General features: G+C 48.1%; 2 protein-coding genes and 1 non-coding gene across 8 annotated transcripts; 2 read left to right on the top strand and 1 right to left on the bottom strand.

Moving 5' to 3' along the window:
* Positions 1 to 3,790: 3,790 nt before the first annotated feature.
* Positions 3,791 to 26,025, top strand: TIAL1 (TIA1 cytotoxic granule associated RNA binding protein like 1). 5 transcript variants are annotated; one of them, XM_060171197.1, is made up of 13 exons: positions 4,252 to 4,323; positions 6,821 to 6,869; positions 13,713 to 13,809; positions 19,298 to 19,396; positions 19,613 to 19,667; positions 19,818 to 19,905; positions 21,782 to 21,857; positions 23,248 to 23,356; positions 23,807 to 23,902; positions 24,018 to 24,102; positions 24,310 to 24,433; positions 24,783 to 24,922; positions 25,647 to 26,025. In XM_060171197.1, the coding sequence occupies exons 3-13, from the start codon at positions 13,798 to 13,800 to the stop codon at positions 25,771 to 25,773; spliced, it is 1,011 nt and encodes a 336-aa protein (XP_060027180.1). In that variant the 5' UTR covers positions 4,252 to 4,323; positions 6,821 to 6,869; positions 13,713 to 13,797; the 3' UTR covers positions 25,774 to 26,025. The 5 variants fall into 5 exon arrangements, with proteins under 5 accessions (XP_007534758.1, XP_060027179.1, XP_060027182.1 ...); XM_007534696.3 differs by lacking the exon at positions 6,821 to 6,869 and having other exon boundaries at positions 3,791 to 4,323; XM_060171199.1 differs by lacking the exons at positions 6,821 to 6,869; positions 25,647 to 26,025 and adding an exon at positions 24,630 to 24,688 and having other exon boundaries at positions 4,148 to 4,323; positions 24,783 to 24,921.
* Positions 26,026 to 40,124: 14,099 nt separating this feature from the next.
* On the top strand, positions 40,125 to 113,419 carry RGS10 (regulator of G protein signaling 10). 2 transcript variants are annotated; one of them, XM_007534693.3, is made up of 5 exons: positions 40,125 to 40,637; positions 62,961 to 63,079; positions 64,386 to 64,472; positions 81,722 to 81,865; positions 100,819 to 101,274. In XM_007534693.3, the coding sequence occupies exons 1-5, from the start codon at positions 40,589 to 40,591 to the stop codon at positions 100,975 to 100,977; spliced, it is 558 nt and encodes a 185-aa protein (XP_007534755.2). In that variant the 5' UTR covers positions 40,125 to 40,588; the 3' UTR covers positions 100,978 to 101,274. The 2 variants fall into 2 exon arrangements, with proteins under 2 accessions (XP_007534755.2, XP_060027185.1); XM_060171202.1 differs by lacking the exons at positions 40,125 to 40,637; positions 100,819 to 101,274 and adding exons at positions 51,967 to 52,052; positions 113,045 to 113,419.
* A 7,471-nt stretch (positions 113,420 to 120,890) lies between these two features.
* On the bottom strand, positions 120,891 to 120,997 carry LOC132532878 (U6 spliceosomal RNA). Its single transcript, XR_009544801.1, has one exon. It is a non-coding gene; the product is annotated as a U6 spliceosomal RNA (small nuclear RNA).
* Between the last annotated feature and the right edge of the window lie 20,667 nt (positions 120,998 to 141,664).

A 141,664-nucleotide genomic window follows, 5' to 3' on the forward strand; every position in this document is an offset into this window, starting at 1 on the left:
GACAAGGTCAATCTTTTCGTGAATTGCCAAAGTGTAGAGAGAGAGAGAGACCAGAGGTGGACAGGAGAGAGCGACACGTCAGGGCCACAGGGGACATTTCCTGTGGCGTCCGAACCATTAGCCGACCTATAGACCAGGCCTCACCTGGCTATAGCGTGGCGTGGTACACACCCACACTCTTCAGGACTCTGCCTCAGAAATTCCCGTCTGAAAAGAGCCTAGACCCAAGCAGCCTGGAAGTCGTCACTTCCCAATGCTGCGGTCTGGTATTTCAACACGGCGTCCCGCAATCCACAGACCCCCAAACCCCGCGGGGACACACAAGCAAGTATACCGTGCACAAAAATCAGGCCTGTCTTACTGGCGCCGGGCAAGGCTTCTTAGGATCCGGATCCAGGATGGGGTATCCTCAGGAATTCCCATCTGAGGAGATCTCGCTGGAGCCTCCAAATGTTAGTGAGCAAAATCAAACCACCATCCACTGCAAGGAAGCAAAAGATGTTTATTCACGAATTCGAATCCGGGTCGAGAGGTGACTGACAGCAGTCCACCAGGCTCGACCCTGAACAAGGCTCAAACCACACAATTTACAGGATTTCAGAATACACTCAGGGAGGGGGAATGTATCACCTTATCACTCTACAACCAATAACATGCCATAAAAAGCACGGAGTCCAATCATTTTAAACGTAGTGAAGCGTAGGGTTCACTCAAGGCAAAGCGCGGGCTTATTTTAAACATCACACCACCACACAGCCAATAGGACTTAGCCAGAGTAGCTGACCCCACATCTTTCCGCCATCAGTTGCAACCATCTGGTAAACAGCTTTCCTTAAACCCTGTGCAAAGGTCCTGCTAAGCCTTGCCCTTATGCGGGGTCTTGCTAAACATCTAGTGGCTTACTGGTTGGGTCCTGTTTTAAGGGGGAAAGTACAAGGAATTTTCCATTCCACACTGACCTGTATTGTTATGGGATTCTCAGGCAGTGAGGTAGGACACCCCGAGGCTTTAATGCAAGCAGCAGTGTTTATTCTGCCAGCAGACCCAGCCAGGCTCCTGTCCACAAGAGACGGGGGCGTTTGCCCTTTTATGCAGTTACCAATTTTCCCTAGAAACTCATAGCAACAAACTTAGCAGGTTACTTTTTCTTGTGTGTCTACTGAAGAGTACATCTTGTTTGGGTGATCGGCTGACTCTTGGAGCAGATTCTAAAGCCACTGACCAAGGCCACTTGGATGACAGCAGGAGAAAGTTCCAGTTAGGCTGGGAGGAGAGGAAAGATTGCCGCCAGATGCATTTTTCTTTCTTTCTTTTTAAAATATTGTACTTATGGGGAGTTGGGCGGTAGTGCAGCAGGTTAAGTGCATGTGGCGCAATCCCGGTTGGAGCCCCAGCTCCCCACCTGCAGGGGAGTCGCTTCAAAAGCGGTGAAGCAGGTCTGCAGGTGTCTGTCTTTCTCTCCTCCTCTCTGTCTTCCCCTCCTCTCTCCATTTCTCTCTGTCCTATCCAACAATGACGACATCAGTAACAACAATAACTACAACAGTGAAAAACAACAAAAGGGGGAGTCGGGCTGTAGTGCAGCGGGCTAAGCGCAGGTGGCGCAAAGCACAAGGACCGGCATAAGGATCCCGGTTCGAACCCCGGCTCCCCACCTGCAGGGGAGTCGCTTCACAAGTGGTGAAGCAGGTCTGCAGGTGTCTTTCTCTCCCCCTCGCTGTCTTCCCTCTTCTCTCCATTTCTCTCTGTCTTGTCCAACAATGATGATATCAGTAACAACAATAATAATTACAACAATAAAACAAGGGCAACAAAAGGGAATATTAAAATAATAATATTTAAAATATTTTATTTTTATATTTTACTTTTATTTTTTTGCCTCCAGGGTTCTGCTGGGGCTCGGTGCCTGCACTAGGAACACACTGCTCCTGGTGACCATTTTTGTTGACCTTGTTGTTATTGATGTCATCGTTGTTGGATAGGACAGAGAGAAATGGAGAGAGGAGGGGAAAACAGAGCGGGAGAGAAAGACAGACACCTGCAGACCTGCTTCAAGGCTTAGAAGCGACTCCCCTGCAGGTGGGGAGCCGGGGGCTCGAACCTGGATCCTTGCACAGTCCTTGAGCTTCGTGCCATGTGTGCTTAACCCGCTGTACTACCACCTGGCCCCCTAAAATATTTTATCTTTAATGAGAGAGAAATAGAAAAAGAGGGGCCAGGTGGTGGTGCACCCAGCTCAGTACACACATGCCCCGGGTTCAAGCCCTTGGTCTCCACCTACAGGGGGAAGCTTCAGGAGTGGTGAAGCAGGGGTGCAGGTGTCTGTCTCTTTCCCTCTTTTTTTTTTTTTAATATTTTATTTTATTTATTTATTCCCTTTTGTTGCCCCCCCCCCTTTTTTTTTTTTAGAATGTTTATTTATTCATGAGAAAGATAGGCAGAGAAAGAACCAGACACCACTCTGGCACATGCGCTGCCGGGGGATTGAACTCAGGACCTCATGGCTGAGAGTCCAGTGCTCTACCCACCGCACCACCTCCCGGACCACTCTCTTTCCCTCTCTGTCTCTTCCTCCCCTTTCAATTTGTCTCTGTCCAACAATAATAAGACACACACACACCAGGGTCCTGCCCAGCTCTGGCTGATGGGGGTGCTGGGGATTGAACCTGGGCGCGCAGAGCCTCAGCCAAGAGTCTTCTTCTTCTTCTTCTTTTTTTTTTTGCATTCCATTTTTCTTTTCCTTCTTCTTTTTTTCAATCTTCACTTATTGGCTAGAGACAGCCAGAAATGGAGAGAGAAGGGGACAGAGAGACACCTGCAGCCCTGCTTCACCACTGGCAAAGCTTTTCCCCCTGCAGGCGGGGACCGGCACTCGAACCCGGTCCTTGTGCAGCTCGACCAGCTGCGCCACCAGCCGGCCCCGCACCGCCTTTCCCGTGAACGAAGCAGTCGACCCTCGCTCGCCCCCGCGCCATTTGCGGTCGCCACCCCGCGTGCGGCTCCCCTCCTCTCGTGCCGACCTCTACGAAGCCCGGGGCTGGGACTCCGCTGCAGCGCGAGCAGGACCCAGCCAGCTGCCGGCGATCTGGAACCTTCCCTGGACGGCGCCGGCCGGAACACGGCTTCTGCCCCCGCCGGCCCGCGGAGGCTTCGTCCCCGCGCACAAACCCGCAGCCCGCGCCGCACCATCAGGCCTCCGGGGGGGGGGGGGGGGCGCGGGGAGACCGGCTCTCTCACCCCCTCGTCCGGGAACGGCCGGGCCGCCTCTGCCACTCGGCGGGCGACCGTGTGGGGACCCGCCCCAGCCGGGGATGCCTGTGGGCGGGAAAACGCGCCCGGGGACCCGGGAGAGCGCAGCTCCCGGCAGCTCGGCCCCGGAGGACCGTCGCGAGGGGGCGGCGGTTGCGGATCGCGGTCGGCTATTCGGACTCCCAGCGGCCGGTCGGACAGGCCGGGCGGGCCGGATACCACGCGGCACCACACAAGCGCTCCCGCCGCACTTGAAGAAACCGCTCTCCGGCTGGACGGAGGCGGAGCAGCGGCGCAGGCGGAGCCACCGCAGGGACCCGAACGTGTCCGGAGCGGCGCTAGGCCGGCCCCCGGCGCGCGGCACTCTGGGACTTGTAGTTTCTCCCCCGACGGCGCTTCCCCACGCGCTCCCACTACTGTCGCTTTTATTCTCGCCTCTCCCGGCGCGCCGACTTCCCGGCGGCCGCACGTCTTGACGTCCGACTACACTTCCCAGCAGCCTCCTCGGCGCGCCCCAGCAGGCCCCTCTGGACTACACTTCCCAGCAGCCCCCCGGAGAAGCGCGTCCCTCTCTGGGTCCCCAGGACCACAATTCCCAGGCGCTCCAGCTTCGCGGCCGTTCTCTTTCCATTCGGAATCTCCCGGCGCGGGCTGGCCTCCCGGCGGCCTGTAGCTGCCCAGCGGCGACGCGCCCAGTCGAGAGCCGGCTGGGGGCGTCCCGGGCGGCCCGTCCTCGTCCCCCCTCCGCAGGCCGCGGCGGCTGGCCTGAGCGGTGACCTGGCGGGCCGCGCCTGCGCTCTGCCCCGTTTCCTGCCTGGCTGGTGGCGGCGGCCATTTTGTCCATCCTCCTCCTCCTCCTGCTCCTCCTGGTTGGAGCGCAGCGTCCGGAGCGGGCTGGGGGGAGAGAGGCCTAGAGCGGGGTTCGGTCCCGTCTCCTCTGTCCCCGGCCGGTGTCCGGAGCCCCCCTCCCCTTCCTCCCCGCCCCCTCCCCTCCCCAGCCCTGCCCTCCCCCTTGTCCCGGGATCGCTCCGTCGCACCCACCATGATGGAAGACGACGGGCAGCCCCGGACTCTGTGAGTACCGAGACGTGGGGTGGCAGGAGCCCAGAGGCCCGGGCGCGGCGGGACGCTGCGGGAAGGGGCCGGGACCCCGGGGGCCCCCCCGCGCCGGAGCGGCGCGGACGCCGAGGGTCTGCTCCCCGGCCAGGGACGGTCCCCCGCGTCCCCCGGCCGCTTCCTGGGGTCCCGGGCGGGTGTCGGCCCTGCCCCGCGGCGCATCTCTCCGCACGCCTTGCGGGCGCGGGCGCGGGCTCCCGGCCGGCGGCGGCTGTCAGGCCCGGAGAGCGCTCGGGCGCCCCGTCCTCCTCGTCCCGCGCCTCCCGCGCCTCCCGCTCCTGCTCCCCGGCCGGGGGCGCCTGGGCCGGGCCTGCTGGGGAGGGACCCGGGCTGCACCCCGACCCCTCGGCCCCGCACGCCTGCGGCCGCGGCGGCCCCCGCCCCCGGACACTCCCGCCAGCCGCTCGCACCCCGGGCCGCCGCGCCCCGCGTGCCCCCGCCGGGACGGCCGAGATTGCTCCGGAGCCCCCCGCCCGCCTCCACGGCTACTTTTACAACTCCGCGTGCACTTCTGATCTCTGGTGTCTCCTCTCCCCCGCCCCCCGCCCATCTCCAGTCTGTCTGTCTGTCTGTCTGCCTGCCTGCCTGCCTGTCTGTCTGTCTACGTGGGGGGGGGGGGACGAGGGTGTCAGCATCGCCCGGCTCCATGTGTCCTGCGAGCGAGCTCTCTCTGTCTCTCTGTCTCTGTGTCTCTGTCCCTCGCTCCCCCTCTCCCCGCCCGGGCTAATGAATGAATTTCGTCTTCCTTTTCCTAATGAAGAGTGATGACTCAGCGTGTGTATTCCTTCCCGCAGAGCGTGGCACTCCTCTCTCTCTCTCTGTCTGTCTCTCTCTCTATTTTTTTTTTTTCTCCCTGAAAAGAGAGAAGGGGGGAGAGTGGAGTCCCGTCTAATGAGCGGCCCAGGTGAATGAAGTTGGGCGCCTTCGGGGCTCCCCGCGAGCGCCCGGGAGGAGGAGCCAGGCCGCTCAGCCTTGTTGTCTGTCGCCTCCGCCCGGAGTCGATCAGACCATAGTTCACTTGGCCCTGCTTGTCGGTTGAAATCACTCTGGGTGGGTGGGCTCGATTTGGCCCCAGTCCTGCCAAAGTCCGCCCGGGAAAGCATGTGGGCATCAATCACTGTGTGCCTTCGGTATTGGTCCGGTTCGGGTTTCGTTGTGAGTGTGGTCTGGCGCTCTCTTTAATTTCCATTTCCCTGGGGTCTCACTGAAGTGCTGGTCGCCCCGCATGGAGACTCTGTAAGGCCGACGCGAGCGCGAGAAGCAGCCGGACCGCTTCGTGGAACTTCGCTGTCTGCACTTGGTGTTGCTTCTCGTTTCTGCCTTCTCTCCCCAGGAAAGAGGAATTTGGGCCGCACTAGAGATCTGGCCTTTAACATCTGTTGAAGCCAAGGCTTGCTGTTGGGCTAGAGATGTGTGTTGTGATGGGAACAGCTGGGAGCACTGAATTTTGGGCACAGCCAGCGTATGGCTGACAAAGATGACAGTTAACATGGTCTCGAAAACGTCATCACTGCATCTTAATATATTGGACAGTTGACAGCTCCCCGGGCATCTTTCTCACAAACTGTATCTGCCTGGTCCTTATATTAGAGGTCCTATTGTATTAAATAATGTCCTGTTTCTTTAACTGTCAGTCTGTCTGCCTTGTTTTCATTTCCGTCAGACCTTCTCCAGTAGACTAATGGGCTAATTTTAAATCACTTAGTCCTTACCTCTGCTTCCCCAATGTCCTATTCCCTCTCTCTCTCTCTGTCTTTGAAACACACTTGTCTGTGGTTGCAACTGTCTAAAATGTGACAATGTATTCATGTGACTAAGGAAGCATTTTGAGCTTGGTTGTGCCTGTATGTCTGTCCATGCTTTTATCCTGTTTGCTTTTTTCCTTCCACTCTTCTCCCTGGGAAGGGGCTCTCTAGATAAGGACTGCTACATCTTCCTAGGTCTTACCCTCCAGCATTTAGTTCACTGCCCGGAACAAAACAAGAGGTACTCATGTATTTTACAATACTTCTTTTCATTAAACTAGTGTTAAGTCCATTACTTAAAAAGTCCTGATTGATTTAAAGTTCTAGACACACTTGTCATATGATGCAGTCTGTTCATTCATATTTTTTAAACGTGCAAATGTAAAACTTTGAGATAAAAGTAAATATTTCACGATTGAGATTTTTGTCAGATTTTGCTCCAACAATGACTAGTAGTCTTTAAAAAAAGGTGTTCATTTTACATTACTCCTTCAGGGTTCCTTTCAGATACAACCGAGATGATGAAAACTTTGAAGTGACTTTACAGCTTGATGTCTGCTAGTGTTTACATTATTTATCTTGCGTTATAATCTGTAGGTTATGCTTTCAAATGACTAGTATAATTTAAAAGAATGTACTCTTAACAAAGCTGATCTTAAACTGTTTCTTTGCAACGCCTGTGTGTTACTAGTAAGGTTTTTTTCCTGCAGACACACACAAGCTAAGACATCAGAAAACAATATGGTGTTTATAGTCTAGGTAGGTCTTTAATTATTCATTATCTTCAGTATTACTAATTTATTTGATGGTATTTAAAGTGGTATAGGATTGCTTTGATATCAAGCCTAAAGTTTGTCATATGTCGTTGATTTAAAAGGTCTGTTTACGGGGCTGGGTGGTAGTACCGTTAGTAAATAGCACAATAGACTTTTTTTTGCCTGAGGTCAAGGTTCCAGGTTCAAACCCTAGAACCACCAGAAAGTAGAGCTGAGCATTGCTTTGGTAAAATAAATAAATGCATAGCCTGCTTCTTGATGTTCTTACTTGACATTTATTTAGGAACGATATGTTTTGGATGACTTTCTCTTTCCTTATTTCATATGAGCCAGAGAGTTTCGTATGAGAGAGAAGCCACAGCACTGGGGGTCAAACTGGGAGCCTCGGGCCTTTGAGCACTTCCCGTCTCTGTTTTGGCAAACTGTTGGTAAAGAAACCAAGGAGAGAGTGTTGGCGACTAATCTGGTGCTCTAGATGGGACGTTGGTGCTCTAGATGGGACGTTGGTGCTCTAGATGGGACGTTGGTGCTCTAGATGGGATGTTGGAATCGTGGATATGAGGCCTGAGTTCTATCCCCAGCACCCCCTGTGCTAGAGTGATGCTTTGGTGTTCTCTCTCTCCCTCTCCATTAGCTTTTTTTTCTTTTTCTTTTTTAGAACTAGACTGTCTGGCACCTTCCTTACAGGGCCCACAATTTATGTTTGTGTGGTCAGAAGCCTGAAGTGCAGTCGTTTGACCCATAGCATATCTCGACCTATACTACAGCGTGAAGCTATTATGACAGTGTTCTGCTATCATTTATTGTATTTTCTTTATCTGGCCAGTGCACCGAAAGGAGTAGGAATTGTGAATCTGAGATTGTACCATGTTCTGCAATGCCATCCTTAAACACTGTTTTCCTGATACAAGCTCAGTTAAGAGCAGCAAATAACCAGTGATATGGAGTGTAATTTGAACATTTAAAGAACAATACTATTACACCTCCCATTGTATTGATAAAGTTGACTAGTTCTGTATCATGAATTTAACTGTGGTTAAATCTTTCCCTCAACTTAACGCTCTCTGTTTGCTTTTAAGGTATATGTGCTTGTATTCCTGATGTAGCTGGTTAGTTCACTTGTATCTGCTGCCCCTTTCCTACACCCTGCCTCCTCCCTAAAAGGACGTGTTGACAAATCGATTAATTCATAGAGGCCCATGGAAGACAGTGGTTGCAAAATCTCTGGCCTGGGAAGTTTGCTATAGTATCCTGTCTAAAAGTACTGGTGGTTTCCGCCTTGGTAGGACTCTTTTCACAGTGAAAGTACACCCAGTGTTCAAAAGTGTGATTAGTCTTCTGAAAGGCACGGTAGTTCTTAATCTCAGATTCCGCCCAAATTCCGCCCAGTTGGACATAGGAAGTAGTTTGGCAACGTGAACTTTCGCCTACTGTGAAACTACCAAGTGTCTGGTCTCAAAGTGTATTTTATATTTTAGTTAGGGGTAAAAGCATCACTTTACATTTTTAATGCTTTAGTCCCTATAGTTCCTGTTCTTAGAAGACAAAATAGGCTGTAGGTGTGCTTTCTTATTCAGCTAAGTGTCTTTGGAACTCCTTTTACTTATTAAATTGGCCTCAAGACACACACACACAAAAAAAATTGAGCCATTTTTCCCCATTATTTGTATATGTTCTTCAAAGTAGAAATTTGATATTTTAAAACTTGAAACTTTTAGAAAATGTTGTCTGTTGTGTAACAGCAGAAAGTTTAGAAACGAATTTGAAAAGAAAAAAAGATACCATTTCAGTATTTTATCAAGAGGTGATGATTTTACTAGGTTATGTTGGACATTTAAGTATTTTTGTTAGTCTGTTTTGAGATAGAAGATTTTTTTAAAGATAATTTTAAAAAATATTTATTCCCTTTTCGTTGCCCTTGTTTCTATTGATGTAGTTATTGATGTTATTGTTGTTGGATAGGACAGAGAGAAATGGAGAGAGGAGGGGAAGACAGAGAGGGGGAGAGAAAGACTCCCCTGCAGGTGGGGAGCCGGGGGCTCGAACCAGGATCCTTAAGCCGGTCCCTGCGCTTTGCGCCACGTGCGCTTAACCTGTTGTGCTACCGCATGACTCCCAAGATAGAAGATTTTACAGGGATGTAAAGGTACTTAGTGGGCTCGGGGAAGAGCATATGGTTCTGCAAAAGGCTTTCATGCTTGGGCCTCTGAGGTCCCAAGTTCACTGTGCAGCTCTGCCGCAAGCCGGAGCTGAGCCACTAGAGCTGTAGTGTGTCTCGTCAGAAAGAGAGACTTTATAGTGGAGTTATTTAAAAAAGACCTTGCCATGGACTTTTCTACAATGTAATTTTTAAAGTGTTCTTTAGAAAGACGCGGTAGCACAGTGGGTTAATTTAAGCGCACATGACGCAAAGCGCAAGGACCCGCTTAAGGATCCCGGTTCAAGCCCCCGGCTTTCCACCTGCAGCAGAGTCACTTTACAAGCGGTGAAGCAGGTCTGCAGGTGTCTGTCTTTCTCTCCCCTCTGTCTTCCCCTCCTCTCTCCATTTCTCTCTGTCCTATCCAACAGCAACGACATCAATAACAACAACAATAACTACAACAATAATAAAACAAGGTCAACAAAAAGGAAATATATAAAAAGAAAAAAAAAGACTTCAGAGTATGTGACTGACTGAAAGTGCATTGCTTTGGAATAAAAACCCTTGGTTGCTCACACCGTTACCGTGGTTACCGTGCGCAGGGACCCTTGTTGGAGCCTCTAGTCCCCTCCAGCAGTGGGGAAGCTTCACTGGCAGTGAAAGTGTGAAAGGTCTCTCTCTCTCTCTCTCTTTCCCTTCCCCTTCCCCTATCCACTCCGCTTTGGCAGTATGTGTTGCTGGGGGTGATTACATGCACGGCCCGGCTCTGTAGCCTTCACAGCTCAGCTTTGGCTTTCTGAAGAGACACCGGAATAGGGCGTCTTTTGCACTGCATGGACTTACCCTGGAACCCACACATACTGTTAAAGCAAATTTAAGGGTTTTAAAATAGTTATTACTTTTACTTACTGGGTAGAGAGGGAGAGAGATAAGAGACACCTGCGGCCCTGCTTCACCACTGCCAAAGCTTCCCCCTCCCTGCAGGTGGGGGCTGAAGGCTTGAAGCCAGGGCCTTGTGCATTGTGCTTTTATCAGGTGCACGGCCACTTGGCCCCCAAATTTTAGTTTTTCTATAACTTATGATGGGTAAAGACATAATGTAGTTGAATGAATCCCAGAACTCTGGGAAAAGGCACTGTAGGGTCTGGGTAAAATTTAAAGGAATTAGTATCTTAAATCATAGTAGACGAAGGTGTTCCGCCTGTTGCTAAGAATTAATTGCTGGGGCCAGGCGGTCAAGCACCTGGCTGAGCTCACATGTGCAAAGAATCAGGCTCAGGCTCATGGTCCTCAAGCTGCAGTGGGGGAACTTCACGACTAGCTAAGCAGTGCTGCAGGTATCTGTCTATTGCCCCCCTCCATGTCCGTTTCTTTCTATCTCTAATTAATAAGTGAATAAGTAAAATATAAAAAAAGGAATTAATTTCTGCTTTGCCACAGAATTTATAGTGGAGTTATTTTAAAAATAGACATTAGCGCAGGTGGCGCAAAGCACAAGGACCGGCGTAAGGATCCCAGTTCGAGCCCCTGGCTCCCCACCTGCAGGGGAGTCGCTTCACTGGCGGTGAAGCAGGTCTGCAGGTGTCTGTCTTTCTCTCCCCCTGTCTGTCTTCCCCTCCTCTCTTGATTTCTCTCTGTCCTGTCCAATAACGACGACATCATCAACAACAATAAAAAACAACAAGGGCAACAAAAGGGAAGATAAATTTTAAAAACAGACCTTAACATAGACTTTTCTACAATGTATTTTTCCTGACAGGTTTCTTTTTTCATTTATTTATTCCCTTTTGTTGCCCTTGTTTTATTGTTGTAGTTGTTGTTGTTATTGATGTTGTCATTTTTGGATAGACCAGAGAAATGGAGAGAGAGCAAGAGAAAGACAGACACTTGCAGACCTGCTTCACTGCTTGTGAAGCGACTCCCCTGCAGGTGGGGAGGTGGGGGCTCGAACCGGGATCCTTACGGCGGTCCTTGAGCTTTGCGCCACCTGCACTTATCCCACTGTGCTACCACCCGACTTCCTTTCCTGACCTTTTAAACTTAAAAGTTTGTTCTTTAGAGGGAGTCCGGCAGTAGTGCAACAGGTTAAGTGCAGGTGGCGCAAAGCGCAAGGACCGGCGCAAGGATCCCAGTTCGAGTCCCCGGCTCCCCACCGGCAGGGGAGTCGCTTCACAGGCGGTGAAGCAGGTCTGCAGGTGTCTATCTTTCTCTCCCCCTCTCTGTCTTTGCCTCCTCTCTCCATTTCTCTCTGTCCTATCCAACAGTGACAACAACAATAATAATAACTACAACAATAATAAAAACAAGGGCAACAAACAGGAAAACATTAAAAAGTGCTCTTTAGAAAGACTTCAAAGTATGTGACTGATTGAAAGGGCATTGCTTTGGAATAAAAACCCTTGGTTGATGCTGATCACACACGTTACCGCGACTGTGGTTTCAGCCTCTAGTCCCTTCCTGCAGTGGGGAAGCTTCACTAGCAGTGAAACAGTGCAGAAGATAATCTCTTTTTCTTTCCCTCTCTCCCCTCAATTTCTCTCTGTCCTATCAGTTATAAAATAATGAAGCAGAAAAGCCATATAGAAGGCGTTTACACTCTGTTATATCAGAATGTCCTAACTTCGTTAGTATTTAGCTTCAGCGTGGATTACTATATCCAAATTCTGCTAGCAAGTGAGACACGAAGGGGACGGACCTCCTTGTTCATTTTTTTGTAGCTAGGTCAGCTTTACACAAGAAGAAAGGATGCCATGATTGCTGTGGGCTCACAGAGTCCTGAGAGTTAAGAAGGGACTGGCAGTTGTCTAACTAGCGTAGTTCCATAACCTTTTATTAATCCAGAAAAATAATCTCCCTGCACGGCCGACCCGATGAGCTGGCTCCACATTAATTAGAAGGAAGAGGTGGCATAGTGCGCTGGGACAGGCTTGCCTCTTATTTAAGTTACGCTGGACTCACTCTCTCTCTCTTTCTTTCTTTCTTCAGTCTTAGATATGTAAACTAAAATCATCAGTACTCACTGCAACGAAATACTAAAATGAGCTGAAAGACTGCTGTGTGTGCAGTCTTTAAAATGGTGCTTCACCAGAGTTCTCTCTGGCCAGTTCCCCCCTTCAGGGCGGTTGTGTGTTGTATGTTAAATGGTAACGGTAGCTGGTTTTAGTGCTACTCTCCAAATGTTACACATCAGAGTTTGGGAAATGAAACTTGGGTCCTTTTGCTTCCCAGAAGAAACAAATGTTTACAAAACATCGTTTGGTTTATGCAGTTGTTTCTAACAGTTTTTAAGTTACACGCGCTGTGTACCAGAAAGACTTGGAAGGTTGGCAGTTGATTAAGCTAAATTAAGAAAGATTTGTGGGGCAAGGCAAAACGATCATCTCTGACATGGTGTACTTTGATTTTGGTTTTTTAATTTTATTATTTTTTAAAATCTTTATTTACTGGCTAAAGACAGTAAGAAATCGAGAGGAGAGGGGGAGATAGGGAGAGAGACAGACACCTGCAGCCCTGCTTCACCACTCGTAAAGCTTTACCCCCTGCAGGCGGGGACCAGGGGCTTGAACCCCGGTCCTTGTGCACTGCAACGTGTGCGCTCAACCAGGTGTGCCGCTACCCGGCCCCTGGCTTTGTTTTTTAAGCTTCCTGTATAATTGGAATCCTGTGTATATGTGATGTAGAGTATATGTGATGTAATGTTCCAGGTTTCTTAATGTCTGTAGTTGGGCTGGGTAGTGTGCTGCCCTTGTCAGCTTTGAGCTGTGGCCTCACTGCGCTGGAGGAAGATCCAGTGCTATGACACTTTCTCTTCTCTTCCTCTGACTCTTCTGTCTGGGAAAGTCTGCTTGGCGGGGTGAAGCCCTGTCCACCACCACCACCACCACCATAGAAAGTCCACAGTTAAACACGTTTATGTGTGTGTGTGTTGGGGGGAGGCTGGGCTGGGGAGATAGTCTACTGTTATGCAAAAAAGACTTTCATGCCAAAGTCCCTGGTTCGATCCTCTGCACCACCATAAGCCAGAGTTGAGCAGTGCTCTGATTAAAAAGAAAACACAACCTTTACTTGGGTTTGTCTTAATATATAGATTTGCATTACTGTCTACATAAAGAGTTTTGGGACTGCTTCGAATACATTTTAAATTAGGAAATATTATACCCTGTTGGGGAGGGGGAAGCCAGTGAAAATAAGCTGTTATAACAGTCCTTTAGCAAAGTGTTTCATGATGATCTTGCCTTGATTCTGTTCATATAACTGATCTGGTGGGGATCTGAGGTGAAGTGACCCTGTCTGTCATTGTTGCTTTATGCCCAGACGGCCTGATGAACCAGCCTTTGTTGTGTTTCTCGTATATATGTGTTACATATTATTCTGAATTGTCTCACAGCCATAAATTGTAGTTGTTACCTGGAGACTGCTTTGAACTTTTAAAAATTTGTTCTGACAAACAAAAGGAGAAAATGATCATTGGTACATGCAGTCACATTGATTTGCTTTCCAACTTAAAGTCTTTAGAAGTAGTACCTTAGTGTCACTCTCCTAAGAGTAACACTTACTTTCAGAGGATCAGGCTGAATTTGATAAATTTTTGAAAAAAGAGGAAGCTTAGTGAAATGAAAATTGAACAAGACCTTAGAGCCAGAGCTGAAGGAATATTACTGATAATGTCATTTTTCCCTTGTGCAGATATGTAGGTAACCTCTCCAGAGATGTCACGGAAGTCCTCATACTTCAGTTATTCAGCCAAATTGGACCCTGTAAAAGCTGTAAAATGATAACAGAGGTAAGGTCTTTCTGGTTCCATGTGGTAACGGTCTGGTGTTTGATTTTGAGAGACATTCTAAGCCCCAGTCCCTCTGCAGGCATTCATGTTTATGATAATTGACTTACCACTTTGTTCTGACTGACAGGTGAGATTTAGAAGTTTTATAGAGGCCTGGAATGAATTGTAGTTTAGTCCTGAGAGACGTCAGATTCTGTTGGCACAGAGCAGCCAGAATTTATGGGAGTGTTAGAAAAACCAGGTGGTATTTCTTAGAATTCCAATAAGAATATCAACCATTCAAGTGTAGTATACGTTCCAAGTTTAGGAATCGGTGTATGGAAAAGAATGTCGAGTTATTACCCACAGGGTACCACCATGTGATCTTGTGCATTTTGGGGTAAATACTGACAGCTGACTAGTGTCTTTAGGTGGGAACTTTGTTAGAATCACTTTCCCCCGATGCTTTCCCAGTTAAGGCTATGGCCATACCCAATGACTCGAGTTTCAGTTTGCTCTCTTCTTTTTTGTTTATTTGCCAACGTGCCCCGTGCCTCCCCCCCCCCCACACACACACACACTGTTTACTGTGTTTCCGACACTACGCTAAGAGCTGGGGGTATGATGTATGGTGAATCAGACAGCGTCTAGCCCCACGGGATGTTACAGCCTTGTGAGGGAGACAGAAGTATCAAACACTCATGACAGAGTGCCCTGGAAGTGCCCTGGAACCTGGATCCCTTCACCTGTGTGAGCAGAGGTGGCCAGCACAGTGTCAGGTCAGGGAGGCATCTTGGAGCAGTCCGTGTGGAAGCCAAAACCTCAAAGGATAGCAAATAGCAGCTGACCAGAAAGGAGCTCGAGGAAGGAAGGACCAGGCAGGAGAGTTTACCCAGCTCGGTGGCCGCTGAGGGAGGAGTCGGGCCTTAGCGGTCGGTGGGGTTAGTTGGAAGAAATGCCAGGGTCATCCTGAGATAGGACAACTATAGAAAGAAAGAAAGGAAGAGAAAGAAACGCATAAAACAAATCTGCCTTTTTCTAACTAGTGACGGTTATTGTTTTGTTCTGGGCTCTTAAGTCATTTATTTTTGACCATTTGTTCTTTCGTCTGTCGGGAAGTTACTTTACGCTAAGCACAGGTTAAAGCACTGGGGATGTAACAGGAAGCCAGACAAGGCAGGCTCCAGTGAGGTGACATACTAGAGGGCATTGCTCTGAGAGGTACAGGTGTGCGGTCATCCTAGGTAGGGGCCAGAGCTCGGAAGAGAACACAGTTCTTTGCCGTTGAGTGGAGAGTTGATGCTGTGTAAGCCAAGCGGTGAGTGAATGTGCCACGTCTTTGGAACTAAAACAAGAATCGCCGGATGGTGCCGGTGACCGTAAGAGCTGGAGGAGGTGGGCGGCCCGTAAGTCAGGACTGAGTTGGCTGTGCTTGTGGAACCCAAACCTGGGATGGTCGGATCTAGAGGAGGAGCAGAGGGGAAGAATGTCAGGGTGAGCTTCAGAGTCACACAGGGCAGGAAGGACCGCGGCCGAGAATCAGCATTGTGCCGTGGTTGCAGCAGGGGTCGGCCTACGCCGAGAAGGTGCTGTGACTTGCCACTTCATTTGGAGAGCAACGGTTGTGTGGAGATTGGGTAGTAGGGCAAGGGGGCCAGGAAGTAGCCCAGCTGCTAGGGCTGTTTCTGCCTGGCTGTGCTCAAAGCCGCGGGTGCTAGCTCCAGCCCCAGATGCCGTCGTACCACAGTGTCTGTCTCTTCCTGTCTTCCTCTCTGCTTGTCTGTATTTCCTCTGTCTGAAATAAAAAAGGGTGAAAGGGGAGTCGGGTGGTGGCGCACGTGGCGCAAAGCGCAGGGACCGGAGTAAGGATCCCGGTTCGAGCCCCCGGCTTCCCACCTGCAGGGGAGTCGCTTCACAGGCGGTGAAGCAGGTCTGCAGGTGTCTATCTTTCTCTCCCCCTCTCTCTCTCTGTCTTCCCCTCCTCCATTTCTCCCTGTCCTATCCAACAACAAAGCAACATCAACAATGGCAATAATAACCGCAACGAGGCTGCAACAACTAGGGCAACAAAAAGGGGGGAAAATGGCCTCCAGGAGCGGTGGATTCATGGTGCAGGCACCGAGCCCAGCAATAACCCTGGAGGAAAAAATTAAAAAATAAAAAATAAAAAAGGTGAAAGAATTGACCCGGAAGTGATGGAATTGTGTGTGGGATGCCTTGGCATCACCAATTAGCGAATAAGAATGAGGAGCAGGACTAGCTGGGTTTATTTCACTAGTCTAGGTAAGAGATGGTGTGGGTCACCAGTGAAGCAGAAGGAGGTAGGTTTTGCATCTATTTTGGAGGTAGACAGGTTGAATCAGTCGGTCTGTTGACTGTGGGATATAAAGGAAAGGAAAGACACACAGAGACTCTTTATATAAAGGGTTGTTATTCTTTTGATTGGAGAGAAACGGAGAGAGTGAAGGGGGGGTAGAAAGAGACTGCTTCACCCCCACCATGGGTGGGGACTAGGGGCTTGAACCCAGGTCCTTGCACACTGTAATGAATGTGCAATTGCAATTAAAAAACATACATTGGCATGAGAGAGCATGAACCCCCCCAGCGCATCAGTTTGGTACTTGCCATACCAGTAACATGACACTGACAGAGGAAGTCGCAGGATAGATGGTGCCTGTGATGGGACTCAGGAGCTGTGTTTTGGCAGTCAGGTGAAGGGTGTGTGTGAACGGTCTGAGTTCTACTTGAAGGTCAGGGTGAGAACGGAAAGGGACCATAAGAGGCAGAGAGGAAGGAAGGCCACTGGTGACATTGACCTGGACATGGAGTTGCAGTGGTGTGGTTGGATTGAAGCCTGCTGAAGTGTAGTTAGGAGAGCAAGGAATATTGAAAGTATCGCAGGATTTCTGAAAACATTTGATAAAAGTATATTTGAACAGTGTTTTTTAAAACCTGTAGGCAAATAGTCATTGGGGTGATCATTGAATGAGTTTTCATAGCACTTACCCACTGTGCAGCCCATAAATAGACACTGGTAAATAGTTTTAGATCCTCGTATTTCTCGCTTTTTGGCAGTGTTATTTGGTAATGTTATAATTAATCGGAAGCCTCCAAAGACTTGGTAGGCATTTATTTCTATCGTAGATTTTATCTCAGTATGATTTCCCCTTTGCTTTTATCTTAGAATCTGGCTTTTCTAGCTTATTATAAAGAATGCACTAGGTTATATTGGATGTCAAAGTCATGGTGCATTTTGTGAATGGGAAATTATGTCGTGACTTTCTTGGCAGCCCAATATTTGCTAATTGACTTGGATGCAATTAAAGAAACTTAACACTTGTAACAGTGGGAAGTGGTAAAAATCAGTGGTGTCTTAGGTGAAACCTGTGGGGGGGTGTGCGCGCGTGCATGGGCACAGGGGCACAGTGAATGGAATCTTGCCTTCTGTTGGCTGTAGCAACTGGAGATCAGCATGAAGAGTGGGTTGGTTCCCTAAAGCCCGTTGTTTTCCTTGGAAACCATCAGGACTGAGAGTATAGGAGTTAAAGGGAAAGTCACCAAGCAGTTTTAACTGTTAAAAATCTTCCACTTTCAGGAGTCGGGCTGTAGCGCAGCAGGTTAAGCGCAGGTGGCGCAAAGCGCAAGGACCGGCATAAGGATCCCGGTTCAAGCCCCCAGCTCCCCACCTGCAGGGGAGTCGCATCACAAGCAGTGAAGCAGGTCTGCAGGTGTCTATCTTTCTCTCCCCCTCTCTGTCTTCACCTCTTGTCTCCATTTCTCTCTGTCCTATCCAACAACAATGACATCAATGGTGACTACAACAATAAAACAGCAAGGGCAACAAAAGGGAATAAATAAAAAATTAAAAAAAAAAATCTTCCACTTTCTTCAGTGAATGTTCCTGATGAGTGTCGACTCTTTATAGCAGGGGTCTAAGTGCTACTTTCTGCTTTGCTTGGAAGCCCTTCCCCATTTCCCTTCTGAGTGTGGCCATAGAGTCTGGTATGAGAGCCAGTAGTTTTCTTGTCAGTGTTAATGACCACCCCCACCCCCACCCCCGGAAATGCCCTTTGTTGCACGGCCACTGTTGTTTTAGATGTCTTTAGGATTTTTCTTCTGACATTTTCCTGAAATGAAAACGGGTTGTTGAGAAGATCTTTATCTTATCTTGTATTTTTATCCCTCACTGTAAATACAACTAGAGTTCTGTATTTCGAGTACTTTCAGGTGAGTTGACCAATGAACAGTGATGCGTTTAGCCACGAGTGGAGAATGTATTTCTGGTTGTGCAGTCTGTGTAGGTCGCTACTTTGGGATTCTGATTTCCATTCTGGTTTGTCAGGTGATAAAATTGCTGTGAGTGGCAGTGGCAGTGGTCCTCTTCCTCATCTTTTTAAAATTTTTTTTTTAATATTTTATTTTATTTATTTATTCCCTTTTGTTGCCCTTGTTTTTTTTGTTGTTGTTGTAGTTATTGTTGTTGTCGTCGTTGTTGGATAGGACAGAGAGAAATGGAGAGAGGAGGGGAAGACAGAGAGGAGGAGAGAAAGACAGACACCTGCAGACCTGCTTCACCGCCTGTGAAGCGACTCCCCTGCAGGTGGGGAGCCGGGGTTCGAACCGGGATCCTTATGCCGGTCCTTGCGCTTTGCACCACCTGCGCTTAACCCGCTGCGCTACAGCCCGACTCCCCTTCCTCATCTTTAGAAACATGTTTGCCAGCTTGTCCAAACATGGCAATATAGAGTATACTTAGAGGTTTCTTGAGAGTCTAGTACCTTAGCCACTGCGCCACCTCCCGGACACTTAGAGGTTTCTTATTGGTGTTTTTGTGATTTTCAAAAATTGTCCTGTATATTAAGTGTGTCATCATCATCGTCGTCGTCCCCGCCACCTGTGGTTGCAAGCCTGTAGACTCCAAAGTACATTAGAATGTTTTCAAAGGTAAGGAATTCATTCAGTAGTTGGTTATAAATGTGAACATGTTTGGGTTTTATTCTTGTTCCTTCCTTGTCCAGAAACGAGGTGTACTTTTGTAGCTGTACATAGCAGTAGTCCTTGTTTTTGATCAAGAGTAAAACTTGTGAACTTGGTTCATTTCTGTGTTTTTTCCCCCCCCTTATGGGACACAGTTTAGTTTGGGATTGCGGTGCATAAATAGAATTTCATCCTTTTGAAAGTGATGTTGGGAGGGAGAAGTAGTGTTTCTTATCTCTTAAAATGTGAATTTGAGGCTTCCTTTGGTCTACTTGAGTGTATTTCACCAGAACTTTGGGTCTTTATTTAATACCAGCGGTCCTGCTTCTACATTACTTTTACAGTTCGTGTTGAGTACAGCCGTGTTCTGAGGTGCCAAGTCAGGTGTAGCTGTAAGTCTTATTTTGAAAGTGTTAGGCAGCCATCTCACCCTGTGCGTTCCCAGCTGTCAGTAATGTTTTCTCCTGGGTTTTCTTCTCAGCAAACCGATAGCAGAAGGGTCAGCTATTGTGTTGGGTTTTCTGTTTTGCAGCACACAAGCAATGACCCATACTGCTTTGTGGAATTTTACGAGCACAGGGACGCCGCTGCAGCATTAGCTGCTATGAACGGAAGGAAAATTTTGGGCAAGGTAAGTAGGAGAATGGACTATCTGCATGTCCGATTGGTTGGCATTGTCTCATAACAAGTCTTTAAACAAATGCTCAGCTCTGCCAAGTGGTGGTTTGCGTTGTCCAGCCTAGTGCTCTTACAAAAGTAATACCTTGATATGATTTAATGACTGGTAAGTGTTGTGATTCATATCGACATGCCTAATAATTGTATTAAATATAATCTTTATTTTTAGGAGGTCAAAGTAAACTGGGCAACAACACCAAGTAGCCAGAAAAAAGATACTTCCAGTAAGTACTCCCGCTGCCTTCCTGTGGCTGAGTTCTCAGTTAGCCTGGCAGCATCAGCGGCAAAATAGCGCTTTTCTCTCCCTTACTGTCGCCAGAAAGGTTTAGTAGCTGGCTTCTGAAGTAGTTGATTTCCAAATGCTTTGATTTCAGATCACTTCCATGTGTTTGTTGGGGACTTGAGTCCAGAAATTACTACAGAAGATATCAAATCAGCATTTGCCCCCTTTGGTAAAATATCGTAAGTATCACCATCAATATACTCTACTCAGTAGTGATAGGCAAAACTGTACACGATGAACTTGCATCAAATTCCATTTTCTTTCCCTAGTTAGTGTGATTTCTCTTTTGTTTGTTTGTTTTGTTTTTGATTAGTGGATGTTGTTGAAAATGTTAATGTCATTTCAATGTTTTGGGTTCTTGTTTTTATCTAATTCTGTGTATTAACATGTTTAAAAATTTAATGATTCTTTTTGTTATCTTTGAAGCAGATGTTTGGGTGGTAAACATTATCAAGTCTAACTTTGTCAAGTGTTCTAAAAATCTGGTGGTTAAAGATATGGATTGATAATAAATGTGATTTTTATACTGTGCTTTATACTTTAATAGAGTGAGTTTGTAATGGGGGAAGTTATCCTTGCGTATATTGGCTATATTGGAAATGTGCATGTTTAAGTGTAATAGATACATGTGTTTTGATATCTTAGCTGAAAAGTACTACTGTAATACGCTATGAAAATGTTTCAATGTCTGAACCATAGATCTGGGGTTATCTATCTACAGGATATTTTTGTTATTGGTGTTTGATTCTGCTAGCTAGGGCCCAGATTTGGATTATTTTTTAACAAAAGTTAATGCTCAAATTTTACTGCATATTATTTGACTGAATATATTGGAAAATTAAAAGTGGTTATAAGTTCTATAAAATGCTTACTATGATTTATCTTTCTGATTAAAAATAAGAGTATTTTATGTGTGTATTTCCTGTAACTTTCAATTAAACTAAAATACTGCTTGCAGGAATATGTTTGGACTAAGAACAACAATTTCTTCTATATACGATTTGTTGTTCTGTAGACTTAATTTGAAAGATTTAAATCTTAATCTTCTATTTCGATATTTGCTTTGCTTTTTAATCTAAATGTGGTAAGTAGTACTGTTTTCAGTATAAAAATATAATACAGGTTGCTGTTTTTCAATCTTTATTTATACCTGAGACCTGCAGTTTTTCTAAAGTCCAAGTCACAATTAAAAGTAATAGCATTCTGGTTATTTTGCAGAATTGCTCATAAGAATGGACAGGATCTTGAAGGCTAACTGCAAGGAACTGTGCACACTGGAACTCAGTTGTAGATTTTTTTCTCATTTCTATTTATTCTTATTATACATTATTTATATATACATATTTTAGTATTTACATTTTAACATTCTATATTCAGTGGAGTTCTATATTTCCAATCATTTTAACTTACTCACTAAAATTTCTGTGTAAATTTGTTGTTTTCGTACTGGTGTGCTTAGCATTGTTGTTAGTTTTTTATTCTCCTTTCTTAAATTTCTGAAAATGTCAATTTTTCAAAATTTACAGCTGCCCAAACTCCAAAATGATGGTAGAGAATTGACCAAGAAAAATAAAGAGATCTGTTAACAGGCCATGTATGCCTTTTTAATTCCTATTTTTTCCTCTTTTTCAATTTTTTAATATTTCATATATTTTGTATCACTAGGCAGAAGACATTTAACTATTTAGAGATTGCATGGTAAAGTAGTTAGCATTGTTACAGTAATTTATAGAATCAGTAAAGCTTAGAGGACACTAGTTAATAGAATATTTGACAAGGAAACTATTGTTCCTATTAATCTTCAGATTTGAGCGTTTAGGTTAGAAAGCATAGGCTATTTGATTAGCTTGCATGTCTGTTACATGTTTTTGTCCTGCTGCTTTTTTCTAACAGGTAAAGAAGCGTTAGGGAGAGTTCAGGAATGGCTGTAGTTAATTAGGGCTAACTGGAATTTTGTTTAAAAAAGTGCTCACAATACAGTGTGTGTGGTTCCTTTTAGTTTTTATTTTGAGGCTGCCTCTTACTTCCCTCATTTAGCTGTGCTTCTTTCCACAGGGACGCCCGGGTAGTTAAAGACATGGCAACCGGGAAATCCAAAGGCTATGGTTTTGTATCTTTTTATAACAAACTGGTACGTTTCTTTAACTCAAATGCTGTACAGAATGTCGTCATTAATCTGAAACTCGAGTATTCCTTCATGTTAAGTCAACTTTTAGGTACTTTTACGTGATACTAAGAGTATATATATAAAGTTCACTCTCTTCCTCCCATAAACTTGAAAATAAATAGCTGGAGAAAGAAAGATAGACTGTCTTTTATAAAGAGCGCGTCCAGGTTGCATTTGTGGCTGAGGAAGAAGCCAAGGTGTGTTAGAAATAAAGCTGAGGGGGGTTGGGCTGTAGCGCAGTGGGTTTAAGCGCACGTGGCACAAAGCACAAAGACCGGCGTAGGGATCCCAGTTCGAGCCCCCGGCTCCCAGCCTGCATGGGGGTCGCTTCACAGGCGGTGAAGCAGGTCTGCGGGTGTCTATCTTTCTCTCCCCTTCTCTGTCTTCCCCTCCTCTCTCCATTTCTCTCTGTTCTATCCAATAACAACAACAACAAGGGCAACAAAAATGGAGGGGGGGGGGAATAGCCTCCAGGAGCAGTGGATTCGCAGTGCCAGCACTGAGTCCCAGCAATAACCTTGGAGGCAAAAAGAAAGAAAGATAGAAAGAAAGCTGAACTAAGCTCAGAATTTGGAAGATAAGTTTTATTTAGTCTTCACCATGAAAATTCCATTTTTAAAACTTCTTGTCCATACTGTCGTAGCAAGGACGTGAATGACTGTAGCAGGTCATGAAAATCGAAACGATTCATCTCATTGTTTGCATATATTCTTTACCAAAATAGGTGTTTGCATGAATTATGGTATCTGGCAACAGAGCAGGCTCTGATATCAGCCTTTTAATAATAGTGACAACAACTTGAATTATGTACGTTTTATTAAGGCAATAAAATAAAGAGCAGAAGTCTTTCTTTGCCTGGATCCAGTGCAACTTCACAGTAATTTTTGTTTAGCTTTTCGCTAGAGCACACTACTTGGCTTTGGCTGATGGTAGTGCCCGGAATTGAATCTGGGACTTCTAGGGCCTTGGGCATGAAAGTGTTTTGCTGCTTTTTTTTTTTTTTTTTTTTTTTTAAATAAAGACAGAAATTGAGCGGTGGGGGCTTGAAATTGAAATATTCGAAAGCTTTCTCTCCACCACACCCCCCACATATTTTTGGCTTGGTTTTGTTTTTGCCCCCTTTGGTAATCCATGGTATTTCTCTTTGTGCTTGAATGTTGTTCTGGCATTTTGAAATTCAAATGTGGCACATTTTATGAATCACTCAAGTTCAGGTCATTATCTTGTGATATTGGTTCAGTATTGCTTGTTTACATTTACTGCTCCATTGTCCAGCTATGCCCACAATGTATTTTCTCTTACTAACTTGTACAGACCACTCACTAACTTGTGTATATGGAATTGCTTTCTTTAGGATGCAGAGAATGCAATTGTGCACATGGGAGGACAGTGGTTGGGTGGTCGTCAGATCAGAACCAATTGGGCCACGCGTAAACCACCTGCACCTAAAAGTACACAAGAAAGTAAGATAATGTCTACTGAACACGCTGACATGGCTTCTTCATGAAATCGCGCATTCCTGTAATCCCGAGTTCTCAAAAGTTGATTGCACCAAAGTAAAGGACTCAGGATGCAGGGAAGGGCAGGGGTGGAGAGGGCTTTGCGGTCCTGGTGCATGTTTGGTGACAAGGACCCAAGTTTAGGGGATGTACTTCATTCTGCCTATCCCAGGGAGATGAGAAATTATACCTGTGCAGCAACCGCTGTACTGTAATCTGTTAATCCCCAATAAGATGATTAAAAAACCTTTTCAAGTTGGATTTTATTAGTATTTTAAAAATCATTTCATCTTGAACTTGTCTGAAATTCGATTTGACACTTCAAGTCAGAGCATTAAGAACAAAGCGCGTCTCTTCCAGTTCTGTGATTTTATTATGTGTGCAACCATCACCTTGTTTTCTTTCTCCCTACAGATAACACTAAGCAGTTGAGATTTGAAGATGTCGTGAACCAGTCAAGTCCAAAAAATTGCACCGTGTACTGTGGGGGCATTGCCTCGGGGCTAACAGGTACAGCCTTGGCTTCCCGCCCGCCTTCCCCGTGGAGCTTTATCACCGGTGAGAGTTCCGTGTCGTGCGGTGCGTCGTAAGACGACGTCTGTTTGTCTATCTTTTTGTTATTCAGATCAGCTTATGAGGCAGACATTCTCACCATTTGGACAAATTATGGAAATAAGAGTTTTTCCAGAGAAGGGCTATTCATTTGTCAGGTAAAAAATTCTCTGTGTAGTCTGATTACTCTTAGACTTAACCTGTTTCTCTCCGCTATGTTCCCTGACACTTTTCAGGGATCAAAACTTGGATTCCAGGCCTTGGCAGAACTGATCTTCCTGCCTCATGTACTTTGAGCAGAGCCAGTCTCTGTATTATTTCCTCTTAACAAATCAAAAGACAAACCTCCCCATCTCCCGCTCTAGGTTCTCAACCCACGAAAGTGCCGCCCATGCCATTGTCTCTGTGAACGGTACTGCGATCGAAGGACATGTTGTTAAATGCTATTGGGGTAAAGAATCTCCTGATATGACTAAAAACTTCCAACAGGTAATTCAGTCTCCACAGCACTTCTCAAGGTTTCCATCCTGCATATCTACGTGAAAGCCTTAGAAACTCTATCAAATGACAAAAGAAAACATAATAAAGATAAAGCATGTAGCTGCTTTCAGTTGATTTGATTAATGCTATTTCAAACATTATTATTTTGCGGTATTAACTGAATCTTAATACTTTCTTTTCACAGGTGTCACCACCCCAATAAACTTAGACAATGATAAATTACAGAGTCCTATTCACATAAGGGTGCTTACTTAGTTTTTCTCTTCCTTGTCTCCCACTTTCTTCAAGTACTGTGTTTCTTATTTGCTTCCTAAAACTGCCATTTGCTTTTTCCTAGGTCGACTATAGTCAGTGGGGCCAGTGGAGCCAAGTGTATGGAAACCCTCAACAGTATGGACAGTATATGGCAAACGGGTGGCAAGTCCCACCCTACGGAGTATACGGCCAACCGTGGAATCAGCAAGGATTTGGAGTTGAGTAAGTTGGTCAGGGTTTTTTTTTCCCCCCAATATAGAAATAGATTCAGGGGGACGGGCGGTAGTGCAGGGGGTTAAGCGCACATGGCACAAAGCGCAAGGACCAGTGTAAGGATCGAGGTTTGAGACCCCGGCTCCCCACCTGCAGGGGAGTCACTTCACAGGTGGTGAAGCAGGTCTGCAGGTGTCTGTCATTCTCTCTCTGTCTTCCCCTCCTCTCTCCATTTCTGTCCTATCCAACAACACTGATAAACAACAAGGAAGGGCAGCAAAAGGGAAAAAATGGCCTCCAGGAGCAGTGGATTTGTAGTGCAGGCACCGAGCCCAGCAATAACCCTGGAGGCAAAAAAAAAAAGAAAGAAAGAAAGAGATTCAGTCCCATTAGCCAGATAGCTTAGTGTTATTTGACAGTATAAGCATTGGAGAAAGCTGATGGAAAAACAATTTATGATGCTAGAAATTTCTTCTTATTATAGACCTTGGTGGGGAAGGGAGATTAGGGCAACTTTTTGTGAAACCTCGATTCTCTAAGGAGTTGTTAGTATTTTGCTTATATTTCTACTATACTGTGTTACTGATCCAGTCATTCTCACATGGGAAAGATGATTGCCTATAGACTTGACGCTCAGCTCCTGCCTAGTTATCTTAAGATTGAAGGCTATTAACACGGATTTAAAATTTTTTTGTCATAAATATATAATGAATTTTTTTTCTTTCCTTCCAAGTCAATCACCTTCTGCTGCTTGGATGGGTGGATTTGGTGCTCAGCCCCCCCAAGGACAAGCTCCACCCCCTGTAATACCTCCTCCTAACCAAGCTGGGTATGGAATGGCGAGTTACCAAACACAGTGAGCTCTGGGACTCTGAACAAAATTGTAATTCATGATAGCTTCAATTTCCTGTGACACCCTGAAGACATGAAAGTAGACATCGGAAAACGGAAATATTTATTTTAAAAATCGAAATGTTTGGAACCTTTAGCACAGCTTTGCTTTGGTGAAGGACACATGTCTTCTAGTTCTGCCTTTTTAAGTTTTTGTTCATGATGGATATGAACATGATTTTCTTTGTGTACAAAAACTAAAATAAAGTCAATAAAGACGATTCTGACTACAAATTTTGATATAATAGGAGAAATGGGTGATACATTTTGATTCCTAGATACTGTTCCATTTTTACCTAGCTGTTCAGTATTTTAACTCACTGTGTTTTTAAAAGAGCAAAAAAAAAAAAAAGGGAGGATCGTGAACACTGGGAATCACATATAAGCTCATCCTGAGCCTTGGCACTCCCCACCCTACACACCCTGAGGTGCAACCACATTCGAAGTCAACAGAAAAAAAAAAAAAAGAATGAGAAGAAGTGCGTGCTTCTGGAGTCGCTTTGGAGGAGATGCTCTCTCTGTGCCTAAAGAAACTGAAGCCAGACTGAGAACGAAATTTTGCAACCTGAATAAGGAACAGCGTTGCCCGAGATACTTGAGCAAATGTTGGTGGGCCACTTTAAGACATATTTTTACAGCTAACAAAAGAAATGATTATTAAAACTGTAGTGAATCACATTTTGTTTGGGGGTAGAATTCCAAGTATGTGTTTATATTGAAGTCAGACGGCCATACTTGGCTTTTACATGAAGCTCCAATGGTATACATTGTAAATAATTCAAACAACTACAGTGTTTCAGAAGCATGCTTCAACATAGAAGTAGCAGCAATGTCATTATTTGAGGTAACACTTAACACACTCCACTGCAGTGAGTGCAGTGGATTGATAAATGTGTGGGATTGACATTTCCAAGGTTGGCTACTATATAAAATTTAAATTCTGCAAATTACTATACAGAAAAAGCCTTAATTTTAATTTCATACAAATCTTTGATGCATTAGCACATTTTAAAATGTCATTGGAAATTAAGAGATCTTTTTTTCTTTTTGCTTTATATCACTTAGTATGTAAATACCTTGATGAAAGCCTTGTAATCCTCTATCAAGGTTCCAATAAGTTGTATAGTACAAGTGTTTTTTAAAAAGAAAATAAAAAATCTTGGGGTGTTTTTTAAGATTAAATATATTTTGCCCAAGAATTTTTTAACAAGATTGCTAAAAACATCTTATTTACACAGCTCAATGTACCAATTTGTAATTGGATATTCAGCTTAAATAGTACACAGTTGTGACTTAACTTTAATCAGTTTCTTTTCCTTGCAGGGACAGTGTGCATGGGGCGACAACCTGAACAGAGGTTGAGTTGTATGTGTGCAGTTTGTACATGAATTGATTGGGAAGATGTATAATATTGCGCTTTACTTCTGAGATATTTTTCAGGTTATGTGGTTGAAAACTTGCCTCAAGTTTCTATCATAATAGGAATGCAAAATAGATTCTTAAAAAAGACACCCTCTGTATTTGAATTTTGACAGCTAGGGGGTGCAGTGTTTAGGCATTGTATTGAAAATGTTTCGAGACTGGGCACCAAAATGCGAAAACCCTTTAATGTTGAGTTGTAAGATGCAGGTAGCATTTGCAAATGACTATTTCCTAGACTTCCGAAGTCTTACAATTAGCTTTAAAATAATGACAATTTTATAAATTGACAAAATACATTGATCTTGACATTATTTCCCACACACACACTCTAGAAATACAGCCAGTATATATCCATTAATATGCACACTGTCTGAAGTTCTTCATCTTTGGACCAGCCTTTATATGGCTTTTTAGTTTCGACCGCAGTAGGTCACCTCTTTCCTTCTTCCCACTATACGCTTTACCCTATTTCTGTTGTTCCTGGTTAGTGTCTGAGGGATGTTGTGGAAAAGTTACATATTTTATAAGAACACTCATAGCAATTATGCTTCCTCATTAGAAATCTTGGATGTATGTGAAACTTGAACAACTGAAGTTTTTTTTTTTTAACATTGATAAAAGCCTATTAAATTCTCAGATTGCCCTTTTTTTTTTTTTTTTTTTTTTTGGTCTGCCAGTAAATTAAGTAGCTCATGGAGATAGCTAATTATAGCTACAACGTTTCTTAGTTGTATATTCTCTTGACTGAATATAAAATAATTCAGACTAGTTATATTGCCATAATAAATGTGACTGAAGTGTCCTTCATCTTAATCTGAAAGAAAGCAAGATCTCACGATAGGCTCATCTAATGAAAGTTATATTCAGCGGTCTATAAAATACAAAGCTACTTACCCAAATGCAACAGTCCATTTTAAAATACAGCTGTCAACACAGGTTACAGGTGATAAACACTAGGTGAAGTCAGTACTGTCTTGATCCAACTTCAGCCCAAGAATCGTTGCCTTTTCCGTGTCCGTTAGAGAAAACAGCGGTCTTCGGCATGCAAGAAAATGTTTCGTTTCTTTTCTTTTTGAGATTTATTTTGGTGATGTGTTTCCGGCTGCCATCTTTTTTGTTGTGATCGCATGGTGTTTCCCACCATGCCATTCCCACTAACTAGCTTTTTATGTTTGCTGGCAGTGAGAGGCTAAAATGGCCAACCAACTTAAGCCAAAGCTGTAAATCACAGTTGAAGTGAGTCTTTCAATAAAGACTAGACTATGTAAGTGACCTTTCTTACTGTCATTTATTGCATAACCACTCCTTCCAAGCTGCCATGAAATAAGCAATTAGGTATGTGGATTGTTCGTATATTCAGGAATTATTTCTGTTCTCTGTGTTCAAGATCCATTCGTGTTGAGTTACAGTTCAGTTTCTAGAAAAATTTGATTTTACATAGAAACCAGGATACTGCTCAGCTGAGCCTCACGGCAGCACTGAGGATTGGACCTTGGGAGCCTGGGGTGTCCCTTGAACTATCCACCCTGAGCAGAAAGGTGTGTCTTTCTAAAAGGGGGTGCTCTGCATTCAGAGTCCCTAAATATGGAGACCTCTACCAGCTCTGGGTTGATACTCAGTGTCTGTAGTCAAGACTGCCCGAGAAACAACAAACAGGGAAACATCGAATTACCAGTATTGCCCAGCAGGTGTGTACCCAAGTCTGGGCTATTAAATCAGCATTTTGAGTTTCCACTTAGTACGTTGCAAAACTGAATTTGTATCTTTAGTATGCATTGGAAAAATACAGAAATTTCAACTTTGACTTTTTTGTTTTCAAATATTTTATTTAATAATGAGAGAAAGAACCAGACATCACTCTGGTACATGTGCTGCCAGGGATTGAACTCAGGACCTTGTGCTTAAGAGTCCAATGCTTTATCCACTGCACCACCTCCTGGACCACAACTTTTGACTATTTTTTTTTAATATTTTATTTATTCACTGGTTGCCCTTGTTTTATTGATGTTGCTGTTGGATAGGACAGAGAGAAATGGGGGGGGGGGGAGAAAGATACCTGCAGACCTGCTTCACCACTTGTGAAGCAATTCCCCTGCAGACGTGGAGCCGGAGGCTTGAACCAGAATCCTTATGCCAGTCCTTGTGCTTTGCGCCACCTGCGCTTAACCCCCTGTGCTACCGCCCGCCTCTATTTTTACAAGTACTTTTTATTAGAGACAAATAGGAGAAGGGGAGATAGGGAGAGGAAAGAGACAAACACCACTTGTGAAGATTTCCCCTTGCAGGTGGGAAACAGCTGCCTGAACCTGGGTCCTTGCTCACTGTAATGTGTGCGCTCAAACCAGCCACGTCATCACCTGGCTCCAGCTTTATAACTTTATTTTGTATAAGCTTTCTCTTTTTTTTTTTTTTTAAATATTTTATTATTTATGAGAAAGATAGGAGAAAGAACCTGGCACATGTGCTGCCGGGGATCAAACTCGAGACCTCATGCTTGAGAGTCCAAAGCTTTATCACTGCACCACCTCCGGGACCACAAGCTTTCTTTTAAATGGTTGAAATGAATGAACATTATTAAATACAATTTCTTGGTGTAGTGAAGTGTCCTAGTTATCCTGGTTGGTTAGTGTGGTATGTAAATGCCATATTAATATGAAACCTAGATTCCTAGCTACTTAAGTTGAGTCCCTTTTGAAAAGTAACTCAGGTCACTTTTTCATGAAGTGAATTCCTCCTCTGTGCTGAAGCTTCATGTGTGACTCTGCCACTTCTACTGAGCCTTTTTGGTGTTTCGTTTTATTTTTTTGATTTATGATTTTTTTTTAAATGAATTTCTTTTTTTTTAATATTTATTTTATTTATTTATTCCCTTTTGTTGCCCTTGTTTTATTGTTGTAGTTATTATTGTTGTTGTCGTTGTTGGATAGGACAGAGAGAAATGGAGAGAGGAGGGGAAGACAGAGAGGAGGAGAGAAAGATAGACACCTGCAGACCTGCTTCACCGCCTGTGAAGCGACTCCCCTGCAGGTGGGGAGCCGGGGTTCGAACCGGGATCCTTACGCCAGTCTTTGTGCTTTGCGCCACCTGCGCTTAACCCGCTGCGCTACAGCCCGACTCCCCCGATTTATGATTTTTTTATTTGTTTTGATTTATTTTTTACTTTTATTATTATTTTTTGCCTCCAGGGTTATTGCTGGGACTCAGTGCCTGCACCATGAATCCATTGCTCCTGGAGGCCATTTTTCCCCCTTTTGTTGCCCTTGTTGTAGCCTTGTGGTTGTTATTGTTATTGCTGATGTCGTTCCTTGTTGTATAGGGCAGAGAGAAATGAAGAGAGGAGGGAAAGACAGAGAAAGGGAGAGAAAGACAGACACCTGCAGACATGCTTCACCGCGACTCCCCTGCAGGTGGGGAACCGGGAGCCTTACGCCAGTCCTTGCGCTTTGTGCTGCGTGCTCTTAACCCGCTGCGCCACCGCCCGACCCCCTTGTTTTACGATTTATATATAGTAGGGAGCTGGGCGGTAGCGCCGCGGGTTAGGCGCACAGGGTGCAAAGCGCAAGGGCTGGCGTAAGAATCCTGGTTCGAGCCCCCAGCTCCCCACCTGCAGGGGAGTCACTTGACAAGCGGTGAAGCAGGTCTGCTGGTGTCTTTCTCTTCACCTCCTCTCTTGATTTCTTTCTGTCCTATCCAACAACAGCAGCAGCTATGATAACAATGACAATAACAACTACAAGTACAACAACAGGGCAACAAAAATGGTCTCCAGGAGTAGTGGATTCATAGGCAGGCACCGAGCCCCAGCGATAACCCTGGAGGCAAAAAAAAAAGATTTGTATATAGTAGAGAAGCAGCAATGCTGACCCAGGTGGTAGCTCCTTGGCCAGAGCATTAGATTGAAGGTTCCAAGTTCGATCCCTGGCTTTCCATGTGTCAGAGATACCTGGTTCTCTCTTGTGTTGATAAGCAAATTAAAAAAAAAAATTGTTGGGAGAGAGCATAATGGTTACATAAACAGACTAATGCTTGAGGCTCTGAGGTCCCAGATTCAGTTCCCTACACCACCTTAATCAGAGCTGAGTAGTGCACTGATTTTAAAAAAAGGCCGGGGAAGTCGGGCTGTAGCACAGCGGGTTAAGCGCAGGTGGCACAAAGCGCAAGGACCGGCATAAGGATCCCGGTTCGAACCCTGGCTCCCCACCTGCAGGGGAGTCGCTTCACAGGCGGTGAAGCAGGTCTGCAGGTGTCTATCTTTCTCTCCCCCTCTCTGTCTTCCCCTCCTCTCTCCATTTCTCTCTGTCCTATCCAACAACGACAACAACAATAATAACTACAACAATAAAACAAGGGCAATAAAAGAATAAATAAATAAATTTTTTTTTAAAAAGTCGGGGGTGGGGTGGGGTGGGGGTAGTGGCGCCCTTGGTTGAGCACACATGCCGCAGTGCACAAAGCGCTGGGTTCCACCTCCCGGCTCCCTGCAGTGGGAAAGCCTTGCAAGTGGTGAAGCTGTGTTGCAGATGTCTCTGTCTCTCCTCTCACTCCCTTCCCTCTCGATTTCTGTTTGTCTCCAATAAATAAAGTGTTTTGTTTTTTCAAATGCAGTAGGGTCAGTGGGTAAGGCTTTGTTGGGCCCTTGTAAGTGAGCCAAGTTCGAGGCTGGTTATCACGTGTCAGAGTGGTGTTCTGGTCCTCAATAAATAAATCTTACTTATAGGACAGACAATTCAAGAGGCAAGGGGGATACAGAGAGACACCTGCAGCACTGCTTCACCACTCTTGAAGCTCCCATCCAATACACACACAGGTAGAGGCCAGAGGCTTGAACCCAGGTCCTTGTGTGTTGTGACTTGCTCAACTGGTGTGCCACTGCCCAGCACCTAAAATAACGAAAAAATTAAAAGTATAACTAGGGCACATTAATAGCGTTTAACTTGGGAGTCGGGCTGTAGCGCAGCGGGTTAAGCGCAGGTGGCGCAAAGCACAAGGACGGGCATAAGGATCCCGGTTCAAGCCCTGGCTCCTCACCTGCAGGGGAGTCGCTTCACAAGTGGTGAAGCAGGTCTGCAGGTTTCTGTCTTTCTCTCCCCCTCTCTGTCTTCCCCTCCTCTCTCCATTTCTCTCTGTCCTATCCAACAACAATGACAACAATAATAACTACAACAATAAAACAACAAGGGCAACAAAAGGGAATAAATAAAATAAATATTTAAACAAAAATAGCGTTTAACTTTCAGTTCATCTTTTCAGTTCATCAGTAAAATGAATCTCAGTTCATTTTACTGGCAAAGTGTTATGAGTTGAATTATTCCATATGGTTTTTATGTCCATGAGCAGGGATGATCCACGTACTGTTGAGGCAGAAGTCCCCATGGTTTGGTTTTTAAACATAAATTTTAGAGTAACGGTTGACACAAGGCTTGCATCCAATGAATGCTTTCCTTAATGTTAGCCCAGCTGTAATACATATGCTGAATTTGAACTTTGTTTTTCACTAGGGTGTTACTCTTGTACAGTTGCACAGATCCCAGTGAACACTTCTTTTTAAAAATCTTTTTAAAAGGGACCAGGCGGTAGCTCATGGCACAAAGCGTAAGGACCGGCCTGAGGATCCCAGTATGAGTCCCCAGCTCTCCACCTACAGGGAGGTCGCTTCACAAATGATGAGGCAGGTCTGCAGATGTTTATCTTTTCCCCCTCTCTATCTTCCCCTCCTCTCTGGATATCTCTCTGTCTTATCTAGTAACAACAAGGGCAACAAAATGGAAACAAATGGCCTCCAGGAACAGTGAATTAGTAGTGCAGGCATTGAGCCAGAGTGATAACCCTGGAGGCAAAAAAAAAAAAAATCTTTTAAATTTCAGGTTGAGACAGGGAGAGAGGAGAGACACCACAGCACTGTTATACCACCATGGAACTTTCCTGGTGCAATGTATGGTGCTCCCATGTGGTACTAGGGGCTTGAACCCAGGTCCTTGCACAGGTATGTTCTTTCTGAGAGCTCAGTTTAAAGTGTTTCAATCACTGTTGCTCATTGTGTTAGAAATTAACTAACCTGGTCAACAATTTGTTTGGCTTTGTATGTTAACTCTCTTGTCAACCACCAGGTTCCAGATGCTAGCATGATGCCAACCAGACTTCCCTGGAGAGACCCCACCAATGTGTCCTGGAGTTCCGCTTCCCCAGAACCCTTCCCCACTAGGGAAAGAGAGGCAGGCTGGGAGTATGGTTCAACCTGTCAATGCCCATGTTCAGTGAGGAAGCAATTACAGAAGCCAGACCTTCCACCTTCTGCATCCCACAATGACCTTGGGTCTATACTCCCAGAGGGATAAAGAATAGGAAAGCTATCAGGGGAGGGGATGGGATAGAGTTCTGATGGTGGGAATTGTGTGAAGTTGTACCCCTCTTATCCTATGGTTTAGTCAACGTTTCGTTTTTATAAGTTAAAAATTTTATAAATAAAAAATTTCGTTTTTATAAATAAAAAATAAAAAAAAAAAAGAAATCCACTAACCATTGTTTCTTTGCAGTCAGCTTGTAAATTAGAACAAATATGAATAAAACTGAAGTGCTACTGGGTAGTCAGAGGAGAGCCAAGTGCCTGTCTGTCAAGGCTCATGGTTCAGCTGTCTGAGACCCCGCAGCGCAGTGGGGCTTTGCCTGCCTGGGGGTCTTCTCTCTTGCTATGAGTGGGATTTAGAGGAGAGGGCTGGAGTATCACTCTGCCACATGCAATGCCAGGCACCAAACTCGGGCCCTTATCCCACTGTGCTACCTCCTGGGTTTGGACCACCTGTTCCGACCCTGTCGTCTTTAGAACTACTGAAATGTGCCAGGACCTGGGTGTGCTTCTGTGGGATTGCATTTTTGAGGTAGATCAGGTTTGGCGTTTTTTTTTTTTTTTAAATATTCCCTTTTGTTGCCCTTGTTATTTTTTATTGTTATTGTTGTCATTGTTGGATAGGACAGAGAGAAATAGAGAGAGGAGGGGAAGACAGAGAAGGGGAGAGAAAGACAGACACCTGCAGATCTGCTTTACCACCTGTGAAGCGACTCCCCTGCCGGTGCGGAGCCAGGGACTTGAACCAGCATCCTTACGCTGGTCCTTGCGCTTTGTGCCACATGCGCTTAACCCGCTGCGCTACCTCCTGACTCCTGGTAAATCAGGTTTTATAATCTATAACTAGCAGATAGTATAACTCACCTCACTGTGGGTTTTTATTTGCTATTTCTAGATCTCTCTTGGGCTTGACAAAGGAGAAGTCCAAACAATGCCATACAAAACGGGCATGAAATCTGTAGCCAGGTAGTAGCAGACATGTCCTGAGAAGTGACTGTGTTCGAATTTCACTTCCCCGTTTATTTTACAGACTGAGTTGGGAATTGAATTGTTGCAAGTGATTTTTTTTTTTTATTCCCTTTTGTTGCCCTTGTTGTTTTTTATTGTTACAGTTATTATTGATGTCGTTGTTGGATAGGACAGAGAGAAATCGAGAGGAGGGGAAGACAGAGAGGGGGAGAGAAAGACAGACACCTGCAGACCAGCTTCACCGCCTGTGAAGCAACTCCCCTGCAGGTGGGGAGCCGGGGGCTTGAACCGGGATCCTTATGCCGGTCCTTGCGCTTTACACCACGTGCGCTTAACCCGCTGCGCTACCGCCTGACTCCCTGCAAGTGATTTTTATGACAGCTTTCACACAGAAAATAGGTGAATTCATTTTTCTACACATAGTTAAGCTGAGAATACCCACTTAGGAATCTTAGTTTGCTTCTTTTTAGGGAAAAAAAGTAAACTAATTTTCTGTGGCTGGTTTACATTTCAGCATGCTTGGCTGTGTGTGTAATGAGGGTTCTGATTGGGCATTTTGGATCAATGCTAAGAGTGGTGTCACTGGGTCATTAGGTATTTCCATTTCTGTTTAAGGATTCTCTATAGGGCCGCACAGTCCGCATTCCCACAACAGTGTGAAAGTCGTCCTCTTTCTCAACACCCTCCTCAGCATTCACCATTTCTTGTTGTGTGTGAGGGCAAGTCTCAGTGTGGTTTTAATTTGCATTTCTCTAACAATAAGTGAAGTGTAAGCATTTCCTCATATGTTTGGGGCTGTAATATCTGTTCTTTAGAAAACTATTTGGGGGAGTTGGGTGGTAGCGCAGCAGCTTAAGCGCATGTGGTGCAAAGCACAAGGACCCGCATAAGGATCCTGGTTGGAGCCCCCAGCTCCCCACCTGCAGGGGAGTCGCTTCCCAGGTGGTGAAGCAGGTCTGCAGGTGTCTGTCTTTCTCATCCCCCTCTCTGTCTTCCCCTCCTCGCTCCATTTCTCTCTGTCCTAGCCAACAATGACGACATCAATAACAACAACAATAATAACTACAACAATAAAACAAGGGCAACAAAAGGGAATAAATATTTAAAAAAAAAAAAGAGAGAGTGTGTTTCCTGAGAGACAGATATAGATAGATAGATATCTACAAAGACAGAAAGGAGCAAGGGCACCAATCTGGTGTATGCATTTCCAGGGATTGAACCTGGAGCCTCAAGCATATGAGTCCCGTGCTCTCCCAGCTGAACAATTTTTCTTGGCTCCTGTGACTACACTGACTGAAAGCATCATCATACACATGTCCCTGTGTCACCCAGGAATTCCTCCCACTGTTTAATATCCATCCCATCACAGGCACGCACAGCAACTTAACTCATGCCATTAATGGGCTTTGACAGTGGCTATGAATCGTACCCATAAAAAGTGTGTTATAGGGGGTCGGGCGATAGCGCAGCAGGTTAAGCGCACGTGGCACAAAGCACAAGGACTGGCGTAAGGATCCTGGTTCAAGGCCCCCCCCTTCCCCACCTGCGGAGGAGTTGCTTCACAGATGGTGAAGCAGGTCTGCAGGTATCTTTCTCTCCCTCTCTCTGTCTTCCCCTTCTCACTCGATTTCTCTCTGCCCTATCCAATAACAATGACACAACAACAATAATAACCACAACAAGGCTACAACAACAAGGGCAGCAAAAGGGTGGAAAAATGGCCTCCAGGAGCAGTGGATTAATTGTGCAGGCACTGAGCCCCAGCAAAAACCCTGGAGGCAAAAAAAAAAAATAGGAGTTGAGCAGTAGTGCTGAGGGTTAAGCCATGGGAAGTGCAAGGACCAGCGTAAGGATCCTGGTTCAAGCCCCGGCTCCCTACCTGCAGGGGAGTGGCTTCACAGGTGGAGCAGCAGATCTGCAGGTGTCTATCTTTCTCTCCCCGTCTCTGTCTTCCTCTCTTCCCCTCCTCTCTCCATTTCTCTCTGTCCTATCCAATGACAGCAACAACAACAACAATAATAATAACCACAACAATGATAAAGCAACAAAAGGGGAAAAAAAAGGTTTCCAGGAGCAGTGGATTCGTGGTGCAGGCACCGAGCCCCAGCAATAACCCTGGAGACAAAAAAAAAGAAAGTGTATTACAGTGTCTGGCTTACACATAAACCTTTACGTATCTCACGCTTTCTTCAGTACAAATTACCACTTGCAGAACTATCCTCTGCTCTGACGAGTGTTAACGTTTCACTGGCTCTTACACTGTTTGTCGCCAGTTATGCACGTTAACACATCTTACCTTCCTGAGTGCTTGGAGCAATTTATACCCCACCCCTGGCCCCCATCCCACCCCTGTAGGGCAGCCTGCCAACTTGCTATCATTTTTTTTAAAATGCCAGTTTTCAGGGCTGCTGGGCTGAAGCTTATTATGTGCGCAAACAGCACTGTAGGGGGAGCAAGACTCCGGCTCCTGGGAAGTTCTGTGGCTGTCTGAGCCGGGCGCTTGGCTAGGCGCTGCCCGGCTGACTGGCAGCTACTGAGCACTGCACGCTGCGAGCGTGGCTGCCCCTTGCCTGGTTCCATGCCAGGTCTGCTCCATGGCCAGGAGTGGTGCCCAGGTCTGTGGACTCCAGGTCAGGCTCTCATTTACTTGATGATTTTTTTGGAGGCAGAGAGACAAGGTGAAAAAGATCCTATCACCAGAGTTTCCTTCAATGCCATGAGTGTGGGGCTCGAACCTTGATTGCACACACCGTCTGTGCCCTTCTCAGCTGATGGACTTTGTTGTTGGTGAGGCTCAGAAAGAGTTACTGTAAGTGAACGATGTTATTGGTGTGGCCAGCACCTTCATCTCACAGAGCACACGTGTGTGTGTGTGTGTGTGTGTGTGTGTGTGTGTGTGTGTGTGTGTGTGTGTATGCTGGTGTGTTCTCTCAGCAAATTTTAGGACCTTTGAAGCCCTGTATTTTCATGCTTGGCTTTCTGTACAGTCACACTGAAAACTGATTCTTGGGGGGCTGGATAGTGGCGCACCAGATAGAGTTACATGTTCAAGGGATTCAAGCCCCTGGTCCCCATCTGCAGAGGACAAGTTTCATGAGTGGTGAAGCAGTGCTGCAGGTGTCTCTGGCTCTCTCTGCTTCTCTTTCCCTCTTTGTTTCTCTGTGTGTGTGTCTGTCACTCTTTAAGTAGAGACAGAGGCAGTGAGAGTGAAAGAGATCTTAGCACGGACGCGTCCTTTAACACCGCGGGGGCTGGACTCAGACCTGGGCTGTGCACACGGCAAAGCTGTGCGGTACCCAAGTGAGCTATTTTTACCGGCTTATCCCTCTTCCTTTCTCTCTGTCTCTCTAAGAAAAAAGAAAGAAAAAAAAGAGAGAGAGAGAGAAATGGAGGCCCCTAGGAACAAAGGAGTCACCATACAAACACTGCTATTTAGACCCGTAACGCAGGTTATTACCAGGCAGCGTAGCAATCAGCTGAGCACACACATTGCCATGCACGAGGACCCAGGTTCAGGCCCCCCCTACCCCGTCCCCATCTTCAGGGGGGAAGGTTCATGAAGCAGGTCTTTCAATGTCTCCCTCCCTATCTCCTTCATGCCTTTCAACTTCTCTCTGTCTTGCCAAATAAAAGAGGGGCCGGTGGTGGTGCACCTGGTTGAGTGCACACATTACAGTGGTCAAGGACCCGGTTCGAGCCCCCGGTCCCCACCTGCATGGGGAAAATTTTGTGAGTGGTGAAGCAGGGCTGTAGGTGTATCTCTGTCTTTCTCCTTCTCTATCATCCCCTTCCCTCTTGATTTCTGGCTGTCTCTATCTAATAAATAAATAAAGATAAAAAATTTTAAATAGAGAGGGAGGAAAAGGGAGACAGGTTATTTATAGCAAGTTTTATGAGGATAGTCATTTAATGTCCCCAAACAAAAATGTAAGCTGCGTATTAAACCAAATCCAACGAGTCTTAATTTCTTTGTTTATGTGATCCAGAGGCAGGGAGTGAATGAATCCAGGGCCTGGTGCTGGAGATTCTGCAGAAGGGTCACTGGGGCCTGATGTTTATTCTGGTTTAGGAAGGTGGGCAGGGGAGGGGGACCAAAGCAACTCTACCACTCACCAAGTCTTGACTTTATGGCTTGTGTTCTGTGCCACAGGGCAGGGGAAGTGGCTCCAAGCTGTTTCTACTTGGCTGGGCTTTGGGGAGGCCTGGCCATCTCAGCCGACAAGGAGGGGTCCGGGAGCCCAACAGAGGACATGCTAGGACCCCCTAAGGGGCAGCCAGCTCTGCATGTAGCTGTCCCCCTGTCAGTCCTTCTGCCCTGTGTCAGGACTTGTCATTCAGGAGAAGCTTTCAGCCGAGGCAGAAATACCCTTGATAAGAGGCTGCAGCATGGGCTGGGAAGACAGCATAAAGGTTCTGCAGGGGGCCGCGTGACAGCCCAGCAGGTTAAGTGCACATGGCAGAAGCCAAGGACCCTCAAGCTCCCGCCTCTCCAGCTGTAGGGGGGTCATTTCACAAGCAATGAAGCAGGTCTGCAGGTGTCTGTCTTTCGCTCCCCCTCTGTCTTCCCCTCCTCTCTCGATTTCTCTCTGTCCTATCCAACAACTATGACAGCAATAACAACAACAGTAACAACAACAATGACCTTAAACAAAAAGGGAGAAAATAGCCTCCTGGAGCAGTGGATTGGTAATGGAGGCACCGATGCCCAGTGATAACACTGGAGACAAAAAAAAAAAAAGAGAAAAGGTTCTGGAAAAGATTTTCATGGCAAAGGCTCTGAGGTCCCAGGTTCAGTCCCCAGCACTACCATTAGCCAGAGCTGAGCAGGGCTCTGGACTTACTCTCTCATTAAAACAAAATATTAAAAAAAAAAAAAAAACTGCAGTGAGTTTCATGGGGGTCCAGAGGCCCACAGTTTTAGAGCCCACCCCCCTTTACTTAGGTATGGGGGTCAGTCCTGAGTCCCTGCAGAGGCCCGGGCAGGAGTGGGCTCTGGACGAGGGGGGCAGAGAGCAGGCGAGCAAGGAAACAGCGGAAGGGGGAGCTCACAATAGCCGATATCAAAGAAAAATGCCAACTGGCGAAAATACCGCACAAGGACGGGGTGGGATGGGGTAGGGTGGTGGTGGTGGGGGGGGGACAACCGGGGAACAGCTTAGAAAAATAGCAATTAGCGCAGCTAAAAATAAAGAGCAATTTAGAGACAAAGCCAGACACACAAGGAGAGAAAGAATCGCCAGAAAGACAATTCGCAGACCGACTGCTCAAGAAAATGGGGCTCATGACACGCCTTCCCCCCACCCCAGGCGGCTCTTGGGGACCGAGTGGCAGGCGCCCGGGGCAGGTGCCGCGCAGCCCGGGGTGAAAGCGCGCGGGGACCAGCCCCTCGGAGCACCCGGCCTCTGCCCGAGCGGCGCCGCGTGTCTCCCGGTTACACTGTCTCCGCGAGCCGCCGCACCGCTCCGCGCGGGCCCGGGCTTTCCCGCAGCAGCCCTCCAGGAGCCTCACGGCCGAGGGGCGCCAACGGGGGGCGGAGGCTGTGGGTCCGGGTGCGAGCGGCAGGCTGGAGAAGCTGGGGAAGCGAACCCCGAGAGTGGCAAGGGGCCCCGGGGTGCACGGAAGGCCTGGGGCTGGGCTCCCCGCGGTCGGGGCGCTCCATCCCGGGGGTGGCTCCAGGAACTGGGGGGCTCGGACGGGCCTGCACCCTACTCCTGAACCCCAAGAGTAGCGAGAGGTCCCGGGTCGCACAGAGCCCCTGGGGGTGGGCTCCCAGCGGCCGGGACGCTCCATTCCGGGAGCGGCCCCGGGAGGAACTTGCTTTTCGGGGGAGGGTCACCCGGGCCGTCCAGACCCCCCGTCCCGCCCCATCCCGCCCCCACCCCCCTGGGCGGGACTCCGGGCGCCGGGAGCGCCACGCGGCGGGGGCGGGCTCCTCCCGCTCCTCCTCCCGCTCCCGCGGCCGCGCCTCCTCCGCGGCTCCCCGCCCTCCTCCCGCCGCGCCGGGCCCGCCGCCGCCCGCCCGCTGCTCCTCCTTCCCGGGCGCCGCGGCGATGTTCAACCGCGCCGTGAGCCGGCTCAGCAGGAAACGGCCGCCGTCAGGTAAGCCGGCCTGGGGGGCCGCCGCCGGCCTCCTCCCCCAGGACCCCCATCGCAGGCACCCCGGCATCCCCTACCCCGATGGACCCCCCTCCCGAGGCACCTCCTGGGCCCCACCTCGGGCACCTTCCCCAGACCTCCACCCAGGGGACTCCCGCCCGTGGCACCCTCCCCCCGGCCCGGGCTGCTGGCCGGTCCCCCCCGCGCATGGCGGCCCCAGCGCTCCCCGCAGAGACGCCCCGGGAGGAAGTTTGGCCGAAAGAGGGAACCGCGGTAGTTTTCTTTTTAGTGACAGTCTAGGGAAGAAAAAAAAAAAAAAAAGGAAACTTTGCAGGTAGCGCGGGCTTAGGTTCCCCACCCCGCTTTTTTCTGGCTCACTCTGCGTCAGCCGCGGCATGGGGGGCACGGCTGCACCCCGACTCGTGGCTGTGCGGCGGACCAGAAAGATGGGTGGCGAGGGTGGGTGCACCCCAGGGAGGGCAGGACGCAGCTGTCCTTTGCGCCTGGGAGGCGCCGGCTTTGCAAAGGACTCTGCTGGGCTCGAGCCACAATTTTTTTGGGGGAAGGGGGGACATTTGACAAGGCCACCAGCCCACGGGGGAGGCGACACCAAGCCCTTCTGCGACACTCCTTCGAGCCGTGCTGTGGTCCAGGTCTGTGTTCACAGCTTGGGTGCAGTCTCTCTCTTTCTCTCTCTCCCCAACCTCCGGGTCCCCTGGGGAGATGGGCTTAATGACACTCTCCAGAGAAGGGGACAAAGCAGATTCCCCCCTCTGAGAACTTGTCCCAAGTCACCTTAGATGATGGAGAATCTTTCTAGTCTTTTCCTGAGTCTTGAGTTCAGTCTCCTCTGCTTGCAACCAGATCAAGTTACTTCTGCAGAGTACTGAGTTCCTGTATCTAGACCCCCCCCCCCCACTTCCATAGGATATTTTATGAGCCAGGGGTGGGGGGCTGTGTAGGGAATCCCACCTTCTCGGGTTAGGAGCGGTGGAGCTTCCCATTGTGAGAATTGAGACTAGGACCCCACCTCACTGGGCTGGGTGTTGGAATTCCGGCCCTCAGATCCTACAGCTTACTCATTTCTACTTGTGGTCGGGGCCTGGGCTGCAGCTCAGCCTGGAAAACGTGCAGTGCAGGTCCTGGACTCCATCCCCAGCCCCAGAAAAAATGGATTTTATTCATTTAGTGAGAGAGAGAGAAAGAGGAGGAAGTGGAGGACAAAGACGACGAGATGTCACTGATGCACGCAATGCCAAGGACTGAGCTCAGAACCTCATGCTTGAGGGTCTGATACCCAATCCGCTGTGCCACCTCCTGGACCTCTAACTGACATTGGGGTCCTGCTCACATCGGCTTTTCTGCATTGCCTGTGACTCAGAGGGTGTCAGTGATGGTGCTCGTTCTGGCCATTCCTTGTCATTGGGTAGTCACAGAGCTGTGGAGCAGTGGTCAGAGCCTGGAGCCAGGTGCCTGTCTGCCACTCGGCAACCTTGAACTAGTTAGTGGCTTGAACTGTGGCTGTGTCCGTTGCTGAGTGGCCAGGACATCTGGGAGCAGATTGCTAAACCATAGGTAGCTGGGAATTGACTCTGGTTGTGAGTTTGCACTGTGGAAGCCAGTTCCTGCTAAAAGCCAGGCTTTTCTCCCCCTCGGGAGGGGGCTGGCCCATCAGCACATCCCTGGACTTGGACCTGTCTCTGTCTCCATAAGGGAGTCTCCCATGTAAAGCATGGGATTCACACACACTCATCCGTGGTGAGGCTCCAGCACACAGCCAAGCCCAGAAGCTGGGGAGCTAGTTCAGCACCAGGCACAGACCCTGCATCTCTGGGGTCCCAGATGGGATCCCCGGCACTTTCTGTGCCAAGGCTGAGTGGTGCTTCAGTGTTTTTCTCTCTTAAAAAAAAAAAATCTAAGCATAGACAGATAGCATAATGGTGATGCAAAGAGACTCTCATGCCTGAGGCTCCAAAGACCCAGGTTCAATCCCCTGCACCACCGTAAGCCAGAGTTGAACAGTGGTGTGGTAGAGACAAAATAAATAAATAAAAAATAATAATGAAAAAATAAAATAAGGGAATGGGTGGTGACATACCTGGTTGAGTGCATGTGTTATAAAGCACAAGGACTCAGGTTCGAGCCCCCAGTCCCCATCTGCAGGGAGGGAAGCTTTGCTAGTGGTGAAGCAGTGCTGCAGGTGTCTTTCAATCTCTGTTATCTCCACCTTCTCTCTAAATTTCTCTCTGTATTGAATAAAAAAATGAATATTAAAAAACTAAAAGAATATTTATTATAAAATGAAATTAAATAAATAAATCTTGGGGCTGGGGAGATAACTCAGCTTTTGCAGGCCTAAGGCACCCCGTAGGATACAGGTTCAATCCCCAGCACCACCACATGCCAGAGGTCAACACTGCTCAAGTTCTCTCTCTTCTGCCTCTCTCTCTGATAATAATAATGATAACAATAATAAGCTATGATATTAATTTTTTTAAATATTTATTTTATTTATTTATTCCCTTTTGTTGCCCTTATTGTAGTTATTATTGTTGTTGTCGTTGTTGGATAGGACAGAGAGAAATGGAGAGAGGAGGGGAAGACAGAGAGGAGGAGAGAAAGACAGACACCTGCAGACCTGCTTCACCGCCTGTGAATCGACTTCCCTGCAGGTGGGGAGCCGGGGTTCGAACCGGGATCCTTATGCCCGTTCTTGTGCTTTGCGCCACCTGCGCTTAACCTGCTGCGCTACTGCCCGACTCCCCTATGATATTCATTTTAAAAAAGGCCTAGCATATGACAACTGACTAGTAGTGGTGTGCCTTTATCTTTTCCTATTCTATGTAAATTATTTTAAAATTATCTTTACGTATTTATTGGATAGAGACAGCCAGAGATGGAGCGTGAAGGGGGTGATAGGAAGAGACAGAGAGACACCTGCAACACTGCTTCACCACTGCAAAGCTTTCCCCCTGCAGGTGAAGACTGGGGACTCGAACCTGAGACTTTGCACATTGTAACATGTGCGCTCAATCAGCTGCGCTACCACCCGGCCCCCTCTTTTCCTATACTAAACAGATGCTGCGGGCTTCCTTCCAAGTTAGTCACAGCCCAGGAGCCTTTGGAGCTGAAGTCTTCCACTAGGACGGGATGCACGTGCACCCCCCCACACACACACCCACACACACACCCCCACACACACACACACACCCACACACACACACACACACACCCATACACCCGGCCTGAGGTGGGACTGAAATTCAGTGTGTCTGTGAGGTTTTGTTTGTTTATTTGTTTGTTTGTTTCATCGAGACACAAAGTGCTGATATTTAAATTGACAGTTCTCTTATAAATATCCAAATGGCTCTGGGCAGAAAAAGGTTCCCCACAACTGCAGTAGAACAATGAAAATTGAGATCCCTTTGTATCAGCAAATATGAAGCCTGGTGACAAGTGTTTAGGCTATCATGTCAATAGGATAGGCAGTAGGCCTATCAGGTCCCAAGTTCGAACCCAGGAGCTACACATGTCAGAATGATACTCTGGTTCTCTCTTTCATAAATAAGTAAATAAACACATCTAGCTCACCTGGGGGGGACCAGTGGTAACACATGGGCTTGAACACACATTACTGTGCTCAAGGAGCCAGGTTCCCGCCCCTGCTCCCCACCTGCAGGGAGGAAGCTTCATGTGCAGCAAAGCAGGTCTGCAGATATCTCTCTCTCTCCTTCTCTATCTGTCCCCCTCTCAATTTCTCAGTCCTATCAGATAAAAATAAAAATAAAAATAGAGGGCTGGAGAGACAGTATAATGGATATGCAAGAAGCTTTCAGGTCTGAAACTCCAGTATCCCAGGTTCAGTCCCCAGCATCACCATAAGCCAGAGCTGAGCAGTGCTCTGGTCTCTCACTCTCTGTATCTTCCTCTATATCAGTCTCTCTCTGGTATAAAATAAAATAAAATAAAATAAAATAAAATAAAATAAAATAAAATATTTAAAAGTAGAGGTGGCCAGACGATGGCGCACCTGGTTAAGTGCACACACTACAGCCCTGCAGGTTCAAGCCCCTGGTCCCCACCTGCAGGGGGAAAGCTCCACAAGTGGTGAAGCAGGTCTGCAGATGTTTCTCTGTCTCTCTCCCTCTCTATCTCCCCCTCCTCTCTCAGTTTCTCTCTGCCAATATCCAATAATAAAAAAGAAAGGAGTCGGGCGGTAGCGCAGCAGGTTAAGCGCATGTGGCACAAAGAGCAAGGGCCAGTTAGGATCCACGTTCAAGCCCCCGGCTCCCCACCTGCAGGGGAGTCACTTCAGAGGCGGTGAAGCAGGTCTGCAGGTGTCTGTCTTTCTCTCCCCCTCTCTGTCTTCCCCTCCTCTCTCCATTTCTCTCTGTCCTATCCAACAACGACAACAATAATAACAACAGCAACAATAAAAACAAGGGCAACAAAAAGAAAAGGGGGGGGGAAGTTTAAAAGAAGGAAAGAAAGGGGAAAAATGGCCGCTGGGAGCAGTGGATTCTTAGTGCCAGCACCGAGCCCCAGCTGGAATCCTGGTGGCAATACAGTAAAGCAGACAGCTAACCTATAATATTCTGCTTTACCAAGCCTCCAAGCCAGGCTTGAGCTCGGGCCCCACGGCATCAGAGGCACCTTCAGTGCTATGGTGTCTATCCCTCTCCCTCTCTTTCTGTCTTTGTCTGTCTCTATCTGGGGAAAACAAGTCAGCCAGGAACAGTGAAGCTTGTGAAGAAAGAAAGAAAGAGAGAGGGGGGGGAGGGAGGGAGGGAGGAAAGGAAGGAAGGAAGGAAGGAAGGAAAGAGAAGAAAAAAAGTTAAAAAAAAAAAAAGAATAAAGTCAGCTACTAGATACCAAGGATTGGCACTGGCCTCAGGAGTTTGGGGTTTAAAGTCTGTCCCAAGTGAGAAAGGACAGAGGGACCCTTGCCATCCTGGCCACCAGCAATGAGGATGGAAGAAACCAGATGAGGGAGGGGAATGCAGGCCCCCAGGCAGAGGGGCCCAGGAGCCACCAGGCTGCTGGCATGGACCCTGTGCTGAGTGCATTTTCTTGTGGTTTGGTGATCTGAAAAGAGTCTCTTCAAACTGCCCGAGCTCCACACTAGCTGGACCTGTCCCGGGGGGACCCTGGTTTGGCCCTGGTGACAGCCCTGCTTCCCCAGCTCCAACTGTTTCAGACCTGCTCGCTTTCCAGCAAAATGGCTCATGTTGGAGACTAGGCTTTAAAGTGGAGGTTTTAGGCTCTTCACCGCTAGTTCCAGGGACCAACATGCAACCTCCTTCCTCTTTTTTTTTTTTTTTAAATATTTATTTAATTTATTTATTTCCTTTTGTTGCCCTTGTTGTTTTATTGTTGTAGTTATTATTGTTGTGATTGATGTTGTCATTGTTAGACAGGACAGAGAGAAGTGGAGAGAGGAGGGGAAGACAGAGAGAGGGAGAGAAAAACATCCATACCCCCAGCCTACTTTAGTCTTTCCCTAGTTGGGTAGGGTAGGGCTCTGAGGAGGTGAGGTTCCAGGACACGTTGGTGAGGTCGTCTGCCCAGAGAGGTCGAGATGGAATCAGAAAGGCAGTAAGATATAAAACAGGAAGTTACTGTTGAATGTAAAACGTTAATTCCCCAAGAAAGAAATTTAAAAAAATTAAAAATCTTTCAAAATAAAAAAAAGATATAAAGCAGGACACAATGTTTAATAAACAGAAACCAAAAATTAACAATAGAGAGAATGAGAATAGGGAGCTCAGGGTGGAGAGAAGCTAGGAAGTCTATTTTGGGTATGTTACTAGGGGGCTATGACTTTAATAATCATTGCTTGCGCTTGATAGCTAACATGCAGGTGGACCAGAGACATTGTCTGGGAAGATGCTGTCAGAGTTGAGAATAGAAGTTGAAAATCAGATGTTGCTGGGGCTTGGTGTATGCGTGGCTAATCCATCACTCCTGCCAGCCATTATTTCCCTTTTTGTTTTTTTGTAAATATATTTATTTATATATTAGAAAGACGCAGAGGAAAATTGAAGGGGAGAGGAAGCTAGAGAGGGGAAGGCGAGAGGACCGCTTCACTGCTCACCAAGCTTTCCATCCGCGCAGGTGGGGGCCAGGGCCTTGAACCCAGATCCGCTCACACTGGAATGTGTCTCCTATACTGGGTACTCTACCCCTCAGCCCCAGCCATTATTCCCCTTTATTTGTTTATTTATTTATTTATTTTGAAAGAATTTATTCATGAGAAAGATAGGAGAGGAAAAAAGAACCAGACATCATTCTGATACATGTGCTGCTGGGGATTGAACTCAGGACCTCATGCTTGAGAATCCAGTGCTCTATCCACTGTGCCATCTCCCAGACCACTTTCTTTCTTTTTTTTTTTTTAATAGGGCAGAGGGAAACCGAGAAGGGAGAGAGAGAGAGAGAGAGAGAGAGAGAGAGAGACACTTAGCAGACTTGCTTCGCTGCTCATGAAGCTTCTCCCCTGCAGGTAAGGAGCGGGGCTCGAACCCAGATCCTTACACATGGTAATGTGTGTGCTCAGCTGACTGCACCACCACCTGGCCCTTGCAGTGTTTTCTCTACCAGTTGGCTGGCAACATTGCAAACTGAGGCAGGTGCCTGGCTAGGCTGTTTCCTAGGGCTTCCCTGGTAAGTTACTTCTGTTCTGGGCTGGAGGAATCTCCCCAGCTTCTGGGACCAACGCCCGGGGCTCTGAACTGGCTGCATGAACTGTACTAAATTTACTCTCCCCACTTTCTTCTGTTTCCCTTAGATAGTGCCCCACGGAGTTGGCCAGGGCGGGCAGGGGACAGTAGGGTCACCTCGATAAGAGTTGTCGGAAACATCCCTGGAGCACAGCTGTGCCCTACAGACTTCCGGGGACAAGGTGCCCTTCCAACAGTCTGGGGGGGGGTGGCACAGTGGATAAAGTGTTAGACTCTCAAGCTTGAGGTCCTGAGTTTGATCCTTGGCACCACATGTCCCAGAGTTATACTCTGCTTCCCCCCCATTAATTAATAATAATGAAAGATAGCCTTTCCAAGGGAACTCATTTTTCTTCTTCTTCATTTCTTCTTCTTCTTTTTTTTTTTTGCCACCAAGGATATCACTGGGGCTCAGGGCCTGTACAATGATTCCACTTTCCCTGGTGGCATCTTCCTTTTCTTTATTTTGTTGGACAGGACAGAGAAATTGAGAGGGAAAGGGGTGATAGAGAGGAGAGAGAGGGAGTCAGGCAGTAGCGTAACGGGTTAAGCGCAGGTGGTGCAAAGCACAAGGACCGGCGTAAGGATCCCGGTTCAAGCCCCCGGCTCCTCACCTGCAGGGGAGTCGCTTCACAGGTGGTGAAGCAGGTCTGCGGTGTCTGTCTTTCTCTCCCCCTCTCTGTCTTCCCCTCCTCTCTCCATTTCTCTCTGTCCTAGCCAACAGCGACAACATCAGTAACAACAACGATGACTACAACAATAAAACAAGGGCAACAAAAGGGAATAAATAAATAAAAGAAATTTTTAAAAAAAAGGAGAGAGAAAAAGAGGTACTTGCAGACCTGCTTCACTGCTTGTGAAGCTTCCCCCTGGGGGAAGTGGGGAGCAGGGATTTGAACCCAGTACCTTGAGCATGATAATGTGTACTCTCTGCTGGGTGCACTACCACCCGGCCCTGGGAATTCCCATCTGAGAGTCCTGGCGATGACTGTAGGTAGGGCGTTTGCAGTGGGGCCTGCTCACTCTCCCAGCCCCCCACCTTGGTCACTCTGCCCCTGGTTGATAGACAGTCCCACCTCCATGCCTCCTGAAATACACTTAGAGATGATGGTGGGGCTGACAGTATATCCCTCCCCTCACCTACTCACCTCACTCTCTTTTTCCTCTCCTTTTTCCCTTTTTCCTTGGACATTGAAACCAACTCACACCCTCACCTCAAGTCTTCTTCTTCTCCTCCTCCTCCTCCTCCTCCTTTTCCTTCCTCCTTCTCCTCCTTCTTCCTCCTTTTTGGTCATCTCTGGGGCTTCATCATTCCAAGTTTTTCATAGAAAGAACAAGATGGGGAGTCAGGCAGTAGTGCAGCGGGTTAAGCGCACATGGCGCAAAGAGCAAGGACCGATGTAAGGATCCCGGTTCGAGCCCCCGGCTCCCCACCTGCAGGGGAGTCCCTTCACAGGCGGTGAAGCAGGTCTGCAGGTGTCTGTCTTTCTCTCCCCCTCTGTCTTCCCCTCCTCTCTCCTATCCAACAACAACGACATCAGTAACAACAATAACTACAGCAATAAAACAATAAGGGCAACAAAAGGGAATAAATAAAAAAAAAAGAAAGAAAGAACAAGATGGGTGAGAGGGAGAGGAGGAGAGATGAGGGAAACCACAGCACTGAATCTGCCTTCAGTGCAGTGGGGGCCAGATTTGAACCTGGGTCTTGAACAGACAAAGCAGCACAGGTGAGCTGGGGAGATAGCATAATGGCTGTGCAAAAAGACAGTCAAGCCCGAGGCTCTGAGATTCCAGGTTCAATCCCCCGCGCTGCCATAAAGCAGAGCTGAGCACTGTTGGGGTGGGGGTGGGGTGGGGGAGAAGTAAGGAAAAGGATTCTTGAACACACAGCAGGAGAGAGATAATCTCCTGTAAAGAACTGCCCCCTGTGCAGTAATCTAGAAGCTGCTGCTTCTCAGGTCCCTTCCTAACTTTGGAATGTTTTTTTTTTTTTTAAACCAAAAGAATGTATTCAATGAGACACTTTTAAAATGTCACAAGTTTGCATCCTGGGAGGTGTTGCAGTGCATAAAGTGTTGGACTCTCAAGCATAAAATCCTGAGTTTGCTCGCCAGCATCAAATGTACCAGAGTAATGCGCTATTTCTCTTTCTCCGTCTCATAAATAAATAAACTGCTTAAAAAATATATGCAAACTATGCCCAGTTTGTCCTTGGTCTGTCAACACAGTCACTCAGCAAGCACTTCCTCCTCCTTACTGTCATTTCTGCAAAGCTCAGAGCAGACAAGTGCCTGCGAGCTGTTGTGGCCCTGAGGGGACTGCCCGCTGGGGGCCCCTGGACTCACCTCAGTTCACTTTATGTCCCTCCAGTAGAACCCTCCCTTTCAGTTCTCGAAGCTTCCACTACCACCTTCCCAATTCCAGGCTGTGCTGCCAGCCACCCTGGGCATGCATCTCAGGCCTTCTGCTTCCGTGCTTACCCCTTTGGAGGGAAAGACCAGATCTGCCCATGCTGCAGTTTCCTCATCTATGAAATGGGTCAGATGAGCAGCTGTGAGGCAAAGCTGAGACGTAGTCTGTGACTGGCAAAAATATTTGCTAACACAGGCCCCTCCTTGGAGACACGGTGGGTTTGATTTCAGACCCCTGGACCCCTGCCATACAGTGAATTTTGGGGTTTCCCAGCGCACCTGGGAGGTTGACACTTAGCCATCATGTGTTACATGTGCAGTCACAGTAGATCTGAGGCGACACGTCCTTGCCTTCAGGGACAGAATCAGCGCGTGCCATTGAAACAGGGCGCCCGGAGACTTAGCCAAAGCTGGAATACCACAGATGTTCTCTGTGCTAAAAAATCAAAGCATCTCAGGACTGGGAAGGTAGCTCAGTGGGCAAGGTACATGTCTTCTCTATGTGTGGCCCCTGGTTCGATCCCTGGCACTGGCTCAGGGTGGCGTGTTGCTCTGGTCTCTCTCTCTCTCACATACATACATCATTCAAATACATGAATAAATTATATATATTATTAAATGCAGCGGCTGGGTGGCAGCACACCTGGTGAAGTGCACACATCGCCGTGTCCCAGCCCCTCATCCCCACCTGCAGGGGTGATGTTTCCTGAGTGGTGAAGCAAGTACTATATTGTCTTTCTCTTCTTTATTTCCCTTTCCCCTCTCAAATTGTCTCTGTCCTATCCAAAAAGAAACTGTAAATCAATATTGAATCATTAATAAAAAATAAATTAAAAAAAGACTACTTGGAGTGGTGGATTTGTCATGCAAGCACCAAGCCCCAGTGGTAACCCTGGTGGCAATAAAAAAAAAGGATTTGCTGTAAAGCATCAGGGGAGGAGGTGTAGGTACATACCATTCACCCAGAAGAGTTGCGGCTTATTTTTTATTTAAATACTATTTTTTAAAAGAATTTATTGATTTTTTCATGAGAAAGATAGGAGAGAGAAAGAACCAGACATCACTGTGGTACATGTGCTGCCGGGGACAGAACCCAGGACCTCCTGGTTGAGAATCCAGTGCTCTATCCACTGCGCCACCTCCCGGAACACTTTAAATACTATTTTTTAGTTAATTATTTAATATTGATTGACAAAATTACAAGATAACAGGCGTACAACTCCACACCGTTCCCACCACCAGAGTTGTGTGTCTCCATTCCCTCCATTGGAAACTGCAGTGATTCTCCCAAGGTCACTGACAAGGTCCCAAGGCGTTGACTGTTATTTCAATAGCTCTCTTATCTGTGTATCTGTTTGTGCATTTTTCCTATGGTCTTGCCGTCTCTTCCTTTCTCAGTCACACCTGCACCTATTACTACTTTTTGTCTTTCCTTTCTTTCTTTTTTTTTGTCTTTGCCTCCAGGGTTATCGCTGGGGCTCGGTGCCTGCAGCTCCACCGCTCCTGGTGGCCATTTTTTCCATTTTTATTGGATAGGACAGAGAGAGAAATGGAGAGGGGAGAGGGGATAGAGAGGGAGAGGGAATGATAGACACTTGCGGACCTGCTTCACCACTTTTCAAGCCACCCCCCTGCAGGTGGGGAGCTGGGGGCTTGAACGGGGATCCTTGTCCAGGTCCTTGTGCTTCGGACTATGTGCCCTGAACTCGGTGTATCATCACCCAGCCCCCTTTTCTTTCCTTCTTCTCTCTGAGTCTTCATGGAATTGAGGTTCGGAACCCTCTAGTCATGGAGTCGCAGCTCTTACTCCCAGGAAACACAAGGCTGGCAGGAAGGGGAAGTGCTTGGCCTGGAGGTGGGAAGGGGGCAGGGCAGGGCAGAGAGTGGGGGCTCAGAGGTGCTGAGTGTCAAGCCCTGAGGCAGCTGGGACCATCTGGGGTGTGGAGAACAGGATGACTGGGCTTTGTGTGTGCCCCTAGGCCAGGCTCCTGGGAAATAGTATATTTTCCTGGAAACTTTGCCTCAAAATTGGAGATTTTAGGGAGTCTGCAGATGGCAGCCCAGCCTCCTGATGTCCTTCCCTCTGGTGGAAACTGGAAACCAGGGGCCATCTGGTGTTTGGTCCACTCAAAAGAGGATGTTGAGGCTTGTTTTTTCCTCCGGACCCGAGGGTTCCTGGGAACCCCACTGTCTGTCTTGCACAAAGCTTCTCAAAGGAGGCAGCGGACTCGGGGCTGTGTGGAGCGCCCCCCCCCCACACCGGAGCTGCACCCCTGGCATGGAGTGTAAGGAGGGGGCCTGGCCTTGGGGAGGCATCACCCTCCAGGGTGGGGTCTGGGGGTGTCCTGCACAGTAACCCTTCAGGGTCCCTTCATGAGCCCTTGGCTTTTATGTGTACTTTTAAAATAAATTTTATTTATACTTAACTAGTTATTTGTTTTCATGAGAAAGGAAATGAGGCAGAGGGAGAGGGAGAGCGAGCGAGCGAGAGAGAGAGACCAGAGCCTGCTCAGCTCTGGCATATGGTAGCTCTGAGGATTGAACCTGAGATATCTGGGACCTCAGGGCATGAAAGCCTGTCTTGTGTATTTTCTACACGTGTTTCTGCATAATTTTTAAATCACCGAAGGGACTTAAAGTAGATGTTTTAACGTGAGGAATCCCTGTTGTATCCAGTATTTTTTTATTTTCTAAAAAAAAATATTTGTTTTATTGTAATGAGAGAGAGACACATTCATCGAGAGGGAGAGAGACTGAGGCAGATACCAGAGCATAGCGCAGCTCTGGGTGTGATGGTGCGGAGGATTGAACCTGGGACTTTGGAGCCTCAGACGTGAAAGTCATTTTGCATAACTAGCATCTGTCTCCCCCACCTATTTATTTATTTATTTATTTATTTATTTATTTATTTTAAAAGAGAGAGCAAGGCACTGCTCAGGTCTGGCATATGTGGTTCTGGGGAGTTGAACCTGGGGCCTCTGATATGCAGGTCCTGGACTGCGCCTTTCTCGTGCATTTGGCTTTCTTTAAGACCTCAGAATTCTTGTGGAAAATGCTGTGGTACTGTTTCTGAGCTCAATTAAGCCTCTAAAACTTGGTTTCCTGCTCTGGTTTTCTATGCTTTTGATTCTTCTTAAAAATATGTATTTGTTTGTTCCCTTTTGTTGCCCTTGTTGTTTTTGTAGTTATCATTGATGTTATTGTTATTGATGTAGTCATTCTTGGATAGGACAGAGAAATAGAGAGAGGAGGGGGAGATGGGGAGAGAAAGACAGACACCTGCAGACCTGCTTCACTGCCTGAGAAGTGACTCCCCTGCAGGTGGGGAGCCGAGGGCTCGAACCAGGATCCTCAGGTTGGTCCTTGCGCTTTTCACCACCTGCGCTTAACCCACTGTGCTACCACCCGACTCTGCTTTTGATTATTATCACAACATACTTATTCATATGTGTGTGTGTGTGTGTGTGTGTGTGTGTGTGTGTGTCTGGGAGAGAGAGTAAGGGGGGAAGAGAGAGATACTGAGACTGCTAGGCTTAACGCACATGCCATCCCACCATTCTCCAGCTGATTTTTTTTCCTTCTTTCTGTGCTGGGGGTGGGGAGAAAGAAGCATGGGCAGAGGGGGACAGGAGGAAGCAGAGACACTGGGGCATCATGCTACCATCCATGAGTTTCCCCTGGTGTCATGGTCTTCCCATGTGGTCTTGGGACCTGAATCCAGGGTAAGGTGCATACTCTACTGAGTTGGCCATCCTCCCTCCCTCCCTCTTAGGATGATTGCACACTTTCTCATTTTTGCTGCTACAGCCTGCTCAGTGTGGTTCATGCAAATCTTCTCCAGCAGGGGCCTTGCAAGCTTGAAGGACAGTGGTTCTGAGCGAGGCCCTGCAGCCTGTGAACACAGCCTGCGTTTCAGCAGTGCCTTTCCCTGACCCAGTTCTGCCAAAGCTTTTCCTGGATCTGATCTCCCATCGCAGCAGACCAACTCTCTGCTTTGAAGTTGGTTGCCTTTTTTTTTTTTTTTTTACGTAGTGTGTTTGCAATGGCGTAGATGATGTGAGGTGTGAACTATGTTTTGTGGGTGCATAGCTTCCTTGAGAATTTCAGAAGAGATGTGTGTATGTGTGTGTGTGTGTGTGTGTATGTGTTCTGAGCCACATTAGAATTTCAGGGGGAACGTCTTTGCCTTTTTTAAAAATATATATTTTGGGGGCCAGGTAGTAGCTCACTGGATTAGGTACACATGGTGCGAAGCGCAAGGACCAGTGTAAGGATCCCAGTTCGAGCCCCCTGGCTCCCATATGCAGGGGGGTCGCTTCACAAGTGGTGAAGCAGGTCTGCAGGTGTCTTATCTTTCCTCCTCTCTGTCTTCCCCTCCTCTCCCAATTTTTCTGTGTCCTATCTAACAACAGCAGCAACAACAACAACAACAAAATGGAAAAAATGGCCTCCAGGACCAGTGAATTCTTAGTGCAGGCCCCAGCGATAACCCTGGAGGCATATCTATATATATTTAGAGAGAGAGAGAGAGAGAGAGATGAGATATTGATGAGGAAAGGGGAGATAGAGACAAGAAAGAGAGATACCTACAGCCCTGCTTCACTGCTCATGAAGGTGGGGTTTGGGGCTTGAACCACATTGTTAACATGTTTGCTCTACCAGGTGGGCCATCTCCTGGCCCTTTACCTTTATTATTTTTTTTAATAAAATCTTTTAAACATTTTTTCTTTTTAATATTTGTTTTCCTTTTTGTTGCCCTTGTTTTATTGTTGTAGTTATTATTGTTGTTGTTATTGATGTCGTCGTTGTTAGGACAGAGAGAAATAGAGAGAGGGGGGGAAGCCAGAGAGAGGGAGAGAAAGACAGACACCTGCAGACCTGCTTCACCACCTGTGGAACGACTCCCCTGCAGGTGGGGAGCCGGGGGCTCAAACTGGGGTCCTTCCTCCGGTCCTTGCGCTTTGCGCCACCTGCGCTTAACCCGCTGTGCTACCGCTCAACCCCTTGTCTTTTCTTGTCTCTTAACGTTTTATTAGGGAAATATGGTATCTAAGACACTTGTCGCATCGGTATGGTCTGTCTTCTGTCCAGGGAAAGTATCTGCACGCCTGGCTGCCTTTTCTGGGACCTGAGTGTTGAGTTTGTTTTGGTGAATGTTCTGCTTGACAGTGGGGTAACTTGAACAGAACCTTAGTGTGTTTGCTGTGACATCGGTGATGTTGAGGTGTCAACTATGTCCACTCTGGCCAAGGGGCTGGACGTGAGTGAGGGCCATGATATACACTTGGGGGAGTTGTCTATGCAGCGTAGGACCCCCCCCCCCTGCTTAGTGGGGCCAGTGGGGTCTGAGGTTGAATTCCAAGAATGTGGTGGGAAGGCCTGCGTCGGCTCTGCCATCATTTTGCTCTGACATCATTGTGTCCTTGCATCTATAAATACCACAGCGCCCCGGGTTCCAGGCCACGGCCTCGGCCAGCTGCGTGGGGAGGGGGCTCACACCCCTGGGGGCCCTGGATTCAGTTTCCTCATCTGAGCGGTGGGGATCCTGTTCACTGCCTCGGAGGGTCACTGTGAGGACTGAGTGAGTCAACCCACATCCAGATGGGAGCAGAACCCAGAGCTCTCTAGGCAGTTTGAAGAGGCCCTTAGTAGCTCACTGGGATAGCACACAGCTTTGATTTGTGTGCAGCCCAGGTGCAAGCCTGGTTCCCACTGCACTGAAAGAAGCTTTGGTACTGTGGTCTCTCACTCTCTCTGTCTCTACTTAGGAACAGAAAACAAAGGGAAAAAAATCCAATAGTCTTTTTATTTATTTATTTTTTATTTATTTCCTTTTTGTTGCCCTTGTTGTTTACATTGTTGTAGTTATTATTGTTGATGTCGCTGTTGTTGGATAGGACAGAGAGAAATGGAGAGAGGAGGGGAAGACAGAGAGGGGGAGAGAAAGACAGACACCTGCAGACCTGCTTCACCGCCTGTGAAGCGACTCCCCTGCAGGTGGGGAGCCGGGGGCTCGAACCAGGATCCTTATGCCAGTCCTTGCGCATTGCACCACGTGCGCTTAACCCACTGTGCTACTCACATAGCAAAGCAGGTCACCTTCCAGCACACTAGCTGGCCCAGACGAATGTTTCGAAAAATAAGTATTTGGCCTGGAAAAAAAAGTTCAGAAGATCTAAAATACTCATAGGAGTTGGGAGAGATGCACTTTTATTTTTCCATTGAATTTTTAATATTTATTATTTATTAGAGAGACAGAGAGACAGAAATTGAGAATGGAGAGGAGAGATGAAAGAGATAGAGATGATAGAGATAGAGACCTGCGGTACTACCTTACCTCCTGTGAAGTTTTGCAGGTGGGGACGGGTCTTTTATTTGTTTATTTATTTATTTATAAAATGGAAATATTGACAAGACCATAGGATAAGAGGGGTACAATTCCACACAGTTTCCACCACCAGAACTCCTTATCCCATCCCCTCCCTTGAAAGCTTTCCTAGTCTTTGTCCCTCTGGGAGTATGGACCCAGAATCATTATGGGGTGTAGAAGGTGGAAGGTCTGGCTTCTGTAATTGCTTCCCCACTAAACATGGGTGTTGACAGGTTGATCCATACTCCCAGCCTGTCTCTCTCTTTCCCTAGTTGGGAAGGGCTCTGGGGAAGCGGAGCTCCAAGGCACATTGGTGAGGTCCTCTGGTCAGAAAGTCCAGTTGGCCATCATGGTAGCATCTGCAACTTGGTGGTGGCTTCTAGTGCAATTTTTTTTTTTGTAATGAATCTACAAAATGAGATAAAAGAAAGAGAGACAATGAGAGCAGAGCCCCCATGCCCAACTCTCTTCATTGATCACCGTACCCTCAGGGCTGCAAGAAAAGAGGGGTTATGGTCCCCCAGATCTGCGTGTCCTGTTCTATAATCCATTTAAAAAGAAGGAAAAACACTTTCCCCCCCTTTGACCAGAGCACTGTCCATGTCTGGCTATGAGTGATGCCAGGGCTGAACCTGAGCCTCCTCACAAGCAAGCGCTGTGCTGACTCTCCACCCCGTCAGTGGGATTTTACCAGTGAAAAAGATTCCAGAGTATTTAGGGGACTTTGCGCTCCAAGTGCCAAGGACTGGGAAGCTTTGCACTCTTGGTTCTGCCGCCGCCTCCTCCTCCTCCTTCTCTTCCTCCTCCTCCTCCTCTTCCTCCTCCTCCTTCCTCCTCCTCCTCCTCTTCCTCCTCCTCCTTCCTCCTCCTCCTCCTCTTCCTCTTCCTCCTCCTTCCTCCTCCTCCTCCTCTTTCTCCTCCTCCTTCTCTTCCTCCTCCTCCTCTTCCTCCTCCTCCTCTTCCTCTTCCTCCTCCTCTTCTTCCTCCTCCTCTTCCTCCTTCTCCATCTTCTCCTCTTCCTCCTCCTCAACCTCTTCCTCCTCCTCTTCCACCTCCTCCTTCTCCATCTTCTCCTCTTCCTCCTCCTCAACCTCTTCCTCCTCCTCTTCCACCTCCTCCTCCTCCAATTCTTCCTCCCCCCACCTGAAAAAAAATTTAAAAAGTGAAAAAGGACAGTTGCTTAAGAAGATTTATTTATTTTTGAACTTTTTATTTATTTAATTTATTTATTCCCTTTTGTTGCCCTTGCTTTATTGTTGTTGTTATTGATGTCGTCGTTGTTAGATAGGACAGAGAGAAATAGAGAGAGGAGGGGAAGACAGAGAGGGGGAGAGAAAGACAGACACCTGCAGACCTGCTTCACCGTCTGTGAAGTGACTTCCCTGCAGGTTGTGAGCCGGGGCTTGAACCGGGATCCTTTTGCTGGTCATTGAGCTTCATGCCACGTGCACTTAACCCACTGCGCTACCGCCTGACTCCCAGATTTATTTATTTATTAATATGAGAGAGAGAGAATATGCAAGCAAGAACCAGAACATCACTGTCTAATCCATGCTGGAGCTTGAGCTCAACCCCCGCGCGTTTAAATACAAGCTGTAGCTACTGCACTCTTTCCCCCCCCCCCCAAGGTTATATATTTATTTATTCTAAGAGAGAGACTGGAGCTGTGCTCAGCTCTGGCATGTGGTGGTGCCGGAGACTGAACCTGGGGCCTCAGGCCTGTGAGTCTTGAGCTCTAACAGGCTGAGCTATCTTCCCCCCACCCAACCCTGAGTGGCAAGTTTTAGGGAAAAAAAAAAAAAGCTTCAAATCCATACTCTGAGAGAAGTGAAAATCTGTGCCAGAGTGTGGCAGAGGATTCCTGCTTGAGGACATGGCCGCCCTCCACAGGCCTTGAAGCCTGGGATAAAGACTCTTTAAAAAAAAAAGTTCAGGGAATCCGGCGGTAGCACCTTGGATTAAGCGCAGGTGGTGCAAAGCGCAAGGACCTGCGGCTCCCCACCTGCTGGGGAGTCGCTTCACAGGCGGTGAAGCAGGTCTGCAGGTGTCTGTCTTTCTCTCCCCCTCTCTGTCTTCCCCTCCTCTCTCCATTTCTCTCTGTCCTATCCAACAACAACGACATCAGTAACAACAACAACAATAACTGCAACAACAATGAAAAACAACAGGGGCAATAAAAGGGAAAATAAATAAATACTAAAAAAATTTAAAAAATTTTAAAAAAGTTTAAAAGAAAGTTCAGAAGATCTAAAATACTCATAGGAGTTGGGAGAGATGTACTTTTATTTTTCCATTGCATTTTTTAATATTTATTATTTATTAGAGACAGACAGATAGTAATGGAGAAGGGAGAGGAGAGATAAGAGCAATAGAGAAGGGGGTCGGGTGGTAGCCCTAGCGCAGCGGATTAAGTGCATGGTGCCAAGTGCAGGGACCGGCATAAGGATCCCGGTTCGAGCCCCTGGCACCCCACCTGCAGGGGAGTCACTTCACAGGCGGTGAAGCAGGTCTGCAGGTGTCTGTCTTTCTCTATCCTTCTCTGTCTTCCCCTCCTCTCTCCATTTCTCTCTGTCCTATCCAACTGCAGAAAAATTTTAAAAAATTTAAAAAAAGAAAGAAAGGTGGTACAGAAAGGTCACCTGTCAAATGGTGAGAGTGGGAACAGAAAGGGAGGAGCGCGGAGGGAGGTGGCCTCTCTCCTGGTTAACTAGGGTACACTGCTGGCAAGCTGGGCATCTGCTGAGAACATCTCTTTCCCAGACAGCTTAGAAATGGAAACCTGAATGCAGTTTGGTGTCTGATCGCCAAGAATGCCAAGCGTTTTGGAATTCTTTTTTTTTTTTTTTTTTTGCCTCCAAGGTTATCACTGGGGCTCAGTGCCAGCACCACCAGGAATCCACTGCTTCTGGAGGCCATTTTCCCCATTTTGCTGCCCTTGTTGTTGCCCTTGCTGTAGTTATTATTGTTATTGTTGTTACAGCTGTCGTTGTTGGATAAGACAGAGAAATTAAGAGAGGAGGGGAAGACATAGAGGAGGAGAGAAAGATGGACACCTGCAGACCTGCTTCACTGCTTGCAAAGCGAGCCCTCTGCAGGTGGGAAGCTGGGGGCTCGAACCAGGATCCTCATGCCTGTCCTTGTGCTTTGCGCCATGTGCACTTAACCCATATCGCTACCGCCCAACCCCCTCATTTTGGAATTCTTTCAGACCAAAGTTGCAAACTTAAGGTCAGCAGCATTGTCCTAAGATAGAAAGAGACATGTACATCTGGCCAGGACTGTTCCTGGGACTTGTCTCTGTTTATTTACCTAAGACAGACTCTGCTGGGAAAAGGCAGTCAGCTGTCAGCCTGCAGTTCTCAGGGAGAGTACAGATCAGGAGAGTACAGGACTGGCGTGCTGAGCAGAAGGAGCCCAGTTGCAGACATTTCTGGGAAGGATGAGCTTCTTGTTTTTAGTATTTGTTTATTTTATGCGATAGGAGAGAGAGAAATTGTGAGGGAAGGGAGCGAGAGAGACACCTGCAGCCCTGCTTCATCATTCATGAAACCCACCCCGGCAGGTGGGGACCAGGGCCTTGAACTTGGGTCCCTGTGCATGGTCATGTGTGCACTCAACCAGGTGTGCCACTGCCCTGAATGATGATCTTGTAGCTGGATTTATCACTTACTGGGAAGAAACTCAGTGTTGAGAAGCATTCGCTTCGAGAGCTGGGGACTGACTCAGTGACTGTGCAGTGAAGATCCTCTTTAGAGAAATGTCCAGCCCATCTGGCATGTGTTTGGGGGAGTGGATTGGTCCCAAGTCATTGACTTAGTGTTTCATCGCTAAAATGTGTATTGGCACATACCCGGCCCCACCCCTAGCACTGCCGAACTTCTCACTATTATTTCCTTCATTTTTTTTTTTTTTTTACTTTTAGATTTGTTCATTATCTTTATTTATTATTGGATAGAGACTGACAGAAATCAAGAGGAAGTGGGAGCTAGGGAGGGAGACAGACAGAGATACTTACAGCCCTGCTTCACCACTTGAGAAGCTTTTCTCCTGCAGATGAGGACTGGGGGCTCGAACCCAGGTCCTTGCGCATTGCAGCAGGTGTGCTCAACCAGATGCACCACCACCTAACCCCCTTGCTGTTATTTTCTTTATCAAATCCATGTGTTTTTTCCAGATACTGCAGGCGAGCGTCTCACCTGAACAGTAGGTAATTTGTACGTTGGCCCCTAATGGAGCACGAAAGACTGCAGGAGCTGAGCTTCTTCCAAGACTCACTTTCTGACCCCAGTTTTCCTCTAAAAACAAAACATTTGTAGTCTGAGGTGTTCTCACCATTTGCAGCAGTTAAGATTTCCAAGACTTCTCTTATTTCTTCCTTTAAGACATCTCCTTTGTTGATGTTTTAGTTTGAAGTTTATTTCTCTTCCACAGATTAGACATTTTTTTCTTTTCTTTTCTTTTCTTTTTATGAGAGACACATATATAGAGAAAGATACACAAGGAAAGAGACCACAGCACTGCTCAACTCTGGCTTATGGTGGCGTGGGGGATTGAACCTGGGATTTTGGAGCCTCAGGCACGAAGTGTTTTTGAATGACACTTATGTAGTGTTATGTTAATATTATGCTGTCTCTCCCTCCAGTTTTTTTTCTTCATAAGAACATGTCTTTAATTTGGGAGGAGGGCAAGCAAAGCAAAGTATTAGCTCTAGAAGAGTCCACTCTGCAGATCATACTTTGAAGGCAGGGGAGAGACAACGCACGATCCATGAGGCCACCATGAGTTCATTTTTTTAGTCCCTCCTCAAACCCCAAAGATGGGGGGCTGACCTCATCTCACACCAGGAATTCCAGCTGGTCACACTAGGTGTGTTGAACCTGAACTCACAAGACCACATTCTGTGGGTGCTCCTTGACTCCAGGGAGGGGGTGCACTCTACAGAACCAGAGACATACTTTGCCCCAAGAAGCCGGAGTATGTCCACTCAGGGTGTCCCGTCCCCTTTAGCCAGAGGCTTTGTGGGAGTCTTGAGTGGGAGAGGTTAGCAGTCATGTGGACACAGGAAATGCTGTGTGTTCCTTTGGTCTACACACCTGGGGACAATGTGACTGTCCAGAGATTTACTGGGACCTGAGGCAAAAGGGCACCTCAGTAACCATAGTTTGTTTGTGTAAAGGGTTGGCCTTGTGCTCATTGTGGATTTTTTGATCGTATTAATTTTTAGACTTTTCTCAATACAACATGAAACTTTCCTCTCTCCTGATGCTCAAGTTGTTGGCAGCCCCCTTCAGTTTTACACTAGTTCACTCTCGTTCTGGTCCTGGTCCCTGTTTTTATTTACATACCTGACAGTGAGCCGCGTGGTGCACTGGCGCCTTTGTTGTCCGGAGTAGGGCTGAGGAAATAGGGTAACGGTTCGGTCAAAGGCTTTCATGTCTGGGGCTCTGAGAATCAGTGGTACAGATTCACACCAGTATGATGGTTACAAGGTTGCACCCAATGTCATGGGAGGGGCTTGAATGAGACCTGAGGGATGGCTGCCTCTGTGAATTGGCCACAAGGGACATCTGGGGGTCGGGAAATGACAGATCCCTGCATCATTCTAAGCCTTCCATATCTATGCAATGGGAGTGATTGGTTGTGTTTATTTATTTATTTATTTGGTGGGGTTGGGTATTTATTTCCTTCTTTTCTGTTTATTGGAGGGATTAATGGTATATAGTCAACAGTAAACTACAGTAGTTGTAACATTTCTCAGTTTTTCACATAACAGTCTACTCCCCCCACCTAGACCCTCCTCTGCCATCATGTTCCAGGACATGGACACCAGAGTTCTTTACTTGGGCACAATAAGTGTTTAGGTTTTTTTTTTCCCTTTTATTGCCCTTGTTGTTTATCGTTGTTGTTATTGCTGTCGTTGTTGTTGTATAGGACAGAGAGAAATTGAGAGAGGAGGGGAAGACAGAGAGAAAGACAGACACCTGCAGACCTGCTTCACTGCCTATAAAGTGACTCCCCTGCAGGTGGGGAGCCGGGAGCTCAAACCGGGTTCCTTACGCTGGTCCTTGCGCTTTGCACCACGTGCGCTTAACCCACTGCACCACCGCCCAGCTCCCATAAGTGTCTAGTTTTTAAGACTGTGATCAGGACTTAGACTAAATTCAGTGTGTTAAGAGGCTAGATTATATCCTAGCATGGGACTTATTGTATATTAACCCCAAAGATGATGATGAGGAAAAAGGATACTTCTGGTGAAGGTAGTGATGATGAAGGTAGTGAAGGTGGTGATGATGATGATGATGGTGATGGTGGTAGTGATTACAGTGGTGGTGAAAGTGGTAATGATGTGGTCCGGGAGGTGGTGCAGTGGATAAAGCGTTGGATTCTCAAGCATGAGGTCCTGAGTTCATTCCCTGGCAGCACATGTACCAGAGTGATGTCTGGTTCCTTCTCTCTCTCTCTCTCTCTCTCCTTCTATCTTCATGAATAAATAAATAAAATATTTTTAAAAAGTGGTAATGATGATGATGTGGTGGTGTTGTTGTTGGTGGTGATGGTGATGATGGTGGCGGTGATAGTGGTGATGGTGACGATGGTGATAGTGTTGGTGGTGACGTTATTGATGATGGTGCTGGAGATGAGGATGAGGATGGTGATGGTGGTGGTTGCTGATGGTGATGGTGGTGGTTGCTGATGGTGATGGTGGTGGTGATGGGATGATGGTGGTGGTGTGATGCTGTTGGTGATGATGACCATTACATGCAGGTATAGCTAAATGACATTCTCTCTGGGCCACATTCACAGTTTGTGTCTTGCTTTGCAGACATCCATGACAGTGATGGGGGTTCCAGCAGCAACCACCAGAACCCCAAGAGTGCGGCCAAGTGGGCGGTGTCCCTGGAGAACCTGCTCGAAGATCCAGAAGGCGTGAAAAGATTCAGGGTTTGCCCCTTTTTGTTATTTACCAGGGCTGATGCAATATGGGAAGAACTTTAGATGGGCCTGAGGGTGGGAGACAACAAACCAGAGTTTAATGCTGACCCAACATGGGAGTAAGAACTTCTCACCTGAGTGGGATGGGTGGCGGTATACCAGGCTAGTGCAGATAGTACGAAGTACAAGGACCTTCCAGAGGATCCTAGTTGGAGCCCCCGGCTTGCATTGTCGGTCAGAGCAAGATAAGCCCTCACACCCTAGGTCCCTTCTTCTGTCCTCACCAAAGAGGGTTGGTGGGCTTGGGGCCTCTAGGTCACTGTAACCTCTCCAGATCTCCAGGACCTTATTTCTGTGGACAGCAGAATAAACTAACTGTGACATGACCCTCACACATCCTCCCAAAGAAAACACCTTCAACTTAAAATAGTGTTCTTCGTGGTGTTTTTTTAGACATGCTTAATATGTTTTCTTTTCTTTTGTTTAAAAAAAACCAGGCCTGATTTTAGAGGAATGTGCGTTGTTTAAACAGTGTCTGGAAGGAACTAATGTATCTTCCACTTGAATTTACTTTTTGGTAATTTATTGTCAGCTTATTATTATGACTGGATGCTTGGTCTGTTTTTATCCTTCCTTACAGCGTCAAAGCCATTAAGTCTGAATGTACGTGGAATCTTAGCCTTAGTGCTGAACACACATGCCTTAGTTTTCAGGGTGGGGCGTCTGTGGTCAGGCTATACTGTATGCATTTGGTGAATTTTGCCAAGTCAGTTCTTGAAGGGATATATATTAATTCCTTACCTTTTTTTTTTTTTTAAAAAAAAAAGATTTTATTTATTTATGAGAAAGATAGGAGGAGAGAGAAAGAACCAGACATTACTCTGGCACATGTGCTGCCGGGGATCGAACTCAAGACCTCGTGCTTGATAGTCCAAAGCTTTATCACTGCGCCACTTCCCGGACCACATTTCTTACCCCCCCCTTTTTTTTTTAAAGGAAGAGTATCCATATTTTACTTCTTTTTAATTTTTATTTTATTTATTTTTATTTTTTCCCTTTTGTTGCCCTTGTTGTTGTTATCACTGTCATTGGTGTTGGATAGGACAGAGAGAAATCAAGAGAGGAGGGGAAGACAGAGAGGGGGAGAGAAAGACAGACACCTGCAGACCTGCTTCACGACCTGTGAAGCAACCCCCTTACAGGTAGGGAGCCGGGGGCTCGAACCAGGATCCTTCGCCGGTCCTTGCGCCATGTGCGCTTAACCCGCTGCGCCACCGCCCAGCTCCCCTCATATTTTACTTCTTTCCACCTGTAGGAATTTCTAAAAAAGGAATTCAGTGAAGAAAATGTCTTGTTTTGGCTCGCCTGTGAAGATTTTAAGAAGACGCAAGATAAGAAGAAGGTATTCCCTTCCTTGGTGACTTCCTCTCCTTACACAGTAACAGCTGCCTTTCTGATAGATTTTGAAACCTCCCCTCAGAGTCTGGTCTCTAATGGCTTTGGGGGCAGGGAGGAAGGTTTAAGGTCCTGATTCGGTAACTTGTATCCATCAGATAGTAATAATCTTAAAGAGAGTGTATGAATTCATTTTCAATGGGCCTGTTAGAATGGATGCCTGTTTAGAAAGAAATCATAGTCCGTGTCATCTGGAATTCATCATCGGGCTTTTTTCCCTCCGTGAATAAGTCATGAGGCTGTCCCTCCCCCCAGCTGGACATGTGGGTTCTTGTGTGGCCACCACTCATCACAGTAAGTGCTAAGCAGATGTGGGGTGATAAAAGCCCAGTGTGCATCAGATGGGTCGTTAATTATTCAGCAATCCCTTACAAATCACAATGGCCAATACCCCTCACAGGGAGGAGCCCCTAACTCCCTATGTCAGCCACAGGGCAGGTGGGTGAGGATTTGGGGAAGGAGACCCATCGATTGGGTGTGTTTAGCATCCCAGCTTTGTCCGTTTCCAAGCAGCTTGAAGCTAAGTGTAGGCAGGGCACTGGGACTGCGGGCAGGGGACAGCCTGCCCTGTGCCACTGATTTAGGTGCTTGCTGAGCCCACCTGGGGGTCTGTGACAGTCTAGTCTGGGCTTTTCCTGCATGGAGGTCCCCAGCAGATGGGACACTCCTGGTCTCTGTACTCACTGCCACCTCCTGGCCTTGCTCCCTAACGGACTCTTTCTCCCTAAGGTGTCACTAGCTGCCTGCTTTTTCCATTTAGATTCTTTTGTGAAGCCATCTGACTTGATAAATGTTGGGAGTGATTTGTGGTGAATGTAAAAACTTGCCTGCCAAGCCGAATGCAGGCTTGTGGGCTGTGGGATGCAGAGCCCCATCTGTCTGTCTGTCTCTCCTTGCTTGAATATTGGGAGAGGAGCTGCTGCACTGGCCCCTCCCTGCTGGCAGGCAGTGGCTGGAAAAGGCTGAACTGTCCTGGACCCCTCCTCCTGACCCCCCTCCCCTTCCCCTTCTCCCTGCTCCTCAGGCTCAGAGGCACTTCCCCAAGCTGAAGCCAAGGGACCTTCCTTCTGTTGCCCCCTCTCTGCAGGGGCCAGGACCCATTCTGAGTTTGCTACACCCTTGCTTGACATCCTACTGGCTGTGACCTTTGATATTTGCTCCCTTCTGGTAATATATATATATATATATGGGAGAGAGAGAGAGAGAGACTGAGGCCAACTGACCAGAGCACTGCTCAGCTCTGGCTTATGGTGTTTCTGGGGATTGATCCTGGGAGCTCAGATGGGCCTTTGGCATGAAATGCTTTTGCAGAACCATTATGTTACCTCCCCAGCCCCCTCGGTAACTTCTTCCTAGGTGCCTTTGCCCAGCCTGCTGGAGGGCAGATGCTCTGTGGATAAGTGATGGAGAAGGTGGGATAAGTGATGGAGAAGGTGCTCTGTTTTGGAAAGCAGTGCTGCAGGCTGCTACCCTCCTGGGCAGCAGTGCCCTTTGATTCCTTTGCCCCCACAGGCTGGATGGGGTTGGACGCCCTCCACAGATAAGTGCTGGGTTGTGGAATGAATGTCACCTCCAACCTCAAAGGTAAATCCTAGCTCCCAGCCAAGCAGATGGACAGAGACCCTTTCTTTCACCTCATCCTTTGCTAGTGAGAGGAGCCTCTGGTAGGCCACCCCCACTCTGAAATCTCCAAAACCTGAAGTTGAGGTCCCCTGGGGCCCAGCTGGGGGCTGGCCCAGCCCTTTTCCCTCCCCATCACCTGGCTGGCTGGCTGAATGAATGAATGAATGGAGTTTAGGTCTTTGTACTGCGCCTGCTCAGGGTCTGGTGAAATGCTCTGGGGACACCAGGGACAGGAAGACGGATGAGTCTGTAGGAGATAGGCTCCAGGGGGAGGAAGGAAGCTGGTCAAAGGAACCTTCACAAGTGGGAGAGGACAGAAATGGGAAGTGTGGGCCGTGGGAGCACGGGCTGTCAGGAAGGCCCAGGGGAAGTGACTTCTCAGCTGTCACCTGAGTGGACGTGGTTGAGAGGGGCTGAGAGGGGGGCAGCAGGTGGGATGCATGGGCTGGAGAGAAGGGCTGGGAGGTAGATGTGTGTCACAGCTGGGGAATCAGGTGCCCAGGGGACTGCAGGGACTGGGCTGCAGTACCCCATCCATACCTCACACAGAGGTTCCCCAAAAACCTGGCAGCCACTTCTGTTTCCCCAGCATCTTTGAAGGTGTGTGTCCTTAGCTCTGGAACATGCCCACAGTCACTCTGAGGAATGTGGCCTTGACTCTGCCTTCTAGCTGCCCGGGAAGGGCGGTTCATTGGGGTGTCTTGCCCTCAGTTGGGGTTTTATCACACCAAGTCAACCTCCCTGCACCACCACCCCTCACCCCCTCCTTCCAGATTGTCACCCAGTGGCTTGAGGGGATTAGCAGCCCCTGTCCACAGCCCCCAGGGCCCAGGACAGACGGAGCCAGGACTCGGACCCAAGGCTGACCCCCAGCTGCTGCTGCTCCAGACAGGTTTGGCTGCAGAGGAAGTAAAACCCGGGACGGCGTCCCAAGCCACTCACTTCAGTGAGCAGGGAGGGGAGGTGCCAGCCAGGAGAAGTGGTCTGGCTGAATTTCACAATCAGACTTAGCACATCTGGGCCTCATGGAGGAGTTTCTGAAGCGCCCCTCGCTGCCTGTCAGCCAGACTTGGGAGCTGGCCTCACTGTTGCCTCCCTTAATTTCAGCAGGGCCCACGCCAGATCTGCTGTCTTCTTTCTGTTGCTTGGAGCTTCCTGCCACTTCTCCTGCTAACAGCTTCTCTGTGTCATGTGTTTGTTTATCTGCCCAAGTGTTTGCCCTTTTGCTCTGTCATGAAGGCTCCGCTAGGTTACAGAACTTTGTCTGTCTTCTCTCTATTGGTGTCACCTGTCCACTAACCCATCTCTCCATCTACCCACTTGTCCATCCATCCATCCATCCATCCATTCATCCATCCATCCATCTACTAACCTTCCCATTCAACTATCTGTCCACCCTCCATCTATCCACTATCTATCCATCTACCCACTCATCCACCCATCATCTATCTATCTACCCACTCATCCACTTATTAATCCATCCATCAACCATCCATCCACCCACTCATCCATCCATCCATCCATTCATTCACCCATCCATCCACCTTCCACTATTCAGTTCCATTCTCCCTCTGCCATCAGACCATCCATCCATCCATCCATCTATCCATCCATCCATCCATCTACTAACCTTCCCATTCAGCTATCTGTCCACCCTCCATCAATCCACTATCCATCCACCTACCCACTCATCCACCCATCATCCATCTACCCACTTATCCACTTATTCATCTATCCATCAACCATCCATCCACCCATTCATCCATCCATCCATCCATTCACCCATCCATCCACCCTCCACTATTCAGTTCCATTCTCCCTCTGCCATCCAACTATCCATTCATCCATCCATGCATCCATCCAGCCAGCCAGCCATCCAGCCAGCCATCCATCCATCCAGCCATCCAAACATCATCACTAATCTTTGTCCACCATCCACCAGTTCACTTATGCTTCATGTGTTAACTGTATGACAAAGAAGAGGACAGGGCAGCCTGTACAGACTTGTAAAAACTAAACTGAAAGTGGGGGTGGAGAAGCATGTGCACGTGGCTTTGAGAGTGACTGACACTCATTGTGTGTTTTATAGTATGGGTAGACTTATGGGGAGAACCTATGGTATTTACTATGTTTATTCTTTGACACTAAAACTCGATCCCGGATCAGGTCTGTTTTTTAGAGTGTGATGTTCTCATTTTAAACAAAATTTTTTTAAAAAGCATTCCTTAACAACTGAGCACTTATTCTTTCCTTCTTTATTATTATTTTAAAATTTATTATTTGTTAAATTTTTTAACCAGAGCACTGCTCAACTCTGACTTATGGCAGTTCCAAAGGTTGAACTTGGGACCTCCTACTCTCAGGCATGAATGTCTTCTTGCATAGACACTATGCTATCATTCCAGCCTCTTTTTACTCCCCATATTTAATTATATCATTATTTTCTATTATTTTGCCAGACCACTTACATACCTCAGCTTATGGTGGTACTGGGGTCTGAACTTGAGACCTTTGGTATCTCAGGCATGAAAGACATTCTACGTAGCCACTGCATCATCTCTCCCCTGCTCACTTTTTTCTTATTTTTCAAAGATTTACTTACTTAGTTTCATGAGAGAGAGGAAGAGAGTAGAGAACTTTTCAGCTCTGGCATATGGTGGTGCTAGGCATCAAACATGGCCCCAGACTTGCAAATCCCATGCTTTAATGTACTGAGCTATCTCCCCAGCCCAGCCCCCATCTTTATTCTAAATAACACTGAAACATCCCAAACTGACACCCGCCTTTTCTGTGGTCAGGAGGCCTCATTCCTGTCACCTGCGAGCCCTGCCCAGGTGTCCCTCTCCCATGGTTGGGCATGTCTCTGTGTCTCTCTCTCCACGTGGGCTCGCTGGGTGCAGGCAGGCTGGCGGACACTCACTCAGCTGTTCACGGTGTGGTCTGTGCCTCCGAGGCATCTCGCCTCCGTAGCTCTTTCAGATGTTATCTGCCCACCTCCCCACTTCCTCTCACTGTACTTAGGTTTCACTTTCCTAAGTCCCCATCTGCTGTATTTTCATTATGAAAATTCTTTGCTGCTCGCTGTGGGGCCAGTGAAGGTGCTCTGATGACCTTTTTTTTTTTTTTTTTTGCCACCCCCCTTTGGACTGCTTTTTTTAAAAAAATATTTATTTATTTATTCCCTTTTGTTGCCCTTTTTTATTTTTGTAGTTATTAATGACGTCGTTGTTGGATAGGACAGAAAAAAATGGAGAGAGGAGGGGAAGACAGAGAGGAGGAGAGAAAGACAGACACCTGCAGACCTGCTTCACTGCCTGTGAAGCGACTCCCCAGCAGGTGGGGAGCCGGGGGCTCAGTCGGTCCTTGCGCTTTGCGCCACCTGCGCTTAACCCGCTGCGCTACCGCCCGACTCCCAGACTGCTTTCTTGTTGTAGCTTTTGTTGTTGCTTTTCCAAACTTCCCAAGAGCCTTTGGGAGTAGCAGGCTCTGTCCGGTCTCTAGATAGTGTCTGCAGTTTTGTGTCTGCTGTCTGAGGTGCCCTGGGGATGGTCCTGGTCCTCTGTCCACAGTTCCCAGTCCCCCCTCACCCACACCCCAGCTGTCTCAGGGCTTCCTGTCACCAGCACCATCTCTTCCCTTTGTCGCCTCCCACTGCCTGGCTCCAGGTTCTCCTTGTCCCTAGTCAGACCTCATCACAGCCTCATTTTGGTAGAGCAGGGTCAGTAGCAGCAGATATATATATATATATATATATATAATTGCTACCAGGGATCTCACTGGAGCTCAGTGCCTGCATGATGAATTCACTGCTTCTGGCAGCCATTTACCCACTGCGCTACTGCCCAACTCCTCTGGCGGCCATTTTAAAAATTAATTTACTTGATTAGGACATGGAAAATTGAGGGGGGAGGGACAGACAGACACCTGCTATGCTTGCTTCACTGCTCGTGAAGCTTTCCCCCTACAGATGGGGCGTAGGGGCTCAAACCCAGGTCCTTATACGTGATACTGTGTGTGCTTAACCAGATGCACCACCACCTGGCCCATACCAGCTTTTTTTTTTCTTAAAGTCTATTTTATCAGTAATTTAAAATTTTGTTTTAATGTTTCCTTTTGTTGCCCTTGTTGTTTTTTATTGTTGTAGTAGTTATTATTGTTGCTGTTATTGATGTTGTCATTGTTGGATAGGTCAGAGAGAAATGGAGAGAAGAGGGAAAGAGAGAGAGAGAGAGAAAGATAGATACCTGCAGCCCTGCTTCACCACTCATGAAGCCCCCCCCCCCCCCCCCGCAGGTGGGGACAGGGGTCTTGAACCTGGGTCTTTACACTTTGTAACATGTGCACTAAACCAGGTGCGCCACCAGCCGGCCCGTGTCAATTTTTTACATTGCACATATGAGCTAACCCAACCAGTTGTAATCTTTCAGAGAAATGCAGGTCACTTGGTTACAGATATAAACTACAGCAATAAAAGTCCTTGAACATGAAGAACTGAAGGATAAAATTCTTTGACTTTATTTCTTTCCCCCTCCCTTCCCTCATTTTTTTTTTTTTTAATGTAGAGCTAGGGGGTGGGAAGCAGCACAGCCATGGTACAAAAGACTTCTGCACAAGGCTCCAAGGTTTCAGGTTCAATCCCAGGCACCAGCCCAAGGAATAGCTGAAAATTGCTGCAGTGAAAAGGAAAAAGAAAAAAAGAGAAAGAAAAAAAATAATAGGATCAGGGAATGAACTCAAACCTTTTTGCCTACAGGATACCACTGAGCTGTCTCATGGACCCATTTTTTCTTCTTTTTTAATCTAGTAAGAGAAAGGGAAAGGTGGGGAGGGACTGAACAGTAGAAACATCACAGCACTGCTCCACCACCCATGAAACTCTCCTGGTGCCTTTCATGGTGTTTTCTTGTGGTGCCAAGGCTGAAACTTAGGCTTCACACATGGTAAACCGTCTCCCACCCACCCCATTTGGGCATAACATCTTCTTTTCTGTCCTTCCTTCCTTCCTTCCTTCTTTTTCTTTCTTCCTTTACCAGAGCATTGTTTTTCCATTTTTTAAAAAATTTTTTCCCTTTTGTTGCCCTTGTTTTTTTATTGTTGTAGTTATTGTTGTTGTCGTTGTTGGATAGGACAGAGAGAAATGGAGAGAGGGAGGGGAAGACAGAGAGGAGGAGAGAAAGACAGACACCTGCAGACCTGCTTCACCGCCTGTGAAGCGACTCCCCTGCAGGTGGGGAGCCGGGGTTCGAACCGGGATCCTTATGCTGGTCTTTGTGCTTTGCGCCACCTGCGCTTAGCCCGCTGTACTACAGCCCGACTCCCTGTTTTTCCATTTTTTATGGGCCCCATGCATTGAAGTCACATGCTCTTAACTATGAACCATTGTCTAACCCCAATTGCATCTTCTTAAAGAACGGCATCACGGGAGTCGGGCTGTAGCGCAGCGGGTTAAGTGCACGTGGCGCAAAGCGCAAGGACTGGCTAAGGATCCCGGTTCAAGCCCCTGGCTCCCCACCTACAGGGGCATCCCTTCACAGGCGGTGGAGCAGGTCTGTAGGTGTCTGTCTTTCTCTCCCTCTCTCTGTCTTCCCCTCCTCTCTCCATTTCTCTCTGTCCTATCCAACAACGACGACAACAATAATAACTACAACAATAAAACAACTAGGGCAACAAAAGGGAATAAATAAATAAATATTAAATAAATAAATATTAAAAAAAAAAGAATGCCATCACTCCAGCACATGCGATGTCAGAGATCAAACTCAGTACCTCATACTTGAGAGTCCAACACTCTACCCACTATGTCACTTCCTGGGCCGTCCAGTAGCTTATTTTCTGCTTCATTTTTTCCAAATGCAGTACTGAGGCCTTTTGTGTGTATAATACCACCAGTCATTGCCACCCCCCCCCCTCAACTTTAGACAGAGAGGTGGCAGGGGAGATTAGACACCATAGCATCGATCCATCACCCATAATGCTCCCATCAAGTCAAACCCCATCTGGATTTGAACCCAGGGCCCTTCACATGATAAGGCTCATGTTATACTCAGTGAGCTGTGCCCCTCTCCCACTCTCCAGATGCCTGAGTAAAGGAACAGGGCAGGTGGGAGTTAAGGATCTTGTTGAGAGAAATGTCATCTCCCCCTCTTCTCTGACCTCATCTATGAAGCATGGAATTCTAGGTTGAAACTCTCAGAACTTGGAGACACTGTCTTAGGGCCTTCTTCCATTGTGTTAAGAGTTAGTTGTTGGGGATCTGGGCTGTAGCTTAGCGGGTTAAGTGCAGGTGGCACAAAGCGCAAGGGCTGTTGTAAGGATCCCGGTTCAAGCCCCCAGCTCCCCACCTGCAGGGGAGTCATTTCACAGGTGGTGAAGCAGGTCTGCAGGGGTCTGTCTTTCTCACCCCCTCTCTGTCTTCCCTCCTCTCTCCATTTCTCTCTGTCCTATCCAACAACAACAACAGCAGCTATGACAATAATAACAACCACAGCAAGGGCAACAAAATGGGAAAAATGGCCTCCAGGAGCAGTGGATTCATAGTGCTGGCACCGAGCCCCAGCAATAACCCTGGAGGCAAAAAAAAAAAAAAAAGTCAGTTGTTTTGTGTGTGAGCTGCTTTAATTGGGTTTCTTTGTTTTTTCCCTCTGTATAGCATGGGTCTTTTTTTTGTTATCCACATTCTAAAACTGTACAATGTGGCAGGGGGTGAGGCTCACCCACTGTGTGGCATTTTTTTAAATTAATTTTTTAATATTTATTTATTCCCTTTTGTTGCCCTTGTTTTATTGTTGTTGTTATTGATGCAGTCATTGTTGTTGGATAGGATAGAGAGAAATGGAGAGAGGAGGGGAAGACAAGAGAGGGGGAGACAAAGACAGACACCTGCAGACCTGCTTCACCGCCTGTGAAGCGACTCCCCTGTAGGTGGGGAGCCAGAACCTCGAACCGGGATCCTTATCGGATCGTTGTGCTTCGCACCATGTGCACTTAACCTGCTGCAGTACTGCCCAATCCCTATTTTTAAGTTTTTAAATAAAGATGGATACTATAGGTCTCCTGAAATACTGACATAATTAATTCTGTAAATTTCTAAACCTTCAGAATAACTTGCCAGGGTTGTTTTTTTTTTGGTTTTTATTTTATGTATTTAATCAATTTAGAGAGAAATCAAGAGAGGATGGAGACAGAGAGAGGGAGAGAAAGATAGACACCTGCAGACTTGCTTTACCACCTGTGAAGCGACTCCCCTGCAGGTGGGGAGCTGGGGCCTCAAACTGGGATCCTTATACCGGTCCTTGTGCTTTGCGTCACGTGTGCTTAACCCGCTGTGCTACCACCTGACCCCCCTATCCTTTTTTTTAAATAGAATTTATCAGGGTTGAGTGGTGGCTGACCCAGCAGAACACAAACGTCACCATGAGTGAGGACCCTGGTTCAAACTCCTGGTCCTACTTGGAGGAGGACACCTCACAAGCAGTTGAGCATTCCTGCAGGTGCCTCTCCTCTCTCTCTCTCTCTTCCTATATCTGTCTCTTATCTCTCTTACAAGAAAAAAAGAGTGAAAGAGAGAGATAGAGGGAGGGAGGCTGGGAAGACAGCATAATGGCTATGCAAAAGTGCTTTCATGACTGAGGTGATAAGGGTCTCAAGTTCCATACCTGCATCACCATAAGCCAGAATTGAGCTCTGTATAAAAAAAAAAAAAAAAAAAAAAAAGAGGAAAAAATGGATGGCTTCTGGGAGTGGTAGACAGCACTGAGCCCCAGCAATAACCCTGGTGACAAACTAAAGGACAGAAAAGCTTTTATTATGAGAAAAGGAAGGAGGGATAGAAAGAAAGAGAACACCAGATCAAAAGTCTAGCAATTGTAGTGCCAGGGATTGAACTCTTGACTCTCTGCTTGCCAGTCGAGTGCTCTGTTCATTGCACCACCTCCCTGGCCACCCCCTCTCTCCTTTGTGTTCACCTTGAGTGTCTGGTGCACATGGAAGTCCACATTTCTGGGGCTGGGTGGCCCCAAGGTCAGTGGCTCAGGGGCGAGGGTTGGACTGAAATCTGGGGAGAAAGTGTGTCCAGGGAAGCTAAGGACTGGAGTCTGGGGAACCCCAGAATTTATGGAGGATCCGCGAGTCAGGGCTGCGAGTCAGCAAAGGAGATATAAGTGGGAGAGTCCCAAGTGGGCAGTCAGGCTGGGACAGTTGGCCACTTGAGGACATAATGAATAGGGGTGAGGACTAGGTTGGAGTGATGGGAGTGGGCAGTGGAGACCCAGGGTGCACTTCTGTGATGTGAGGGCTGGCCGGGGAGGAGGCTCAGAGGACTCACATGCATGAGGCCCCGGGTTCAATCCTCAGCATCATATATACCAGTGCTGAGCAGTGCTCTGGCCTCTCCGGTGTCATATGAAATAAATAGAATCGGAAAAGATGATACAATCTGAAGAGAAGAGATGGAGTGGCAAGGGAGGCTATTAACTGTGGGGGACAGGGAGGGGTATGGAATGAAAAGAGGTCTTGTTTTATTTTCCTGGGGGATAAAGCTCAGCCTGTTTGTGGGGTGAGGGAGAAGCCTCAAGACACACAGAACTGGCCTCCTCAGAGCTGGGGGCTGTTCTGCAGAGTCCATTTCTGTTTTGGGGGCTGGGGTTCAGGTCCACCTGCCCCCCACCACTGTCACCACCACCACCACTCCCAGGGCATGCTCTTGCTGGGGCTGACTTGAGGGGGTGGGTGGTGTCTGGAAGCCAATGTTCCTACCAGTTTTCCTTGTGTTGATGCTGGGAGTCCTCTGCCAGAAGTTTCTGGGGCACATTTGCTCTCACCCAAGGGGAAGAGAAGCTGCCTGTCTCCCAGGCCTCAGCCCCGTATTCTAGCTCTCTGGTGAGTAAATATCCTGACAGGATCGAGAACAGGGTTAGCAGGGCCCTGGACAGCTGACTAAAATAACTCAGAACAAAATAACTCGCTTCTTCTTTTTTGCATGGACAGCAGGCCTTCTCATGACCAGCTTGTGGTCACTGGCTCAGGGTTTCCCTTTTCAGTCACGCTTCTTATCCCAGACAGATAAATGCTGCTGCCGGGCCCGTCACTGTGAGACCAGTCAGGGATGGGGGTGGGGGGATCCTGGATGAGGTGAGCTGGGAGTACTGGGGAGAACTGACAGGGGCCTTGGCCCCTAAGGCCCCACAGGCCTAGAACCTGTCTTTCCTCAGGCCCCTCATCTAAACCTCGAGCTACTCATTTTACCACTTTCCTGAACCACCTATGATAGCCTGTGCTCACCTGCGTGTGTGTGTGTGTGTGTGTGTGTGTGTGTGTGTGTGTGTGTGTGTGTGTGTGTGTGTGTGTAGAGGCCTAGAGGCCTAACATAACTTCTGCATAGTTTGCTGCTCAGACTGACTGAATTCTGCTTTCATAAAGTATCATTAAAACAGGAAGTGGTTTCCCAAATATGTTCCTTCCTGACAGTGGGGTGCAGAAGGGAGGTTCATGTCTTCATGCAGTGTGTGTGTGTGTGTGTGTGTGTGTGTGTGTGTGTGTGTGTGTGTGTGTGTGTGTCGGGGGGGTTTGAGAGGCAAACAGGTCCCCCAGCAGTACCCTTAGCTGGGCCTGGAAGGTGGCATGAGAGAGGGGGTGGGGTAGGGATGAGGATATAGTTAATGGCATGGGTCTGAGAAAATTTGCGCTAACCCAGGCGTGGAAAGGGGCACAGAGGTGTGTGTATTGGCAAAATGCTGACCAGAGAGGGACAGGGAACAGAAGGCTGAGAGGAGCCAGGAGCCAGCATGAAGAGGCAAAGGAAGCCAGCTCTTTACAGAGAAGATCGGACTACTGGGGTCCAAGGGGCCTCTCGTGTTTTCATCATGTTTGTTTTTTATTTATTTTGCAAAGCATTTGTCCCCTGACTGGGGGTCCACTTCTTTATTTTATTTTTAGTATGATTTATTTATTTATCTTACTGGGTTGAGATAGAGAAATTGAGAGGGAAGAGGAAGATAGGCAGAGAGAAAGAGAGGGGCAGGGTAGATAGCATAATGGTTAAGCAAAGAGATTCTCATGCCTGAGGCTCCAAAGTCCCAGGTTCAATCCCCTGCACCAGCCAAATCCAGAGCTGATCAGTGCTCTAGTAAAAATTAATTAATTAATTAATTAATTAGGGGTGAGTGGGGGGAGAGTACAGGTCCAAAAAGGATGGCAGAAGACCTAGTGGGGGTTGTATTATTATATGGAAAACTGGGAAATGTTATGCACGTACAAACTATTGTATTTACTGTTGAATATAAAACATTAATTCCCTAATAAAGGAATTAATAAAAAAATTATATAATGTGTGGGACGGACTGTAGCATAGCGGGTTAAGCGTACATAGTACAAAGTGCAGTGACTGGCGTAAGGATCCCAGTTGAAGCCCCAACTATCCACCTGCAGGGGGGTCGCTTCACAAGTGGTGAAAAAAGTCTGCAGGTGTCTGTCTTTCTCTCCTCTTCTTTGTCTTCTCCTCCTCTTTCAATTTCTCTCTGTCCTATCCAACAACAACAGCAATAAAAAAAGAAAAAAAAAAAGGATGTCAGAGGACCTAGTGGGGGTTGTATCGTTATGTGGAAAACTGAGAAATGTTATGCATGTACAAGCTATTGTATTTACTGTCGAATGTAAAACATTAATCCCCAAATAAAGAAATTTTTAATTAATTAATTAATTTTAAAAAGAGAGAGAGAACGTGATACCTGAAGCTCTGCTTTACTACTCATGAAATTTCCTCCGTGCATGTAGTGACTGTGTACTTGAACCTGGGTCCTTGCTTATGGTGACATGTGCGCTCAAATAAGTGTGGCCTTGAGGGTCTAGGTCTTTAAAGATGATGACATTTATCCTTGGTGTTTTGCTTGGCTAGACATACATTGTGAGGACAGGACAGAAAACCAGAATGTTCCAGGAAATGTGTAGCATTGTGAAGACAAGATGTGAGAATATAAGAATGGAATGTTCTGGAAAGTGTGTGCTCAACCACCACTGTACACCAGAACACCTTCTCTCAGATTGTCCCTTGCAGTGAACCCTTGACAGAAAGGGGGCTTCAGGGCCTGCACAATAGCTCACTTGGGTTGTGCACTGCTTTGCTACGTCTGTGACCTAGGTTCAAGCCCAGCTCCCACCACGTTAAAGGAAGCTTCAGTGCTGTGGTCTCTTTTGCTTTTTCTATATTTAAAAAAGGAGAAGCAGAAGAAGAGCAGGGAGGGGAAGAAGGAGGAGAAGGAGGAGGTAGTGGAGGAGGAGGAGGAGGAGGAAGAAGAAGAAGGCTAAGGGGAAGAGTAGGGAGAGAAAGAGGAGGAAGAGAAAGGCTCCTATCTCCAGGTGCAGGCCTGTCCGTTGCAAGTTGCTTTTCTGTAGGTGCTGATGTTTAGAGAAATGGGCACATCTTTGAGGCGTGTGCATGTGTGTGCATGTGTGTGTGCGTGCACTCAGCCCCCAGCTATTACCTCAGAGCACTGAGCACTGAGCAGAGCTGGTGTGCCCAGGCAGTACTGTCTTCACAGACACCTGGGCCTCCTAGGAGGAAGGCTCTCAGGCCTCAGAGAATGTTCTCCTGTGCTGTTGTGCTCATCTTCTTACCTGAAGCCCAGGGCCGGCCTGGGGAGGCAGCAAACCACATAGCCAGGTGGGAATACTGTGTCCTGTGGAAGGAAGGGCAGGGGCTCTGGGTCCCCCTCAGATGCTGAGGGCGCTTTGCTAGACGGCTAGGGAGCTGGGGAGCTGAGGTAGATTTCAGCATAGTAGGTGCGATTACTTTAGCTATAGGATAGAGACAGAGAAATCAAGAGGGAAGAGGGAGATAGACACCTGCAGTGTTGCTTCACCAGTCATGAAACTCCCCCCACACACAAACACACATGGGGATTAGAGATGTAAACCTGGGTCCTTGCACATGGTAATATTTGTGATCAACCAGGTATGCTACCACCTGCCCACCACCCCCAACTTGATTTTTAAAAAGAATTTATTGATTTAATTTAATTTAATTTAATTAATTTATTTATGAGAAAGATAGAAGGAGAGAAAGAACCAGACATCACTCTGGTACATGTGCTGCTGGGGATCAAACTCAGGACCTCATGGTTGAGAATCCAATGCTTTATCCACTACACCACCTCCTGGACCATAAAAATATATTTCTATTCATCCATCAATGACAGACAGAAAGAGGGAGAGAACCATTCTTTCTTACTTTCTTTTTCTTTGTCACAGGCTGAGCTAGCTCTCTCATCTTGATTGATTGATTTTACCAGAGCACTGCTCAGTTCTGGTTTATGGTGGTGGGGGGATTGAACCTGGGACTTTGGAGCCTCTGTATAATGATTATGCTATTTACCCCACACCCTGATTTATTATTTTAAGTTATTTATTTGAAAGAGAGAGAGAGTGAGAGAGCACAACACCAGAGCATCGCTCTGGCACATGCGGTGCTGGGGATCAAACTGGGAATCTCATATCTGAGAGTCCAATGCTTCAAGGTCGACTCCTGGGTTGCCTGATTTAAAAAAATATATTTATTTATTTAGGATAGAGACAGAACAGTTGTGGGGGAGATAGGAAGGGACAGTGACCTGTAGTCCTGCTCCATTACTCATGAACCCCCCCCCTGCAGGTGGGGAGCTGGGGCTAGAACCCGGGTCCTTGTGCACTGTAATGTGTGTACTCAACCTGGTGCACCACCGCCCCGCCTCCTGATTTTTTAATGTGGCAAAATATACATATCAAATTTTTTCACATATTAATTTTTAAAAGCCATTTAAAAATATTTATTTCCTTTTGTTACCCTTGTTGTTTTATTGTTGTAATTATTACTGTTGTTGTTATTGATGTCGTTGTTGTTGTTGGATAGGACAGAGAGAAATGGAGAGAGGAGGGGAAGACAGAGAGGGGGAGAGAAAGACAGACACCTGCAGACAGACCTGCTTCACCGCCTGTGAAGCGACTCCCCTGCAGGTGGGGAGCCGGGGGCTCGAACCGGGATCCTTAAGCCGGTCCCTACGCTTGGCGCCACGTGAGCTTAACCCAGTGTGCTACTGCCTGACTCCCCTTAAAAACCATTTTTAAGGCTTTTGTTTTCTTTTTTCCATTTTATGTTAAAATATTTGTTTAAAAGAGAACCAGAGCATCATTCTTGCACATGTGGTGCTGGGAGATAGAACTCAGGACCTCATGCTTACAAATCCTGTGCTCTACTGCTGTGCTACCTCCCTGGCCACCACTTAACATTATTTATTATTGTTGTGTTTTTTAAATTTTATTATTATTTATGTCTTTTTCGTTGCCCTTGTTTTTTTATTGTTGTTGTAGTTATTGTTGTTGATGTCATCGTTGTTGGATAGTGCAGAGAGAAATGGAGAGAGGAGAGGAAGACAGAGAGGGGGAGAGAAAGACAGACAGACACCTGCAGACCTGCTTCACCGCCTGTGAAGCGACTCCCCTGCTAGTGGGGAGCCAGGGCTCGAACCCGGATCCTTACGCCGGTCCTTGTGATTCATGCCAGGTGAACTTAACCCACTCCGATACTGCCAGACCCCCTTATTGTTGTTGTTATCAGGGGCTCATTCTTACCACTGAGGCTTGGTGCTGGCACTACCAATCCACCACTCCCGACCACCATTTTTCCTTTCTTTTTCTTTCTTGTTTTTCTTTATTTTTTATTAGATATGACAGAGAGAAATTGAGAGGGGAGCCGGAGATAGAGAGGGAGAAACAAAGACACCTGCAGACCTGCTTTGCCACTCAAGCTTCCCCCCACTGCGGGTGGGGAGCACAGGCTCGATCCTGGATTCTTGCACGTGGTGAAGTGTATACTGACCCCGGTGAGCTACCACCCAATCCCTACTTTATTACTTGAAAAACAATTATTGGGCAGAGGGGGTGGTTTAGTGGTTTATAGTACAGTTGTTGACTCATGGATACAACCTCTCAGCTCCCCGTGATGGGTGTCTGGTTCAGTGGCACCATCATGACATCGCACAGCCATCACCACTCTCCAGTTCCAAAACCTTTGTGTTACTCTCAGAGGAAAGCCCTTAGCCTGCACCCGACTCCTCCAGCCCTGGGAGACCACTCATCGTCCTGTCTCAGTGGGTTTGTCTTGCTGGGATATTCCAGATGTACAGAGAGGTGGACTACGTGGCCCTGGCTTTTGGGTTGCTCCCGTCAGCACGATGCTTTCAGGGCTCCCCTAGGCTGTAGCAGGACAGCCTTCAGGAATATCTTTCACACGTTCCTGGCAACTGTTACTCTCACTGAAATGACAGGTAACAAAACCAGCTTACCTCAGTGGAAGGAACACAAACAAGTGTGAAGTTGTTACAGTGTATTTTAGGTCACGAAACATCACCAAGCGTCTAAGCCGTTTGTATTCATTTGTCCATCTGTCCAGTTATTCACTTTTCACCTGCTTATTCCAGTTCAGGGTGTGGGGAGCCTTGGCCTCTCCTGGCACATTGGGGTGTATCGGGGCGCCAGAGGGACAAATCATACCTCCCCCCGTCAGTCTGCCCACAGGTGATGGGGGGACTGGAGCCTCAGGAAAGAACTCCCTGGACACGGGGAGAGTTTGCACGCTCCTGGAGGTTGCCCCGGCTGGGAACTGATGATTTTTTAATTTTTCCTCTTCAAAGTCATCATGAATGATATTGAACCAAAGGATGATATTCGTGGCTTTGTGGTCTTTCATTCCTTTTTCTTTTTTAAAGTACTCATTTCATTTCATTTATTTATTTATTTATTTATCATTTATTATTTACTGGACAGAGCCAGAGAGAGATTGAGAGGGAAGGATGAGATGGGGAGCAAGACAGAGAGACACCTGCAGCCCTGCTTTACTGCTCGTGAAGTTGCCACCCTGTAAGGGTGTGTGTGTCTGGGGCTTGAACCTATTTCCTTGCACATTATAAGATGTGTGCTCAACCAGGTGCACCACTGCCTAGTCCATTTGTCCTTCCTTCCTTCCTTCCTTCCTTCCTTCCTTCCTTCCTTCCTTCCTTCCTTTTTTCTTTCCTCTTCTTTTTTTAAATACAATGTCAGGAAATGAACCTGGACCCGTGTGCATGTGTCATACTGCTTGACCTGCCAGGTGCCACTTTCTATTCATTATTTCTTGAAGGAGAGAAGAAAGAGAGAGAGACAGAGGGACTGGCTGGTAGTGTGCCTAGTTGAGGATACACATTACAGAACGCCAGGTCTTGGGTTCAAGCCTCCAGTCCCCACCTGTGGGGAAGAAGCTTCACAAATGGTGAAGCAGTGTTGCAGGTGTCTCTCACTCTCTGTCTCCTCCTTCCCTCTCAATTCCTCTCTGTATCTCTCTGGAAAGAGAAAGGGAGAGATAGAGATACATACACAGAGAGGCAAAGAGATGGAGAAGGGGAGGGAGATGTATAGGGAGGCAGTGGAGGGACACCACAGCAGTGCTCTTGCTGAGTTCATGTGTGGTGCTCCCATGTGGTGCCTGCACTCACACTCAGGGCCTCACACAGAGTCAGGTGTGCTCTCTCCTGGGCGAGCCAGCCTGCCAGTGTCTTTGTGTCTCTGCAGATGCAGGAGAAGGCGAAGGAGATCTACATGACCTATCTGTCCAGCAAGGCCTCGTCGCAGGTCAATGTGGAGGGGCAGTCCCGGCTCAGTGAGAAGATTCTGGAAGAACCACACCCGCTGATGTTCCAGAAACTCCAGGACCAGGTAGCTGGCTCCCTCCTGCACCTAGGCTGGGAACTGACTTTGCTTCTTGGCTCTTGGTTATTATAGTTATTATTGTTGTTGCTATTGATGTCATTGGATAGGGCAGAGAGAAATGGAGAAAGGGGAAGACAGAGAGGGGGAGAGAAAGACACCTGCAGACCTGCTTCACTGCCTGTGAAATGACTCCCCTATAGGTGGGGAGCCAGGGGCTCGAATTGGGATCCTTCTTCTGGTCCTTGCGCTTTGTGCCATGTGCGCTTAACCCACTGCGCTGCTGCCCGACTCCCTTTACCGAACCTTTATGCTTTCTCTACCTCTTTATTTCTCCCTTCCCTCTCAATTTCTCTGTCTCTACCCACTCAATCGATTTATCAATCAATAAAATATTTAAAGGGGGTGGTGGGGAAAAAGACAGGCAGAAGGGAGGGGTTTTTGCTGGTTCAGACAAGAGTGGGGAGCCCTGGCCAGTCTCTGGGGAGGCATTTGCTCTCTCTCTAAACTCTAGTTGTAGGGATCCCAGTACTGGGCTGCTGAGGTGACGTGCTGAAGTCCACCTTCCTTATGGCCTCTCGATCCGCTGGGGTACCCCATTCATCTTAATTTTGTGATTTCTCTGTCAGCTCCACATAGGTAGAGTTTTGTAGGTCGAAGAAGAGCTTTATATGTTTTAATCAATCAGTCAATCAATCAATCAATCAATCAATCAAATGAGGAAGAGAAGGAGCAAGAGAAAAAACCAGAGCATCACCCTGACATACACTATGCTGGGGATTGAACTTGGGACCTCATGCTTTGAAGTCCATCAGTCTAGTTGCTGTTCCCCCTTCTGGGTTGCTTATTTATTTATTTATTAACAAGGTGCTGAGAAACGTGCCCAGGGCACTTGTGTGAGCTACATTCCTCTGAACCACCTTCCTGATTCATATTTTATTCACTTATTTGTTTGTTTATTTACTTGCCCTTCCTTCCTTCCTTCCTTCCTTCCTTCCTTCCTTCCTTCCCTCCTTCCTTCCTTTTGCCACCAGGGCTCCACTGGTGCTTTGTGCAGGTGTAATTCCGTCACTCTCAGCTAAGTTTTTGTTTTCTTTTTTCCAGACAGAGGGTGAGAGACAAAGGGGGAGAAACACAGAAAGACACCACACATCACCCCCTTGCTTCTGAAAGTTCCCTCTGTGCGATGCAGTGAGGAGCTTGAACTTGGCGAGCATACATGCTCCTGGATGAGCTGGGTTCTCCACTTTATACTTTAAGTGACATTTATATGTATATATATACACATATATTTGAATAGAGACAGAGAGATTGAGAGGAGACGGGGGCATAAAGAAGAAAAAGACAGAGAGACCCCTGCAGCCCTGCTTCACCACTTGTGAAGCTTTCCCTCTGCAGTTGGGGACCAAGGGCTTGAACCTGGGTCCTTGTGCACTGTAATGTGAGCACCTAATCAGGTGCACCACTACCTGGCCCCAGATGTGTGTGTGTGTGTGTGTGTGTGTGTGTGTGTGTGTGTGTGTGTGTGTGTATTTATACTTATTTATTTATTTCCCCTTTTGTTGCCCTTGTTTTTTTTTAATTGTTATTGTAGTTATTATTATTTTGTTATTGATGCCGTCATTGTTGGATAGGACAGAGAGAAATGGAGGAAGGAGGGGAAGACAGAGAGAGAGGGGAGAGAAAGACAGACACCTGCAGACCTGCTGCACCGCCTATGAAGCGACTCCCCTGCAGGTGGGGAGCCGGGGGCTCAAACCAGGATCCTTATGCCGGTCCTTGCACTTTGCGCCGCATGCTCTTAACCCGCTGCGTTACCGCCCAACCCCCCCCCCACTTATATATTTTTAAGAAATATTTATTGGATAGAGGAAGAGAGAAATTGAGAGGGGGAGAAGGAGATAAAGAGGGAGAAAGACACCTGTAGAGCTGCTTCCCTGCTCATGAAGCCTCTTTCCTGCAGGTGGGGACTTAGAGGCTTAAATTTGGGTACTTGCACCTCGTGCTGTGCACTCAACTAGGTGTACCACCACCCAGCCCCTGGTTTATCTAATTTTTTTTATGAAAGAGTTAGAGCAAGAGGAGAGCCAGAGCCTGGTGCCAGCCTATGTGGTGGTGGCAGGGATGGAACCTTTGTCCTCACTTCTGCCATTCCCCCTCCCAGCTGGGACTCTGTAACGTTAGAGAGAGGGAGAGGGAGAGGGAGAGGGAGGAGGAAGGAGAGACACCAAAGCACTGCTCCACCATTGTGCAGTTTCCTTGAATTGTGCTATTCACATTGCTCAGGTGTGGTGCCAGCGATAAAACTCAGGGCCTTATGCAGATAAGGCCTGCACCTTAGCTACTGAGCTGTCTCCGGGTCTGTTTATTTTTCAAAATCATTTTACTGGGGGATGAATGGTTCCCAGCACCATTGTTGACACATGGGTACAATTTCTTATCTCAACTTGAATGGGTGTCTATATCTATCAACTTCTATGAAAGAGAGAGAGAGAGAGACCCCAGAACACTGCACTGTCATGAGAGAGAGAGGGAGAGAGACACCCCAGAACACTGCACTGTCATGTGCAGCCTTTGGCAGTGATCTAGGAACCTTAGGCCTGAAGGTACGATGGTCTGCCAATTGAGCTTTCCCCCCAGCTGTTGGCCTTTTTAAAAAAATTTATTATTATTTATATATTTTTTTTATTTAAGAAAGGAGCCATTAACAAAACCATAGGATAGGAGGGGTACAACTCCACACAATTCCCACCACCCGATCTCCATATCCCACCCCCTCCCCTGATAGCTTTCCCATTCTCTATCCCTCTGGGAGCATGGACCCAGGGTCAAACCAGAGCACTGCTCAGCTCTGACTTCTAGTGGTGCCAAGGCTTCAGCCTGGGACCTCAGAGCCTCAGACAGGGAAATCTGTTGTGTGAACTGCTGTGCTGTCTCCCTGGCACTCAGGTGATTTAAAAAGCCTCTGCAGCCTTGGCTTTGGCTCCGCTCAGCAGCACTGCCTGGCTCCCTCCTCCTGAGCTGTCAGGAACAGGGGCTGTCTTCCATACATTCAGCACCCCCACCAGGAATCTCCCAGGTGCCCTCTGCCCTTCATCAGAGGAGGGGTGGACCACGCAGCAGGACCCGGGGTGAGGGGCTCAGAGGATGCACTAGGTCATCAGCGTCAATCACCCAGGGCCCCCACATCTTATTCCAGGGTACTGCTTCAACCCCAGTCCTCCTTCGGTCCTGTACTTTGGGGGTTACACTCGGTTCTGGCAGGTTCCATTCAGGGCAGATCACTCGGAGTGTTGCTGAGTGAGGAGAGGGGTGCTCACTGATAGGCTAGGGGGAGACAAGGAATGAGATTGCACACGAGACCCCAGAGAAGGGGCCTCCCGTACCCCAGCACCCCTGCAGCCCTGCTCTGAAGGCCAGGGACCCAGATAGAGACCTAATGGCCCCAGAGTGGGAAGCGGAGCTTATTATGCTTGGACAGTGTGTGTGGTGAACAGTGTTTAACAAATATTCCAATGAAACATTTGTTTACTTATTTATTTATTATTGGACAGAGACAGAGAGAAATTGAGGAGGGAGACAGACAGACACCTGCAGCTCTACTTCACCACATGTCAAGTTTTCTGCCTGCAGGTGGGGACCAGGGGCTTGATTTTGGGTCCTTGCACATTTTAATGTGTGCACTTAACCACATGCACCACCACCACCATGCATCAGTTCCCCACCCCCTTCATTCCCCCCTATTACTGCCAGGGCCTCACCACTCTGAGCCATTATTATTGTTATTATTATTATTAATTTTCAGATAGACAGGAGGAGACACACTGGGGAACCCTGCTCCCAGCACACTGAAGAAAACTTGGGGGCTGTGTCTCATTTTCTGCCTCTCTGCATTCTCCCTCTCAAAAAAAAAAGAGAGAGCAAAGGAGTCAGGAGGTAGCACAGCGGGTTAAGCATACTTGGTGCAAAGCGCAACGACCGGCATAAGGATCCTGGTTGGAGCCACCAGCTCCCCACCTGTGGTGAGGTGTGTCCTTTCACAGGTGGTAAAACAGGTCTACAGGTATCTGTCTTTCTCTCCCCTTCTCTCTCTCCTCCTCTCTCGATTTCTCTCTGTCCTATCCAACAACAACAACAGCAATGATAACAACAATAATAACGACAACAACAAAGGTAACAACAAGGCCAACAGAATGGGAAAAGTGGCCTCCAGGAGCAGTGGATTCATAGTGCAGGTACTGAGCCCCTGCAATAACCCTGGAGGGAACAAAAAAAAAAAGAGAGAGAGAGAGGGAGAGAGGGGGAGAGAGAGAGAGAGAGAGAGAGAGGGAGGGAGAGAGAGAGAGAGTGACTTGCAGACCTGCTTCACTGCTTGTGAAGCGGAATACCCCCCCCCCCCCCCGCTGGTAGGGAGTCAGGGGCTCGAACCGGGATTCTTGCGTTTTGTACTATGTGCACTCAACCCAATGTGCCACCGCCCAGCCCCCCTTTCTTCCTTTCCTCACTTCTTTCTTATCTACCTTCCTTCCTTCCCCGCCCGCCCCATTGCTCTCTCTCTCTGTCTTATTTCTCTCTTTCTTTTTCCAGTTTTCCAGTTCCAATATTACTTTGAAATCTGCTCTCTCTCTCTGTCTTATTTCTCTCTTTCTTTTTCCAGTTTTCCAGTTCCAATATTACTTTGAAATCTGCTCTCTCTCTCGTCTTATTTCTCTCTTTCTTTTCCCAGTTTTCCAGTTCCAATATTACTTTGAAATCTGCCCAGGGTTCCTGGTGGTGGTGAACACAGCTGAGTGAACACGCTACCACGCATAAGGAACTGGATTCAAGGCCCCAGCCTCCCGCCTGCAAGGGGAAAGCTTCTTGAGCAGTGAAGCAGGGCTGCAGCTGCCTCTCTCTCTCTTTCTCTCTCTCTCTCTCTCTCTCTCTCTCTCTCTCTGTGTGTGTGTGTGTGTGTGTGTGTGTGTCTGTGCTGGGGAAGGCAGAGTGGAGGTGCTTTCTCCCCCCAAAGGAAACCCTCAACCTCTGATGTTTGGAGGGAAAATAAATGAAAAAGACGTCAACGAGCTGTAAGTGAGCCGAGCCACATCCTTCACAGAGCACAGTGGCCCTAGGTAGTAGCCACAGAAATTCTTTTTTTTTTTTTTGCCTCCAGGGTTATTGCTGGGCTCAGTGCCTGCACCATGAATCCACTGCTCCTGGAGGCCATTTCCCCCCCCTTTTGTTGCCCTTGTTGTTGTAGCCTTGTTGATGTCGTTCCTTCGATGTTGTATAGGACAGAGAGAAGTGGAGAGAGGAGGGGAAGACAGAGAGGGAGAGAGAAAGACAGACACCTGCAGATCTGCTTCACCGACTGTGAAGCGACTTCCCTGCAGGTGGGGAGCCGGGGGCTCGAACCAGGATCCTTATCACCAGTCCTTTCGCTTTGCACCACATGTGCTTAACCCACTCTGCTATCACCTGGCCCCTGCCACAGAAATTCTTTGTGATTCTCCAGAGCAAGAAGTGAAAAGTCCTATTTATTTATTTATTTAATATTTTATTTATTTATTAATGAGAGGGATAGGCGAGAGAAAGAACCAGACGTCACTCTGGTACGTGTGCTACTGGGGATTGTTGTTGTTGTTTTAATTTATTTTATTTGTTTTTGTTTTAATAAGAGAGAATGCAGAAAGAGACAAGTTCAGCTCTGGCTTATGGTGGGTGGTGCTGGGGCCTTCTGTGGGGGTGGGATATTAAAGAGTCTGAAATCTGTGAGGTTTATTTTTACAACTGATAAATGGTCCTTAGGCGACCCAGGAGTGCTGTGATAGCACCAGACTTGCATGCATGGGGTGCTGAATTCAGGTGCCAGAGTGATTCTCTCTCTGTCTCATAATTTTTTAAAAAATATTTATTTATTTATTCCCTTTTGTTGCCCTTGTTGTTTTATTGTTGTAGTTGTTGTTGATCTCGTTGTTGTTGGATAGGACAGAGAGAAATGGAGAGAGGAGGGGAAGACAAAGAAGGGGAGAGAAAGACAGACAACTGCAGTCCTGTTTCACCGCTTGTGAAGCGATTCCCCTGCAGGTGGGGAGCCAGGGCCTCGAACCGGGATCCTTACACTGGTCCTTGTGCTTAACGCCACCTGTGCTTAACCCGCTGTGCTACCGCCTGACTCCCTCTCATAATTTTTTTTTTAAATTTTATATTTATTTATTTATTTTCCCTTTTGTTGCCCTTGTTGCTGTTTTTATTGTTGTTGATGTCGTCGTCGTTGGATAGGACAGAGAGAAATGGAGAGATGAGGGGAAGACAGAGGGGGAGAGAAAGATAAGACACCTGCAGATCTGCTTCACCGCCTGTGAAGCGATTCCCCTGCAGGTGGGGAGCCAGGGCCTCGAACCGGGATCCTTACACTGGTCCTTGTGCTTAACGCCACCTGTGCTTAACCCGCTGTGCTACCGCCTGACTCCCTCTCATAATTTTTTTTTTAAATTTTATATTTATTTATTTATTTTCCCTTTTGTTGCCCTTGTTGCTGTTTTTATTGTTGTTGATGTCGTCGTCGTTGGATAGGACAGAGAGAAATGGAGAGATGAGGGGAAGACAGAGGGGGAGAGAAAGATAAGACACCTGCAGATCTGCTTCACCGCCTGTGAAGTGACTCCCCTGCAGGTGGGGAGCCGGGGGCTCTAACCGGGATCCTTATGCCGGCCCATGCACTTTGTGCCATGTGCGCTTAACCCGATGTGCTACCACCCAATTCCTCATAAATTAAAAAAAACTGGGAGTGTGTGGTAGCACCCCCAGTTGAATGCACGCATTATCATACTTAAGGATTAGGGCTTAGAGCCCTGCAGTCCCCACCTGTGGGGGAGGGTGCTTTGAGAGCAGTGAAGCAGGTCTGCAGGTGTCTCTCTGTCTCTCCCTCCCCTCTCAATTGTTTCTCTGTCACATCAAATAAAATAGAAAGAAAAGGGGAAAATGGCTGCTTGGAGCTGTGGATTTGTAGTGCTGGCACCAGGCCCTGGTGATAACTCTGGGGACAAAAAAAAGGTGTTTAGGGCCGAGTGGCGGTGCATCCGGTTGGCACGTACGTTACTGTGGGCAAGGGTGCAAGGATGCAGGCTCAGTCCCCTGATCCCCACCTGCAGGGGGGAGACTTCACGAGGGGCGAAGCAGGTCTGCAGGTGTCCGTCTTTCTCTCTGTCTCCCCCTCCCCTCTCAAATTTCTCTCTGTCCTGTCAAATAAAAGTAAGAACGAAAAAAGAAATAGTGACTTTTTAAAAAAATCTACTTTATTCAAGCTACTGATTCTTTAAAAATTTTTTTTAAATATTTATTTATTTTCCCTTTTGTTGCCCTTGTTGTTTTCTGTTCTTGTTGTAGTTACTATCATTGCTATTATTGATGTTGTTGTTGCTGGATAGGACAGAGAGAAATGGAGAGAGGAGAGGAAGACAGAGAGAGGGGAGAGAAAGACAGACACCTGCAGACCTGCTTCACCGCCTGTGAAGCGACTCCCCTGCAGGTGGGGAGCCGGGGGCTCGAACCGGGACCCTTACGCCGGTCCCTGCGCTTTGCGCCACATGCGTGTAACCCCCTGCGCTACCGCCCGACTCCGGAAATAGTGACTTCTAAGGGCATCAAGCCCAGGATAACCCTGGTGGAAACAAATAAATGATAATAATAATAATAATAATAATAATAATAATAATGTCTTTAATAGGAGAGGGGGTTGGTATCAGAAAGACATTTAATTCCCCTTTTCAACCGGCTTCTCTTCCTGCTGACGACAGGTACAATTAAGGAGACGCCTTTGTCTGAGCTAGAAAGTGTGTCATTTGAACTTTGAGGGCTTTTTTTTTTTTCTCATCTAAGATCTTTTTATTGTTGCTGGGGCCTCATGCCTGTATGATGTCATTGCTCCTAGAGGATTCTTTTTCTTACCTTTCAGTCTCAGGTAAAAGAGACAGAGAGAGAGGAGAGACACACACCACAACATTCATGGAGCTTCCCCTGGTGCTGTGCTTGGTGCTCCCATGTGGAGCTGAGTACTGGAACCTGGGTCCTCCTGCACAGCAGAGAGTGCACTCTCCTAGATGAATCCAGCCTCTGGACTTTGGGTTTGAGTCTCACGGGTTCCAAGGCAACATGGACAGATCACTCAGGCCCCCCCATCACACAGGACTCTGGCTGGGAGGGGCTCTCTGCCTCTGTTTCTCTGTCTCACTCTGCCTGGCGTTCTGGTCCCAGCCCTGGCATGCCCTCACCTCTGGTGGGTCTTTCTGGGTGGCAGGAGTGCTGAATCATCTAGAAGCAGGGGAGGCAGTCTGCACCTCAGGTGGGAACGTCCCCCTTCATCTCTCGTCCGAGTGGTGATGCTGTCTGGAGGCAGAAGACTTGGCTTTCTCTCTTCACGCTCCCCCTCTGCTCATGAGGCCAGCAGGGGAGTCTGAGGCCTGCAGGTGTGTGAGCAGAGAACACATTCTAGGACTCTACTTTGGAATGGTTGTGCTTGGTATTTCTTTCAGCAATTTTCTGTTTCTTTTTTTTTTCTTTTCTTTTTTCTCTTTCTTTTTTATTTTTTGCCACCAGGGTTATCACTAGGGCTCAGTACCTGCATGACAAATCCACTACTCCTGTAGGCCCGTCGATCCTTCCTTCCTTCCTTCCTTCCTTCCTTCCTTCCTTCCTCTCTTTCTTTTAGACATATGCAAAAACAGAGAGGGAGAGGAAGAAGTAGAGTGAAGGAGAGATACCTGCACACCTGCTCCACCACTTGCGAAGCTTCCCTCCTTCAGGTGGGGAGCAGGGACTTGAACTCAGGTCCTCATGCATGGTAATGTGTGTGCTCAATCAGGTGCACCACTGCCCGACTCCAGTTTTCATCTAGAGACTGCAGGAGAGAAGAGTTCTTCTCTTCTTCCCTTTCGGAGTTCTTTGGCCCGAACAGGAATAATTAAATGGACACAAGCAGATTAGCAGGGTAGGGAAAACACATTTAATTGCATACGCAGAGAGGCCTCGTAGATACAGGGTCTGAGACGTGACCAAAGCAAGTGGTTGTGACACCTTTTGGTCTGAGAGACAACAGCTCCATAGAGCGACAAGACAGAGACACTTAGTCTCCGGTGCCTGATAGCAGAGGACTGGCAGGGTTTGTTTAGAAACCTTCTTGGACCCAATCTGATCTCTGCTGATCAGGTTGTCTGTTCACCTCCTGCTCCAGGGAGCTGGCCTTTCACACGGGAGATTTATGTCTCGACAGGGGGACAGAGGAAAGCCAGAGAGCTCACCTTACACTGGCTGTTTCTTAAGGGACTTTTAAAATGATACAGTATTGTGACACAGTGAATAAAGCATTGGTCTTTTTTTTTTCTGCCTTCAGGGTTATCATTGGGGCTCGGTGTCTGCACTGCCAATCCGCTGCTCCTGGTGGCCATTTTTTCCATTTTATTGGATAAGAGAGAAATTGAGAGATGTGGGGGAGGCAGGGAGAGGGAGTGGGAAAGGGAGAGGGAGAGACCTGCTTCACTGCTTGTGAACCAGACTCCCTGCAGGTAGGGAGCTGGGGCTTGAACCAGAATCCTTGGGCAGGTCCTGTGCTTAGGGTTGTGCTATGTGTGCATAACTGGGTGTGCCACCGCCTGGATCCATAAAGCATTGCACTCTCAAGTATGAGGTTCCATGCTCAATCCCCAGATTTACATGTGCCAGAGTAATGCCCTAGTTCTCTTTCTTACACTGTCTCCCTTTCATCGAACAATCAGTGTATCTAAGTGATGCATTTGAGAATAGTCTGCCCTGAATCTCATCAAAAGTTAAACCCAGTTCTCCTCCTCCTCCTCCTTCCCATCCTCCTCCTCCTCCTCTTCCTTCTCCTCCCCATCCTCCTCCTCCTTCTCTTCCTCCTCCTCCTGGTCCTCCTCCTCCTCCTCCTTCTCCTCCAAGATTCATATATTTGACAGAGAGGCCAGTGCACCGCTCAGCTCTGCCATATGTCATGATGGAATTAGTGTGCGGTGTCCTCAGCCACGCATGTCCAGCATGCTCCTGCTGCGCCCCCCCCCGCCCTACGCCCAGTTCTTAAAGCAGCTGTGATGTCACAAAGGCAGCGTGGGGATACTGGGGACTGAATCTGAGACCTCAGGTGTGCAAGTAGGGTGCATTAGCTCTGTGGGTATCTCCCTTAATTTTGTACTACTGTTAGTTTTTGGCATCACTGGGGCTTCATTGGTCAGGGCTGACTTACTTCTTTATTGGCGGATTAATGGTTTACAGTCAACAGTAAAATACAATAATTTGTACATGTATAACATTTTCATATAACAGTACAACCCCCATTAGGTCCTCCTCTGCTCAGGGCTAACTTTTTACACGGGGGGGGGGGGGGGAAGGGGGGAGAGGGAAAGAGAGGGAGGGAGGGACAGACAGACACTAGCATCGAAGCTTCCTCAAATGCAGTGGGGGCCAGGTTTGAACCCCAGCAATGGGTATGGTAAAGCAGCACGCTGTGACTTCATTTTTAAACAGCTGCATGCCATTCTGCCCTGTGAGTGGCTGTATAGCCTAGTGGTCAGCAGTGGAGACTGAGGAGCTAGCTGGCCTGCATTGACACCCACCTGCCTCTTGCATCCTGCCAAGGGCTGTCTGTCCTCCCCCAGTATTGAACCCTCAGCACCTCAGAGTGAGACGGTGTTGGACAGGAGTCTCGAGAGGTGACGGGTGATGGCTGGGGTCACTGGGTGCTCCCCGTCCAGTCTGACTAGTATCCCTCTGAGGGTGGCCCACGGGGACTCAGGAAAAGCCTAACCCCAGAGCAGCCTCAGGAGATGCCAGTTCTGCTCATGCTGTCGTCGAACCCTCAACCTCCGTGGCTCTGAGGAACGGCATCTCTGGGGCTGAGGCCTCTCTAGGTCAGTCTCTTCATTCTTGATTTTGGAGAGAAGAGACAGAGATAGTGAGAGGGAGAGACACCACAGCCCTGCTTCACCATCTTTGGAGTCCCCATGTGATGCTAGGGCTGGAATCCGAGTGAGCTGTCCCCAGGCCCAGGCGTCACTGGGCTCTCAGGTGCCATGCGGGTCAGCAGACAGACACCCTGTGCCCTGCTTCATGTGTCTGGCCTCTGCTGGTTCTGGGGGTGGGGGGCTGTGGACTGGACCCCAGGCCTGGCCCTCTGCCCTGGGACAGTGAGGTGACACTTAGTGACAGGAACACCATCCTTGACCCCTGTCTTGGAAGAGTTGTTTGTTTCACATTATGTATTTATTTTAAAACTATTATTATTTGCCATCTCTGGGGTTCCACTGCTCTAGACAGACTTTTTCCCTTGAGAGAGAGATAGAGAGAGAGACAGTGCTGTGGCATTGAAGCTTCCTTCAGGTGCAGTGGGGGCAGAGCAGCAGAGTGAGCTATGTCGCCGGCCTTTGCTATTTTTTTGTCCAGGGTGCTGGGGAACAAACCTAGGGCTCTGTGGATTCACAACATTACTGAGTGGGCTCCCTGGCCCAGTGTTTTCATTGAGAGAGAGAGAGAGGAAGAGAGAGAGAGAGAGGGAGGGGGAGAGAGAGAGGCCACAGCACTGCTCCACCATCCACAGGGTTCCTCCTGGTGCTATGGTGCTCCCATGTGGTACTGAGGCTCAAACCCAGGGTCTGGGTCTCATGTACACTAGGCATTCAGTCTATTGGGTAACCATCTCCCAGCCCAGATGAGTTTTTTTTTTTTTTTTTTTTTTTTTTGCCTCCAGGGTAATCACTGGGGCTTGGTGCCTGCACTACGAATCCACTGCTCCTGGAGGCCATTTTTCCCATTTTGTTGCCCTTGTTATAGTAGTAGTAGTAGTTGTTGTTGTTGTTGTTGGAGAGGACAAAGAAATTGAGAGAGGAGGAGAAGACAGACAGGAGGAGAGAAAGATAGACACCTGCAGACATGCTTTACCGCTCGTAAAGTGACCCCCCTGGAGGTGGGGAGCCGGGGGCTTGAACTGGGATTCTCATGCCGGCCCTTGCACTTTGTGCCATGTGCACTTAACCCAGTGTGCTACCACTTGGCTCCCAAGGAAATCTTTTTTTTTTATTTATTTATAAAATGGAAACAGTGACAAGTCCATAGGATAAGAGGGGTATAATTCCACAGAATTCCCACCACCAGAACTCTGTATCCCATCCCCACCCCTGACAGCTTTCCTATTTTTTAACCCTCTGGGAGTATGGACCCAGGGTCATTGTGGGATGCAGAAGGTGGAAGGTCTGGCTTCTGTAATTGCTTCCCCGCTGAACATGGGTGTTGGCAGGTGGATCCATACTCCCAGCCTGTCTCTCTCTTTCCCTAGTGGAGCGAGGCTCTGGGGAAGCAGGGCTCCAAGACACATTGGTGGGGTCGTCTGCCCAGGGAAGTCAGCTTGGCATCATGGTAGCATCTGGAACCTAGTGGCTGAAAAAGAGTTAAGATATGAGAGAAGAGCAAATTGTTGACTAATCGTGGACCTCAAGGCTGAAATATTGAGGATGAAGATTTGGGGTCTCCATTTTGGAAAAAGCTAGTAGGTCGATTTTAGGTCTATTCCGGGGGGGCCACAACCCTAGTTTTTGCCTGTTCCTAGCATCTAATATCCAGGTGACCTAAGTTATTGTCTAGGGGGATGGTGTCATATTTGGAAAAAGGACTAGAAAGCAGGATCAAGGAAGAGAGTAGCTATTTTTAAAAATTTATTTTAGAGAGAAAGAGAGACCAGAGCACCGCTTGACTCTGGCTTATGGTGGGCTCGGAATTGAACCTGGGACCTCAGAGCCTCAGGCATGAAAGTCTTATGCAGAACCACTAAGCTATCTCCCTAGCCCCAAGGCCGTGTGTGTGTGTGTGTGTGTGTGTGTGTGTGTGTACAGAGAGGCAGAAGAGGCAGAAAGTGAGAGAGAGAGAGAGAGAGACACCACAGAACACCAAAGCAAAGCTTCCTTCAATGCCCTGGGGGCCAGGCTTGAACCTGGGTCAGATACATAGCAAAGCAGCGCACTACTCAAGTGAGCTATTTCACCAGTCCCAGAGATGTTTCTCCATGCCTTCACTACCCACTAAGCTTCCTTACCAAGCACCCCCACAGCAGGCCTTGTGCTGGATGCCCCCGGGTCAGTGCCCAGGAGACCCTGTACCAGTGGAATATGACACTGTCCCCTGCAGAGTCTTAGGCCAGCTCAGCCCTGGACAAGGAGGAGCCTTGTCCCTTCTCCTTTGTCCCTTTCCCTTTTTCAGAGTCTTGAAGACCCAACGGGGAGGTGTCTCAGTGGGTAGAGCACAGGACTTGCACACACGAGGCCCCTAGTTTGATCCTGGGCACCACAATATGCCAGAGCACTCATCTGCTTTTCTCTCTGTTTCTCTCTCTGTCTCTGTTTCTCTCTCTCTCCCTCCCTCGTATCTCTCCCTCTTTCTCTATCCCTCTATCCCTCCCTCTCCTTATCTCTCTCCTCTCCCTCTCTCTCCTTCAGTCCCTCTCCCTCTCTCCCCCACCCTCTCTTCTGCTCTCTCCTTCTGTCCCTCTCTCTTTCTCTCCCTCTCTCTCTTTTTTCTCCCTCTTTCCCTCTCTCCTTCTCTCTCCTTCACTCTCCCCCTTCCTCCCCCCTCCCATTCCCTCTCTAACACATTACAGTAGTCAAAAAACATCTCTAGTGGCTAGCAGGTGGTTAAGTGGATAGAACATGGGGTTCGTCTTCAGGAGGTCCTGGGTTCAGGTCCCAGTATTGCCTATGCCAGAGTGATGCTCTGGTTGTTCAGGGATCAGTAAAGGTTCCTTAGCAACAAGCGGCCTCCCTGAGACTTGGTGGTGACTTGGCAGTGCCATGTGGTGGCTGGCTTAACAGCCCCGAGTTGGCATTTCACACTTGCCCAGCAGGGAGCGGCCCTGACCTTGCTAAATACTTGGGCTACTGTTAGGGGGAGCCTGCATGCACTCTCTCTCTCTCTCTCTTCCCCTCTTTCTTTCTCCTTCCTCCTTCCTCCTTTCCCTCTCCCTCCCTCTCCTTCTCCCTCTCTCTCCCTCCCTCTCTGGCTGGGAACTTCCTGCAAACTGAGGGACCAGGACATACCCCTCTGCTGACCTGCCCCCCACCCCCTCAGCCCCTCCCACCCGCCCTGGGGTGCTCCAGCCCCTGCTTTCTCGGCTCTCCTTTGAAGCAGGAACCTCAGAGCCAGACAAGCAAACAGGAAGCTCCCCTCCCACACGCAGATGTCAGGCCCGAGGGTGGGACCGCATCCGGCTGCATGGAACTGGGTGCTGGGGTGCAGGGGTGCCAGGCTACCATGTGGGGGGCTCAGTTTCCAACCTGAAACTAGGTGGGTCTCTTCACCTCACCCCCATCCTGGGCCCTGCAGGGCTTGATGCTTGGGAGGCCCGAGTTATACTGGAGATGTGGGTTAGGGTTCAGGTTCAGGGGGTCAGGGCATCTGCAGGCACTGAAGCAGAATCACCTTCCTCATCCCTGCATTGGCCATGATTTTGTATTTTCTGGGAATTTTGTTCCTCCCCACCCCCCCTGCAAATACATGATTCCTTTCTAACCTCAGCAAATTGGTATAGGATTACAAGGTTGCTGCCCATCAGGTAACTGCCCTGGGGAGCCAGCCTCAGGGCTTCCAGCCACCATCTTGCGAAGCTTGGACAAGAGGACAGACACGGTGGCCTGGCAGGTGGCATCGTGGTTAAAGCGTTGGACTCTAATGCATGAGTCCTGAGTTTGGTCCCCCACATGGCCTGTGCCAAAGTGATGCTCAGGCTCTCTCTCTCTCTCCCATAAACAAACAAACAAACAAACAAACAAATAGAATTCAGGCATGGACAAGGAAAGAGGGCTTTAGTTCTTTAAAGAAAACCCTCAGGGGCCAGGCGGTGGCACTCGTGGTGAAGAACACATATTATAGTGTTGAAGAACGCAGGTTCAAGACCCCAGTCCCCACCTGCAGGGGGGAAGCTTCCCATGTGGTGAAGTAGTGCTGCAAGTCTCTCTCTGTCTCCTTCTCTATCTCCCACTTCCATCTCAGTTTTTCTGCTTCTAGCCAGTAAATAAAATAATAAAGAAAACCCAGAGGGCAGAGGAGCTAGCATAATGGTGATGCAAAAAGATTTTCATGCCCAAGACTCGAAAGTCGGAGGTTCAGTCTCCTGCAGCACCATAAGCCGAAGCTGAGCGGTGCTCCTGCATCTCTCTCCATATCTCTCATTAATAATAATAATAAAATACATGTATCTTCTTTTTTAAGTATTTATTTATTCCCTTTTGTTGCCCTTATTTTGTTTTAGTTATTATTGTTGTTATTGATGTCATCGTTGTATAGGACAGAGAGAAATGGAGAGAGGAGGGAAAGACAGAGAGGGGGAGAGAAAGACAGACACCTGCAGACCTGCTTCACCGCCTGTGAAGCGACTCCCCTGCAGGTGGGGAGCCGGGGACTCGAACCAGGATCCTTATGTCGGTCCTTGTGCTTTGCGCCATGTGAGCATAACTCACTGCGCGACCCCCCTCATTTCTTCTTTCTTTCCTTCCTTCCTTCCTTCCTTCCTTCCTCCGTTTCTTTCTTTTTTCTGACCCTTTTCCACATGATTGGCTTTTAATACCTTGGTTCAGCTTGTCATGAACCAATGAACTTGTTCATCTGTTTATCTTTCCTTCAGAAGTGTGATTTTTTTCCTTCTATTACTGGGTGGACAGCGAGAAATTCAGAGAGGAGGATGTGATAGAGAGTAAGACAGAGAGACACACCTGCAGACCTGCTTCACCACTCGTGAAGTGCTCCCCCTGCAGGTGGGGAGTGGGGCTTGAACCTGGAGTCGTTGCACATGGTAATGAGTGCACTTAACCAGCTGTGCCACTGTCTGGCCCCATGATCCTCTTCTTGCTTCTCCTTTCTGACCCCCGTTTGCACAGGGTGGGAGGCGGGAATGGGTGAATGGGGGGGCTCTTTGAGGCCCCATAGTAGCCTCTAATCCCAGGGGGCTTGGCATCTGTGCAGGCACCACCCCACTTGAGCCTGCCAAGGCCCCCTTAACATGCCCTCTTCCCCGGCGTCTGCTCTGCCAACCGAGTGAGCCTGTGCAGGTGCTGGAGTTTGCAGCCTGTTCTCGAATCTTCTACTGGCTGAGGCTGCTGCCTTATCTTCCCACCTGGGGTGGAATCAACCCGTTTTGGTTCTGGATGTGAAACTAGGTCTGAGGTGCCAGCCTTGTGGGGGTCTCCGTGGTAATGATCCCATGACAGTGTCCTCTTCCCGCTACCTCAGGCTTGAGAAACCTATCCTGATATTGTCTACCCAAGTCAGGTGCCTAGTCTTTTTAAAAAAATTTTTAAAAAATATTTATTTTCCCTTTTGTTTCCCTTGTAGTTATTGTTGTAGTTATTATTGATATTGTTGTTGTTGGATAGGACAGAGAGAAATGGAGAGAGGAGGGGAAGACAGAGAGGGGGAGAGAAAGATAGTCACCTGCAGACCTGCTTCACCGCCTGTGAAGCGACTCCCCTGCAGGTGGGGAGCTGGGGGCTCAAACCGGGATCCTTACGCCGGTCCTTGAGCTTTGTGCCACCTGTGCTTAACCCACTGTGCCACTGCCTGACTCCATTTTTTTTAAATTTTTGGATATTTATTTATTCCCTTTTGTTGCCCTTGTTGTTTTATTGTTGTTGTAGTTATTATTGTTGTTGTCATTGATATTGTTGTTGTTGGATAGGACAGAGAAAAATGGAGAGAGGGGAGACGGAGAGGGGGAGAGAAAGACAGACACCTGCAGACCTGCTTCACCGCCTGTGAAGCGACTCCCCTGCAGGTGGAGAGCCAGGGGCTCCGACCAGATCCTTACGCCGGTCCTTGCGCTTTGCGCCATGTGCGCTTAACCCACTGCACCACCGCCTGACTCCTCAGGTGCCTAGTTTTTTTAAATTTATTTATTTAAGAAAGGATTAATTAACAAAACCACAGGGTAGGAGGGGTACAACTCCACACAATTCCCACCGCCCAATCTCCATAACCCACCCCCTCCCCCGATAGCTTTCCCATTCTCTATCCCTCTGGGAGCATGGACCCAGGGTCTTTGTGGGTTGCAGAAGGCGGAAGGTCTGGCTTCTGTAATTGCTTCCCCGCTGAACATGGGCGTTGACTGGTCGGTCCATACTCCCAGTCTGCCTCTCTCTTTCCCTAGTAGGGCGGGTCTCTGGGGAAGCGGAGCTCCAGGACACACTGGTGGGGTCTTCAGTCCAGGGAATCAGGTGCCTAGTCTTAAAGCTCTGCCTCTCCGTTCATTCTTTCATCCATCATTCACTCAAGCATATGCATGCATGGTATCACACTGCTCCGGGATGCTTTTCTCTCTCTCTCTGCTCCCTCCTTCCCTCTTTCCGTCTTCCTTTTCCTTCCTTCCTTTGTGGTTTCTCTCTTTCCCTCTTTCTTTTTCTTTTCTTTTCTTTCTTTCTTTCTCTCTTTCTTTCTTTTTTTTTTTTTTTTTGCCTCCAGGCTTATCACTGGGGCTCAGTGCCTGCATTACAACCCACTGCTCCTGGCAGCTATTTTTGTTCTTGTCGTTGTTGGATAGGACAGAGAAACGGAGAGAGGAGGGAAAGACAGAGAGGAATAGAGAAAGACAGACACCTGCAGACCTGCTTCACTGCTTGTGAAGCGACCCCCCTGCAGGTGGGGAGTCGGGGGCTCGGACCAGGATCCTTGTGCTCGTCTTTGTGCTTTGCACTGTGTGCACTGAGCCTAGTGTGCCACCACTTACCCCCCTTTCTTTCTTCACCAGGATTTCCCATGGGTGCCCACATGACCCCCCTCTCCTTGTGACCACCTTCTGCCTTTTCTTTCTTCTAGACAAGGATGACTGACTGGGGGCGGGAGTAGAGACAGAGAGAAGGAAAGACAGCTACATCACTGCCCCACCATTCAGAGTTTCCTCCCACTGCAGGTGGGGACAGAGGCTTGAACCCGCGTCCTCACACATGGTAACCTGTGTACTCTGTCAGGTGAGCTGACCCCCAGGCCGCTTTCCCATTCACACAGAAAGAGGGAGAGACACCACAGCACCTGAGCTTTCTCCATAGCATAGCACCTCTCAGGTGGTGCTGGGGCTCCCAGCTGGGCTGTCACCCACTAAGGCACACTCCCTACCTGGTGAGCTATCTCTCTAGCCCAGTCCATTTATTTTTAGGAGACAGAGACCAAAGCACGCCTCAGCTCTGACACTTGGTGGGGCTGGGGATTGAACCTGAGACCTCTGGGTATACAGGTCCTCTGCTCAGCCTCTCAGCTGTCTCCCTGGCCACTTTGAGGGCCTCTGGATTCCAGGGCAGTGCTGTGTGAGAGTCATGCCTCCTGGGGTCCAAGCAGCACACGGCCTAGCTGTGGCTAGTTGACGGTGGGAGGTGTCTGCCCGGAAGCATACACATGTTACTGTTGAACCAGGTTCAAGCCCCCACATACCACCTGCAGCGGGGGAAGCTTCACAGGTGATGAATCAGTGCTGCAGATGCCTCTCTTTCTCTTTCTCTCTCCCTCTCTCTATCTCTCCCTTGCCCTCTCAATTTCTTTTCTTTTTTTTTTTGCCTCCAGGGTTATCGCTGGGGTTCGGTGCCTGAACTATGAATCCACTGCTCCTGTTGCTGTTACTGTTGTGGGATAACACAGAGAGAAATGGAGAGAGGAGGGAAAGACAGAGAGGGGGAGAGAAAGATAGACACCTGCAGACCTGCTTCACCGCCTGTGAAGCGACTCCCCTGCAGGTGGGGAGCCGGGGACTTGAACTGGGGTTCTTAAGCTGGTCCTTGTATTTTGTGTTACATGCGCTTAACCCGCTGCACTACCGCCAGACACCCGGCCTCTCAATTTCTTTCTGTCTCTATTCAACACAAAAATATTTTCAAAATAAACATTGGATGGGCTGAATCACGGCTGAATCACCTCTTCACTCAGACTCTCTATCTCTTCCTCCTCCTCCTCAGATCTTCAACCTCATGAAGTACGACAGCTACAGCCGCTTCTTGAAGTCCGACTTGTTCTTAAAACACAAGCGGACAGAGGAGGAGGAGGAGGAGGAGGAGGAAGACTCACCTGATGCCCAGACAGCGGCGAAAAGAGCTTCGAGGATCTATAACACCTGAGTTTCCCGGAGCCGGTGTTTGGGGGGAAGAGCCAGTCTGTGCCGGACTGGGTGTGACTGCTAGTGACTCAACAGGACTGAGATGTCAAAGCCCCTCTGGGTGGAGGGTGTCTGTGTATTTTATTAACTGCTTGACCAAGTCAGTTTTGCATGATGGCTAATCTTACTTAAAAAAAAAAAGGAAAATAAATAACTTTGAAATTTTAGTACACACACACACACACACAGGTGAAAAAAAAGGGCCTTTGACACTGGATACTTGGAGCGTTTTATAGCTTGATTAAACTTCACACGAGGCTGTCTTTGTCATCTGTGCCCTGCCGCTGCGGGAGGGGATCTTGAATGCCCACAGGCTCAGGTGACAAGCCAGCTCCAAACCAGAGCTGCTGGAACACTTTATGGGGGTGTGCAGGGTGGGGGTGTCTTTTGATGTCTTTGGGTTCATTACTACCCCAGAGCAAGTTCAGTCCTGGAGGAGAAAAAAATGTCAGGCCCTGGCAGCCCATGCAGATCTGGGGCACCCGCAGTGTCACTTGGGGGTTCCGCTTTCCTCGTGTGGGCTTGTGCAGATTTTGTCCTCACAGCTGGTGACACTTCATGCCACTCAGACAAAGTGCTCATCTTGAGAGAAGCAAGAGATCCACTCAAGAAGGCAGGTTAATGGGCATCTGTTCAGCCCCCCCCCCGCCCCCGGGGCTGGCCTGTGATGTCACTGGTGGGACCACCCCCTCCTGCCTCCCCTAGTCCAGGGGAGGCCTTTCCTGCCTTTGCTGGGCTCAGAAACTCCAGGCATGTGACCAGTAAGGGGAGAAAGGGCTGTCTTTGAAAACCTGATTCCTGACCTCATGTGAACTTTGCTCTGAAAGTGGGGTGTTCAGAGCCCCGACTCCCTCCTGTTAGCTGTCCCTGCCCTCCGCCACTGCTGAAATGTCCTCTACATGTTTACACCATCAAAGCAACCAGCATTTTGCAGAGTCCAGCCATCCAGGGTGACTTAATTAAACCAGGACACTTTTTTATTTGTTTGTTTTCTTAAATTTTTTTATTTATAAAAGGGAAGCATTGACAAAACCATAGGATAAGAGGGGTACAACTCCACACAGTTCCCACCACCAGAACTCCATATCCCCTCCCCTCCCCTGATAGCTTTCTTATTCAAAACCAGGACACTTAAAAAAAAAAATTATTGGGGCCTAGGTGGTAGCGCAGTGGGTTAAGCATACATGGCACAAAGTGCAGGACCGGCACAAGGATCCCAGTTCAAGGCCCTGGCTCCCTACCTGCAGGGGGGTCACCTCACAAGCTGTCAGGCAGGTCTGCAGGTATCTGTCTTTCTCTCCTTCTCTCTCGATTTCTCTCTGTCCTATCTAGCAACAACAACAACAATAATAATAAGAACAATAAAGGCAGCGAAAATGGAAAAGATGGCCTCCAGGAGCAGTGGATTCATAATGCAAAGCCCAGCGATAACCCTGGAGGCAGAAAATGGTTTCCCTTTTATTTAAAAAAAAATAGGGAAGCTATCAAGAGAGGGACTAGGAGATGGAGTTCCAGGGGTGGGAATTGTGTGGAACTGTACCCTTCTTATCCTATAGTCTTGTCAATATTTCCATTTTATAAACAAAGATTTTTTTTAAAAAAACATAATAATGGGGGGCCAGGCAGTAGCACATCGGGTTAAGTGCCCATGGCGCAAAGCGCAAGAACCTGGGCAAAGCACAAGAACTGGCACAAAGATCCCAGTTCGAGCCCCCGACTTTTCACCTTCAGAGGAGTCGCTTTGCAAGTGGTGAAGCAGGTCTGCAGGTGTCTATCTTTCTCCCCCACCTCTCCTCTCTCCATTTCTCTCTGTCCTGTCCAACAACAACAACAGCAGCAACAACAACAACAACAAATGGGTAAAAAATGGTCACCAGGGGAGTCAGGCTGTAGCACAGCGGGTTAAGCGTAGGTGGCGCAAAGCGCAAGGACTGGCATAAGGATCCCGGTTCAAGTCCTGGCTCCCCACCTGCAGGGGAGTCGCTACACAGGCGGTGAAGCAGGTCTGCAGGTGTCTATCTTTCTCTCCCCCCTCTGTCTTCCCCTCCTCTCCCCATTTCTCTCTGTCCTATCCAACAACAACAACAATAGTAACTACAACAATAAAAAAAAACAGTAAGGACAACAAAAAGGGAATAAATAAATAAATAAGTAAATAAATAAATATTTTAAAAAATGGTCACCAGGAGCAATGGATTGATAGTGCAAGCACCAAGCCTCAGTCATAACCCTGGAGGCAAAATAATAGAAATATTACTAATGGCCGAGCGGTGGCACACCCAGTTGAGTGCATGTTACCACGCACAAGGACCTAAACTCAAGGCCCTGGTTCCTACCTGCAGGGGACAAGCTTCATGAGTGGTGAAGCAGGTCTGCATGTATCTCTCTTTTTCTTTCTGTCTCCCCCTTCCTTATCAATTTTCTGTCTCAAAAATAATATTTGTATTTATTATTGCATAGAGACAGAGAGGAATTGAGAGGGGAGGGGAGATAGAGAGGGAGAGAGACAACTGTAGCCCTGCTTCACCCTTTGTGAATCTTTCCCCCTGCAGGTGGGGACCAGGGGCTTGAACATGGGTCCTTGTGCACTGGAATGCGTGTGCTCAACCAGGTGCGCCACCGCCTGGCCCAGTTTCTCTCTGTCTCTATTCAATAAATGAGGAAAAAAAATTTTTTTTTTTTTGCCTCCAGGGTTATCACTGGGGCTCGGTGCCTGCACTAGGAACCCACGGCTCCTGGAGGCCATTTTTCCCATTTTGTTGCCCTTGTTGCTGTGCTTGTTGTAGTTGCCATTGCTGTCATAGCTGTTGTTATTGTTGTTGGACAGGACAGAGAGAAATGGAGAGAGGAGGGGAAAACAGAGAGGGGGAGAGAAAGAGACATCTGCAGACCCGCTTCACCGCCTGTGAAGTGACTCCCCTGCAGGTGGGGAGCCGGGGGCTCGAACCGGGACCCTTTCGCTTTGCGCCACGTGTGCTTAACCCGCTGCGCTACCGCCCGACTCCCTAAATAAAATATTTTTAAAAGGTCAAATAATAGTCAAGTTCTACACAAGAGCCTGCAGAGCCTCTGCTGTTGCTGTAGGCCACAGAGTGGTGTTTTATGGAGTAGGTGCCTTGACTCTCTTTTTAAAAATATATTTATTTATTAGATAAGAGACACAGAGAGATTGAGCAGGGAGGAGGGCTAGAGAAGGAGAGAGGGAGAGAGACCTGCTCCACTGCTCAGAGACTTCTCCGTGCAGGTGGGGTTGGGACCTTGTGCATGATAGCAGTGTTCTGCCTTGGCCAAGGCACTGTGTGCTCTCTGCGTGCCCATAGGCCCTGCTCCTGCTGTCTCTCACATGCTGACGCCACTGCTGGGTCTGTGGGGCAGCCCCGAGCCCCAGTCCTGGGTGCAGAGGGCACAGCCTTGCCTCTGGAGCCTCCAGATCTCTTTACATGGTTGGTGACCTTGAAGACACTGCTGGAGCTTCTCTCCTCCTACTTGAGAACTGCCCACTCAGAGCATGACGGGGTCCCCACGCCCCTGCAGACAGCCTTCTCCGACCCTTAAAAAGGACCAAGGGGCCAGTGGCACACCCAGTTGAGTGCACACATCACCACGTGCAAGGGCCCAGGTTCAAGCCCCCAGTCCCCACCTGCAGGAGAAACAGCTTCACAAGCAGTAAAGCAGGTCTGTGGGTGTATCTCTTTCTCCCCAACTCTCCTTCCCCTCTTGGTTTCTCTCTGTCCTAGCAAATTAAATAAAGAAGCAAGTAAAAAAAAAAATTAAATGGCCAAACAGCTGTTTCTCCCACACTAGCCTAAACCAACACAAAACTCTCAGGGACATGCTTGAGGCCAAGCCCGAACCCACGGCCTCTGACCCTAGTGCCTCAGGGGGTCTACACCCTCCCTGGATGGACCCCAGGGAAACTCTGAGGCTGGAGGGAGACTGGGCTTTTGCAGGGATTCTCTTGTGCCATCGGGCGTCACTCCACAGCGGGGACACGCTCTGGGAAATGCCTCTGAGGGGATGTCACACCCAGGGCCTGAGCTGCTGCCAGTTGAGGTCCATCACAGACAGAAACATTGCTGAGCAAGGCATGACGGGACTCACACGACAGCTATGTGGAAGCTGAGCGGTGGTGCACCTGGCAAAGCGCACACATTACTGTGCGTGAGGACTCGGGTTCAACCCCTTGGTCCCTGTCTGCGGTGGAGGGAGTTGTTTCACGAGTGGTGGAGCAGCACTGCAGGTAACCCTCCCTCTCTCTTCCCTTCCCCTTCCCCTTCTACTGCTTCTGTCTCTATCAGAGAAAAGCAAATGGGGTTGGGTGATGGCGCACTGGGTTAAGTGCACATAGTATGAAGTGCAAGGACCCGCTCAAGGAAGCCACTTCGAGCCCAGGCTCTCCAGCTTCGGGGTGGGGGAGGCGTCACTTCACAAGCAGTGAAGCAGGTCTGCAAATGTCTCTCAGTCTTTCTCCTCCTCTATCTCCTACTCCTTTCTGAATTTCTTTCTGTCCTATCCAATAAAAATGAAAAATGGGGGTCAGGCGGGGCGGTAGCACAGTGGGTTAAGCGGACACGGTATAAAGTGCAAAGACTGGTGTAAGGATCCTGGTTCAAGCCCTTGACTCCCCACCGGCAGGGGGGTCATTTCACAAGCGGCGAAGCAGGTCTGCAAGTGTCTATCTCTCCCTCTCTGTCTTCCCCATCTCTCTCCATTTCTCTCTGTCTTATCCAACAATGACATCAATAATAACTACAACGACAACAAGGACCAGTGGATTGAGCACTGAGCCCCAGTGACAACCCTGGAGGCAAAAAAAAAAAAAAAAAAAGGAATGGCCACTGGGAGCAGGCACCAAACCACAGTTATAAACTTACTGGCAAAAACCCAAAAGCCAGAACCCCAGGTATTTCGTGAGGACCGCTGCATCTCTGGTCAAGTCCATCTATGAGATGTGTTCAGGGGACTGGGGGAGAAAGGCGATCTCCCCTTCAGGTCAGGAAAAACTGCTACAAGGAGAGTAGCTGGGAGGTGGAGCACAGTGGTAGAGCTATGGACTTGCAGCCATGAAGTCCTGAGTTCGAACCCCAGTACTGCATGTGCCACGGTGCTGCTGTAGTGCAGTGGGTTAGATGAGTCAGGAAGAGAGGGGTGAACACAGGATGATGCCACATGTAGATGGGACTCAGGAGACAGTTAGAAAGGAGGACGCAGGAAGAAACCTGGACTGGTTGGGGGTGAGGGCTACTGCACCAAAGCAAGGAACTCTGGGAAGGGGGAAGGGGGCTCTGGGAGGAGAGGGAGCTTGGAGTCTTTGATGGAGGGGTAAAAGCACATAGCAGACACCTGCTATGCAAAGCAGAAATCAGGGGTGGGAGGCGGAACACCCAGTTAAGCAGACAGCACTAAGCGTGCAAGCCCCCGGCCCCTCACCTGCAGGGGGGTCACTTCACAAGCGGTGAAACAGGTCTGTTGGTTTCTTTCTCCCTCTCTATCTCCCCCTCCTCTCTCAATTTCTTTTTGTCCTATTCAACAAAATGGAAGAAATGGCCGACAGGAGCAGTGGATTCATAGTGCTGGCACCAAGCCGCAACGATGACCCTGGAGGCAAAAATAAAGGGGTGTCAGTCAGTAGCGGAGCGGGTTAAGTGCACATGGCACCAAGCGCAAGGAGCAGCATAAGGATCCCAGTTCGAACCCCCCGGCTCCCCACATGCAGGGGGGTCGTTCACGAGCGGTGAAGCAGGTCTGCAAGTGTCTTTCTCTCCTCCCCTCTGTCTCTTCTCCTCTCTTGATTTTTATCTGTCCTATCCAGCAACATCAATGGCAAAAGTAACAACAAGGGCAACAAAATGGGGGGAAAATTGTCTCCAGGAGCAGTGGATTCGTAGTGTAGGCGCCAAGCCCCAGTAATAACCCTGGAGGTAGAAAGAAAGGAAGGAAGAGGGAGTCGGGCTGTAGCACAGCGGGTTAAGCGCAGGTGACGCAAAGCACAAGGACTGGCGGAAGGATCCCGGTTCGAGCCCCCGGCTCCCCACCTGCAGGGGAGTCGCTTCACAGGCGGTGAAGCAGGTCTGCAGGTGTCTATCTTTCTCTCCTCCTCTCTGTCTTCCCCTCCTCTCTCCATTTCTCTCTGTCCTATCCAACAACGATGACATCAGTAACAACAACGATAAACAACAAGGGCAACAAAAGGGAATAAATAAATTAATTAATTAAAATTTAAAAAAATTTTTAAAAAAGGAAGGAAGGAAGGAAGAAAGAGCTGAGAAATCATAACATGGATAACCAAAGGTGCTGTAATTCATTATCCCTCTAAAAATAAATAAATAAATTAGAGCAGGAAGGGAGAACACAAAGTGAGCTGTGGACTGGGCATGGCGTACTGCATCAAAGCCAAGGACGCTGGGGACCAAGAGGAGGAGGGGGGAGGGCAGAGGACAACGTTGGGGTCCTGGTGCATGATGAAATTGTGCTCATGTGTCAATTACTGCACTATAAACCATTAATTCCTTTCATAAAGGAGAGAGAGAGAGAGTTGGTGGTAGTGTACTTGGTAAAGCTCACAGAATGCCATGCATAAGAAACTGTGTTCAAGTCCGTGTTCCCCACCTGCACAGGGGAAACTTCACGAGCAGTGTTGCATGTGTCTGTCTCTCTAACTCCTAATTTCTGTCTCTGTCAAAGGAAAAAGGGGAGGGGAGACTGTTGGGAGCGATGGATTCTTTCTGCAGGCACAGATCTCCAGCAATAACCCTGGTGGAAATATAGATAGATAGATAGGTAGATAGATAGATAGATAGATAGATAGATAAAGGAAGGGAGCTGGCTGGGTCCCCCCAGAAGCCCAGTTATTCGTCTCCTCCAGCTGAGTCTCCTCCAGCTGCCGATCCTGGCTGTAGTGATTTCTTTTACAAAACCATCAGCAATTGTATCTTCTAATTCCAGTCTCAGGTGAAGTCTAGGAAAGGAAGCACTGGTTCACAGAGCTCCCCAGCTCAGGCTGTGTGGCCGATGGTGACGCATGAGTGTCCTCCTAGTGGTACACAGAGCCCTCGGGGTGACTCAGTCCTCAGCACTCCCCCTTCGTCTGAGCAGGCTCTGTTTACAAGCCTGACAAACTCCCCAGTGTGACTCACACGCAGGCTTGCTATTATTTACCTTTCCTTCTGCCAGCGGAAGTCCTAGAACCTTCCTTCAGTGGAGTGCTAAATACCCTCGATGTGCCTTTGGCTCTCAGGAGTTCACAGCCGTCTTTGCTCAAGGTTGGCAGCCTTCTGTGCAGCAGGGGGAGAGAAATGCCAAGAGCCTGGGTGGGAGTGGGTGCTCCATGCCCGCTGAGGGGGTGGGGCAGGGGTGGACCACAGTGAGCAAATGCTCCCCTAACCTTGGGCAGAACCCGCAGCACCACTCCTGCCGTTGCCCACCCAGAGTTGCTCAAGAGACAGCACACACCTTATCGAGTGTGATGCCCTGGGTTTGAGCCCCAGCAGCCCCATGGATGGTAGGGTGGCCCTGCGATGTCTGTCTTCAAAATGAAGGGCGAAGCATTGAGCAGTAGTTCACCTAGGAGAGTGCACACTTTACCACATGCCAGAACCTAGGTTCGAGCCCCCAGCCACCTCATGGGGGCACTTGGTCAGGGTGAAGCTTCATGAGTGTCAGAGCTATGCTGTGGTGTCTCTCCTCTCTTACCCATTTTATTTTTTTATAGTTTTATTAATGATTTACTAGTGATTACAAGATTATAAGAGAATGGGGATATAATTCCATTTCACTCACACCACCAAAGTTCTGTGCTCACCCACCCCCCATCGGTAACACCATAGTCCTCCCAAGCTCAAAAATATAGGTTGACTATATACTTTTTTCAAGTTCATTGTTTCAATTTTCTATATTCCACATATGAATGAAATAGCCCTTTACTTGTCCTTCACTTCCTTCCTTACTTCACTAAGCATGATCACTGCCAGTTCCATCCACTTAGTCCCAGAGGACACACAGTTTTTTTGCTTTTTTTTTTTGACTCTAAGGTTATTGCTGGGGCTCAGTGCCTGCACTACAAATCCACAACTCCTGGAGGTTATTTCCCCCCCCTTTTGTTGCTCTTGCTATTTATTATTGCTGTAATTGTTGTTGGATAGGACAGAGAGGAATCGAGAGAGGAAGGGAAAACAAAAAGAGGGAGAGAAAGACAGACACCTGCAGACCTGCTTCACTGCCTGTGAAGTGACCCCCCTGCGGGTGGGGAGCCGGGGGCTCGAACTGGGATCCTTAACTGGCTGCGCTACTGCCCGACTCCCACGTAAAGTCTTTTTAATTGCTGAGTAGTACTCCACTGAGTATCTGTCCCATGACTTTTTTTTTCATAAGACTCAAATTAATGATTTTTATTCCATTGTTAAAGGCTTCCCCCACCCCCAACTCTATCTCAGTATTCTTCATAGGACCCCACCCCCAGACAGGATCAGGAAAATAAAAGGCACACACCAGAGAAGCACATGGGCCTTTTGGACAAAGGTGGCTGATGGCCAGTGAAAGCTGATGCCTGTTTTCACTCCTGTGCATGGCCCTGCCTTCACTTCCTTGCTAAGCCACACCTCCACCTATCACCATTTCAGGGATTTCTTCCTTCCCTTCCTCCTTTTCCCTCTGCCCTCCTGGTGCTCTGGGGATTCTCCTCCCTGTCAGTGATTCTCTTACCCCCTCTCACTCTCACTCTCTACTGGGAGAATTAAAAATAATAGTAATAATAAAAAGTCTTCCAGGAGTGATAGTGGAATCACAAAGGCCTAAAGCCCTGGTGGCAAATAAAAATAAAATAAACAAGTAACTTAAAACAAAATAACGAATGAAAAGAGGCCCCGGGTTCAAGGCACCAGAAAAAAGAAGAGGTCACCCAAGCAAAACCTGGCTGGGTGCTTGAATGAGAGGGTGCTTATGGTGCCACACCGGCCGGGAGAAAGTGAGGACTCTTCTCCCCATTTCCACACAGCTGCTTGGGAGGGGAAGGGCACCCTGAGGGCAGGGGAGGCACTTTGCCCTGCTGCAGTGCCTGAGTCTTCGTCCATTTCCTCTCTGCACCCACCTTCCTTCAAATCTCAGCCACAGCCAGCGGCCAGGACGGACCTTCCCTGGGTCTCTAGGCAGCCCCTCTGCCCTTAGGACTGTACCCCCGACACCCCCTCACCAGAGGCCCTGTACGCGGACTCCATCTCCCTGGGGAAGGCAGGCTGTCATGGGGCGGGGTCCTGAGTGAGCCGTCTGAACCCTGCCTGGCCCGAGCTGGGAGACGCTTCTGTTCTTTTTCACGCACTGCCTACACCTTAGGGTGCTCCCTTGCTGAGGTCAACTTCTGCAACTATCATAAAAATGAGAGGACACTGCATCATAGTAAAGGACTCAGGGTGGGGGGAGGGCTTCAGGTCCTGGTGCATAACGGTGGAGGAGGGCCTAGGTTGGGGGTGAAAGTGTTTTTTGCAGAGCCACCAACAACTGTAAACCATGAATTCCCCAATTAAAGTATATATATATATATATATATATATATATATATATATATATATATATATATGATAGTGGAATTGAATAGTCCAAAATGCAGACAACCGTCATAAAGGGAAATGTACCTTTTTTTTCTTACTGTTGATACAAATGTAGATGTAATAGCTGGAACTATAGTAGCCAGTGTTGGCTGTAAGGAGAAATGAATCTGTGACAATTATATCATGGGACTCCCATTGGTACATTGCACTCCCTATATTAATGAGAAGGTAATACATTCTTATTTTATTAAAAATATATATATATATATGAGGAGAGAGGGCTGGGCGGTAGCACGCAGGGTTAAGCACACATAGTACCAAACATAAGGATCCACACAAGATTTCGAGTTCCAGCCTCCAGCTCCTCACAAGTGGGGCGGGGGGTGTCACGTCACAAGTGGTAAAGCAGGTCTGCAGATATCTATCTTTCTCTCCCCCTCTTTACTTTCCCCTCCTCTTTCAATTTCTCTCTGTCCTGTCCAATAAAATGGGGCGGGGGCGGGGGATGGCCTCCGAGAGCAGTGAATTCTGGTACTGAGCCCCAGCAGTAACCTTGGGGAGAAAATGAAGGGGACAGGGAAGACTGGGGAGGCCCCCCTTCCTTTCCTTTCGTTCTTCTTCTCACCTCTCTTTCTCTCTTTCTTTCTTGCCACCGGGGCTATTGCTGGCACTTGGTGCCTATACAATGAATCCACCACTCTGGTGGCTACTGTTACCTTTTTATATTTTTCCTTTCATTTTGATAGGAAAGAAAGAGATTGAGAGGGAAGAGGGAGAGGATGGGAGAGAGACACCTGCAGTGCAGCTTCACCACCCCTGACGCATCGCCCTGCAGGTGGGAGCGGGAGCTTGAACACGGGTCTTTGTGCGTGGTGGTGACATGTGCACTCAGCCAGCTGCACCACTGCCCGGACACTTAGGTCCCTTTTTCTTTGGCGGCACTATCGGATTCCAGGACTGGAGCCCAGGTCTTTTTAACTCCACAGTCCCAACCCTCATCTTCCTCTTCTAATGCCGGGGCTTCGTGCATACATGATGCCGGCTCCCCAGACACTGCCCCCTCCCCTCCCTTTCTCCTTCCTGTCTTCCTCTCGCTCTTCTTGCATGGGGGCTTCATGACTGCACGGCTCTATATCTACCCAAAGAGATGTTCTTCATTTAATTTTATAGAGACAGAGAGCTGAAGAGACAGAGGGAGGAGAGACACCATAACACCACTTCACCCCTCACCAAACTCTCCTGGATCCTTTGCATGTTGGTCCCACGTGTTGCCCGAGGCTCAGGATTGGTGAAGTGTGCCCTCTACTGGCTGAGCTATCTCCTGACTCCATTCTTTATAAAGATGAGAAAGAGAGAAGACAGGAGAGAGGCAGAAACAAGGAACAAGAGAGGAGACACCACAGCACAGCCCCACCACCCAGCGTCCCCAGCTGTACCCTGGAGCCGTCCATGGTGCTCCCACGTGATATTGAGGCTCCCACAGCTCCTCCATTGAAAAGGTTCTCTTTGTTCCCGTGTCTTGTTTCTGGGCGGCGAGGGGGATCGTACCCAGGGCCTCCAGTATGCAAGGTGTGCACTCTGCCACAGAGCCACCAGCCTCCCCATCCCCATGCAGAGGAGGAAGCTGGTGTCAGGAGCTCCTTTATAACATCTGGGTGGTTGTTGGTGACCAATTTCCTGACAAACCCCCCCCCCACACACACACACACACACAGTCTGGAGCAATAGATCACAACCATCTCCTTGTGCCAAAAACATAATCACACACGGCAAAAAAAAAAAAAAAAATAGCCCAGCTCCGAGATTATCCGGGGAAGATGGATGTTACCCTCCTGCTAATTCCAGCACAGTTTATACACTGTTTGTACAAGGCCAGCAAACTGTTTTCTTCTTCTTTAAGCATTTAAACTCTGTTTTTCAAACTGTTATGGCAGGCGACTCACTAAGAGTAACAGATGTCTGCTGGAGAGAGATATTGGACGGGAAGGAGCGAGAGTCCCCGGGCCCGGAGGAACAACGTCCTGGAGGTCCTCGTGTGTGTCCCGTCCTTGATCCACATGTCCACCATAGCCGCCGCCACCACCACCACCACCACCACCACCACCACCCCTTGGCACCCTAGTCAGGGAAGCAGCACAGTGCCCCCAACTGTCAATCTTAGAGATGACACCTGTGCTTACAGAGGCTCACGGAGGTGACCCGGTCCCTCCTTGGGGGCTCTCCCTGTCCCTACGAGAGGTGTACTTCTCTGTTTTCCTGAGTGACTGAGGCTACATGTTCTGATCTGGAGATGTGAAAATGGCTCTTGTCTCTGACTAAATTTCTGAGTTTCCCCAGAATCCTCAGCATGGAAGCAGCTGGTTCAGATCACAGCCTGGGCACCTGCTGCCCTATTTCTAACCCCGAGCCGCTGCTAATTAGCTCCTGGGCAAGTCCCATGACTTTCCACATTGCTTCTCTAACTTCCTTTCTTTTTTTGTCCACTAGGTTATCGCTGGAGCTTGCTGTCTACATGGCTGCGCTCTTCCAAGCAGGCAATCTCCCCCTCTCCGCCCCCCTTTTCCTTTCTTTATGATACAGAGTGAGAGACAAAGAGTGATAGAGAATGACAGAACTCCCCCTCACACCTGCAAGAATGGACTCCGTCAATAAAAGGAGAAGAGAAGTGTTGGAGAGGATGTGGAGAGAAAGGAACTCTGCCGCACTGTTGGCGGGCGGGAGTGCAGACCCGCGGCCACTCTGGAGAACCCTTAAAGGAACACAAACGGAAATGCCATAGGACCCAGCAATTCCACTGCTAGGCATATGCCCCAGAGACGGAACAACAGTGATTCGAAGGGCTATACGCACCCCCATGCTTATAGCGGCTTTATTCACACCCCCATGCCTATAGCGGCTTTATTCACACCCCCATGCCTATAGCGGCTTTATTCACACCCCCATGCCATAGCGGCTTTATTCACACCCCCATGCCTATAGCGGCTTTATTCACACCCCCATGCCTATAGCGGCTTTATTCACACCCCCATGCCTATAGCGGCTTTATTCACACCCCCATGCCTATAGCGGCTTTATTCACACCCCCATGCCTATAGCGGCTTTATTCACACCCCCATGCCTATAGCGGCTTTATTCACACCCCCATGCCTATAGCGGCTTTATTCACACCCCCATGCCTATAGCGGCTTTATTCACACCCCCATGCCTATAGCGGCTTTATTCACACCCCCATGCCTATAGCGGCTTTATTCACACCCCCATGCCTATAGCGGCTTTATTCACACCCCCATGCCTATAGCGGCTTTATTCACACCCCCATGCCTATAGCGGCTTTATTCACACCCCCATGCCTATAGCGGCTTTATTCACACCCCCATGCCTATAAGCGGCTTTATTCACACCCCCATGCCTATAGCGGCTTTATTCACAATGGCAAAACCTTAGAAACAACCAAAATGCCCTTCAACAGATGACACGGGACATCTACTCAACAGAGTACATGTACGCAGCAACAAAAATAAAGGGGGGGGTGGGTTTTGTTTTTTTTTGCCTCCAGGGTTATCATTGGGGTTTGGTGCCTGCACCACCAATCCACTGCTCCTGGAGGCTTTTTTTTCCTTCTCTTTTGCTGCCCTTGTTGTTTTATTGTTGTTGTGGTTGTTATTATTGTTGTCATTGATGATGTTTTTGTTGGACAGGACAGAGAGAAATAGAGAGAGGAGGGGAAGACAGAGAGGGGGAGACAAAGACACCTGCAGACCTGCTTCACCGCCTGTGAAGCGACTCCCCTGCAGGTGGGGAGCCAGGGGCTCGAACTGGGATCCTTACGCCAGTCCTTGCACTTTGTGCCACGTGAGCTTAACCCAATGTGCTACTACGGGGGGGGGGGGGGCGGTGAGATTGTGTCCTTTGGGATAAAGGATGGAATTGGAGAAGATGATGTACAGTGAAGAAGTCAGGAGGCCAAGGGCAACTACAGAATGGTTTCGCTCAGATGTGGAACATAAACAATCAAACACACCAATGTAAAAAAAAATAATAATAATGTCAACCTGTATCTGAGACTGTGGGAGAACTAGAGTGGTTATCTGTGGGGGTGGGGATGGGGACACAGACCTTTGGTGACGGGAGTGGTGAGATGAAATTTTTTTAAAAAGAAAGAAAACCCTGGAGGGAAAAGAAGAAAGAAAGAAAGGAAGGAAGGAAGGAAGGAAATGGCAGAGGGACAGAAAGGAGAGACATGGGGGCTGGGCAGTGGTGCACCTGACTAATCGTGCACATATTACCATGCACAGCACAAGCACCTGGGTTCAAGACCCCACTCCCCACCTGCAGGGACAATTATGTTATGTGAGAGAGAGCTTCAGCGCATGTGGTCAAACTGGGGATCTCACATGTGCAAGCCCTGTGCTCTACTCACTGAGCCGCCTCCCTGGCCTCCTCTATAAGGTTCAGTGAGAGACCGCACGTGCCGGCCGTGTCTGGCTATGCCTGGTCCACGGAGCATTGAGAAGAGAGGTTTCATGGTCTGAAGACACAGCAGACCCTTGGGGCTGGGGGTGGTCTTCCCTGGCTCATTTGAAGGGCCATAGGGAGAGTCCCAGGGCTTTGGTGCTACGTCTGAGCATGTGGTTAAGGTGACAGGAAGGGCAGGAAAGCTGCTGCTGGTTCTCAGAGCAGGCAGGTGAGGGGCATCCAGGGCCAGGAGAGAAGGCTGAGGGGCAAGTTCAAAGAGGTCTGAGCGAGGTTTCAGCATCCAGAGGATGTCCTCGCTGCTTTCTTGCTCCCAGGATGCTGGGACCCAGGGAAATTCCTGGCATTCACAGGGCCTTCCTGCAGTTCCGGGATTGGACTCACGGGGGCGGCAGTGAGTCGTAAAAGGAGGGATTCCTGGGGCTTCCTGCTAGAACAGGTCCCTGCAGCATTGAGGACCCCTGCCTGGCCACAGGGTGCTTCCTACCTGCCCCCACCCCCGTCAGGGGCTCTGCAGTGGGTGGTTGGGGGTGAGGGTGGGGGTGCATGGGGGGTGGGGGTGGGGGATTCCTCCGTTCCACAGCAGTTGAAGCAGGAAGCCCAGATGTGGAGACACTCTGGGTTTTGAGAAGGCGTCCTTTCACCCCTCACTGCTCCCCACCCCAGCACCCACACACAGACACCTGTTCCCCTGTTACCCCACCTCCACCTCTGCTGGTCCCACCGACCTCAGACCTCCACCTACCCAGTCATTCTAGGGAGACTGCTTCCTTCAGTGCTAAAACCAGTGGGAAATTTTATTTATTTATTTATTCATTCATTCATTCATTCATTCATTCATTCATTTATTTCTTTTACCAGAGCACTGTTCAGCTCTGGCTTATGGTGGTGCAGGGGATTGAACCTGGGGCTTTGGAGCCTCAGGCATGAGAAACTCTTTTGCATAACCATTATGTTATCTACCCTCCGCCCTCAACGGGAAGTTTTAAACAGCCACTTGCAGACAATGTTTTTCTGCACACTTATTATTATACTTAAGGAATAACAGGCCTGCCAGCCAGAAAGCACTGGTGGGAACATTCAAACAACACCGAGATCAGGAAATGACTGGCTGTGGGCTCAGAGCTTAGAGGTGTGGAGGACTGGGGCATGAACTTTCTCCCCTTCTCCGGCAGGCAGGCACCAGACTGGGAAAGTCTGCCTCCAGGTCCCCACATGGTAACTCAGACAATGTTCTGAAAAGTAGTTATTATGTTTATACCTTCCAAGACAAGAGAGTAGAGGATATGTCATGCTCCTCCTCCCTAGCTCCCTAGGGTGTGTGTGTGTTTAAATTATTTGATTTATTCCGGAGTCGGGCACCAAAGTAAAAACCCTGTGGTGAGGGTGAGGGTGGACATTCGGCTTCCTGGGGTGGTGGGGGCTGGGTGGGGGGGTGGGGGGGGGTGGGATGGGACATAGTCTTTTGGTGGTGGGAATGGTGTTTATGTATAATCTTATTAATTTGTAGTCATATAAATCACTAATTAATATGGGAGGGGAAAATTGACTATATATTTCAAACTTTTTAAAAGCACAGAGTCTTTTTAATACATAGGCTGAGTCTTTGATATGTTGACTCTTTCAGAGGCCTAGACCAGGGAGAACAGAAGCCACCGGTAGCACAGTTATATACAAGTTATACAGCAAACCCTAACAAAGGGACTTTTCAAACTTAACCCAATTACCAAATAATGTGATGATAACAATAACTATCCATTGTTTTCTTTAACCCTAAGACAGCGGGAACCTCACATTTCCACTATAGAGCCTATATTTACCCCAGTCCTGGAACCTTAGGGTGGGGCTCACTTTCCTGCATGCTTCTCTCAATTCATATCAAATAATATTGCATCTGCCAATCACAACCTAATCAACGCAACGAGTGCCACCTCAACATGCTTCGCTTCAGACTGTGTCCAGAGACTTCAGGTGTGGAATGACAACCCTTCAGCTTCATCACTGGGGTGAGACCTTTCCTTTCATAGTATTTTCTAATTCCATTCCATGCGGTTCACTTCCTAACAAAGTCCCAAAACCTAGATATAGACCAGGTCCCATGAGATAGAGCCTATGTTCACACGTATCCATAAACTAGGGCAAATATATACCTGAAAGCAGAAGTACACAAGAGTCTGCAGTGAGTACCCCCAACACTTCATCTGCACTATTCCAGCCTTTAGGTCCATAATTGTTCAACAATTTGTTTGGCTTTGTATGTTAACTCTCTTTTCAGCCACCAGGTTCCAGATGCCAGCATGATGCCAGAGGAGACTTCCCTGGACAGACAACCCCACCAGTGTGTCCTGGAGCTCCGCTTCCCCAGAGACCCACCCTACTAGGGAAAGAGAGAGGCAGGCAGGGAGTATGGATCGACCTGTCAACGCCCATGTTCAGCGGGGAAGCAATTACAGAAGCCAGACCTTCCACCTTCTGCAACCCACAATGACCTTGGGTCCATACTCCCAGAGGGATAAAGAATGGGAAAGCTATTAGGGGAGGGGATGGGATACGGAGATCTGGTGGTGGGAATTATGTGGAGTTGTACCCCTCCTATCCTATGATTTTGTTAATGTCTCCTTTTTTAAATAAATAAATAAAATTATTTGATTTACTATGAGAGAGAGGGAGAGAGGAGCCAGAGCGCCCCTCTGCATTAATTAGCATTTGCCATCACAGGAACCTCTCCCAATTGAGCCACCTCCCAGGCTGAAAGTTGCTTTGTTTGTTTGTGGGAACTTCTTTTAAAGCAAAGATGTCCATCGAGCCTAGGCAGGCAGTTTAGTAAACACCTATATTTGTTTATACATGTAGGCACCGCCAGAATGCAGTCACCACCAGAATCAGCTATAAAACACCACAGGTAACAACCTGGGAGGAGGCACAGTGGACAAACCGTTGGACTCTCATATGGGAGGTTCTGAGTTCGAGCCAGAGTAATCCTCTGGTTCATCTCACTCTTCTCTCTCATTAATAAAAATGGTAAAATAAATCTTATTTAAAAAAAAATCCCACAGTAATCTGCAATAGATTTTTTTTTTTTTTTTTTTAAGCAGAGCACTGTTCAGCTCTGGCTTATAGTGATGCGGGGGATTGAACCTGGGACTTTGGAGCCTCAGGCATAAGAGTCTGTTTGCATAACCATTATGCTATCTACCCTCCACCCCCCTGCCCAAATTTTTTTTAACTTACTTTCTGAGAAAGAAAGAATTTCAGATATTTCTCTGGCATATCTGGTGCTGGGGATCAAACCAGGGGCCCCTTACATGCAAGTCCTGTGCTCTACCTTCTAAGCCACCTTCTTGCCTACTTCCTTCCTTCCTCTCATTTCACCTTCCTTCCTTCCTTCCTTCCTTCCTTCCTTCCTTCCTTCCTTCCTTCTTCTCCAGAGCACTGCTCAGTTTTGTTTTATGGTGGCGCTGAGACATAGCTGCCCTACCCACAACTCCTGACCAGTGTGGGTAGCCACAATGTCAGACGGGAAACTCTTTGGAACTTTGTTTTGGTTTCTTCCACCAGGGCAGTGCATCATCTCACTCTGCCATCGGCAGTCAGCGGAGTTTCCTCACGGCCTCCTCCTGCATCCCCAGTCTCTAAGCATCACTTCATTCAGCCCAGGGCCATCTTGAGTAAAGGTCTGTGCCATCCCGCTTGTGCTCCTTGCTGAGGGGTGACCAGAGCTGCCTCCTGTTGCCTTTCTGGTTCTCCTAAACTCACAATACACCTTTTCTTTCTCTCTCACTCTCTCTCTCTCTCTCTTTTTTTCATCACTGGGGCTCAGTTTCTGCAGTATGAATTCACACCCCAATTTTTCCCTATTTTTTTATTATCTTTATTTATTTATTGGATAGAAACAGCCTGACATTGAGAGAGAAGGGGGTGATAGAGAGGGAGAGAGACAAAGAGAAACCTGCAGCACTACTTCACCACTTGTGAAGTTTTCTCCCTACAGGTGGGGGGTGGGGGCTCGAACCTGGGTCCTTGTGCATTGTAGCATGTGCACTCAACCAGGTGTGCCACCACCCAACCCCTATTTTTTCCCATTTTCATTTGATAGGACAGAGAGAAACTGAGAGGGGAAGGAGTGACAGAGAGGGAGAGAGACAGACACATGCAGGCTTGCTTCACTGCTTGTGAAGTGTGCCCCACTCCCCGCAGATGCGGAGTGTGAGCTTGAACCCGTGCCTTTGTGCTTGGTAATGTGTGTGCTCAACTGGGCATGCCACCTCCCTACCCCAACAGTGTACTCTGTCTTCCCAGAGTTCCCTTTCACTCCTCTACAAGGCGGAACTAATCCATGGGGATGGTCGGTCGTGGTGGTGGTGGTGGTGGTGGTGGTGGTGGTGGTGGTGGTAGACCCAATAAGCAGACAGGAAAAGCAAGGCCCAGGGTGTGTGTGCCAGCTGCCTAAGGACCTTGAGGGCACCAAGGCTTCTTCTCTGCCTGTGATTCTAGCACCTTCCCCTGGACAGCTGGGTCCCCTGGCCACCCCGTCACAGGCTGAAGAACTATCCTGCTGGTCCACCTTCCCAGTCCCCAGAGTGACTCTCCAATAACTTTGGAAAACCAGGCTGGATTCCCTGCCCCCCTCACACCTTTCTATGCTGGGTGTGGGCCCGGCTTCAAAGCCAGCAGAATTGTCTGTGGAGATGAGTGACGGCTTGCCAGGGCGGCATGTGGGCCGCGGCTCTGCCTCCATTCAGCAGGTACACAAAGGCATGAAGGCTGATGATTACCTCCGGCCCGGCCCCTCTCCACGGGCCCAGGGTGCCTCCCACAGCCTCTGCTGTGGCTCAGAGGGAGGAGGGGCCGGGCCGGCCTGCCTTCTCTCCTTTCTTCTCTCTCCTTGTTTACTTAGCACCCAGCTTGAGCCAGTGGTGGAAGTTTCTTTCTGTCTTCTTGTTGGTGGCAGGTGGGGCAGAGGTGGGGGTGGCTGTTTCTGGGGCAGACAGCACGGGGACTTTCTCTGTGTGGAAGGTTCAAGGATGTTCTGGAGGGAGGGGGAAAGGCAGGTGCTGGTCCTGTAGTTTTTAGAGTTAATGTAAGAAAGAAAAGGGAGGGAGTCAGGTGGGAGCGCAGCGGGTTAAGTGCAGGCGGCGCAAAGCGCAAGGACCAGCTTAAGGATCCCGGTTTGAGCCCCCGGCTCCCCACCTGCAGGGAAGTCGCTTTACAGGCGGTGAAGCAGGTCTGCAGGTGTCTATCTTCTCTCCTCCTTTCTTCCCCTCCTCTCTCCATTTCTCTGTCCTATCTAACAACAATGACATCAATAACAACAATAACTACTACAATAAAAACCAAAAAGGGCAAAAAAAAGGGAATAAATAAAATATTAAAAAAAAAAAAAAGAAAGAAAGAAAAGGGGACTGGCCTGTGGCTCACCCAGTTGAAGGCACATATTATGATGCACAAAAACCCAGGTTCAAGTCTCCATCTGCTGGGGGGAGAAGCTTCACAAGTGGTGAAGCAGTACTGCATCTCTCTCTCTCTCTCTCTCTCTCCCTCTCTCTCTCTCTCTCTACCTTCTCCTTCCCTCTAAATTTATTCTGTCTTGATCCAAATAAATAAACAAGTAGATAAAATATGTTTTAAAAGATGAAAAAGAAAACAAAACAACTCAGTCCCTGGGCTGGGCATCTTAAAGAGGACCAGGCTTGGTGTCGCATCTTTGGACAAAGACTCTCCTTCTGGGAGTCTTCAGGGAAGCAGGGACTGAGAGAGGGGAGGAGAGACATTATTTGAGACAATGTTGCTCACTCAGCTTTCTGTACAGAAACAAGGTGTGGGAGAGAGTGAAGTCACTCTTTTTTTTTTTTTTCTTTTCAAAAATATGGAACGCTTCACGAATTTGCGTGTCATCCTTGCGCAGGGGCCATGCTAATCTTCTCTGTATCATTCCAATTTTAGTATATGTGCTGCTGAAGCGAGCACGAAGTCACTCTTAAGAGATGCGACAGAAGGGGAGAATGAGCTAATGTCCCAGACACGCTCGATTCCAGGCTGCCACAGACCCCTGGCTCTTATCTTTCTCTGCTGAAGCTGATCCAAGATGCTACCAGCACCCCAAGATTTTTGGAGGAATCCCAGAGGTCTAGAGTGGGCAGGGGACAACTGTTGCTTTGTACCTTTAGTTCTGATGGTCAGAGGCAGAAGTCACATGAGCTCTGGCCAATTTCTCCCGTCACCTCCCTCCAACAGAGGCCAGAGGAGAGAAGGACCCCACGTTTCACCCTGCTTCCTTCCTCCCCACCCCACCCCGGAGCACTGAGGGAGACATCAAGTTCATGCACGGCCCTCTTACGGCTTCCAGTGAGGATGGGTTCCTTCAGAAATTCGACTTGGACCACCAAGCCCTGGGCCAATGCTTCTGCCTTAAGTATGGCACTCTGTAGTTCCAGTAACCACTGTCACTTCTCCTCCTTCTCTTTCTCTTCTTCCTCCTCTTATTGCCAGGGTTACCCCTGGGGTTTAGTGCCTACACTATGAATCCACAGGTCCTGGTGGCCATATTTTATTTGACAGGACAGAGAAATTGAGAGGGGAGGGGGAGATAGAGAGAGAGAGAGACAGAGAGACACCTGCAGACCTGCTTCACCACTCATGAAGCTTCCTCCCTTCAGGTGGGGAGCAGGGGCTTGAACCCCCGGTCCTTGTACATGTACATGGTAATTTGAGTGCTCAACTGCCGTGCTACTGCCTGGCCCCAGCCACTTGTCACTTCTTTTGCCCATCAGAAGAGTTTTGGTCCCTAGTGGATGACAAGCCCCTGTAGCATAGGAGGAGACTGTTCAAGGGGGGGGGGGTTATCATTGTTTTTTTCTTTGTTTTATTTTTTATTTTTTAAATTATAGTTATTGGATAGAGGCAGCCAGAAATTGAGAGGGAAGGGGGAGATAGAGGAGAGAGACACCCGCAGCCCTGCTTCACCACTCATGAAGCTTTTCCCAGGTGGGGACCAGGGGCTCAAACCTGGGTCCTTGCGCACTGTAACATGTGCGCCCAACCAGGTGCGCCACCACCTGGCCCCTTTTTTCTTTCTTTCTTCCTTCCTTCCTTTCTTTTTTTTCTTTCTTTCTGGAGGGTATTGTTAACTCAAAGATTAAAGGCAGATTTGCTGTGGGTGCCTGCCTCTCTCTCTCTCTCAGTGATTAGAAGATCACTCTAACTTACACACTAGTAAAGGATCAGACCTGGTGGGGTCTCAGCTTTGCAAAATCTGTGCTCTCCTTGCTGTGGCACTCCCCCTGCCACTGGAGATACCTTTGAAAAATGCTTTAGGGGGCATCGGGCGGTAGTGCAGCGGGTTAAACGCATGTGGCGCAAAGCGCAAGGACTGGCATAAGGATCCTAGTTCGAGCCCCCGGTTCCCCACCTGCAGGGGAGTCTGCAGGTGTCTTTCTCTCCCCCTCTCTGTCTCTCACTCCTCTCTCCATTTCTCTCTGTCCTATCCAACAACAACGGCATCAATAATAACAATAAGGGCAACAAAAGGGAAAATAAATATAGAAAAAAAAGAAAAAAGCTTTAAAGTCATCTGGGAGGTGGTGCAGTGGGTAAAGCATTGGACTCTCAAACATAAGGTTCTGAGTTCAGTCCCCAGCGGCACATATACCAGAGTGATGCTCTGATTTGGGTTATCTCTATCTCACTTTCTATTTCTATTTCTCTCATTTATAAATATAATTTTTTAAATTTATTTATTTATTCCCTTTTGTTGCCGTTGTTTTATTGTTGTAGTTATTATTGTTGTTACTGATGTCGTTGTTGTTGGATAGGACAGAGAGAAATGGAGAGAGGAGGGGAAGACAGAGAGGGGGAGAGAAAGACAGACACCTGCAGACAGACCTGCTTCACCGCCTGTGAAGCGACTCCCCTGCAGGTGGGGAGCCGGGGGCTCGAACCGGGATCCTTATGCCGGTCCCTGCACTTTGCGCCACATGCACTTAACCCACTGGGCCACCGCCCGACCCCCTATAAATATAATTAAAAAAAATTATTCTACTTATTTATTCCCTTTTGTTGCCCTTGTTTTATTGTTGTAGTTATTGATGTCATCATTGTTGGATAGGACAGAGAGAAATGGAGAGAGGAGGGGAAGACAGAGAGGGAGAGAAAGACAGACACCTGCAGACCTGCTTCACCGCCTGTGAAGGGACGGGGAACTTGGGGCTTGAACCGGGATCCTTACTCCTGTCCTTGCGCTTTGTTCCATGTGCTCTTAACCCACTGCACTACCGCCCAACTCCCTATAAATATAATTTTTAAAGTGATTTAAAGAACAGATGAGATCAGTTGTAGAGAGGCGGGAAAGAAAGTCCTTTGTTGTCATAGGGGCTTCATCTTCTTAAGGGTGTGTGTGGGGCGGGGACGATGGAGCCCCCTGCAGGGTCAGTGGCTGGAAAAGCCTGTACCCTCAGGGCTGCTCCCCTGCCCTCGCCTGGCCACTGCAGTGGCATTTGTGTCTCCTAGTCTCACAAGAGAAACCCCAGACAAGGCTCACCCACTGAAGTAATAAGGTCTGGGGTGAAACACAGGTGAGGGTTTGGAATAAACAGATTACTGTGATTTGGCGAATGGGAGTGCAGAATGATAGAGCCATTTTGGAAAATGTTTTTGTGGTGTCTTCAAAACAAAGCAGGATTCGGGCGGTAGCGCAGCGGGTTAAGTGCACGTGGCACGAAGCATGAGGACTGGCTTAAGTATCCCAGTTCAAGCTTCTGGCTCCTCACCTGCAGGGGAATCGCTTCACAGGCGGTGAAGCAGGTCTGCAGGTGTCTATCTTTCTCTCCCCTCTCTGTCTTCCCCTCCTCTCTCCATTTCTCTCTGTTCTAACAATGATGACATCAGTAACAACAACAATAATAATAACTACAACAACAATAAAAAAACAACAAGGGCAACAAAAGGGAAAATAAATGAATAAAAATTTTAAAAAATTTAAAAAAACAAAGCAAAATAAATAAAAATAAAGCAGGCATTCATGTGTCACAGGGCTCAGTAGGTGCACCCTGGGCATTTCTCTCAGATGGAAGCCAACATTCCAGGTGGAACTGGGACAGAATTGCTCACAACACCGTTATCAGTTAACAGGGAGCCAGCCTCCAGGAAAGTGAGAAGTTAAATTTCTGTGGTTTAAGCCCATGATTATTGTAACTTTGTTGGGGGCAGCCTAGCAGACAAATGTAGCACTCACCCCTCTTCCCAATCACTGCAGGAGGTGTTGTGAGCCCTGCTGACACCTGAAGCCAAATAGAACCTCCCCCGAATTTTTATTTACTTTTTAATGAGAGAGATAAAGCTATAGAGAGAAAGGTCAGAGCACTGCTCTGCTCAGGTTTGTGGTGGTGCTGTAGACTGAGCCTGGGACTTCAGAGCCTCAGGTGTGAAAACCTTTTGCAGAACCATTATGCTATCTCCTCAGTTCCATACAATGTCTTATTTCTGTACAAACATTCCCACAATAAAGTTGAACTTGTAAGTATAATTATATATATTTATTTACATGATAAATATAATCTATACTATTAGAGTGAAATGAAGAGAGATATAACTGTGTGTGTAACTTTTTCCCCCTTTTGATAGAAGGTGAAGGGGGGCAGCAAGAGAGAGAGAGAGAAGAGAGAGAGAGAGAGAAGGGGCAGGAGAGATACCTGCAACACTACTCCACTACTTGCAAAGCTTCGCCCCTACAGGTGGAGACCGGCGCCTTGAACCAGGAGCCTTGAACAAGGTAATGTGTGCACTCTGCCTGGTGCACCACTGCCTGGCTCCTTATAAGTTCTACATTATGAACTAGGCACCGAGGCTTATGCTCAGCTGTCAAGGCCGAGCTAGGGCCTCCAGGGGTGGGGCCTGGCCACTCCAAAGTGTCCAAGATTCCCCAACAAGCACCAAGAAAGGGCTCTCTGGTATCCATTGCCCGGCCTCCTGCCAACAGGAGGATGATCAGAGAAAAACAGAGAAATGTGAGTGCTCCTCTGCAGGTGAATAGCAGTGTGGCCTGCGTTACATCGAGACAGAGGAGTCCCACCTAGTGACCCAGAGAGGCAGCACCCACCACACACAGCCGTCAGGGTGAGGCTCAGGGGCCTGGACAGCTAACAGACTGTAGGCTTCCATTTACAGTTCACTCTAAGTCACACACTCTGCTGAGTGACACTCTGCTTCTCTTTTACTCCTATCTCTCTCATTAATTAGTAACATCTAGAAGGAGCAGGAGAGGGTCCTCATTAATTTCACACCAAAAGGGCATTAATTTTACCTCATTAACTTTACACCATGTGGCATCAGGAAGAGACACATAATTGGGGCAGGTCCCAAAGACACTGCCCGACCCAGCAAGACATTATGGGGACTGAGGGGAGGGGCCCCTCTGATTCCCTGGTCTGCAGCTCCAAGATGCGGGGTGCAGCTGTCTCTCTCCTGCCCCTCAATTCCTGCCCCAACTCCTACCCTTCCTCGTCCGTCCGTCAGCAGCCCTTCTTACTCCTAACTGAGGCCAACCAGTCTTTGCTATTTTATTTTAATCTTTTCCATTTATTTTTTAGATGTTTTACTCACTTTATTTTAATGAGAGAGAGATACAGAGAGGGGGAGAGACCACAACACTGCTCAGCTCTGGCTTATTGTGGTGCTGGGGATTGAGCCTGGGACCTTAGAGCCTCAGGCATGAGAGTCTTTTCTCTCTCTTTCTCTCTCTCTCTCTCTCTCTCTCTATATATATATATATATATATATATATGTACATATATATATATATATATATCCCCTTTTTGTTGCCCTTGTTATTTTTTTTATTGTCGTTGTAGTTATTATTGTTGTTGTTATAGATGTCGTTGTTTTTGGACAGGACAGAGAGAAATGGAGAGAGGAGGGAAAGACAGAGAGGAGGAGAGAAAGACAGACACCTGCAGACCTGCTTCACCGCCTGTGAAGCGACTCCCCTGCGGGTGGGGAGCCGGGGGATCAAACTGGGATCCTTATGCCAGTCCTTGTGCTTGGCGCCATGTACGCTTAACTAGCTGCATTACCGCCTGACTCCCTCTTTTTTTAAAAAAAATCTTTATTTATTGGATAGAGATAGCCAGAAATCAAGAGGGAAGGGGGTGAGAGGGAGAGAGACAGAGAGACACCTGCAGGACTGCTTTACCGCTCAAAAGTTTTCCCGGGGCTGGAACCCAGGCCCTTGCACACTGTAACACATGTGCTCAATCAGGTGCACCACCACCCGGCCCCCTAGGCATGAGAGTCTTTCTTTTTGCAGAACCGTGTTGCAGTCTGCTCAGCCCCTCTGTTTTTTAAAACTCAACCAAATGCATGTATTGTTTCTTGTTTTTTTCCCCCCAGATCTGTGTAAAATAAAAACCCAGGCTGGTTGTTGAAAGTGGACAGAGACAAGGAAGGAAATGGGTGGTGGCCACTGAAGGGGCAGCCGCCCACTGGAGTGACCAAAGTGGTCATGGAGGACGGCAGGGGAGAAGGTCCCTGGAGGTCACTCAGAGAGACATAAGTTATGTGTCTGACTGAGCCCCCGAACGTGTCTCCGTTGAAAGGAGGGGGATGAAAAAAAATCTTGGGCGGGGGTAGATAGCATAATGGTTATGCAAAGAGACTCTCATGCCTGAGGCTCCACGGTCCCAGGTTCAATCCCCTGTACCACCAGAAGCCAGAGCTGATCAATGCTCTGGTAAAAAAGAAAGAAAGAAAGAAAGAAAGAAAGAAAGAAAGAAAGAAAGAAAGAAAGAAAGAAAGAAAGAAAGAGGAGGGGATGAATAGTAGAGCGCCCCCCCCCCCTTTAAGGGTCAGAACCCTTTTTATAGCAAGTTTTACATCCATCAAGAATTCCAGATTACAGAGGAGTTGATTCAGGCAGGAAGCAGGATAGACAGTGCCAACATGGGCAAATATGTTTAGGATTTGGAGCAGGGAAGTGGTGATAATTAAGTGTTCCACATTGGAGATCTCATCTCAGCATCTCTGTGTCTCTTGTGCTACAATGAGCTATTTTCTTTCCTCACATTAGGGGTTAAGGATTTAATCCAGGAGCTGCGGCTTCCTGAGAGCTGTATCTTCAGCCCATGCTTGAGGAGCAAGGCAGACAGTTGACTGGGTTCAAATCCCTTCAGGTGGGGCCAGGTGGTGGCGCACCTGGTTGAGTGCACATGTTACAATTCGTAGAGATCCGAGTTCAAGCCCCTGGTCCCAATCTGCAGGGGAAAAGCTTTGTGAGTGTTGAAGCAGGACTGCAGGTATCTCTCCCTCTCCCTCTCCCTCTCCCTCTCCCTCTCCCTCTCCCTCTCCCTCTCCCTCTCCCTCTTCTTCCCTCTCGATTTCTGGCTGTCTCTATCCAATAAATAAATAAATATAATAAAAAAATTTGAAAAAAAATCCCTTCAGGTGGGGCTAGGTGCACCTGGTTGGGGAAAGAGATACAGAGAGGAGACACCCGTAGGACTGCTCCACTGTACATGCAGCTTCCTTGCAGCAGGCGGGGGCCAGGAGTTTTAACCCAGGTCCTCACTCATGGTAATGTGTACACTTTACTGAGCAAACCACCATGCAGCCCCACTAAACTTGTTTTTATTATTGCATTATTTATATTTATTTATTTATTTATTTAATTTATTTTACCAGCTCTGGCCTATGGTGGTACTGGGGATTGAACCTGGGAGTTCAGGTATAAAAATCAGTCTAATATGCTTTTTTTTTTTTTTTTTTTAAATTTATATTTATTTATTTTCTCTTTTGTTGCCCTTGTTTTTTATTGTTGTTGTTACTGATGTCGTCGTTGTTAGATAGGACAGAGAGAAATGGAGAGAGGAGGGGAAGACAGAGGGGGAGAAAGACAGACACCTGCAGACCTGCTTCACCGCCTGTGAAGGGACACCCCTGCAGGTCAGTCTAATATTCTTTGGAAAGAGAGAGAGAGATTGAGAACCACCAGAGCATTGCTTAGCTGTGGTTTATGGTGGTGCAAGACTGACCTGAGACTTCTGAGTCTTAGGCCTGAAAATCTTTTTGCATGACTATTATGCTATCTCACTGCCCCAGAAGGTTCACATTTATAGATTAGAATTGATTATAAAGACATTTGTGTCAGTGACCTTTCAGGTTTTGTTTCTTTCTTTCTTTTACCAGAACACTGCCTAGTTGTGACTTATGGTGGTGCTGAGGATTGAACCTGGGAGCTCAACTGTCTATCTTTGATGCTTTTTAAAATATTTTATTTATTGGGAGTCAGGCGATAGTGCAGCGTGTTAAGTGTACGTGGCGTAAAGCGCAAGGGCCCTCTCAAGGATCCTGGTTCGAGCCCCCGGCTCCCCACCGGCAGGGGAGTCACTTCACAAGCGGTGAAGCAGGTCTGCAGGTGTCTGTCTTTCTCTTCCCCTCTCTGTCTTCCCCTCCTCTCTCCATTCCTCTGTGTCCTATCCAACAACCATGGTATCAATAACAACAATAACTACAACAATAATAAAAAACGACAAGGGCAACATAAGGGAAAATAAATATAAAATATATTTTATTTATTTTAATGAGACACAGAGAGACAGAAAGAGATAGAACCTGAGTACTGCTCAGCTCTGGCTGATGATGGTGCTGGAGATTGAACCTGGGACCTCAGATTCTCAGGCAGGAAAGTCTTCTGCAGAACCACTGTGCTGTGCCCTCAGCCCTGCAGTGCATATTAACATATCTCTCTCTCTCTCTATATATATATATGCTAAATTACATGGGCGTATGTGACAATGATAAGATATTTGATTTATTTCTTCATTTTAGAAGGTGCAAATCCCAAGCAAACAGTGGCCTTCGCTTCTTCTGTACGCTGAGGCATTTCCAGGGCCAGTGCCAAGGACTGGCTCAGGGTGGCAGCTCAGTGACCATCTGTGGAGTGCCAGTTGCCTGACACTAGCAGAGGGAGAGACCTAGAACCTGGGCACATAAAGGGGCTCGTGGCCAAGGCCAGGAAGCCAGCAGGTTAGAGTCTGGTACTGCGCCCCTTCTCAGCTCAGACCCCCTCCGCCCCCCACAGACACACCCATCACTGCCTGGTTTTTCCTTTCTTATCTCCAGCCAAGTGTAGGCCCAGAGGCTCCTGTTTCTATTTGCCTTGGCGGAAGAGACACCACCAGTGGTTTGTGATGGAACTTTCCCAACAACCCACAAAACTCAAAGGGAAATAAACAAGGGAAACAGGAGCACTTATAAAATGTTGAATTGGTAAAATAAAAGGCAGCTTTTTTTTTTTTTTTGGTAATGTAATGAGACTGAGCTAGTGAAATATTCCAGACAGTGCCTGGCACTTCATGGGATCTGCCTGAATGCACCTCTTCTTCCTCTCTTCCTCCTGCCCTCCCCACTTCCTCCCTCCCTCTGCTTCCTGACTTTGGGGTTCCTGGAGTGGCAAGAGACCCTGGAAAGGTCACAGAGGCAGATCATACCTGAGGAATTTATAATCCCGGTGGAGAGGCCAGGCTGTAGAAAGGTTGGTGCTCGAGGGCCAGGCGGTAGCACAGCGGGTTAAGTGCACATGGTGTGAAGCACAAGGACCAGTGACCAGTGACCAAATGCAATGATCCCAGTTCAAGTCCCCAGCTCCCCACCTGTGTGTGTGTGGGATCGTCACTTCATAAGTGGTGAAGCAGGTCTGCAGGTGTCTATCTTTCTCTTCCCTTCTCTGTCTTCCCCTCCTCTCTCGACTTCTCTCTGTCCTATCCAACAACAATAGCAATGGCAACAACAGCAAGGGCAATAAAATGGGAAAAACAGCCTCCAGGAGCAGTGGATTCACAGTGCAGGCACTGAGCCCCAGCAATAACCCTGGAAGCAAAATAAATAAATAAATCAATTAATTAAAAATTTAAAAAAGAAAGCTTGGTGATGGGGGTTTGGCGGTAGTGCAGCAGGTTAAGTGCACATGGCGTAAAGTGCAAGGACCGGCCTGGCCTAAGGATCCCGGTTTTAGACATTGGCTCCCCACCTACAGGGAGGTCGCCTCACAGGCGGTGAAGCAGGTCTGCAGGTGTCTTTCTCTCCCCCTCTCTGTCTTCCCCTCCTCTCTCCATTTCTCTCTGTCCTATCCAACAACAACAACATCAATAACAACAACAGTAATAACCACAACTATTAAAAAAAAATGAAGGGCAACAAAAGGGGATAAAAATAGCCTCCAGGGGAGTCGGGCTGTAGTCCAGCGGGCTAATCGCAGGTGGCGCAAAGCACAAAGACCGGCATAAGGATCCCGGTTCGAACCCCGGCTCCCCACCTACAGGGGAGTCGCTTCACAGGCGGTGAAGCAGGTCTGCAAGTGTCTATCTTTCTCTCCTCCTCTCTGTCTTCCCCTCCCTCTCTCCATTTCTCTCTGTCCTATCCAACAACAACAACAACAATAATAACTACAACAATAAAACAACAAGGGCAACAAAAGGGAAAAAATAAATAAAATAAATAAATAAATAAAAATAGCCTCCAGAGGCAGTGGATTTGTGGAACAACTACCAAGCTCCAGCAATAACCCTGGAGGCAAAAAAAAAAAATTAAAAAAAAGCCTTGGTGCCCATGGGCCAGCGCTGTGCATATGCACAATAATGCACACTCCTTGCCAATGGGTAGATTAGCCTCCCATTCTGTTGCTGCCCGCACAGGTCTCTGAAAATCCAGTGACATAAAGCCCCACCCAATCTGTCACCTTTCTTTCTCGAGGCAGGAAGTCTAAGATGGCTTGTTGGCAGGGCTGGGGGCGGGGGGGGGGGGGTGTGTGTGTGAGAGAGGCAGGTGGGGAGCTTGAGAATGCAAATATTTGTGGCACTGTGGGAACCGTGTTATTATCAGCAAATGTAGCCTCCACGAGACAGTTAGTTATATGCTTATTTATTTGTTAATTCTTTCTGTAGAACTGGGACTCACAAGATTTTCTCACTCAGCAAGAACAACAAAGGAAGCTTCCCCGGTGCAACAGGACTTCTCCTGTGGTGCTGAGACTTGAGCCTGTCTCAGCAGGCTCACACTCTACCGAGTGAACTCTCTCTCTGCGCCGTAGCAAGAAATTTCAGAGTCGTAACAGAAGGTGACACAGAGAGATAGATAGATAGATAGATAGATGATAGATAGATAGCTAAGAGAGAGAAGTGAGACACAGAGGAGAGACACCTGCAGTACAGCTCTACTGCTCATGAAACATCCCCCCTGCTGATGGGGACCCAGGGCTGGAACCCGGACCCTCACACCCAGCACTGTGTGCCTTTCACTCAGTGCCTCCCCACCTGGCCCCTACAAATGATTCATGAGACACACACAGAGAGAGACACACACAGGGCAGCTCTACAAGTTAATTACTGTTAATTACCACTCTCTGTCCTTATCTTTTCTCTCTTTCCTTAGGCACATCTAAGACAGGGCAAAGGCAGAGGAGGAGGAGGGGAAGGGTTCAGGGGGTCATCCTGGAGCAGTCGGTGTCCTGCCATGGCAAGTGCCCTTGTCCCAGACCCCAGGAATCTCCTGAGCAGTTTGACTGGAAGCAGCTTCAGAGACTGAGGAAGAGTTGAAAAGGGGCATGCTGGGGTCCCAGCAGTCCAGGGCCAGACATGGAGCCTGCCCTCAGCCCTCCCGAGTTCCTATTCTTGGCTATCATTTGGTCCTGGAGTTTTCTGCAGAAGCCAGTAACAACTGTTCTATCAGATCTGTGAGATCTTGAGCAAGGATGCAGGGACAGCTCTGATGCAACACACAGCTGGCAGAAGACATGGTTTCAGGGACAGAGGAGAACATTCCTGGAGTGGGGAGGATTGTTGTTATTCTCAAAAAGCCTTTCTGGCTGGCCACCAAAGGCTATGAGCAAGGGGGAGGGGCCACAGATAGGTCTGGGGGCATTCATTATTATTATTATCATTATTATTTTTGAGGCCCTGGAGAGTGAACCAAAAGTCTCCTGCATGTGAGTTTTCCCTATGCTGCTTTAGGGGGTCTTTAGGGGGTCGAAAGGAAACACTTGAACACTGGTTGGTGTAGGTGTGGTGTCTGTTACACACGTAGAGAGAAGTGTAGATTGATAGCATTGCAAACCAAAAGTAAATCAAAGACCGCTTTAAAAATATTGAGGGGCTGAGAGACAGCCCTCCTGGTAAAATGTGTGAGTTACCATGATCAAGGCTTTGGGAGTGTATCGCAGGGCCATATGGATGCCAGCAGTTCCCATGGATGGTGGCACAGTGCTGTGGTGTCCGCCCCCCATCATTGCTCTAAAAGAAAAATGTGTATACATAGTGAAATAGTTGGCCCAGCCTTCCGAGCAATGATATCATATCCCAGATCCACATAAAAAAAAAAAGATATTAAAAAAAAAAACCCAGAAGACTGAAGGGGCTGTGTGGTAGCATACCTGGTAATGTGCAGAAGGACCTGGGTTCGAACCCCTGGCTCCTCACCTGAGGGGGGACGCCTCACAGTGGTGAAGCAGGTCTACAGGTGTCTTTCTGTCTTCATCTCTATCTTGCCCTACCCTCTCGATTTCTCTCTGTCCTATCAAATAAAATGGTGGGGAGGGGGGGATGGCTGCCAGGAGTGGTGGATTTTTAGTGCCGGCACCCAGCCCCAGCAAGAACCCTGAAGGGAAAAAAAAGAAAGGAAGGAAGGGGAAAGAAAGAAAAGGAGAGAGGGGGGGAGGGAAAAGAGGGAAAGAATGAAAGAAAGAGAGAGGGGACGGGGTGGGGTGGGGGGGTGCACCAGGCAGCATGCGTAGCAAGGAGCACAAGGACCCCATTTGAGCCCCTGGCCCCCACCGGCAGAGAGGACACTTCACAAGTAGTGAAGCTGCTCTCTCCCTCTCTATCTTCCCATCCTCTCTCAATTTCTCTCTGTCCTATCCAATAAAAAAATAGAAAAAAAAATGGCCTCCAGGAGCAGTGGGTTTGTAGTGCTAGCACCAAGCCCCAGTTATAACGCTGGAGGAAAAAAAAAGAATGAATGAAAGAAAGGAGGATAGGGAGGAAGGGAGGGAAGGAGGGAAGGAGGGAGGGAGCAAGAAGGGAGGAAAGTTGGAAGGAAAGAAAGGAAGGGGAAAGGGAGAGAGAAAGAGGGAGGAAAGAGGCTGTCTCCCCTGTGGGTGAGTAACACACTGGCTGTCACTGTTGGATCTGTGCTTCTCTGAAGTGACACTGAACCAGGCCCCGAGATCCCCAGGAGGCCCTGCACTTCCCTGCCTTGTCTGACTTTCTGGAGCAAACTTTGCAAAACTTTCTGGGGCACAGCCGCCCTGGATGAAACCCGAGTCTCTGCTTCTGTAGCTAGAAGGACTTGCTCTCTCTAAGCCCCGGCTGACCTTTGCTAGGTGGCTGAGCAGACTAAGTGGGGTCATCTGCAGAGAGAGGTGGTGGGGGACAGAGAGGGAGACTAGATAGCAGGGCTGGAGTTGATGGTGAGGAATGCACTGAATTTGTAAATTGGAAAACTGGATGAAATCTATTTCCACTGCCACTAGTGCAAACTGGACGCTAAAAACAACTCCTTGGGGGGTGGGGGGAGGCTAGGAGATGGCTTACCTAGTTAAGCGCCCATCTTATCATGCACAAGGACCCAGGTCCAAGCCCCCAATCCCCACCTACAGGGAGAAATTTTGCAAGTGCTGACGCAGTGCTGCAGGTGTCTCTCTTTCTCTCTCCCTCATTTCCCCTCTCGAAGTCTGTCTCTCTCCAATAAAGTAAATAAATTAGGGGCCAGGCGGTAGTGCAGTGGGTTAACCGTACACAGCAGGAAGCACAAGGACTGGTGTAAGGATCCTGGTTCGAGCCCCTGGCTCCCCACCTGCAGGGTGGGAGTAGCTTCACAAGCGGTGAAGCAGGTCTGCAGGTGTCTGTCTTTCTCTCCCCCTCTCTGTCTTGCCCTCCTCTCTCCATTTCTCTCTGTCCTATCCAACAACAGTGACAGCAACAACGACAATACCAACAACAACAATAAACAACAAGGGCAACAAAAAGTAAAAAATAGCCTCTAGGAGCAGTGGATTTATAGTACAGGCATCAAGCCTCAGTGATAACCCTGGAGGCAAAATAAATAAAATTTATTTTTATTAATTTTATTAGTGATTTAATATTAATCTAATAATTCAATATTAATTTACAAAAGTGTAAGATAATAGGGGTATAATTCCATACAGTTCCCACCACAAGAGTTCTGTGCCGGGAATCAGGCAGTAGCACAGTGGGTTAAGCGCAAAGTGCAAGGGCCAGTTTAAGGATCTTGGTTTGAGCCCGAAGTTCGAGCCCCTGGCTCCTCACCTGCAGGGGAGTCACTTGACAGGCAGTGAAGCAGGTCTGCAGGTGTCTATCTTTCTCTCCCCCTCTCTGTCTTGCCCTCCTCTCTCCATTTCTCTCTGTCCTATCCAACAACAATGACATCAATAACAACAATAATAATAACTACCACAATAAAACCAAAAGGGAATAAATAAATATTTAAAAAGAAAGAGAGAGAGTTCTGTGCCCCATCCCCTCCATTGGAAGCTGCAGTAGTCCTCCCATGGTCACTGATTCAGGCTGATTCTTTAACTATCTATCTATATTTATGTATATAGATATATTTTCCATTTTTTTCAAGGGTCCTGCCTTTACTTCCTTTCTAGTTCACCCTTAGACCTATTTCTACTTCCAGGTGTCCTTCCTTTTTGATTCTTCTCTCAGATAAGCAAAACCATGCCTGGCTTACTCTGGCATTTTCCAAATTCAACTCCCTTTCATTGATGGTATAAAAACAAGATTCCTGGTGACAAACACTTTGGGTCCTAGTGGAATGGGGCACAGAGCCCGCTGATTTACTTCCCCTATCACTTACCCTTCTGGGAGTATGGACCAACATTCTTTCTGGGGAGCAGAAGGTGGGACTTCTGGCTTCTGTAATTGCTTCTCCACTGGACATGGGTGTTAGCAGATGGATTCATACCCCCGCCCCGTCTGTTTCTATCTTTCCCTAGTGGTCAGATAATAAATTATTTTTTAAAATGTAAATATAATAATTTCTTATTCCGGAAAACTTCAAGCACACACTAAAGCAACCAAAACATCCCGGTAAACCCCACAACATGGACACCTCCTGACTCAATTCTTCTCACGTGAAAGCAGAACGTGATATCATTTCGTCCATCAATAACGCAATGCATCTCTCTAGAAGATAACAGAGAAGAACCATCGTCAACTTCTTTCTTTTGCCTTCCGTTTTTAAGATATGGATGTTCTATGGTCCAGGAGGTGGCGCAGTGGCTAAGGCACTTGACTCTCAAGCATGAGGTACTGAGTTCAATCCCTGGCAGCGCATGTACCAGAGTGATGTCTGGTTCTTTCTCTCTCTCTCCCCTATCTTTCTCATGAATAAATAAATAAAATCTTAAAAAAAAAAGATATGGATGTTCTGTGGAGCCAGCATTATTTGCTGAAAAGATTTTTCTTTCCCCATTGAACTACTTTGGTGCTTTTGTTGTGATCAGTTTGATGGCGTGAATGTGGGTTTATTTCTGGACCCGCTCCTCGGCTCCATTCATCTGTCTGTGTGTGTAATGACAGTAGTCACACGTCTTTGATGATACAGTCATGCTCTCAGTCTCAATATCTAGTGGTAATTGTCTTCCAAGACTGTTTTGACTAGTCTACGTATATTTCTTGCTCTCTCTTTTTAAATCTTAACCCTTGTTTTAAATTTTATTTTACCTATTGGATAGAGACAGAGAAAAATCAAGAGAGAAGGGGGAAATAGGGAGACAGACACAAGACCAGCTTGTGAAGCCTCTCCCCTGCAGGTGAGGAGAGGGGGCTTGAACCTAGGTCCTCATGCATGGCAGCAAGTCCACGCAACTAGGGGTCTCACCACCTGGTCCCTGTGTATTCTAGTTCACATACATTTTAATATGAGGTGGTCAATTTTTGTAAAAAGCCTGCTGGGGATTTTCTTTGAGTTGCTTTGGATTTATGCGTATATTTTTTGGGAAAATTGTTATTATTAAAATAATGAGCCTCTGGATTCAAGAGCATGGCATATTTTTATCTTCCTTAATTTCTCTCTTTTCTCTCAGCAATAATCATTCAGTCTTTGTGTGGAGGTATTTTATACTTCTTATTAAATTTATTTTTAGTTATCATCTGTTTTTGATGCTCTAAGTTCTGTTAAGTTTTCTAAAGATCTACTTATTTATTTGTTCTGAGAGCGAATGAGAGAGGAGAGAGGGAGAGGATCAGAGCGCTGATCAGCTTCTTTTGTATAAAATCATGTCATAAAAGAATTTAAGCTGTTTCCCACACCAGTGGAAATCTAATCTTTGACAAGAGGGCCCAAAATATTAAATGGAGGGAGGAGAGTTTCTTCAACAAGTGGTGCTAGAAAAATTGGGCTGAAACATGCAGGAGAATGAAACTGAACCACTACATTTCACCACACACAAAAGTCAACTCCACATGGATCAAGGACTGGGTTGCTATACCAGAAACCGTCAACTATTTAGAGTACCACACTGGCAGAACACTTTTTGATCTCAGTTTTAAAGGCATCTTTGATGACTCAAGTCTAATCACAAGGAACACAAAAACAAAAATAAACCAATGGGACTACGTCAAACTAAAAAGCTTCTGCACAGCAAAAGGAACCACCCCCCAGAGACTCCTTAAGGAAGTGCTTGGTGCCACGTATTCAGGGGGACTCTGGGGCCAAGTGGGCAGGGTTCAGGCAGGGCTGGACTGTCAGACTGCGGTTACAGAGACTGCAACTGGAGTTGGCTTCTTGGGGGAACACCCACCCTCCGCAGAAGGGACAGCACGAGAGCACAGCGGGAGGAAGGACACGCAAAGCCACGTTGATTAAGGAATTTATTTCTCTTTAGAAACAGCAACAGTGGTTGGAACTGGACACAGACCCTCTGTGACAGAGATGCTGAGCAGCAGGAGGGCAGAAACCACTGTCCTCAGGAACACCCTCTGAGGAAGAACCGCTTCCATTTACCAATATTAAAACCACCCTGAAAAAAAAAATGGAAAGGTGGTGATGCACTTGGTTACAGTGCGCAAGGAACTGGGTTTGAGCCCTCGGTCCCCACCTCCAGAGGGAAAGCTTTGAAAGTAGGGCTGCAGGTGTCTCTCTTTCCTTCTCCCTCTCTATCACCCCTTCCCCCTCGATTTCTGGCTGTCTCTATTCAATAAATAAATAAAGACAATTTTTTTTTTTTTTTTTACAAAAAGGGTAATGCTTGAGCACTAGAGCTCTTCTTTGGAAAAAAAAAAAAAAGTCTGTTTTTGAGAGGCCCACCTGGTTGAGCACACACATTGCAGTGTGCAAGGACCCACGTTCAAACCCCCAGCCTCCAGTTGCAAGGGGAAGCTTCATGAATGCTGAAGCAGTGTTTGCAGTGTTTCTCTGCTTGTCTTCTCTATCTTTCCCTCTCCTCACAATTTATTTGGCTCTATCTAAAATAAAGAAATAAAGAAATACTATTCTGTGCTGGGCGGGCTGTGAGGGCAGAGCCAGGAAGGCCCATGCGCCAGCAGTGTGCTGTTCTACTGTCCACAGCCTGGCCCTGTGGCACAGCCTCCACACTCTTTCCAGAACTCTGCTGTCCACAGCCTGGCCCTGTGGTACAGCCTCCACACTCTTTCCAGAACTCTGCTGTCCACAGCCTGGCCCTGTGGTACAGCCTCCACACTCTTTCCAGAACTCTACTGTCCACAGCCTGGCCCTGTGGCACGGCCTCCACGCTCTTTCCAGAACTCTGCTGAGAAGAGGTTTCTGCCTTGAGGCTGAGGGTGGCACAAGAGACAAGGGAAAGGGTGCAGGTGCCCACAGGGAGAAACCAGTGCGTGTCAGGCCTCGCTGTTGTCTGCTGTCTACTGCCCCTCTGGCAAGGCCAGGCCACTGGGCTGGGTTTTAGGTTCCCAGGAGGCAGCTGGCAGGAGACAAAGCAGGGGCTGAGCCTCTAGAGAGAGGGTAGATGTGAAGGGACCAGGAGCATCATAGTCAGGCTCCCCGGAGAGGCACCCAGGGCTCACCGCCCCACCCTGCTGGCTGGGCCCTACCTAGTACCTGCCAGTCATTCCCTGGGCTTGTCATCTGCACCTGGCTGCCTCAAACCCGACCTTGGTGGTCTCCTCACACTCCCCTCCGAGGGCCCCCTGCTGAGTTCCTGTATCAGGGGGTGATACCAAGGCCATGGGGGGCATACAGGCGTCCTCCCGGAGGCTGGGGACCAGACTTCCTGCTCTGTGGGGGTTGTTAGGGGGATCCCCAGTCCCAGATCCAGGTGGATAAACACTTGTGCTTTTTTTAAAAAAAATATTTAAAAAATTTTAATGGCAGCAATAGAAAAACAAATGGGGTGGGGGGCACTGGGCCAGGGTGCACCTGGTTGTGCAGGTTAGCAAGTGCAGGGACCTGTGTGTTGCAGCCTCCACTCCCCACCTGCAGGGGGAGCTCACAAGCAGCGAAGCAGGTCTTCAGGTTTGCAGGTGTCTTTCTTTCCTTTTTTCTTTTCTTTTTTTCTAATTGTTGTAGTTACTATTGATGTCGTCGTTGTTGGATAGGACAGAGAGAAATGGAGAGAGGAGGGGAAGACAGAGAGGGGGAGAGAAGGATAGACACCTGCAGACCTGCTTCACCGCCTGTGAAGCGACTCCCCTGCAGGTGGGGAGCCGGGGGCTCAAACCGGGATCCTTCTGCTAGTCCCTGCACTTCGCGCCACATGTGCTTAACCCACTATGGTACCGCCTGACTCCCTTTTCTTTTTTCTTTTTCTTTCTTCTCTTTTCCTCCCCTCCCCTCCCCTCCCCTCCCCTCCCCATCCCTCCCCTCCCCTCCCCTCTCCTTTTCTTTCTTTTCCTCCAGAGATTGCTAGGGCTCGGTTCCTGCACTACAAATCCATTGCTCCTGTGGTCATTTTTTCACCTTTTTTGGATAGGACAGAGAGAAATTTAGAGGGGAGGGGAAGGTAGAGAGGGAGAGGGAAAGATAGACAACTGCAGACCTGCTTCACTGTTCTTGTGAGGTGACCCTCTCTGCAGGTGGGGAACCGGGGGCTTGAACAGAGATCCCTGCACTTCGTACTACGTTCGCTTAACCCAGTGTGCCACCACCTGGATCCCCCACATCTCCCCTCTCAATTTCTCTCTGTCCTGTCAAAAAAAAAAAAAAAAGGGAAAAAAGAAAAAGAAAAGAAAAGAAGAAAATGGCTACCAGAAATGGTGGATTCATAGCGCCAGCACCAGGCCCCGGTGATCTCTGATGGGCAATAAAAAAGAAAATTGGAATAAATGCACGGGGGGGGGCAGGGCCTATAATAACTGGGGTTCTGGAGGAAGGCTTTTTAAGCACTGATGTAGATAAAGAACCCCCCCATTCCTCCCCCCATCCCCCAGTACAAAGTGATGGGGGAGGCTGGGAGTGAACATGCTGGGGACACTGACCATGTTTGTTGGGGACAGGCGGCCGAGTGAAGGAAGACTCCGTCATTGTGATTGTCAGTGTCAGGCAAACACCTGTGCTTGACATTCTTATTATTCTTATCAGAGCACTGCTCAGCTCTGGCTTCTGGTGGTGTTGGGGATTGAACCTGGGAACTCAGAAACTCGAGCAGGAAAGTTCCTTTGCATAGTCAGGACGCTATCTCCCTGGCTCTCCTTACTGGACCCTCTGAGCTCTTGGCTTGTGGAAACACACTAAGCAGACTGTCTTTCTGGCTCCTGGAAGTTGCCCTACTGTGCGTGGATGGTGTGTGGCCTTGCGGTATAAAGAGATGCTGACTTCTCAACACCAGCCCATTTGATAAGGACGGACAGACAGACGGCACGAGGTGGACAAGACAAAAGACACTGGCGCTAAGCACAAGGACTGGCATAAGGATCCCGGTTCAAGCCCCCGGCTCCCCACCTGCAGGGGAGTCGCTTCACAGGCGGTGAAGCAGGTCTGCAGGTGCCAGGAGTGGAACTTGACTTCATGCATTCATTAGGGTGCATATAGGTAGACTGTACATGGAAATACAAGCAGGATGTGCTCAATTAGAAAATTTGACTTTTGAGAGTCGGGCGGTAGAGCAGTGGGTTAAGCACACATGGCGGCGTGAAGTGTACAGACCGGTGTAAGGATCCCGGTTGGAGGCCCCGGCTCCCCACTTGCAGGGGAGTCACTTCACAGGCGGTGAAGCAGGTCTGCAGGTGTCTATCTTTCTCTCCCCCTCTCTGTCTTCCCCTCCTCTCTCCATTTTTCTCTGTCCTATCCAACAACGACAACATCAACAACAACAATAATAACCACAACAAGGCTACGACAACAAGGGCAACAAAAGAAAATAAAGAAAGAAAAAAGGGGAAAAAAAATCAACCAAACAAAGGACACTTCTTGAAGGGCAGATGGCATGGATTGCCACTGTCCCAGGAAGACAACGGTTCTCTTCATTCCAAAACGAGAGCCAGGGTCCAGGGGTGGCTCGGGGGCAAAGCCAGTGCCTCACCACGAGCAGGGCCTTGGATCTGATCCCCAGCTCGGCACCGGGAAACCATGGACTGCATCGGTGGGGAACTCCACGGACGGTGGAGCTGTGCTTTGGTGACTTCCCCTCACTCTCACTCTTCCCCTGTCTCTAAAGCCAGAGAGTGAGAATCGGGCTGGGGAGAGACAGGTTGGGGCCACATGCAGGCACAAGGCCCTGGGTTCACATCCTGGCAGGACGTGCAAAAAAATAAAAGTCACAAGGGTGGTGGAGAAGATCTGCGAGCACAGAGTTCTCTGTTTCCTTGGCAGGAACCGTACATGACGGTTTGTGTTTATCTGGTACTCAGGCCAAGGGCATAGAAGCAGTCTTGGGGCATGAGAGCTGACTCTGAAGTACTGTGCGGGGCCCAGGCTGTAACACACCCAGTTGAGTACTAATGTTACCATGCTAAAGGACTTGAGTTCAAACCCTGCTTCCCACCTTCCCGGGGGAAGCTTCCTGAGTGGTGAAATAGTGCTACAGGTATCTGTCATTCCTTCTCTCTCTCTCTCTCTCCCTGCCTCTCTCAATTTCTTTCTGTCTTATAAAAAAAAAAAGGAAAGAAAGAAAATAAAACAAAAAATAAAGGAAGGGAGGGATGGAGGAAGGAAGGGAAGGAAGGGAAAAAATGGCCACTAGGAGCAGTGGATTTACTGTGTAGGCACTGAGCTCCATCAATAAGCTTAGTGCCAAAAAAACAAAACAATGCTGTGTGTTAAAGGCCTTGGGCAGCCAAGAAGGTCTCCTCTCCTATTTGTAAAAGACCTCTTACAAGCCAACCACCTGCTAGAGAAGCCTTTGGGGTGATTTGGGAAATGCAGATTCGGGGCCTGGAGTAGGGGCAGCTAAGGGACTGAGTGCGTATCTGCATATATGAGGTCCCAGGTTCAGTCCCCATCATACACACATCCCCACCCGGCCACCAGGACCAAGGAAGATGCAGACCGCTAGGCTCCATGCCCAGGCAGGTGACACAGGGTCCACACGGAGAAAAGACCTGGAAGCTGCTGGGTGGCAGACGCCAGGTATTAGAAAGGACCAGGGAGGGGCTAAGCCTGACAGGGCAGGTGACAAGCAGAGACCACTGGTGGCCATATGCTGGGAGTTCA

The sequence above is a fragment of the Erinaceus europaeus genome, chromosome 14 (assembly GCF_950295315.1).
Source record: "Erinaceus europaeus chromosome 14, mEriEur2.1, whole genome shotgun sequence".
NCBI classification, from domain to species: Eukaryota; Metazoa; Chordata; class Mammalia; order Eulipotyphla; family Erinaceidae; genus Erinaceus; species Erinaceus europaeus.

Coding starts and splice junctions, on each gene's coding strand:
- TIAL1 (XM_007534696.3), top strand. CDS start 4,292: ATGATGGAAGACGACGGGCAGCCCCGGACTCT. Junction 13,810..19,297: donor GCTGTAAAATGATAACAGAG/GTAAGGTCTTTC, acceptor TCTGTTTTGCAG/CACACAAGCAATGACCCATA. Junction 24,923..25,646: donor CAGCAAGGATTTGGAGTTGA/GTAAGTTGGTCA, acceptor TTTCCTTCCAAG/TCAATCACCTTCTGCTGCTT.
- RGS10 (XM_007534693.3), top strand. CDS start 40,589: ATGTTCAACCGCGCCGTGAGCCGGCTCAGCAGGAAACGGCCGCCGTCA. Junction 64,473..81,721: donor AGACGCAAGATAAGAAGAAG/GTATTCCCTTCC, acceptor GTGTCTCTGCAG/ATGCAGGAGAAGGCGAAGGA. Junction 81,866..100,818: donor TCCAGAAACTCCAGGACCAG/GTAGCTGGCTCC, acceptor CCTCCTCCTCAG/ATCTTCAACCTCATGAAGTA.